The following is a 103655-nucleotide window of genomic DNA, read 5'->3' as shown; positions in this document are numbered from 1 at the left end:
GGTGTCTGTTCAGTTGTATGTAATGGTCGTTATTGTAATGTACATTGGTGTCTGTTCAGTTGTAATGGTCGTTATCATTGGTGTCTGTTCAGTTGTAATGGTCGTTATCATTGGTGTCTGTTCAGTTGTAATGGTCGTTATCATTGGTGTGTTGTGTTCAGTTGTAATGGTCGTTATCATTGGTGTCTGTTCAGTTGTAATGGTCGTTATCATTGGTGTCTGTTCAGTTGTAATGGTCGTTATCATTGGTGTCTGTTCAGTTGTAATGGTGTATCATTGGTGTCTGTTAGTTGTAATGGTCGTTATCATTGGTGTCTGTTCAGTTGTAATGGTCGTTACCATTGGTGTCTGTTCAGTTGCAATGGTCGTTACCATTGGTGTCTGTTCAGTTGTAATGGTCGTTATCATTGGTGTCTGTTCAGTTGTAATGGTCGTGATATCATTGGTGTCTGTTCAGTTGTAATGGTCGTTATCATTGGTGTCTGTTCAGTTGTAATGGTCGTTATCATTGGTGTCTGTTCAGTTGTAATGGTCGTTATCATTGGTGTCTGTTCAGTTGTAATGGTCGTATCATTGGTGTCTGTTCAGTTGTAATGGTCGTACATTGGTGTCTGTTCAGTTGTAATGGTCGTATCATTGGTGTCTGTTCAGTTGTAATGGTCGTTATCATTGGTGTCTGTTCAGTTGTAATGGTCGTTATCATTGGTGTCTGTTCAGTTGTAATGGTCGTTATCATTGGTGTCTGTTCAGTTGTAATGGTCGTTATCATTGGTGTCTGTTCAGTTGTAATGGTCGGTATCATTGGTGTCTGTTCAGTTGTAATGGTCGTATCATTGGTGTCTGTTCAGTTGTAATGGTCGTTATCATTGGTGTCTGTTCAGTTGTAATGGTCGTTATCATTGGTGTCTGTTCAGTTGTAATGGTCGTTATCATTGGTGTCTGTTCAGTTGTAATGGTCGTTATCATTGGTGTCTGTTCAGTTGTAATGGTCGTTATCATTGGTGTCTGTTCAGTTGTAATGGTCGTTATCATGGTGTCTGTTCAGTTGTAATGGTCGTTATCATTGGTGTCTGTTCAGTTGTAATGGTCGTTATCATTGGTGTCTGTTCAGTTGTAATGGTCGTTATCATTGGTGTCTGTTCAGTTGTAATGGTCGTTATCATTGGTGTCTGTTCAGTTGTAATGGTCGTTATCATTGGTGTCTGTTCAGTTGTAATGGTCGTTATCATTGGTGTCTGTTCAGTTGTAATGGTCGTTATCATTGGTGTCTGTTCAGTTGTAATGGTCGTTATCATTGGTGTCTGTTCAGTTGTAATGGTCGTTATCATTGGTGTCTGTTCAGTTGTAATGGTCGTTATCATTGGTGTCTGTTCAGTTGTAATGGTCGTTATCATTGGTGTCTGTTCAGTTGTAATGGTCGTTATCATTGGTGTCTGTTCAGTTGTAATGGTCGTTATCATTGGTGTCTGTTCAGTTGTAATGGTCGTTATCATTGGTGTGTGTTCAGTTGTAATGGTCGTTATCATTGGTGTCTGTTCAGTTGTAATGGTCGTTATCATTGGTGTCTGTTCAGTTGTAATGGTCGTTATCATTGGTGTCTGTTCAGTTGTAATGGTCGTTATCATTGGTGTCTGTTCAGTTGTAATGGTCGTTATCATTGGTGTCTGTTCAGTTGTAATGGTCGTTATCATTGGTGTCTGTTCAGTTGTAATGGTCGTTATCATTGGTGTCTGTTCAGTTGTAATGGTCGTTATTTGGTGTTGTTCAGTTGTAATGGTCGTTATCATTGGTGTTGTTCAGTTGTAATGGTCGTTATCATTGGTGTCTGTGTAGTTGTAATGGTCGTTATCATTGGTGTCTGTTCAGTTGTAATGGTCGTTATCATTGGTGTCTGTTCAGTTGTAATGGTCGTTATCATTGGTGTCTGTTCAGTTGTAATGGTCGTTATCATTGGTGTCTGTTCAGTTGTAATGGTCGTTATCATTGGTGTCTGTTAGTTGTAATGGTCGTTATCATTGGTGTCTGTTCAGTTGTAATGGTCGTTATCATTGGTGTCTGTGTAGTTGTAATGGTCGTTATCATTGGTGTCTGTGTAGTTGTAATGGTCGTTATCATTGGTGTCTGTGTAGTTGTAATGTTCGTTATCATTGGTGTCTGTTCAGTTGTAATGGTCGTTATCATTGGTGTCTGTGTAGTTGTAATGTTCGTTATCATTGGTGTCTGTGTAGTTGTAATGGTCGTTATCATTGGTGTCTGTTCAGTTGTAATGGTCGTTATCATTGGTGTCTGTTCAGTTGTAATGGTCGTTATCATTGGTGTCTGTTCAGTTGTAGTTGTAATGGTCGTTATCATTGGTGTCTGTTCAGTTGTAATGGTCGTTATCATTGGTGTCTGTTCAGTTGTAATGGTCGTTATCATTGGTGTCTGTGTAGTTGTAATGGTCGTTATCATTGGTGTCTGTGTAGTTGTAATGGTCGTTATCATTGGTGTCTGTTCAGTTGTAATGGTCGTTATCATTGGTGTCTGTTCAGTTGTAATGGTCGTTATCATTGGTGTCTGTTCAGTTGTAATGGTCGTTATCATTGGTGTCTGTTCAGTTGTAATGGTCGTTATCATTGGTGTCTGTTCAGTTGTAATGGTCGTTATCATTGGTGTCTGTGTAGTTGTAATGGTCGTTATCATTGGTGTCTGTTCAGTTGTAATGGTCGTTATCATTGGTGTCTGTTCAGTTGTAATGGTCGTTATCATTGGTGTCTGTGTAGTTGTAATGGTCGTTATCATTGGTGTCTGTGTAGTTGTAATGGTCGTTATCATTGGTGTCTGTGTAGTTGTAATGGTCGTTATCATTGGTGTCTGTTCAGTTGTAATGGTCGTTATCATTGGTGTCTGTTAGTTGTAATGTTCGTTATCATTGGTGTCTGTTAGTTGTAATGGTCGTTATCATTGGTGTCTGTTATGTAATGTCGTTATCATTGGTGTGTTCGTTGTAATGGTCGTTATCATTGGTGTCTGTTCAGTTGTAATGGTCGTTATCATTGGTGTCTGTTCAGTTGTAATGGTCGTTATCATTGGTGTCTGTTCAGTTGTAATGGTCGTTATCATTGGTGTCTGTTCAGTTGTAATGGTCGTTATCATTGGTGTCTGTTCAGTTGTAATGGTCGTTATCATTGGTGTCTGTTCAGTTGTAATGTTCGTTATCATTGGTGTCTGTTCAGTTGTAATGTTCGTTATCATTGGTGTCTGTTCAGTTGTAATGGTCGTATCATTGGTGTCTGTTCAGTTGTAATGGTCGTTATCATTGGTGTCTGTTCAGTTGTAATGGTCGTTATCATTGTGTGTTTCAGTTGTAATGGTCGTTATCATTGGTGTTGTTCAGTTGTAATGGTCGTTATCATTGGTGTCTGTTCAGTTGTAATGGTCGTTATCATTGGTGTCTGTTCAGTTGTAATGGTCGTTATCATTGGTGTCTGTTCAGTTGTAATGGTCGTTATCATTGGTGTCTGTTCAGTTGTAATGGTCGTTATCATTGGTGTCTGTTCAGTTGTAATGGTCGTTATCATTGGTGTCTGTTCAGTTGTAATGGTCGTTATCATTGGTGTCTGTTCAGTTGTAATGGTCGTTATCATTGGTGTCTGTTCAGTTGTAATGGTCGTTATCATTGGTGTCTGTTCAGTTGTAATGGTCGTTATCATTGGTGTCTGTTCAGTTGTAATGGTCGTTATCACTGGTGTCTGTTCAGTTGTAATGGTCGTTATCACTGGTGTCTGTTCAGTTGTAATGGTCGTTATCATTGGTGTCTGTTCAGTTGTAATGGTCGTTATCATTGGTGTCTGTTCAGTTGTAATGGTCGTTATCATTGGTGTCTGTTCAGTTGTAATGGTCGTTATCATTGGTGTCTGTTCAGTTGTAATGGTCGTTATCATTGGTGTCTGTTCAGTTGTAATGGTCGTTATCACTGGTGTCTGTTCAGTTGTAATGGTCGTTATCATTGGTGTCTGTTCATTGTAATGGTCGTTATCATGTGTTGTTCATTGTAATGGTCGTTATCATGGTGTCTGTTCAGTTGTAATGGTCGTTATCATTGGTGTGTTCAGTTGTAATGGTCGTTATCATTGGTGTGTGTTCAGTTGTAATGGTCGGTATCATTGGTGTCTGTTCAGTTGTAATGGTCGTTATCATTGGTGTGTGTTCAGTTGTAATGGTCGGTATCATTGGTGTGTGTTCAGTTGTAATGGTCGTTATCATTGGTGTCTGTTCAGTTGTAATGGTCGGTATCATTGGTGTCTGTTCAGTTGTAATGGTCGTTATCATTGGTGTCTGTTCAGTTGTAATGGTCGTTATCATTGGTGTGTGTTCAGTTGTAATGGTCGTTATCATTGGTGTGTGTTCAGTTGTAATGGTCGTTACCATTGGTGTCTGTTCAGTTGTAATGGTTGATATCATTGGCGTCTGTTCAGTTGTAATGGTCGTTATCATTGGTGTGTGTTCAGTTGTAATGGTCGTTATCATTGGTGTGTGTTCAGTTGTAATGGTCGGTATCATTGGTGTGTGTTCAGTTGTAATGGTCGGTATCATTGGTGTCTGTTCAGTTGTAATGGTCGGTATCATTGGTGTCTGTTCAGTTGTAATGGTCGGTATAATTGGTGTCTGTTCAGTTGTAATGGTCGTTATCATTGGTGTGTGTTCAGTTGTAATGGTCGTTATCATTGGTGTGTGTTCAGTTGTAATGGTCGGTATCATTGGTGTCTGTTCAGTTGTAATGGTCGGTATCATTGGTGTCTGTTCAGTTGTAATGGTCGGTATAATTGGTGTCTGTTCAGTTGTAATGGTCGGTATAATTGGTGTCTGTTCAGTTGTAATGGTCGTTATCATTGGTGTGTGTTCAGTTGTAATGGTCGGTATCATTGGTGTGTGTTCAGTTGTAATGGTCGGTATCATTGGTGTCTGTTCAGTTGTAATGGTCGGTATCATTGGTGTCTGTTCAGTTGTAATGGTCGGTATAATTGGTGTCTGTTCAGTTGTAATGGTCGTTATCATTGGTGTGTGTTCAGTTGTAATGGTCGTTATCATTGGTGTGTGTTCAGTTGTAATGGTCGTTACCATTGGTGTCTGTTCAGTTGTAATGGTTGATATCATTGGTGTCTGTTCAGTTGTAATGGTTGATATCATTGGTGTCTGTTCAGTTGTAATGGTCGTTATCATTGGTGTCTGTTCAGTTGTAATGGTTGTTATCATTGGTGTCTGTTCAGTTGTAATGGTTGATATCATTGGTGTCTGTTCAGTTGTAATGGTCGTTATCATTGGTGTCTGTTCAGTTGTAATGGTCGTTATCATTGGTGTCTGTTCAGTTGTAATGGTAGGTATCATTGGTGTCTGTTCAGTTGTAATGGTCATTATCATTGGTGTCTGTTCAGTTGTAATGGTCGTTATCATTGGTGTCTGTTCAGTTGTAATGGTCGGTATCATTGGTGTCTGTTCAGTTGAATGGTCGTTATCATTGGTGTCTGTTCAGTAGCAGTTGCAGTGATGTCTGTTCAATTCTATTGATTGTTATCACAAGTTCCTACACAGCCCTTCTATCCATCATCATTGACGCAATATACATAATAGTATTTCGTTGAGGAATGCAATTGATAATCAGTAATTAAGAATATTCAGATCAAAGTAATGTAGTGTGCATGATAGGGGCATTATATCACAACATTTGACAAGTGAACAGTGTAATAAAAATTCATAAATAATGAATAAATACTCTAGATAGATAAATATGAAGGAGGTTGAAAAACATGGCCCTTGCATAGGCTAGTTAAAAATGAGTAAGCAACACTATACAATGGTTAAGTGACTTTTGTAGGTTTTATTTACTTCAATCTTACATAACCTTACAACATGAATCGATACATAATCTCTCACATAAGCAGTAGACAAGATACTATTTCATTAACAAAGGGAATCGGCAATGTATTGCAGCTTATGATATAACAACACAAGACAAAGTAAAATTTCAATCTATCCCAGAGTGCAATGTGGTCACGTATCTAGCACAGGGAATTCTGGGAGAGACTGATCAAATCTTTTGATAAAGGAATACCACTTCCCTGAAGCTTTTTATTACATCTGATTAGTATACCAAGTGAATACCAGTCTTGAATGGCTACAGTGAAATTTAAGCTGGAAATTGCAGATCATGGATTACAACTCTTTAAGATGTAAAATAAAATTTACAGACATTAATGCAAGAACATTGTGTATTCCTGTTCTTTATAAACAGCAACAATGTCGATAATTGTAAGCAGATCAGAGCAAAGTGAAATTGAAACAATTCACCAAAACCAAATAATGGATACATCTGGACCAAAAATTATGTAAACTCTCAAACTTTTCACACATTTTAGCATTTTGCAAATTGCAGAGATTAATTACTGCTTGATAAGCTTTTGCATTATTTCCTACTATCCTAGTACATTGTCCATGAAAAGAACCAACATTTATACAATTGAACACTTTTCAAGTGATTTTACATCACTTCTATCATATACATAGCTATGAGGACATATTCCCGGTATAGATGTGAACAGGGTTAAAGGAATATGGTCTGTTGAGGCATAGTTTTAACATTTAGTTTTAAACGTGTACAAGAACTGAAACTTGTCGTAATAAATCAATAGAAAAACAAAAAATTAACATGACTAGATATCAAATCTGATACATAATATTTCCTTTCAAAAGCACATTTTTATTTCTTAAATGATGTAATTTATCAATGTTTGAATATATTAAATATCTTTTTATATTAATCAAGCAGTTATTATATGAATTTGCAAAGATGAATATTAATCAACATTTATCACTTCAAAACGAGACAGAATCTATGAAAATATATACACCATAACCAAAATGTTTGAAACCATCAGAATACTTTTTCATTCATTGCACATTCTGTATTGATCATTATATTATATGTATATGGTTAAGTTTGGTTTTGACAGGTCCTGTTGAATTATCAATATAATATTTTAAATGAATTTAAGACATTAATAAATAACAACTTATATCAGCTGATTCTTTGCTTTACATAATTCAAGGGAAGTATGCTCTTTAATGGGAAGTAATTCTGTTAAAGGGAGGTTAATCTGTGGGTGACATAAACCAAGGGAAGTAATTCCAATAAAAGGGAAATAATCTGTTCAAGAGAAGTAAATCTGATGCAGTGTTATCAGAAATCAATTTCTTTTTTTACAGCTACCTACAAGTGTTAACTAACATTTAAACTTTATTTTTCTTTTCATCCTTTTGTATCCATAAACACACCCACATATATACCCATTGATACCCCAAATAATTGGTAAAACCATTCCATTCTCTGGTTAAATAGTAATAAAAGTAACAAAAATTACAAAATCAAGAGGTATAAATTGTATGAAATAATCAATGTTACAAAACTGAAAATGGCACCATTATGAATGTTTTATAAACACTAAACTGTGATAAACACACAGAAACAACATGTATCATTTGGTCCATTTAAGTCACCAATTATGCCCATTTTGATAGCTTTGATAAGCCACTAGATGTATTGACTCCTCTATTAGTCCAACTTCAATTAACATAAATTTACATTAATTAAAACAAATTATTGTGTCTGGACCAACAGGTAATGTGGAGAACTACACAGGAAGTTGGAGGAAATGAGAAACACATTTCTAGCAATATCAACAGGAAGATTTTGTAAAATATTACATATATCTACTGTCAGTCTACAGATAATATTTTAGTTCATATCTCATTATTTGTTATCAATTACAAAATAACCTTAATCAAGTTTATGACTTATCAGTTTTTAAATCAGTGGCTTATTTATGAAGAATACCTGAGAATTAGACTTCTCATTGGCAATGTACTCTTAGGTTTAGCATACACCTGTTACAATCATAAACATACATATGTATTTGTTTTAGTGCAATCAAATTTATACACAAAACTTTATTTTTTTTTTAGCCTAATGATGAATCTATCTATTCAAAATGATTGTTATGTACAGAATTAGCGCAATTATAGTTTCACACATAAGGTTTTCTGACACAAAAAGCTCTTACCCTATTCACACCTGAAGATACATTTAGATTCTGATACTTCAAAGACTGGAATAGTCCATTTTGGAATTTCAGGGATGAATGGGTTAAATGTTAATACCACTAAAATATGTATGGATACAGTACAAGATTATCACAGGAGTATGCTTCCAAAGAGCAGAGTATCAAAACTTGTAGATTTATAGAGTTACATATACAAGGCAGCAGACTGTTACCCCATAGTTAGGGTAAAAACATGAACTCTCTTAAATGGAGGGGAGAGAGTTGAGTGACATAACTTTGAGCTAAGAAAGTTCATCTAAATATCCTCTGCATTTCTAAAATTTCTTCTACAAAACATTTTTCTGAAAAATTCATTTTGATTATGATTTTTTTCGGCTTGAAGGATATTTTGGTTTTTAAGGGTGGTTTAATGAATGCACTGTAACAGGTACTTTCCTACAGACTGCATTTATATCAATTAAAACAATTAATACACACTGAAATTTAGGAAGAAGAATTACATGTTCATGTAATTATATTAATTGTAATACAAAAAAATGTACAACAATTTAAGAATGCATTGAAGAATTTAACACATTTAATGTGACATAACTTAAACAAGCAATAGTATAACATCGCCTCACTAGACATGAACAAAATAAATCACATTGTTTTCAAATAATCACTAAACAAAATTACAATTTATTGATTTAAAGCAAAATTCCTCTACACTATGCCTCTATCAAAAATCAAAACATCATTTGAACATTTCTTTCTTTATTGCACATCACATGAAAAAAAAAACTGGCAGTGAAAGATATTCACCAATAGAAAATCACAAAATTAATATATTGATCCATAGCCAGAGAAGGGTTTCAGTTGAGAGGTTGAATACAAATTCCTTATATCCAATGGTTTGGAGTTTTCTTGTATTGACATTTATTACATATACGTTCATTGTGAGATACCAAAATTGACGATTTACTGTTGATTAGTTCCACCATCCGGTGATTGTGATTTCATTGGGACATATTTTGACATGATTTTTGTCACGCCAGCATCAAAGGAGGGTGGGACTAATCAATGGTAAATTGTACTTTACCCACTTCAGGTTGGTATCTCAAAATTCACATATTTATATTTATAATTTTTACCCTACAGAATTTACACAGAAATTCACGTTCTTTATGCAATGCCAGTAAGGTTTCATAGTGTTGTCGTTTGTAATAGCCTCAAACCAGGCTAAGCCTTCAAGGTGGCCAAGTTTCACCTGACTTAGACATGCTGACAGATAGATGGTCTGGTGTAGGATTGTTAGTGCAAAAGTATATTTAGGTCTGGTGTAAGTGTTAAAGAATATTGATCGATCCATATCATATTAATTTCAAACAAAGTAAAAAAAAGATATAATCTTCAGCAAAAAACATTTTCAGCTTTAGGTAAATTTCATCTTTGCTGAATTTTAAATTACCATATTAGACTTCTATATTTCACCTTCAATGGGTCTATAATAAAAGTGCATTGTTTAGTACAAGTACCAATAAATAATAGATCAGCGACTGTTCATGATAGATAATTATATAATCAACCTCGATTACTATACCAGGTAACTGGTCTAACTAAATTATCAACTCTTTCTTAATCATTAAAATGTCTTAATCATTAGAATTAAATTCCTTGTCCTCAACAAACATACCTGTACTTTCACTTTTATTTACAACAGAACGACAATTTTTATATAGGTTCAGTTCTAAAACTAACAAAACATAACATAATGCTTCAATATAATTCAAAACAGAAACAATACTGGAGACTGATGGGGAGAGATTCCTTACAATGTGGGTAATATAATAGATTTTTATGTTAGAAGTAATGATATCAATGTGGATAAACACTAGTGTTTTGTATGAAGTTATCAGAAGGGTATAAAACCATGGATACTTGACAATCTTTACCATGGATACTTTACAATCTTTACCATGGATACTTTACAATCTTTACCATGGATACTTGACAATCTTTACCATGGATACTTGACAATCTTTACCATGGATACTTGACAATCTTTACCATGGATACTTGACAATCTTTACCATGGATACTTGACAATCTTTACCATGGATACTTGACAATCTTTACCATGGATACTTGACAATCTTTACCATGGATACTTGACCATGGATACTTGACAATCTTTACCATGGATACTTTACAATCTTTACCATGGATACTTTACAATCTTTACCATGGATACTTGACAATCTTTACCATGGATACTTGACAATCTTTACCATGGATACTTGACAATCTTTACCATGGATACTTGACAATCTTTACCATGGATACTTGACAATCTTTACCATGGATACTTGACAATCTTTACCATGGATACTTGACAATCTTTACCATGGATACTTGACAATCTTTACCATGGATACTTTACAATCTTTACCATGGATACTTGACAATCTTTACCATGGATACAATCTTTACCATGGATACTTGACAATCTTTACCATGGATACTTGACAATCTTTACCATGGATACTTGACAATCTTTACCATGGATACTTGACAATCTTTACCATGGATACTTGACAATCTTTACCATGGATACTTGACAATCTTTACCATGGATACTTGACAATCTTTACCATGGATACTTGACAATCTTTACCATGGATACTTGACAATCTTTACCATGGATACTTGACAATCTTTACCATGGATACTTGACAATCTTTACCATGGATACTTGACAATCTTTACCATGGATACTTGACAATCTTTACCATGGATACTTGACAATCTTTACCATGGATACTTGACAATCTTTACCATGGATACTTGACAATCTTTACCGTGGATACTTGACAATCTTTACCATGGATACTTGACAATCTTTACCATGGATACTTTACAATATTTACCATGGATACTTTGCAATTTTTATGTTGGATACTTGACAATTTTAATCCATTCAAGGAGTCTCCTCCAAAGTTATATTGCAGGATACAGATAGAATAATGTCTCCTCACTCAAAACCATCAAGTTTACTTTAACAACATTGTAACCTAACTCCAATTGCTTTTAAAATGTGCTGAATGCAATTAAACTGTTTGCTTCCTGATACTTAATTTTCTGTGGAGAATTATTGTACATGGTGCAGAATCACCCATATACCTACTAGAAATAGCAGTATTACATGTAATTATTCAATAAACTTAAATTTTTATGCCAATACATAAATACCCTTACAAATGCCCTTACCAGTTCATAAAATTTTGGTTTATGCAAACATTGTAGCTTTGATATTCACTGCTTATTTATTTCCAAACAATAAAGTTATACACAATAGCAACAAATTTCAATCAACTTTTGAATATATTAACAAACCTTGTTACAATTATGCAGATAATGAAATTAATCTCAAATTTACACATGATCACCATATTTTTAGAAGGATTACATGTCCATGTTGAAAAATTTTGTTTTGTCTTGATGGTAATGTAAACCAAATCTTTTTTACAGCAAGTTATTTTCACATTTTCATGCCTAAAGATTTTTTTCCAAATTCAAATTGCATGTGATAAACGTAAAATTAAATTGAAGTGAAAAATAAAACGGTTTACTGTAACATGAATACTAGGGTCTACGTTTGCTATGACGACATGTTTGTAAAACAGCACAGTAAAAACAGCAGGTAAAGGCTAAAACCTGTATAACAATATCATTATAGTGCAAATATTTACCAACGTGATCATTTATATACATACACCATTTGAAATCAACTAATGGAAGTGGAATTTAACATGTAACAGTTTCATATACATTATGGTGTCTCTGTACATTGGATAGCGGCTGCTTCAGCGACCGACGGTACACTCTACTATACATATATCTTATGTACTAGTGAACTTATATAGACAATCACATACAGGGGCAACAACATGAAAAGATAAAATATCACAGATAGCTATTGACAGAAACAAAACATCTCTATTCCGCCATTAAATAAAACAGAGTTATCTACTCTTGAAAGCAGGTATTGATTGTTATAATCTATCATTGATTTTTGTGAAAAAGTTCAAAATTTGAGAGAAAATGAGTCAATTTAATTTTCCACATGCAAACTAATGACATAACAGGAAGTACCTCTTACCAAGGGGAGACAACTGACATAACAGCAAGTACCTGATCAAAAGGGGAGATAACTCTGCATTTCAAAATGGCTGGATACAAAACTCTATGGTTAATGGTAACTTTATAACTTATTTATCTATTCTCTGGTATACAACCTTGGCTTTGGTGCGGAAGTACTTAAAAGTGGCGATATACAGACAAATTACACCACATGTATACAGTTATATATACAGGCAAGCACAACATGTATTATGATCATGTGTATTGTTGGTTCCATCTTCCTTAGTAAACTTTACTACCAGTCACTGAGTATGAAGATTGAAAACTTGCATAATAAACTATAGCTCCAATCTTCTGTAGAACTTTTATAATGTTCCTATTAAGTTACACACCAAAGACGACTTAACAAAGACAAGATATCACAACACAATAACAGATCATTTTGATCATCAACATATTTGTCTGGTCTAACTCAGACATCAAATCTAAATACCCTAAGCTTGGTGCTTCCATTACTTGTTGTGCGATGTCTATTCCTATCTACGCTACCTTTGGATATTTTGTAATCCTGACAAGGTCTCTTATTTATACTACTCTATATTCAGACAACGTTTTAGCTATGCTACCCTTGTTGAAACTAATTGTCTCGTCTGGCAATTTCTGGTGCAAATCAATTTATTTTTTAAAACACAAAATGTTTCAAAATGTATAGCTCCACTACAATGTGTGTAACTGGATGTTTTACCAAAATGACCAAGAGTTCTACCTAAACTTTGACAATAAGTTCTTATCATTTGGGATGCATAGCTACAACTCTACTTTTTGTTTGGCTATATAAACCATTAGTGTGTGTATTTTTTTCACCTTTTACCTATCTAGGTCATATTAACCATTGCTAAGATGAAACAAACCATTTTCACTGCACACCTAGCTATACTAAAACATCAACCATGGTATACTTGTAACCAGACATGTGGACAAATCTTTCTAATCCAACTTTAGCAAAACTAGTATCTTAACATACACAAACACAAACCTATAGATATCCATGACTTTTTAGCCAAACAAAAATATAAGCAATTTGAAACTCACAAATGCACAACTCCTAAATTATAAATCCATGGAGTACAAAATGTATGGTTGGTATTTTTTTTCCAGAAACAAAGCTTATAAATAAACAAGAAGTCAACTACCAAAAATCTGTTGGTAATTTTGGTAGCAAAACCCTAACTACTAGGTTTAAAAAGTAGAAACAAAATGGCTGAAGACGGCCTGGGAATGTGAAGCATACAATATTCCAGCAGAGATAAATGATGTATTGCACATTGAGAAATACCCTGTAGTGGAATGAGACGGTTGATCATGTGATATAGTACAGGAATGGCTTTATGATACACTAGAAAGTTCAATACAACACAATCTAAAATGGTTCTCATTTTACTACAATGGTTTTCTCCATTTCTAATCCATCAACAAATGTGCGTGATATAACAAGTTTATAACGGCTAATCTCATTTTTTCATACTTCTAGAACATGTATACAATAATGTAATTAAAGATTATCATAATAATAGAATATTTGTTGACAGATACTTTGAATCCATCCAACGCCTAACTCAATATAAAGTCTGGGTTGATTTTGGCAACTATTTCACCATGCCTTTGAAATCTATTTCTTTTTAAATATTCTGTGACCTTCCAAATTACTAAAAATGTGAAGAATATGGAAAAACGGTCTTAGCATTCAATACAAAAATCGTTTTTTTCCTCTGAATTTCCTAGTTTCTTCTGTCTGAATTCCCTGATTTCTCCTTTCATAACATATCATGAACAGATCAGGCAGTGGTATTGATACCTCACTTAAAACGTCAAATCAAGATATTCTAGCCAACTTTAGCTATTGAAGTACAAATGACATTGTCATTTATAATCTTTCAAAATTTTGTCCCAACATGGTCTATAAAGTGTACACTGGAAGTCTTTAACTCATCAACCAGGCCTTTGATTTATGTAGCCAACGACTTGCAATAGTAGATATCACTTAAAATTTATTAAGTGCCCACAAAGACTAAACAAGTAAGCAATAAGGATTACTCAGAGATCTGTAAGTATCGCCGATTTAAACGACTATACACGACTTCTGAATGTGGATGAAGCCTTATCTGTAGAAAACACAAGATGAATCACAGATTTAACCGAAGACTTCAGGCTTGACACCAAAGGCATAGACGAAACTTGCATATTTGGCCGACACTTTCACACCTGAATATGATATCACCCAGCTTGTAGACACTGTCACACAAATTGGTAAAGCCTAAGCTTGAAGGCCTATCTGAAGACTTACTGTATATAAAAGTATCAATATGAACTACATTTGTGGCCTGATGAAGGCGTGATGAATTGCACATAATGGTCATAATGGTTCTGGCCTAATGAGCCTTATGATTTGTTATGAGTGATGGTGTCTGTGGCAGCCTGCTGGGCTTTGATAATATTATAGCATGCTTGGCATACACGTACTGGTCGAAGAATCCTAAGTCGTCTGATCTCTGTCTCGTACTTACTACATCTGAAAACAAGGTCAAAATTCAAATTATTAATAGAAAGTTTATAGACTAACTCAAGTAAAATTTGAATCTTTTATGTTCACAATGAGTAATTTGTCTAGCAACACATGTATTCCATAGGGGTTGAATAGTGGTTTTAATGCATAAATGGTAAACGTAGTATGAACGCCATGGCACTAATTCACGTACCACGTGATACCTGATAACGTTTGTGAAGGACTTGCATCTACAGTAGTGATGGAACATAACTCTTTGTAATCTTTCTGCTGACATGACGCTAGCGCAGGATATCATCTTTTAATGTCATTCCATCACCAATAGAAACATTAGTCCCGCACGCACCTTGTCAGGTATCACATGGTACATGAATTAGTCCCATTGGATACAGACAAGGTAGTGATTGTGCTAATCTAAGTGCAACTTCTATTCCATGGCCTATAAAGGACATGTATAAATCAGGACAAATACATTAAGATATTTATACACAGTACATGAATACAGTAACACCCCTATAACTCGAACAGCAAGGGACCATGTCAATAGTTCGAGGAATACAGGGTATTCGACTCATCCGAGGTTGGTCACGATCAACAGTCAAAATGTCCGGTCTCAAACTATGACAAACAATGCACGACAATGACATTTTAATTACCCTATCTTTCAACATTTTGGATTTCTTTATTTAAGTGTTTTATTGATAGCAATATCAAGTTGCAAAAAAAATGTATAACATAAATTTAGCGTTTGAAAAAGCTAACAAGAAAGCCCTAAATCATTCACAACAGAGTAAGCGATTGTCATCTAGGTCAATGTAGAATCCATATTGGTCAACAAGGAGTACATTTCTATTATTTAATTATCATAAATCATTTAAAACATTTACAAAATATATACTCACAATAAAGTTATTAACCAGCATATTTACGGACATAAGAAATGATCTTTATAGATGTCTTTTTAGTAAAAGCGTAACGTTGGGTTACATGTCTTTACGAGTAAAGTTACAAAATACAATTTACGTGATATGGAACGCACTGATAAAATGTACTTTGCATATATCGTTTGATATTGTTTACATCTTTTGATAAATAACATTGTGTTAGCCTGTTGAAATATTCAAATAAAGTAAGCGTCAAACAACGACTTGCGATCGTGTAGGTACGTGTAGGTAATAATGACACCGTTAATCTCTTAATTACCTAAAGGCTCGACATGCCAACTGTATAAACACAAGATCGTGAGCAATTATCCATGTCGGTCGGTGCAGTCAGGTGTGACACAGGTAAAAAAATCTCAAGGGCTGAACACCTGTCCGACGAATACATGGGTAAATACTATGTATTTGATGAAATGGGGACATATTTCTGTTCGAGGAATAAGAGGTATTCGACGAATAGCTTTTCGAGCTATCTGGGGTTTTGCTACATAGATTATATAGGGAGACGGTCGGAATTGAAATTTTGTAAATGTAAAGATCAAAAGTAAAAGTAATGTTATAATGGTAGAGTCTATATTTGTGATAAATCTATTTTTTTTTAACTACTCAAAAACAACACCCTTCACTCATTCACACCTGAAAGTCATAATGAACTGTTCTAGACTTTGGATCAGAAGAGTTTAAAATATGTCTTCAGGGCTGAATGAGTTAAACACAAAAGTATGATAAAATCTATATCATCTGTATGAACACTTTATCATTCTAATATTAACTCTAACATACAATTCCAATAACTTTTGATACAATGTGATCAGAGAGTGCATAAAAACAGAGTTTGTTTACTCTGTGTGTTAACGTTACTGAAGTTAAATAATATTCCTTTTGAATAATGATGAAGCGCATCAGTAGATTACTTTTCCATTATCTTGTAAGTGCAGTTGAACCTCAATATCTTGTACTGCATTTAACCAAACAGCACTTGTGTCCCTGTAAGTACACCCTCCCTATAAATGCTTATTGGATTGAATACAGTACATGTACAGCTCAAATTGTTCAGCTGAAACACCTAGCTTATGTAATATGAAGTGTTTCTTTGTTCCTTGGTGAAATTAGCATCACAGTAAATATTCTAAATAATTTAACTTTAAATGTTGAATTTTAAATAACGAGGTTCAGCTTTAAATTTTTTTTGAAGATATAATTGGCTTTTCACTCCCAGATTGCACCCTTAGACCATTCTACTATTAAAACATGCTATGTTCCAACCTGGAGCAGAAGACCTGTCCACAGTTGCGACAGTGGTGTCTGCGTTCTGCAAAGGAGAAGCGAACGTTACACGTTGGACAGGTCTCCGCACCATCATCCTTCATCCAATGGTCAGCTACTACCTTGCCGGGTTGGTCAGTTACTGTCCAGCTGAAGATTCGGCCTTTGGCGTCACCAACATACACTGTCTTGTGGTCCCTAGAAAATGGAAAATAAAACAATTTGCAAATACATAGCTTATCAGGATGCTCTTATCGTCTTTTGAAGATATTGTTAGGACTATTAGGCGTACTTGAATATCATAACAGCACGAATTCTTATAATTGATAATAATTTTTCATCCATCCTCTGCAACATTTTCTAGGTGAAGCTAACCTATTCAGTATTTGCTCAGTGTTTGTTCAGGAAATCATAGAATTGAACAATTGAAAGAGAAAGCCACTGATTTGTAAAGTAACGAATTCTTGACTCTGAAGAAGGGAGATAATCCATGACTTACTTTGACACTGCAATAGCAGTAACAGCAGCAGGATCTTTATTGTCTTTGCGTTCGTAGGCTGTGTGCATTGTAAGTTTACTTCTAAACACAAGCTGTCGCTGCCATCTGAAACCTGCAATGTTACCACATTTGTTCAGCTTCGTAGCATTTCAAACGGTCAGAAAAAATACAATTTCGTGAGAACCCACGTGGTAATTTTTAACACAATATAATGTATAAAGAGCACTTGACTATAACGACTGCTCTCTATTTACCAATAGGATGTCTTAATACTTATTAGTAAAGAATCATTTTGATTACTTGGCAGACAAAAGAATAACAAGAGGCCCAGAGGGTCTGTATCGCTCACCTGTTTTTTGTTTTGTTTTAGTAATTCTGTGATTTAGTAATTAGTGATTCAAAAATCACAAAGACAAATTGACCCCACAATTTGTTTAATTTTGAATCCCAAACATATAATGATGCTATAGATACCATACAAATATGCTATCCAATACCTAGTTTCAGAGAGGAAGTAATTTGTATGAAAAGGATAAAGATAAGGATAAGGATGCTACTGTTGCATTATTAGTGCTCTCTCATTCTCAGTTGCACAGAAGAGTTAATTTATATGAAAATAGCCAAATTGACCACTTTTGACCCCATCCCTCAGGCTCGCGAGGGGTCAGCTCCATCAATTGTATAATTTTGAATCCCCACCCTATAATTATCCTTCCATTGCATTATGGGTACTATCTCATACTTAGTTTTGGATAAGAAGTCGTTTATATATAAATAGCCAAATTGACCCTTTTTGACCTCGCCCCTCAGGCGCTCCAGGGGTCAGACCTATCATTTGCACAAACATGAATCCCCACCCTATTAGGATGCTTCCATTGCATTATGAGTGATATCCCATGCTTAGTTTCAGATAAGAAGTCGTTAATATGGAAATAGCCAAATTGACCCCTTTTGATCTCGCCCTCAGGCCCAAGAGGGGTCAGCCCCATCATTTCTACAATTTTGAATCCCCACCCTAAAAGAATGCTACCATTACATTATGAGTGCTATTCCATGCTTAGTTTCAGAGAAGAAGTCGTTATATGGAAACAGCCAAATTGATGATGGACAGACGGACGACGGACGGTATGGCATCAGCTCACTTTGGTCCTTCGGAGCAAGTGAGCTAACGATACAATAGACAGATGTAGGGAAAGGAGTTCTGCCTCCTACTTGTTTAATTACCTTCACGTAATGCATTTCGTTTCCTTGGCTTCTTTTTCAGCAGATCTTCCATCGTTTTTGGTGAATTTTTTACTTCATTGTCTGGTATCACCTCAAAATCCGATGAAGCAGATTTGGATAGACTCGTAGACTCCTTATTGTCGTCCCCCATCTTAAGATCGGGCTGACTCTGGCTATAGTTGATCCCGTCCACCGTAAGTGAAACCAGACAAGGTTCTGACTGACATGGAAGCTGGGTATCACTGATGTTTGATTCGATCATGGTGTCCAGGGCATCGAGAGCCGGGTCTATCTCAACACCATCTGTACTTACTACATCGTCACCGCGGCACATATCACTTGTACTACTCGCAGTACTAATAACACTTCCATCATGAAATAAATCACATCGAGAGTCTCGTAAGTGTGACGGAATATGACTCTCACTCTCTGCTGATGAACCCATTTCTATTTCACGAGCCGTTAGATCAGGATCCTTAAAGTCTCGCAGTCTATCTACCACTGCCCTAGCATCACAGTAACTTGCACACGATTCTTTTCGTGATGTCTTTGGAATGTCGACCCCTTCACTCCCCATTGGTTCTCTCTGTTCTGCTACAGGGGTTATAACACATTGATCATCACTCTTCTCATTTTTGTTCTCAATTGGCACTTGTACATACTCAATAGACCACATCTATAAAACATTAAAGGTTAGTATTAGGTAAAATTTAACCCTCAAAGCAGAGCTAGTATTTAAATATATAACAGGTTTCTTTTTGTAATGTTTCTACCATAATTATCTACACGCAACAAACGATGGGCCGCTGATGATTTTCAATTTGCAGTGGGCTAGTAAATGAATGAAAATACAAGGCTGATGATGTACCATTGGTAAATGCTGATTTGACGATGATAGTAGGCTTGTGAGCTATACTAGACTGACCAAATTCATCACAGTCAACATCCCTGCAAGATCATTATTATAAGGCCAAAAAATAATAATTTGTCTGTTTAGGGTTACATTGGCAAAAAAAAATAGGGTCGGTAAGTCCGGGGATTTTTTTTTTGTGTCTTTCACTCTAAAATTGAAATCCTGACTTTTAGTTTTGTTTTCGTAGAAAAGTTGAGAAAAAAATTAGGGCTGGGGGTAAAAAATTAGGGTCGGTCGGATAACCCTAAACAGACGTATTATTTTTTTGGTCTAAGCACTTACCCTAACCACACCATCACTACTTCCTGTCATGATCACATTCCGACTGTCCCACTCAATAATCTGTAAAGTACAATACGATAAAATGTTGATGTGAGTAGAGGTGTTAATGTTACTAAAGTTTGACAGGAGCTTTAACTCTCTTCTATAATGTATGACAAAAGTGGAGATAGATGTGACAAATGCAAAGACAGACAGACAGACTTCCTGTGTTTCTGTGACATGGTGGATAAAATACTTAATGAATGACTTTCACATGGAACACTGAGGTCATTGTAGCAGTGAATATATTACCATAAAATGTGGGACAGTTGCCATAAGGTCGATGGTTTTTCTCATGATACTCTGGCCTAACTTACCTGGGACATAGCCAGACACAGGATTTGTTGACTACGAAGAGTAGCTGTGTTAACACAGGCGATCTCCTCTCCGTTGATAGACCACACGTACAGATAGGTTCCAGCACAGCTAGCAATATCTCCCTGTCAAAGCCAGCATGTCAATGTCAATCTCTTCTGCTGTGACTTCAGCAATTATTTATTTTCATGTGTCAAATACCAGACTTAAATGTTGATGCTACATAAATGCGCTTACATTTCTTTTTATTTCAACTTCATGTGTCGTTAATTATAGCCAAGAGTTCCCATGAATCATAATAGGACTAGATAGACATGGGCAACACAATGTGTCGTAGTTCAGATGGCTAGAAATCTGTTGTTCTTTCAATACAGATTTAAGCAATTTTGAATATCACATTCATCATTTCATAAGTACAGTTGTTCATCATATATAATAAGACTGTCAAGTAGCTGTCTATTCTTATTGGTAGATGAATCAATATGACAAAATAAAATCAACAATCTAAAAAAAACTTTAAAGTAGAAAGCTATAGGCTTATCTCATACCGTGAGTTCGTTAATACAGACTGCGGCTACTGGTGCTGAATGCCCCCGTAGCTGTCGGACATATTGTAGACGACTGAGGTCCCAGATAATACAACAGCGATCTCGAGATCCACTGACAATGACGTTGTAGGCCTGGGATGAGGCTAGACATGTGACTGTCTCCAGGTGACCAAACAATGGCTGTTTTAGCACCACTTTTTTCTCCTTTGGTCGATTCTCCCATACATTCACAACCTATTACAATACAAAGCAATTATTGTAACTTCATGAACAAGTAAATTCATTTTTACATTACGTTACATTACATTAGCTTTTGTGGTATACCAGTATTTTGTCAACTTCTATTCTCTTTTTTCCATATGGCAAGAGGTAATACTGAATAAGAAGCATACTGTTAATGCAAATATTTCAACAATAATTTCATTATAGTGCTTTACACACATGAAATTTGGCACTCAAGTATAATATCACTAATCTAATTTTCTATATGTCATTACAATAGTAATCACATGCATTATTGCATGTAGCAATTACATGATTGTACAACTTCATGATCATGATAATTTCTTTTCAGTGTCTAACTTGTCAGATTGTAAATTGACACTTACACAGCTGGTTCCTCCCGTGATGAAGATCTTGCCGTTAGGACATGTGGAACACAGAATTTCACCATTGTCTAGAGACTCGTACACACTAATGGCCTGTAGAAATAACATTAACTTAAGTGAGCAGCTGAACTCATTAACAAGTACAAAATGTTTGAATTCATAAATATGATAAAGTAACTTTGATTTAAATTACATATGGTTATTCCTTAAAATGTCTTCATGTAAATTCAGGTTAAAGAATTTGGACTCAATATTGATCTGAATTTTATCTGAATTCAGATCATGACATTTTGTTTGTGTAAACTGAACATGACGTAATTGAGGTTATCACCTTGTAATTGAAAATACTTTTTACCTTTTCTGACTCGTAGTTTCCGATGCGGACACTCTGATCAGCGAATCCCCAGGCCAGATATCTGTTGTACGCCGGAGGGATGAGGACTTTGTTCTGTTCCACAGCCAACACATACTTCTCATGCTGAGTGATCTGACCTACAGCACTCTTCAACTCTGTCAAGTATAAAGTGATCAAGGTTGATAACAGTTGCTAATATCAGTACTATAATCAAAGATACAATAAACAAGTTTAGTCCTCTATAGACATGTTAAACGTAGACTTAATTAAATACGATGATACGAGGCCGTGAGATGTGCAAAGCTAGAATGGTCATACCCATATTCCAACCGCTAACAATACTCTAATCTGATTGGTCAGGACCCCATATATGGGACAGACTACCTCTAAACGTATATTTCGTGTATACAGGACAAATATTTCCCGCTGTTTTCCCAAAATGTTGGAAAATAAAAATTCTTCTTTCTGGAACATACCCTTTATTTGGTAATTTTTGCAGGGATATTTTTGAAATTTCATAGAATATTGGTGTGGTAAAAAAAAAATTCATGAAATTTTAAGAAATTGACATCCATATCAAAAAGTTTTAATTTCAGAAATTTTAATTTTCCTGAGATAAGTCCAAATTTTCCATCAGAAAACTGGACATAGAGAGATTAAAGTTTTACCTTTAATAGTCTGTTTTGTAGGTCGTAGGTTGTCAACGTTATGAAAGAATAACTTCTCTGCCATGGCTGCAGGTATCGAGCCCATAGGGATGGGATCTAACATTTTAATATTCAGTCGCTTTTGAGGATGGGGTCTCTTAAAAAGCTGAAAAAGAATTATTTATTTTTATTTCCTGCTTTATTTCAGTAAATGTATATTATATTCTTGAATAGTATTAAACATTGTTGGTTTATATCCTTAAAAGTTATCTAGTGAAAGAATTCAGTAAAGTATCAGATCAAGGTTATCACTTTTTTTTATAAAACAATTCCGGAACATAAAGAACAAAATGAAATCATATACCTGTATTATCTAAAATCAATATTATAATAAATGTTAATAGGGCGGAAATAACTGCCAATCTTACCTGCTTGGGAATCTGGCCAAAGTTGTTGATGAATCCTATGGTTGCATTTTTCTTGAGAGGATCGTCGATACTATAGATGTCAACATTGCCCTCATAGAAGAGATGATGGAACACATTAATAGACTCCATAGCTGGCTGGCCGAGCTGTTTGTAGCCAAAGATCAGATCTATCCACTCGTGAAGGTGGGCACTCACATAATCACTCTCCAGAGCCTGAAAGAAAGTTTCAATTGTTTCAGTAATTTTTCAAGATTACCCATTATCCTAAATGAAGTGGTATAGTACACACTCACCTTTCACCAAGATAGCTGAGGTACAATTCCCCAACTGAACGTGAGAGAGTATTGAGAGCACATGCCTGATGTGGAAAATGGATATCCAGAATACAGCCTACATATGCGGACAAGTGACCCCGTAGGTCTGATATCCTCTTTGGGATATAGCATTACCATTTGGTATATATAATACTGAACAAGTTTTAAAATACAATAAACGTTTTATTATTGTATCTTTATCAAGTTCATCTTTTCAAAGCAGTAGATACTTATATTCTTTTAATCTTCTTTGATTTTAAACATTTAATAGCTCAGAATACAACAAAACTTGTACCTCTCTGTGAGCCCTGATAAACTCCCTTGGATCCTCACGCGCCCAAGGAGGGAGGACCACATCATCAAGCTGTACGCCACTCTGTTTCATTCCTACAATAAGGTTTCATAATAATGATATAACAAATGATAAATCTCCATCTAAATATATGTTGTTGTATTTTCTTTCTATTTTGCACTCATTTTGTTTTCAGTTTTTACCATCAATTCTATTCAATACAGAATGAAAATATTTTTTTATTTCTTTATGAATACTACATTAAATCAATCAATTGGTGGGCTAACCAGTTCACAAGAAATCAGGTATCATGACAAACAAATGTTACCAACAATACATATTTATATATACTTACCAAGATCAAAATTGTTTGAGTTTTTCAAGAATTCTGGTAGATAAAAGAACTCCGGGATGAGTTCCTTAACATCGGCCATGTTGTTTTTGGAAGCTGATAGCCAGTTTTCTTTGACGCTGTGGAACATTCTGTCAGCTAAATCAAAGTGTCCTCCCTGGCAACCGAAAAATCATAAATAACCTCATTATTCTGGAGTCATTTCCACCACTACAGAGTATAATTTAATTCTCCCAGCCAAAAATCCTTCCCCACAACCATGGAATGGAATTAAACAATTCACGTACCACATGATACCTGATAACGTTTGTGCGGGACTATTGTTTCTATTAGTGATGGAATGGCGGTAAAAGATGATAGCCCATGCTAAAGTCATTTAAGTGGAAAGAGTACACAGAGTTACGTTCATTCACCACTGGAGATGCTAGTCCCCACAAATGTCATCGGGTATCACGTGGTACATGATTTAGTCCCATTTCCCAAGTACATATCTTTTCAACAGCACAATATACAAAAGATTCTTTTCAAATTTTTAAATGTAATGGATATTACATTATCATTATGTTAGTCTTACCTGGAGACTTAGGAAATGCTGAGTAAAAGGTTCCATCCTGAGGAGATAAGAAGCTACAATCATGGCTGACGAGTAGTGGGTCCCATAATGGTAAGGCGGAGTCTCACCTGTACACAGGAAATAAAATATGGTCAATAGAAATGATTAGGTAAGTTTGTAAGAAATGTCTTGACATGAATGCCTACACATAATCCAGCTTCTTCAATACACTAAATCTTGACTGTGATTTCAACAAGTTGAACCACTGACCTTGAGGGTCGTCCCAGTCCTGGTATCGTTTCTTGAACTGTTTAAGTCGTTCAGGTGTCTGGGCCCCCATTGGTTTGGACAGATCGCGGAATGTCTCAGATTTGTACAGGTCCAGTTCCTGTAGATGAAATACAAAGTTGTAATGGAATCTGACATGGGTCTTGTCTTGATGATGGGTATGAGAGCATGTATTGATTGTATAGCTCATTTGAGCTGTACAAGTAGTGGGTCCCTACCCAAGTACAAGACAGAGTTATCATTCCATAGCAACCATATGATAACCCTGATCAGCATGGGATAAACTCCTGTTTCTAACCAATTGGAGTAATATAGTTAAACAAATAAATGTCTCCTCATTTTTATCAAGCAACATGAAGAATTTGAGTTGTTCCATAAAATAAATATATGCTACGATGAAATTTGAGTCATTTTATAAGTTGGGGTTCCTCTGTTTCTACAGACTATCCAAAACTAAATAGCACCGAGTAAGTCTTCTATAGTCCTACCTCTGAATCATAATCAGCTACAATCCAGGGGAACATCGGATACTGCATAAGGTCATTGTAGGATCGCCCGGCGAGCGTGTTAAGGTGCATCAGATACTGGAAGTTGTTTATCTCCCCTCTCTGTGAATGGAAAGTTTAACAACCCTATCTTGAAAAGGAGTAACAAAATATTATATTATTTCTATCAGATGTGTTTTCCAACAATTTTATCCCATTTAACACCATACTACACATAACCATAGTGATAAAACATAATATTGCATGATTGTGCAAGTTTGTAAAATTTGCTAATATAGAGTTATATCAATTAACTTTGCATAAAACATCCTTATAAATCTTACTGCCAAAATTTCTCAGGACAGTTATGCAATTTATATGAAATCCTGCTTTATTTGACAATCTCTATTATCTAACAGAATTACAACATTTCAATCAAATAACTTCTGACTGATAGAAGGACTTAGTCATACAAAAATATTCCTTACCTCCCATCTCTGTGTGACTGACTTTTCACCAATCAAGTTGCTGATTAATCCAGATCTGTTCAAAATAATTCATTTCATTATTAAATTTTTCCTAAAAATGAACAAGTAGTGATTTCATTTGATGAAATTTTAAATTTTGACATCCATTCCATTTATTTGATGAGAAGACAAAGAAACTGAGCACAAAAATGTCTTTTGTACAATTTTTTATTTCCCCCCCACCTATTGTCCTGTAACCGAAGAGAATATCCATATTCTTACCCTGCTTCCACTTTGGCGCCATGTTTTTGCCCTGAAACTGACTGTTGGGCATTGTCTGTCATAGAAGTAGCCACTGCCATAAACCTACAACACATAATGGCATTAAGGTAATGAGAATTCCATATACATGTATGTGAGTTTGCCACCTATGCAGCAGTTTAAAATCATCACTAAGAAATTTGGATATAAACAGACATGAATATTAATAGACCAAATGAAACAAAAGTTTCCATCTCCAGAAGCAGGGACTGTGACCTTTTACCTTTGATGCTAAAAAACAATCCCAAGAAAACTTTCCACACATAACAAAATTTTCCACACATAACAAAATTTTCCACCCATAACAAAATTTCCCACACATAACAAAATTTTCCACACATAACAAATTTTGTTGTGTAGTTAGACAATGATCAAGTGGATGGTCCATGTATCATGGACATCTTATGGCCTGAATATTTTAAGAAACTATGTGTTTTGCTTACAATTGTGAGCAGATGCCCAACACTTACTTTGCATAAACTTTGTTCCTGAGTTTCTTTGGGAATGATAATAAGTAGTTCCTTCCGTCTGCGGAGAAGAACTCTACAGCTATAGGTTGTAATAGATAACGCCGCTTGTGCACCTCTCTTATATCTTCATGGGCAAACTTGCTACATCTGTAAATAGAGAATTAATCTTGGTTATCTACCATATAAACTTGACAATTGATGAAACCCAGAAAATTGAAGGCCAATCCATCGTGAACTTATATGAAGACGAAACATTGCATTCTTTCAAAAAGAATTTTTTTTTCTATGAAAATGATAAGACTTCATATAAAATTCTATGAAGACGGGAGATAGTAACTGAATTATTCTGTTTAATCTGGCACTCAATTTTGGTATTTATCTTTTGAAAGACAGAAAGTCAGTTCAGTAAATGTTACATAGTCAGCACTTACATTCGTTTCTGTGATCCGGTGCCTTTTGTGGTTTTTGGAATTATTGGATCATGAAGGCTACAAGTACAAAATTTATTTGGAATTACAAATAAACCATTCATAAACTATAATTTAATTGTTCTATAGTTAGAATTATTATTCCTGGGTTCTTTGCATACTACATAATAAAACAAAGGGTCCAACATAGTTAAGTGGCCCGTTTCCAGAAATGTTATGGGTCCATTTAAACTTCTATGCAAACAGGATATTGGATGTGCAAATGGATTTATCACTGTGCATCAGTAGCCATTGTATGTATATAAGTAAATATGGAAACTTACTCTGGAGGTAGACTGTCGATGTCCCGGATTTCACGCGTCCTTAACATGGTAAAACCATCTATAACATAGAAGTGTTCCCGTCCAAACAGGAGAAGGCCTTCTGCTGTATCTAAACCCAATATCCTTGCACACCGGAAGATGTTGGTTATCTGGGAGAAATAGAGGAATAAAAAGAATAATGGATGGATAAAGTCAGTATTTTATCATACACATTTAAATGTTGACTGTAACAGATGGAAAAATGTTTCCAACTCCATATCAAATCCGAGCAACATGAGTAATACTATACACTCTAATTTATATTGGACATAATAATTGCATTATTTTACAGAGCCTTTATCACTAAACTGATACATTTCATTACTAGGTTTGACATTTGTGTGTCTATCTCTGGTCGGTATCCTTTCCTATGTCTCACCTTTTCTCCCTCGCCGAGGATCCTGAGGATAGTCTGATTGTTATCGGTCTTGCCCCCAGAATGCACCTCTGTCACAGTTTCACCAGTATTATCCTGACTCTCCTGTTTTTCAAGGTCGCCTTCTATGGTCGACTCGTCAAGGTCGTCGTCCGCCTCCGACGACTTTTGACTGTTAGACTGTGGTAGTAACTTAGGCATGCTCAGCATATCTACAAACAATCAGGACAGACTTAGTATTGGGTTTGATTTATTGTGTTACATGTACCATATTCGATCCAACAAGCATACCTGTCCCTATAAGCACCCTTCCCCCTAAATACAGAAGAAAACTTTGAAAACCGTGAAGATTTCTCCATTCAATTTCTTTTGAAAATTGTTTATTGGGTGACAGTCTGTGCAATAATTTTGTGAAATGTTAGCTCAAAGGTCCTATCAAGTACGATCTTTTTTATTATTATTAATTTTCAACTTCCCTGGGAGCTTATTGGAACAAATATGATACAGTCCATTTAATGCTTGGGCTTTTTCAGAATGTTATAGGTTTTAGTGTTAAAAGAAAACTAGTGTTTGGTACAACCTCCATATAAAATTGTGACAAAATGGGATGCAACAAGATAGCAGAGACACCCTCTATAGGACTCTTCCCACTTTTTATTAAATTAATTATCTAATACCTACCGACAGGAGACCTGTCTTCGTCCTGACCGCCCCCCGAACTGCCGGTCAGTCCACTGTCCACTCCCATCTGTATAGGCAGGATCTCTTTGCCATGCTCCACCAGGGTCTGTGGTCTGTACCGCTCGTAGTACTCCTTACTATCAAAGCTCATGGCTACCTTGTACTTCAATGGCTGAAAGACAGGAGAGAAATAATTAAGATCACCTGGCTCCAGGATCATGAAACAATCTTAGACTTTGTTTAGATTTGGCCAATCAGAAATGACTTAACTTTTTGAAACGTCATCTTTGATTAGCTGAGTCTAAACTTAAAACAATTTTGGACTTTTTTGTTTGTTTCATGATCCTGAAGTCTATTGTTGTATCAAGCCTAAATCACCAATATAAAGTAAAGTGTTATTAGATCTACACAAAGGTCATACTGAGAAATTTCTAAAAATCAAGTTCCAAAACAAAATTTGTAAATGGTTCTCTACTGTAAATCCTGGTATAGCATCCACCTCTATATAAAGACCAAATACTTAATATAACTATTTTCTGTGGGACCAAAATGGCAGATTTTAACCCGACACGTGTAATTGGCGATAAAGACCATTTTGCCACTTGGTTCATCCCTAGAGACGGGATTTGTACCTTAAGAAGTTAACTGAACAATACTCACACTGTCCTCCATGTCTGGTCTGTATGGGTAGTGCTGAAAGAAGATTTCATTCTTCACCATCTTCTTCCTCATTCGGCATGGACCTTTGCAATAAAATGAAGCATTCTGATTTGAATAAAAGTACAAATAGAACAACAAAATATCTGATATCTTAATTAAGAGTGATTATACCTCTGTATTACTAAAACAAATGACAGGAACTGAAGCTGACACAGTTATATGAGATATAACTCACTATTATTTATGTCTGTAGCGTCCACAGTAAGGGAGATAACTCACCTTCAGTCATGTCAGACTGCCACTTGTCCAGTCGACTCCCCACATGTGGTCCCCACAATCCCTTCTCTCGCAGTAGTTCCCCTTCAGTCTGTGCCCACTCCTCAGCCAGGTATTTAGCCATATGTTCTTGACCCTGCACAATGTGTAAATTGCTAATGATATAGGATTTGAAGTTGGTCGTATGAAAAATATTGTATTGCCTTGACATCAGCATCAACATACAGTAAGATGTAAAAGTTCATGGCAATAATGGAATAAGATTGTTAAACACATGAAATATGTCAAGGCATTTTCTAATATACAAAAGTTTCATTAACATTTTGATAAATAAAATTCTGAAAAATCTTTTCGGTTTTTAGGAATGCTTAATTCTTCTTTCCATGCATCAGAAATCAGAATAAATTTCATGTTTACCTGCAGTTAGCTGAAGTCTCTATACATAATTCAATCTCTTTGTTGTGAGCTGATGGTAAGTCAACAAAATAGAACTAAATTATAAGATTTTTACTATCACTATTCACTACCATACCTAACCCTCCATGCCCAAGTAAAAACGGTTCGATGAAAAAAGAACCTCCAATACTTACATGTATATACTGTTGGAACTGTAGTTCTGACAGGTCTTTGACAATAGCCATGTGTGTTAGCGTCCAGGATATGTAATCCTGCAAAGGAAACAGTGAGGGATAAATCTTCTATCAGTGGCATAAGCTTTCCTTTGAATGTCCACAAACTTTTTCTTCCAAATCATTGTACATAGTCCTACATGTCAGGGAATATGCATATTATCTACCCTTGCTGGTAAGTATCTATTGTGACATCATGTGTTTTTACAAGACTGTGTAACATCACATTTTTAAGAGAAAATATCAAAATAATGACGTCTATTGCTACCTTCCCTAAAGGATGATAACTCTGTAATATGCAATAACTAAATAGGAGTGGACAAAAGCCATTTTAGGTAAAAAAACCAGTCAAGTTATTTCAATCAAGTGATTCACAAGCATCCTCTTATTTTTGGGTTTTTCAAAATAAATTTCAGAATGAATTACAAACTGTACAGTTGCTATTGTTTGGAAAGGACTGAAACCTGTATGACTTACGACACATCTTTATCGAAATCATCTGTTTGCATATGAGGTATATGTTTATAAAGGTAGCATACCACCTTAAGGTAATCGTACTTACTGTCATGTGGACATTAGAAGACGGAGATGATTTTAGGGGCAGTTCCTTCTTTGGCTTTCTTGTAGCAAGTCTTAGCATGCCACTTCCAACTTTCTGTAGTTTCTATAAAACATAACACCAAATACTTATCATTGTATTCTAACCCAATAACAGAAAACAAAAAAACTTTTGATATGACACTCTATGATCTTCATTTAGAAGTTTAAAGAAAGCACTTCTTCACCAAGCAGAATATTTTCTCTTGAGAATAATCAATTTTATTAAAAATATTGGAATAAGAACAAATGAGTTATACATTACATATCTTGTTACTTACAGACTGTATCTGGGCCGGGAGTCTTTCTGTGTAGGAGACGGTTCCTTTTCTCTCTGAGTCAGCATACCCTATCCACACTTTAGAGGAACTCTCCTGTATCAGACCCCTGAACACAAAATCATTAAAATAAACCCTAATGGAAGCATTGTAAGAAAATAAAATGTTTATGTAATAATTTTTTCAAGTTTCCTTCCTGTATGCAGCTACACATCAAATTGCTGTGAAGTGTTATGATGATTTCTGCTGAGATATCAGGAAGCAAACATCATGGCTTTACTTCTATCATTACTGATTAAAGCTATAAGTCTTGTGTTAATAATGTATTTGTTTCTTGATAACACCTGACCGTGGTAATGGTACTGAGGTCAGGGGAGGTAATCTTTGAACTAGCTGGGTAAATGTTGTTTCGACTGAGTTTTTAACACTTCTAGAAACTTACCGTACAGAGCTGAGATCAGGGGAGGTAATCTTTGAACTGGCTGGGTCAATGTTGTTCAGCTGAGTTTTAAACACTTCTTCTAGAACCTGATCCAGCAGGGAAAGAGATAAAGACATCATTCAATAACAGGTAACAACAGATAGAATTCTTACTTTTATACGTTGGCACAAATACCTACTTGATTACAGTCATAGAGAGTTTCAGCATAATACCAGTTTATAACATTTTCTTTTAATTACATTATTTTATGAAAGTATTCCGACATTGTTGTAGCAGGGTAGATTCGCTAACACATATACAGTCAAACCTGCTTTAGAGAATACTTCTGTATATAGTCTCAACAGTTTTCTTTGAGACCCAAAAGTACACTTTTAACAAAATTTGGTCTGTATACAAAGACCACTTGGTTATAAAGACCATTCATTCTGTCCTTTGGATTGTCTTTATAGACAGGTTTAACTATATTGTGTTCTATGAGTTTTGACTTACAGGTTTTTTACAGGCGTACAACTCCTCCCAGACCCGTTTGGCTGCGTTGGCCACTAGATGATGACCCTCTATAACACTGGAGCTAAGTTCTATGTAGGCGAGGTCTGCCCCCTCGTCCGTCATCTCCTCACCTTCCTCCATGTTAACATGCCACGTTGTACGCATGGCCTTACCGCCGTGTAGGTTAGCAGCACTGAAATAGAGAAGTATACTCTGATGTCTGTCTCACGACGTTAACCAAATACATTTAGTCGGTGTGAGTCTGTAACTGAAATGATTCTGTAAAGTTAGTAAATCATATTTAAAGATGCTCCATCGTCAATAGAGCATAAACGATACTCATCATTTTAACAATTATTGGTGTTTAATCGTGTATATATATATGTAATTAACATAAAAAATAAAATAAAATAATTAATTTTGCTTTTGGTGCAAGCATATATCAGTACTTCATTCCATATAGGACATAGTGCTACAGAATATTTTTCGGGATGCAATTAACAATTTTTTTTATATTTTCATCTTGAAGTAAAATCAGAAGTTCAAACTTTACAATGATGGTAATGGTGTAAAGTAAGTAACTTTTGAAACTGAAGAAAAATACTAATCCATCTGCTCCTGTTTTTGATAGAGAAAAATACCATTTGTCAGTGATGGAGCATCTTTAATGATATTAGTTTTTTGTGTGATAGGAATAATTACTAAAAAATATTATGCAAATCTAGTTACTATCGGAAGTTAATTATAAAAGCATTAAAAATTAAAAATTAAACAATGTCTGAACCTTTTTAAGAGCATTGTCAAGAAATGAAAAACAGTCATCATATTGCTTTTGTAACAAGAGATCCCATAGGGATCTTGGCACCCACCAAAGAATAATCTATGTCTGACAATGGAAAGATGGATCTTTTATCTGCTTTTAAAACTTTTTCAAACATACTACATATATAATTTGAGACAGATTGCTTCAGTACTTTCTGAGAAATAGCAGTAACAAACTAACTATCAAAATCCAAGATGGCTCCTTGATGGCCATCTTGTTGATCGATCGGTCCCAAATCGCAATATGCCTAACTAGGGCCCTAGGAAAACCTACATATGAAATCTGAGACAGATCCCTTCAGTACTTTCTGAGAAATAGCAATAACAAACTTTAACTATCAAAATCCAAGATGGCTGCCTGGCGGCCATCTTGTTGATCGATCGGTCCCAAAACGCATTATGCACAACTAGGGCCCTAGGGGAACCTACATATGAAATTTGAGACAGATCCCTTCAGTACTTTCTGAGAAATAGCTATAACAAGAATTGTTGACGGACGAATGGACCACGGACCACAGACAAAAAGCGATCATGAGATGGTGGGCTAAAAATGCATGTTTTAATGAATTTCCGTTTTTTAAACGTTCAGTATTTTTTTCACATCCATTCTTTTCCATGTCTCCCTTAGGTCTCTATTTACTACAACACCTCAACAGTAACTTTTTCTGGACCAAAGCTTAAAGCAAGATTTAGTAACCAAAGTAACCATAAAATTTCTGATAAGGTGATGACTAATGCACTGTTAGAATAATAGCAAGAATATTTTTTATATTTTTGTCAAAAATGAAACATTCAAATAAAGTTTATTCAAATAAAACTTTCTTGAATATCAACTGGCAAATTTTTTTTATTTATATCAATACCAAAATTTTCTATAAGTTTCAGTCCGGAATACAAACTTCATCAGAACCTGGTTATACTACAAACATACTACACATGGTGCAAACAATCTGACTGACACCAATCGTGTACCCTGCCAACTTACCCAGAAACAGAGGTTTGGTACTGAAATGATAACACATGTACCACTGGTCGTCATCTTAGTCAAATTCTATAATCATATTTGTTGCCTAATTTTTTTTGCATAACGTTTTTTTTTGAAGAAATTAAATCACCTTAAAATTTTCGTTGACAGCAGATCTTGGATGGATATCATGTGTTATTTATCTCGATGATAAAGTTAGTGAACTAGTAATTTCTGTTAGACATAAAAGCCTCCATATATCAATGTGAGACCAGGCACAACAAGACATGACAATCTCATCCCCCCTAACTATGATATCACACAATGCGTACCTTGTCTTGGGATCTTCTGTGAGTTGTAACAGACAGTAACACAGACACACAAGGAAATCCTGGTCGTAGTTACCGGGACCAAATACAAGGCCACGGTTACTGGTCAGTTTGTGTAGGGCGTCCAGTACTGTGGTCTGTACTGCCACCGACTGTATAGGGCGAGACAACTGGAACAGTACAGTCCGGTTCAGTGACCGGTAGATAAGATCCAGCGACACTCCCGAAGCTGGAAGGGAAAAATATTCAAATCAATATCATTAAGAACATTTACTGTACACCAGCTTTCTCTCTCTGCTTTTAAATTTCATGATTTCCATTTCAAAACAAGTTCGTGAAGATAAACATTTGCTAATTTGAAATTTTTCCTATCAGAATCAATGATGTAAATGTTAATTCATGGATGGAGACAAACTGCGAAATTCACGAAAGTAAATCGCAGGCAAAAGAAAATTGGGTCACAGTAATATCCAATAATACCAAAGTTTGTTTGGGTTTTACCAACAAACAAGTAAGTCTTTGAAACAGGTATCTAGTCCAATACAAATATGAACTAAAGTCTTGACCAGTTGACACAAAACCACAACTTTACTACAGGTAATCCTCAATATTACAACAGGATGTTACCTTTACGTTTGGCTTGCTGGATGAGTTTACTGATGAATTCAAACACTTCCTTGGACTCTCGAGTGAACACATCTGTTAAAACACGGACAATAAAATAACTCAATACAGAACCAGACAAGTTTCATTCAATGTTTCTCAATACATCTTATTACAAATTTAAATCAGTTTATCTACAAAGTTTCCATTACATATGATCATACTTTACTAAGTAACTATCTAAGTTGAAATCAAGTTGACTTGCTCATTATTCACATTCATATGTCACATTCATCATTTTATATACATATTTTGCTTTGTTGACTATGAAAGTGTCTATTCAATATACATGTATGCTTTGTTGACTATGTCACATTCAATATACATGTATGCTTTGTTGACTATGTCACATTCAATATACATGTATGCTTTGTTGACTATGTCACATTCAATATACATGTATGCTATGTTGACTATGTCACATTCAATATATACATGTATGCTTTGTTGACTATGTCACATTCAATATACATGTATGCTTTGTTGACTATGTCACATTCAATATACATGTATGCTTTGTTGACTATGTCACATTCAATATACATGTATGCTTTGTTGACTATGTCACATTCAATATACATGTATGCTTTGTTGTCACATTCAATATACATGTATGCTTTGTTGACTATGTCACATTCAATATACATGTATGCTTTGTTGACTATGTCACATTCAATATACATGTATGCTTTGTTGACTATGTCACATTCAATATACATGTATGCTTTGTTGACTATGTCACATTCAATATACATGTATGCTTTGTTGACTATGTCACATTCAATATACATGTATGCTTTGTTGACTATGTCACATTCAATATACTGTATGTTTTTGACTAGTCACATTCAATATACATGTATGCTTTTGACTATGTCACATTCAATATAACATGTATGCTTTGTTGTAGTCACATTCAATATACATGTATGTTGTTAGTTGTGACTATTACATTCATAACTGTATGTTTGTTGACTAGTCACATTCAATATACATGTATGCTTTGTTACTAGTCACATTCAATATACATGTATGCTTTGTTGACTAGTCACTTCAATATACATGTATGCTTTTGCTATGTCACATTCAATATACATGTATGTTTGTTGACTATGTCACATTCAATATACATGTATGCTTTGTTGACTATGTCACATTCAATATACATGTATGTTTGTGACTAGTACATACATGTATTTTGTTGACTATGTACAATTACATGTATGCTTTGTTGACTAGTCACATTCAATACATGTCTTGTTGACTATCATCAATATACATGTATGCTTTGTTGACTAGTCACATTCACATTCATATACATGTATGCTTTGTTGACTATGTCACATTCAATATACATGTATGCTTTGTTGACTATGTCACATTCAATATACATGTATGCTTTGTTGACTATGTCACATTCAATATACATGTATGCTTTGTTGACTATGTCACATTCAATATACATGTATGCTTTGTTGACTATGTCACATTCAATATACATGTATGTTTTGTTGACTATGTCACATTCAATATACATGTATGCTTTGTTGACTATGTCACATTCAATATACATGTCAAACAATGTTTTGTTGACTAGTCACATTCAATATACATGTATGCTTTGTTGACTATGTCACATTCAATATACATGTATAGTTTTTGACTATGTCACATTCAATATACATGTATGCTTTGTTGACTATGTCACATTCAATATACATGTATGCTTTGTTGACTATGTCACATTCAATATACATGTATGCTTTGTTGACTATGTCACATTCAATATACATGTATGCTTTGTTGACTATGTCACATTCAATATACATGTATGCTTTGTTGACATGTCACAATGTTGACACTTCCTACAAATAATTTGCCTGCAATCATCAATCATCAATCTTACTTTATCTATACAATTTTTACTAAGTATCATACAAAAAGTTCCCTTCTCAATTCCATCCAAAAATGTTACCAGAAAGGATGGTAGTATTGTATTTTTCCCCTATTACAACTTACTTTTGAAAAAGTAATAGTAAAATTTTCTGTTCTTTCTATACTATCAAATTTTCTGTTCATGAAATCTGCTGATTCAAGGTCTTGTTAGTAAATATTGTATCCCTGTTACTTACTCTGCCACATTTTGTCGACCAGTCGACTGGCGAAGTAGAACACGTTGTTGGCCATATTTGTGTAGCTACCACCACTACTGATTGGTAAAGCTGCCTGGTCGCCTAGCAACACATCTGCTGCCACTAAGTGTTCCATCACAGTCTTCATAATTTCAGTCTGATATTCCTTCCTTTGGGCCCTCGACGCGTTCTCAGGAGACGCCTAAAACATGAACAGCGATGACATTACATTCAGCAAACACTTCATGAAACAATTTTTTTTTCAATAAAAAAATGATCACCTACGAAAGTGAGTCCTTTTCTGAGGAGGTTATCATAAAGCAGGGCACTTCATCAGGATACAGCAAAACTTTCATTTATGTTATGCTTTTGGGATGAGAAATAACTACAGTTCATAGGGCCAAGTACATCTATCACCATTCTTTTTCACTTTTTACAGTGATAATCAGATATTCATTTCAACGGTATGTTGTATCCAGTTCACATATTAATGTTTGTTTCAAGACATTGTCAAACTACTTCATACAACCAGAATTTTTTTTGTAACATAAATGTTGTTCCAAACATTTAAATCATAGCCATTGGTTACATAGAATTGGATAAATCAGAACGACCCCCATAAACAATGATTAATACCCACCCATCCCTCCAACATTCCTCCATACATGTAATTTTGAAGGACATAGGCATATGTAGTACCAGTGAAAGGTATCAAACCCATGACATTATATATATTTGACAGACTTACATCGAGCACAATGTCCAGTATTGTAGTGGATTTGAACGACACTTGTTGGGAGAAACTGTCTATCACAATGGTCCTTAGGAAGTCCATTACAAACTTACGGGCAGGGTGGCCTGTCAGGAAACCTGCAATATCATGTGTATAACATAATGAAATGATACTCCATATGATTATTTGGTTATATTAAAAATTCTTTAAAGTAAACCTAGGGCATCATTTAATGAACTTTTGAGTTTAGCATCTCTCATTTTATGCTTCATTTTTTAAAGGATTTCAATGTGTAAATTAATTATCTTACCAGGTTTGTAATTTTCAGGTGTGTTTATATTAACAAATGATTCTGAGTCCGGGAAAGGTTTGAATTCCTCGGTCGGCGTTGTAACGTCACCCCCGTCAGACTCTAAAATCGCACTGGGGAAGAGAGTAGAGGCCAGACTCCCGATCATTTCTGGTGTGGATGACAGTGAGATAAACTCTGGCTGGTTATGGTACAGAAACAAGAGAAACTGCATCAAGGTCACAGGGTACTCATGTACCCAACTGTCCTTCTCTACCTCCACATCCTGTAAATAAAAGGTCAAAGGTTAATGGTCACATCCAAAGGTCACAGGGTACTCCTGTACCCAACTGTCCTTCTCTACCTCCACATCCTGTAAATAAAAGGTCAAAGGTTAATGGTCACAACCAAAGGTCACAGGGTACTCCTGTACCCAACTGTCCTTCTCTACCTCCACATCCTGTAAATAAAAGGTCAAAGGTAAATGGTCACATCCAAAGGTCACAGGGTACTCCTGTACCCAACTGTCCTTCTCTACCTCCACATCCTGTAAATAAAAGGTCAAAGGTTAATGGTCACAACCAAAGGTCACAGGGTACTCCTGTACCCAACTGTCCTTCTCTACTTCCACATCCTGTAAATAAAAGGTCAATGGTCACAGCCAAAGGTCATACAGTGTATTCCTGTCCTAAATGCCATTCTTGACCTCCACATTCTGTAAATTAAAGGTAGAAGTTACAATCACAGGTCACAGTGTATTCCTTTTACCATCTGTCAATCTCTGCAAACTTTTACATTAAGGTCAAAAGTTACAACCACTGGTTACAGAGTACATTAACAGTGTCCACTGGTTACAGAGTACATTAACAGTGTCCTTTGCGGATTCCATAGGTTGGAAATGACCCTGGTTGTGCATGTTGTGTTATACACTGCACACAGACCTGACCTGTTACAGGATAAGCATCATATCATCTTGAATGAACATATACTTACAAGCTGTTAGAGTACTTACCATGTTTAACATGGACCTGATCATAGACATGATGACCAGAGCAGCATCAGGACACAGCTCTGTATGTTTCTCCTTGGCTACTATAGACACAGGCTTACTAGCTGGTACACCAAATATCACAGTCCACACTGCGTCCAGATTCAACTGCAAATATATATTTAACCTCATTCAACATCCCAGTAATGGATGATCTAGCTCCAAGATCATGAAATGGTCTTAAGTGTAAAACAGTCTTAAGTTTAGACTTAGCCAATCACAGATGAAGTTACAAAAAGTTAAATTTTTATTTGCTTCAGCAAAAACTTAAGCAAAAGACTATTTCATGATTCTGGGACCAGGACATTTTTTTGAAAACAATATTGATGATAATCTAAATCAATATCAAAAAATATCACTTCAATCAAAAGCACATTTATAAATCTACAGAAATTACAACAGATTTGCATGGATACTGATTCTGTAATCTCAAATTCACCAGTGTTTAAAAAACCTATTCCTTCCAATTTCAAATGTGTAAATTTTGATCTTCATACTTGGCAATCTTCAGGTAATTTGTTGAAATGTTGCCCTAGTAACAGTGCCATCAACAGGAAGTAGACTTGTGGTATGTGACTGTGTTTGGGGAGCAGCCATTGTAAGGCGGTGAAGCCTGGTACACGACAAATCTCCTTGTTTAACTCTCGCTTCTGACCTCCCTTACTGTTGGTACCAATGTTTAACCCTAGAAAATAAATATTAGAAATTGAAAAACAGGTTTGCTATATTATACACATGAGAAATCCTGTAAATCTATTTCAAATTAACTGGTTTTATAATTTCATGTACATGTATTAAATTTGAAAAGTGTAGCTGAATAAAATCTATTAAGCATTAATCCACCTGTTAAAATCAATTTGCTGTCATTCATTTGAATTAATTTTTATTCAACTATTTACATTTTCTTGCCTAAATGAATTCAGGGATCAATAATTTGTGTTTTCATTTGCCACATGGCCAACCATCAACTTAGGCAATTAAAGGACAGACTCTCCTGAATGCAACAACTTTTTTTGTAGTGTGTGATAATATAGCTAGCATTCTAACCTAGCATCACTCCGACGTGTTGTTTTAAAACAGGTTCGGTGTTCCGTAGCCAGCCCCCTCCAGGGTTGCCTTCCCTGAACCGTTGTACTGCTAATGGATTCTGTAACATGACCAGTAGAATATGCAGGGCCATGATGACAGTCGATGGGTGGACATGGCCTTGTACAAACAGTAGCAGCCAATCAAATCCAAGGACTTTCTGGATCTCTTCGCACACGCTACAACATGTCAAAGTATCTTGATTTGAAAGTTTACACATTGTAAGAAATGGTATACTGTTATCAGATCTTAAAAGATCAGCTTGTACAAATTAAATCTTTCTCCGCTATATGACATGAATACTCATATCTTTAGGTCAGAAATTTTGTTAAAACCATGTACCCTTGAAACCGTCATCTCAAGGTCAATGATATAAACGACAATGATATACAATGAGTTACTGAAGAACTGTTGTAAAATAACTTTGAATGTTGTCCGACTAGAGTCAATAAAATTCTACTTCTGTAGCAATGTTTTTAAGTAAACCAGATATTATAGAGTTGTCTACCCTTGTGGATAGGTATCGATTGTGGCACCATTTTGCACGTAAACCATATGTAGTCTGATGACATCCTCACAAAACGATGAGGTAACAATCAATAACTCACAGTAAGGGCAGATAACTATGTACAACAAGAGATCCCAGAGGGATCTTGGCGCCCACCAAAGAATGATCTATGTCTGACAATGGAAAGAGGGACCTTTTCCCTGCTTTTCAAACTTTTTCAAACATACTACATACGAAATTTAAGACAGATTGCTTCATTATTTTCTGAGAAACAGCGGTGAAATCCAAGATAGCGGTCGGTTGGCCATCTTGTTGACCGATCATTCCCAAAGGTACCATGCACAACTAGGGCCAAAAGGGAACCTACGCATGGAATTTGAGAGATATCCCTTCAGTAATTTCTGATAAATAGCAATAACTATCAAAATCCAAGATGGCGGCCGGTTGGCCATCTTGTTGACTAATCAGAATGCAAAACTAGGGCCCTAGGGGAACCTACATATGAAATTTGAGACGGATCCCTTCAGTACTTTCTGAGAAATAGCGGTAACAAACTCTAACTATCAAAATCAAAGATGGCTGCCAGGCGGCCATCTTGTTCACTAATCAGTCCCAAAATGCAATATGCACAAATAGGGTCCTAGGGGAACCTACATATGGAATTTGTGAAAGATCCCTCCAGTACTTTTTGAGAAAAAGCAATAACAAAATTTAACTATCAAAATCCAAGATGGCTGCCTGGCGGCCAACTTGTTGACCGATCGGTCCCAAAATGCAATATGCACAACAAGGGTCCTAGGGGAACCTACATATGAAATTTGAGAAAGATCCCTTCAGTACTTTCTGAGAAATAGCGGTAACAAACTTTAACTATCAAAATCCAAGATGGCCGCCGGTCGGCCATCTTGTTGACCGATTGGTCCCAAAATGCAATATGCACAACTAGTATCCTAGTGGAACTTACATATGAAATTTGATAAAGATCCCTTCAGTTCTTTCTGAGAAATAGCGGTAACAAACTTTAACAATCAAAATCCAAGATGGCCGCCAGTCAGCCATTTTGTTGACCGATCGGTCCCAAAATTCAATATGCCCAACTAGGCTCCTAGGGGAACCTACATATGAAATTTGAGAGAGATCCCTTCAGTACTTTCTGAGAAATAGCGGTAACAAACTTTTACTATCAAAATCCAAGATGGCCGCGGGTCGGCCATTTTGTTGACCGATCGGTCCCAAAATGCAATATGCACAACTAGGGTCCTAGTGGAACCTACACATGGAATTTGAGAAAGATCACTTCAGTACTTTCTGAGAAATAGCGGTAACAAACTTTAACTATCAAATCCAAGATGGCCGCCGGTCGGCCATTTTGTTGTCCGATCGGTCCCAAAATGCAATATGCACAACTAGGGCCCTAGGGGAACCTACATGTGAAATTGGAAAAAGATCCCTTCGGTACTTTCTGAGAAATAGCGGTAACAAGAATTGTTAACGGACGGATGGACGGACGGGCGGACGATGGACCACGGACGAAAAGGCGATTTGAATAGCCCACCATCTGATGATGGTGTGCTAAAAACAGGATGGAGATTAGGAATCATGAAATGAGTTATTTTTGATACTTTTACACACAGTAATACTTACGGTGAATGAGTAGATGATGAAGTCGTGTCCTGTAGAAGTCTTAAGATGATATTCAGACATGTGTTCCTCAGTTTGATTGTGTACACAGACATCTTCTCACTATCTCCTCCTGAAATATATCATTCAGATACAGTGGAACTTGGTTGATACAAACTCGGATAATTCGACAACCCGGCTTAATACGAAGTTCTTCGGCGGTCTCGGCCGAATTCCCTCTTTATCTATGTTTAAAGAACTTTGATAATTCAAATTTGGAAAACTTGAAGAACTCGGATAATATGAAGTAAATTTTGGGTCCGAATGACAAAATTCATACATAAAATGTTCTTATAACTGAAAATGAAATTTTTTGGACAACAAGATCGCCGAAGTGCCGATTTTCTCTCTCTCATAAAACTGCCTTAGAATGGCATTTCAAAGTACATATTTAGGTTATCTTGTTATAATTTTGCAACTACCATCGGCGATTTTGACATCTCTCTTGTTCAGATCGTTTTACAACATGGAACTAGTCTATAAATACCAAGTAAAGAGATAGTCAGTAGACATGAGAACTCGCTTAATTAGAACACTCGGATAACTCAAAGTTTTATTTCGGTCCCTTCGAGTTCGTTTTAACCAAGTTCCACTGTAATTGTTTTATCTTAATTTTTATATTTTGCCCAAATGGGCTAGCTCCTCCTGAAATATAAGTATCATAAACAACCCTCGTCTTATTAAGGTAAGAAAGAGTAACATATAACAATTTAAACAAGGTTTCAAACATGTTACGAGTGCTTATTAGCTAGTCATTGATGTTTTCAAATTCATATTAATAATTACTTTGATGACAAATTTACCTAAATCCTGATTTCTTTCTCGAGTATACTGACACTGTCATTATATATATGTCATTAAAACAAACCCAATCATATTAAATTCTTATCCATGTTGTTGCCTCTCTCATATAATTTTATAGAAAAATAATACTCTATTTTAAAATCTTAATTGTGACTGTGCCTATACCTGTAGAGTTATCTCCCTGTGTGGTAGGAGCAGATTTGGACTGGGTGACTCCATTAAGGACAATGTTCTTCTCAGTAGAGGACATCTGAGGCAGTGTGGACACAATAAATTGACCGAGTCTGTGGAATACAATGATCAGAAGTCCAGCATAAGTACAGAAGAACCAAAGGACTCTGAATCGTGAAATAAAATCACCGCAGAAACGGAGTTAGCCAGGAAAATTCAAAATTGAATTGCCACAAAAAAAGGTTTACAGTATATCAGACTGTGGCAATTCTCAATTTTGAATTTCTCAGTCTTTTCCATCTTTCCTCCATTCTTTTATCATTAGACTTTTTCAATTCAAAATGGCAGCCTTTTGTTTTCAATCAGTCTCATAACTTAAGATATTCAGTGAGTCATACCTGAGAAGACTGTGCTGGTCTGGCGGGCCCTGTAACAGGACGTATACAACATTTGTGATGGTGTCGATCGTCGCCTCCGACAGTTTTGTGTCCTTGAGGATGTGGAGTAGTCTTGATGTCAGACCGATGTCTCTCATTAGCTGGAAGTTGCTCACCTGATCACTACAAAAGTAAGCAAAATTTACTAAATGATTCATGTATCATCCCTCTGATCTGTGTATCATCAGACCTCAAACGAAAGGGTGAAAATGTTATGTTAGTAGTTCTATCATAGGACATGTAACCTCTTAAATAATAAGATACAATTTCATACTAACACTGCCAAAACAACGAATTTATTACCAGGGAATTTGTATCTATTGCAGTTATCAAATATTTTCATCACAATACTTTCGCTAAGTTTTGATGCATCACACCTACACTATGACACATCAATCAATTTCCATGAATGATCAGTCAAATTGAATGAAGATATGGCTAGTTTTTTTTTAAAACTCAGAATTGAAGTTCAAACATCCATCTAATTTGATGCATATAGAAATCTACACAGAAATTAAAACGAAATATGATTGATCAGAACGGACAAGATGAACAATGGTAATACTATCTGCTCTCATTTGGTGGGGGAATAAAAAGTAAGTAAGCATTTTGAAATATCCTGGTCATCAAGTCTAGCCTACTAGATATTACTGTCCCACACAAAAATCCCAAACTCACACAAATAGCACCACTGTTCACCAATGCAGCAGAATAACCAGCTACCACATAAAGCTGTTTATCTCACAATGACCATTTTAAATTAATTTTATTCAAATATCATTTCATATATTTTAGTTTATTTTGGTTTGCTATTACTGAATGTCCTAGCAACAGCCAAGATAATTTAACAACAGCCTCCCATGAATGTGATAGGCGTGTGCATGTTTAGGGAGACGTCAGTATGTGTGTGGTGTGTCCCATTGTGATAGTGGAGCTCTTGTTAGTTTTAGAGTGCTATCTCACTGAAGCATTCTACCCAAAGACACCTAACAGCACACTTCACCTGCCCTCATTATTCCGTCTTTGCATATTACAGAATTAGCTCCCTTGCGGGTAGGTATCGATTGTTACGTCATTGTTTTTTAAGCGCAATTCACGTCGTTATCTCCGAAAAGTATGACGTTACGCTTGCAAACACATGAAGTCATGATCAATACGGTATACCTACCCGCAAGTGCAGATACCTCTGTAATATGCAAATTCGGAATACTGGCAACAAATTAAAACCTAATTATAAATAGGATATAACTTACAAATGTTGATACAATAACCAACCAGGTAGATTAGCTTCTACTATCAAATGACTATATAAAATTATATGAAAAAATATCATATGTAACCTTTACAAAAAATTGCCTCGGTACAGAATAAAGTGTCTCAGTACAGAATACTTGAAATCCTTATAATCAAGACTTTGATCACTTTTCTTAAGACATCTCATCTACAGCATGCTTTTTAACTATACTATATCTGCTATACCTACAATACTTCAGTTTAGACTAGAATATATTTAAGAGTGTGTTGATGAATGATTCTAGGTATCTGCTAACAAAGTGATGAATTATAAACAAAATTAGAAATGAGAGTACGGTACATACAGATTTGTATTAACTGGTATATATTTTCTATAGAAATGAAAGAACTAAAAAGCAAAGTCTTTTCTGTGTGACTAGAAAATGTGAAGGCAATAATTCTTTGAATAATCTAAACAAGTAAAAGTTGAGTGTCATAAGATAAACAAAGAAAAGCTATATTTCTATTGCTGTATTAATTACTCAAATAAAAATAAATTCTGTTTATTCTTCACCAACTATGTGAGCATGTAGATATTTCATCTACGCTAATAAAAGACCTGAAATAAAATCTGTGAAACCTTCATATCTAAACTCTGCTTGTGTTCAAACAGCATGAAGTGAATCATCAGCTTGGAACAAATCAAAACTTTGAAGCTAAAACATATTTTTATCAATTGTAGTTGATATTATCGTATCAGCGTAAACAGCAAAAACAAGCAGCTGCAGCAACAGACCATGTCTAGCCATGCACAACACCCAGGTATGAACACAAGCTTACCTGTATGTCGCCCACCTAAGAAATAGAGGCATTATAAATCAGTACGGACATGCACCAGGGTAAGCTTTCCAGAACCACTACGGTCAATTGGGGACAAGCTACGTAGCAAACAACATATGGGGTAAGCTTCTTTACTGGCTAAGGTCGTTTGGGGACATGCTACATAGCTACCAACCTGGGTTTGGTTTGATCTTTTTGGTTTTATGTTCTATAGACAGCCAGATGTGTCAGGTCTAGGAGGTGGAGGAAAGCCACAAACAGTTAATCAGGACCCGCCAACAGCCAGATGTGGTTTCAAACTTGCAACCCACAGTTGCAGGGACACTGATTTTTCTTTTCTAAATTACCACCCACATCTTATGGTTACATTGAGTATTTTACCACATTTCCCCCCTCCCTCTCCTTCCCCTACATAGCAGAGGGACTGACATATTCTATACTGTAATTAGATCATATTTATGTACAGAGTAATGTCTTTAGATTAAAACTTAAGAAGGTAAGGTATTCAATTTATGTTTGCACACTGCTTAATTTTACAAAAAATCAATTTATATATAGTCAGATCGTGATTAAACAACACAAAAAGCTAAATATAGTTCATGGTTCAGGGCTCAAAGGTCAAGGTCACCATTACAAATCAAAGATACAATCAATATGTAAGAACATCATACTTTTTTGCAAAGAAACATGGAATTGGAATAATTTTCTAACATTTTACATTTTAATACACAATTTTAGCCTAGCTCTATAAATTGAGGTAAGGATTAAATTTAAAGATGTGGAGTGAAAAGTGCGGAAATTCTAAATGAAGAAAAAGAATGTGTAGCTATGAGTGAGTTTATTTGTCTAGGAAATAAAGAAAGTGAACTGATGTTGATATAACTACCACTTTGATAAAGTTAATAAGCTTGGAATCTAGAATAGCTAATAGAAAGACCCAGTGAACATATGGTACTGGTTATTTAACTGCTTTATATTTCACATCCCAAATTGATTGATCTATTTCATAATAGGTAGAAATATTACTACCACAAGACCAGAAATGGGCTATATTTACACTGCAAACAAATATGTTAAAAGGGAAAACTCCCAGTAACATAACTACAATGTATTTTCATCTTAATGATTACGTTATCTTTCTTTCATTTTCATTTTGAAATTCATAGTATCAACCAAAATATAGATGTGATCTACATGACTTTCACATATCTGACAAAATTTCACTGTAAACCTATCTTATCTGCTGCAGTTCATGTATTCATTATCAAGCAATCATGATCCTTGTTATAGTATGATGTTGTTTTCCAAAAAAATGCAACAAAATTCTGCATTATAGCATAAAAATCATAACTGAGTCTTCGATCCATATGATTTCATGTTTTTTCTTCTTCCTCTTTAATCCAACCTAGATTTGAGAAATAATATCCTTTCCTTTTTGTTAACAGTGATTTCATTAGATTCTGAGACCTTTAGATAATTACTTTAATTTCCATACAACAGATAAGATAGGTCAAGTTGAACAAGAACCTCAACACTACACAGAACACTCAACTACTACCCACCTCTTCAGCTGTATGGAACGGCTAAAAATGAAAACAGTTCCATTTACTGACCTTAATTATAAACTTTATAAACTTTCTCTATTATTTATCTATAAGTTTTGATGTCCTACTCTATAGGAAACTTCTTTTTCCATTTTAATTTTTTCCCTTCAATTCTAATAATTCAGAATTCTCCTCCACATTTTGAAACTATTTTTTCAAATATTTTGAGGGGGAGAAAGGAACTATAAATTGCTTGAAATTAAGCTGTTCCGCTCATGTGCAACAATTTTGAGTAGATCGTGGGTATTTATCTACCACACAGTGTAAATATACTTTGCAAATATAACATTAATAAAAATCATGCCAACAAAAAATATACAAAGCAAAATACAGTCGTATATATTCTGGGGATTTCAAGATAGCATCATTCAACTGGTTCAAAGATGAAGATCAAGCTAGCTTTTAAAAACGAAAAGAAAATAGCTGTGTAACATGCATTAGCTGTAAATAAAGAAGATGAATTGATGCTGCAGCAATTCGTTTGGGAATAGAAGTGAATAAATTACCTTGATTCTGTTAACAACTCGTAGAAATGTTCATACAGTGACCGCTGGAGATCGTATGGGGCCTCGTGCCATACCTGTAAAATGAAGATGAGTATAAATCTCAATGAACACAATAGATCAGCAAGTCAGAAAAACTCAAAATAAAGACAGAAATGTCAGAGAACATATTTGATTATTGACTAAGAAGACAAAATTTGGTAGCCTCACTAATCAATTTTCACTGTGAACAGTTTGGACTGGTAATATTAGTGTTAGGATTATTAATGGTTAAGGAAACAGGTTTTTTTTTTTCAATTTAAATAGCAAATGTCTTTTTAAATGGTCACCTTATTTTTCTTGAATGGAATTAAAAACAAACGGTCAGAGAATGTTACCTCAAGATCACAAAGAAGATCCTCAAAAGCTTTCCTGTTAGGTATAACCGAGCTCTCCTTGCCGCTGTCTACCGTTCCGATGAGGGAAAAGGTCAGGTGTAGGATGTGACTGTTCAACAGATGCTGCTTCTTCTTGTAAAGCATGGCCAGGGTCTATAACAGGAAGTATTGTAATAACAGAAAGTATATATCCATTTCTGTAGATAAAATGGCTAGTATAATATAAAATTAACCCAGTATTTATACTGAGAAGGTAAGTCTATGTAATGACTGAACTTATAGTATCTGGTACACTTGTTAAATTTCAAATTGTCAGAGTAGTGAGCAGATTTTCAAGATGGCAGAGAAGTTTAACATCATTCAGTCAGGCAGATATCCTAGATGTAGTACTTAACAATACTTCTATAATAATTTTTCTCCCTTCTCTACAAACCTGATAGCCCTGTATCCGTTCCATGTCCTTGAGGACGGTCTTGTTGCTCTTGACAACACAGACAAGGGCTTTGACAGCTGCGTAAAGTCCCTCCACATCCGTAGCCATAGCCAACAGTCCTAGAAGTGCAGAGGCGCCTCCTACATTCTCTAACATTTTGGCTACAGGTTTTGGACAGAAGGTCCTGACTCCTATAAAATAAAACAATGTCATTAGGAAACCTGGTACATATAATTTATCATAATTCTTTGAAATAGCCACACAGTTTGTAATACCAGGGCCCAGTTTCATGAACATTCCTTTAAATCAAAGATTCCCTTAATTTAAAATTCTTGATAGGAAAACATTAAGGAAACACTCCTTAAGGGTTTTCTTAAACTTCTGTAATGCTTTCCTATGGAGAGTTTTAAGTTAAGAAATTCCTTAAAGTTAAGGAATGTTCATGAAACTAGGCCCTGAATCATTGAATAGCATCTTACTTTTACCTATAACCTTAAAAGCTTATATGTAAATTTTAAACTCTTCAAAACTTCTTGATTAAAACTGTTTATTGATAGTTAAACATTGTATTCCTCAAACCATTTATGCCAATACAAATACCTAGTCAAGGAGCCAGGTAGGGCCTTCATTGTACATGAAATCTAACACTCCTCCCACCAAACAATAATGACCCAATGCTACAATATTCTTTTTCACCCTTATAATACTGTTGGGAGGACACTGGGCGAGTTGGGGTTCCAAGAAGTTGGGTTTCACCTCTCTTAAGTCAACTCGCCCAAAGGTGATGTGCTAAAGTCCTTGACCATTATCAGCGTAGTTTACACCTAGTCAAGCTAGTATTGGGACGTATCATACAAACCCCTACTCGCGTATGACCGTAAAATACGACTGCCTATATCGGCACTATATGCACATTGAGCATATTCACAACAATACCATTCCCGATTTATGAAATCAATAGTTCAAAACATAAATACATGGTTTAACTTTGTTAAGATATAAAGAGGGCACATAAGTCATATATGGTTCCTAGACTACCAGTATAATAAACAAATTATTTCCATTTGAGAACTGGCCTTACCTAGATAACCTATGAGGATGGCGCCCAGACTGCGGGCCAGTCCACTAAGGTGAGCGGCAGAGTTGTGGAGAAGACGTATTGGTGTGGCGTTGTCGTGGGTGGACATAGCAAGCTGTTTGGCAATAGACTTGCTGTCCACTTTATTATAGACTTTTCTGATTTTGGCAACGGTCATTTGTAGGACAGCGTGTGCATGGACACCAAACACCACTTTCTCCTCTGCAATCAGGGCGACAACTGTATCACTGTCCTCTGCAAGAAAAATCAATGACATGTAAACGGCAGTAAGTAACAATGGTCAGACTAGTGACAACAAAGTCATAAAACTGAAGCTGAAACATAGGATTGACTAAATTTGCGAGTTCCATTTCAAAATATGTTCTCGAAGATATTTTAATTGAAAATATCATTTAATATAAGCTTGGTTGATATATACTCGTGAAGATGTACTTTTGCAAAATAACTTCATATCGAGAAATTCGCAAACATGAATGACATGCTAAAGAAAGTTGATTTACAGTAGTAAGGTAGTAAACAGAACATAACAAAGTGAGACACATGTTCTGTTCTAATAGTGACATTAATAGGATATTAATATTGAGATTTTTTTTTCTTGTTTTTTTTTTACACGTTTATCTCAAAATCCCTATCAAAGAATATTGGAGCTTCATATTGCATGATAATATTGACTTTCTGGTTTCCAGGAAAATCTTTCTAAGGATAGGATTTGGCGGATGGATTGCCAACCTTTTTATTGTCAAAGGGAACAGTCAATCAATAAAAGACCCTGCTAATTACAACAGATATCACCGTACCTAGGACTGGTGACTGGAAGCTGCCCAGATAGGTAGGTCCCAGGTTATAGATGTTAGCGACGACAGCATGAGTGACGATGTCCTCTAGTAGGTGACACGGCCCCTGTCTCCAGGTCAGACGTGAGTTCCTACGTAACTGGGGCGGACTTCCAATGTAGGCAAACACAGAGGTGAAGGCTGTAGGACTAGCAGTGCCACCTCCTCCAAGGTTGGGAGAGATGTAGTGTAGCTGTTAATGGAAAGTGTTAAAATAGGACTTGTAAAGAATTTTTAATTTATCTCTCATAAGTTATTTCTGTAATCAACATTAAACCTGCTTCTGATGTATTATCAACACCGCCAAATTGACTTCAAAAACATTTTAAAATACTGATCAATTCAATTACATTCTATGGAGAGAAACATTTGCTGTTACAAGTGATCTATTAAGGTTATTTATCCATTTACATTTAAAATATCTACATCACTTTATGATGTACATTATTCTTATGAAAAGCATGACTAATTAATTGTTGTTAATATTATGCTCAAAATTTCTTTATCAAAGGTACTGGTATGTCTTGTTGGGAAAATATTCTTTTATTTACCTTTTGTGTGTTGACATGGTCCCCATCAACAAACAGACTGACACTGCTATTTTTCATGATGCCGGCTCTGTGGAATATCAACACCAGGTGGTGCCACTGTCCTTCCTGTGTCAGCTCTGGGTACCAAAACCGAACTGTGTTGTCATTTAATACAGGCTCCGGCTCATTCTCCACTCCAGTCACTGAAATCATAACAGATAATTATCATGGAGTATCTGAAGTGAACGGCTTTGTGTTTGCAGTTGTTTCTACTTCTATCACAGCGAAATTTAACTATACCATTCAAAACCAAAATAAATTATTTTTGAGATGAAATAAAACCAGTATCACACCATGGTTACTGATTGTAGATATATTTGTATCCAAAAAAAGAAATTGAACACATCCTCTCTACTTCATTATTTCTCCACAAAGTCAACCTTCAAATGTTCTCCAATTGATTTACAAAACAAACAAAATATATGACACATTCCAAAGAAAAAATCGAGAAATTACAGAAAAGTTCTGAAAAGTAAATTGATTTTTTTTTACCTCTGTATTTATCCGAGTCATTGAATCTAAAACATACTGAAAAGTTCAGTTAAAGTGATTTTTAACCTCAGTCTTTATTTTTCTGAGTCAGTGAATTTGAATTTACCTGTGTTTGGCAATGTTGATTCCTGTGTTGATACAATGAGAGAGCGTTCCCTTGATGTTAACATGACACTTAGACAAATGAGATTCTCGTCCCTCCCTTGGAGATTCCGTACGATGGTCAGCAGACGTACCGGATGTGGATCACTGGTACTTGAGAATTTGTCCACACAGAACCATGTAGAGAAAGTCATGCCTGACTGAGGCGGAAATACTCTCTCACCCGTCCCTACTCCCCCGATCACAATAGGGTCCGACCCCCCGACCACACCCGACACTACAGAGGGAGTGGGGGGACCCTGGGGGGCAATACTGGGCAGGTACAGACACCCAAACCCCTCAGCACTCATGTCAAATTCCACAAAGGCCGGAGTAACGGCCAGTCCATGCATTCTAGCGTCTTTTGGAGTGGTCATTGAGACCAGACACTTGACCCGTGTGAGTGGTACTACACCTCCTGCAGTTTGGAGATGTTTGACGATCTCCACAGGTGTCCGGCGTTCCTCTATACTAGGAGCACGACTCAGGGGCCAGTTGTGGTTTGAAGTCTTTTGGGTTGGCCCATCAAACATTTCGTCAACTGGTTGACAATTCAAAGGGGATCCTAACCGTGAAAAATCTCTGAAAACATAAAGAATTATTTTTTGAATAAAGATAATGCAATCTTTTTAAACTGAAAATTATACAGCAATGAATATGGCATTTGGATTATTTTCATTTTCTTTTATAATATATAGCAGCCAGAGCCATTTTAGGACATGGTATGTTAGATGATGAAGGAAATCAGGAGTACTTGGAGAAAAGCTACCAACCTATGGTCATTCTCTTTTACAATCAGTCGTATACAGATGAGCATTTTTTCCTCAAAAGTCAATGGAGCTATGAAAATTTGCTAAAAAAGTTATATGCTATTTACATTTTGGGTAACAGAACAAAATGATTATTTTGAATCAAGCAATTTCATTATATTGAATCAAGCAATTTTACCGAGTGTTCAAGTAATAAGTTATGAAAACATCTGTACCTGAGATCTCTAGGTGTTAGTGACTGTGCGGCCAGCCTTTCAAACATTGCCCTCAGTATGGAGTGTAGGGGGTGAAGTTCGTCTGCTAGGGCCACATAGCCATGACTTAGTAGTTCGTGAGGGAAACTGTTCTCACACATAATCTGTTGGTTTCTCTCCGTATGCAACAAGGCTCTTAACAGCTTAGCTGTGTACAGCTTCAACGACAATGTCAGCTGTAAAACACAAGTAAATTTTTTCTCATATTTTCACAAATTTTTATATCAATCATCACATGAATTAAAAGAGTAGTTAATGAAGTTAAAAAATTACTCTTAACTTAAAGCATACATGCCCTAACCTACATGCATCAAAGTGAGACAGGATGAGACAGATGGGTAACTCTATTTATGCTCCCTCTCCTATAACACAGCAGGGACATAAAAACTTTTAACTCCAAAAGTGCCCATGTGTGATCTTTTACTTGTATCTAATAGTTCACAACAAAAACCTTATCATTTTGATATTGTAATACTTAACATATCTGTTGGAAGGCTTAACTTGCAGTACTTAACCGATATCTTTTACAAAATCTACTTTTGACCACTGAAAACTTTACAAACACATGTTTAGTTATTCTTATTGAACACACTTACCCTCGAGCTTGTCTCATGCTCTATAGCCGGGAGGAGATGGAAGATTGACAGTACAGCCCCCGGGTGGACAATCACTTGGTCCTGGTTGGTGGTGGGAGAGATGTTAATACTCCCTGTGGAGGCTCTTTTGGGTTTGGGTGAGGTCTCTACACCGTCGTCTCGTGACGTCTGTAGCATGGTGTAACGTTTCAATGCAGGAGAATCTGTATTCTGGCCCTGGCTTCCTCCTATCCCAGGTCTGTAATACACAAATACAACAATTATAATATCGCTTGTACAGGATTGTTTTTAAATTCCAAATTTCCAAATGTCAAACTTAACATTGATGTTCTCAAATAATTTCATAACGTTTAATTTAGTGTTTTTTCAATTATCAGATATTATTTGTGAACTAATGTCATGTGATATAGCTTTTCTCATATTCAGCAAATAACGCCTACACTAATAATGTTATAAGATTCTTAATGAATTTATACATACTTATCAAATATGTCGAGTGCCATGTTGTAGAGATACTTCAGCATGATACAAGCTGACAACAGTGTGATGGGAACTTCTGTGTCTAATCTGAAGGTAAAAGGTGAAAATGTTTCAATTTAATGACTGTATCTCCTAATATCATATTTAAAAATAATCAAATTAAACATGAAAATCAGTTTTGACTTGAATCCAATTCACTTAAAATCTATTTAAGTGCTTACACTAATATCACATATGAACATAATAATTTTTAATATTTCTTTTTGCATATATTTTCTTAAGAAAAAATTTCAATTTCTGAAAACTGTATTACAGGGAATTAGGATTAACTATGGATCAGGAAGTTGAAAGAAAATATTTCTTGCTGAAAATGAAAAGTAATGTCCTTACTTGTTTTCCTTGGTATGAACAAAGAATTCCTCAAACACTGCTGTAATTTTGTCTTCATCTTCTATGATAAAGTCCATGGATCGTTGTATATCAATGGTCCCAGAAAAACATCCAAGTAAGCGTACTGCTTCTGTGAGACTGTCGTAACGCACCTAACCAACAGACAACATATCATTCAAGAACAGAGAATAAACCAAGAAATTTCATTGAAATACAACATGTATTGTTTTCTTCTTTAACAAAGTTATTAAGATAATTTAACCTTTGCATTGAAAGAGAAAAGTTTTGCATAATTTGCATCAATTTTTTTTCAAAGATATGAAAAATTCATATTTCAGGAGAAGCTTGAAGCAAAACACAATGTCATTTTATTAGTAAAAGCATACAATTGATCACTGGTTCTTAACAGAAGTGCTATTTTACCTCTGTATCAAAGAATTTAGCATTAGCAGGTTCATATCTCATGGCTACTGTAAGAGTGCTGAAGACTGTCCGCAACATGCCCAGAACTTCCTGTCGAGAAACTGTGGACAGAAGGGCTGACGTTAGACAGGTGTTTTAGGGCAGAAAAGAATGTCAGCAAAATGAAAAGAGTTAAGATTTTTTTTACTATGTATATAAATGATGAAAAGGAAAGAAACCAGAAAGACTGTAAGACAAAGGTGGGAATGCCCATGCTCCTTCCCCAATTTCATGGCAGAGACATACAAACAATTTCAAGTAATGATTAATAAGCCTACTTGTTACAAGTGGCATCACATCAAAATAGGCTTCATCTGTAAGGCTATACAAAGTTAATGTGTTTCTTTCAACATAATAAAAAACCTTTATTCTTAAACTGATCCATCTCATTTTGATAAGTCTTTTTATGCAGTGATTTTCAATTAGAATACAAACTACTTGAAATATGTAGATATTTAAGGGCTTTTTCTATGTGGGAAAATATTCATATGAAATTAGGAAAATACTGCAAATTTTCTTTAGGGAAAGGGACCACAAATGCATCCATAGGGTCTATAATATGACAACTTTTCAAACCTTCTCTTTTTAGCATGATAGAAAATAAGTTTGTTTAAGTTACAAACCTGTACCCCATGGCATTTTAGGTGGATCTGCCAGGCATCCTTCCATAGACACCAACACGGACATAACATACACAAAACCTCCCACCTTCCTAAACACGGTCCTGGTCCGGTGACTTTCCCTCAACACATGTAGCAGGGACTGAAAATAACAAATATAAATTACATGTAGTCATTTTTTCCCCCACAAAATAGTGTATAGCAGGATAAAGACACTCACTTCACAGAGTTATGAACATCTTACTTTTGCAAGAAAGAATACACTTTAATGAAAAAGAAAGTTTTTTTCTCTCCATAACATTTAAAGTATTCATATAATTTATTTCAGGCTCTTTCTGAGGACAAAGTGACTCTTGGATCATAAAACTATCTCAGACTTAAATTTAACTCTGTCAACCAAAAACTTCATATCTTTTAGCAATGTCATTTGTTAATGTCAAAGTCTAAACTTAGACAGGTTCAAACTAATAGGACAGTTTCAGATAAATTACATGAAAACATTGGTTACCTTTAGGATATGTGTTTTGAGTTCCAGGGCCAGGACAGGTGCCGTGTGCATCAGACAGAGTAGTGTGCCCATATCATCGTCACCACCAGGGGACAGCACCAGTTGTTTTATGATGTCGAGCACCTGATGACGACACTGAGGATAGGTCACCATGTTGTGTGCACACCTGGCTCCTCCACACTCGCGGAACACAGCTATAATACATAAAGAACCACGTCAGATCATTTTATTATTCTGCCAAAACTGATCCCTCCCTATTCCGAATACCGGACCGATTTTGAGATCGGAATAGTCAAATGTAACTAAAATACACTTCTGAAAACCGGCCTACCTGGGCGACACTGATAGTTTGCATTGAGGTCTGATCAACCGACCATGAAATACACACATACCTGTATCCATAGTTGTCGCATGCCATGTCCTGGGGCATGTATACAGGTGTGAAGGCTATAGGTATATGTACATGGTAATTATACCAGAGATGGTGGTGTAATTATTTAATCATGTCTGTTGTTAAGATATTTAACGAAGGTCTACCATGTGCACTGGCGCTTTGTTTACTGTAGGAAAACAAGCAGAGCCAGTAATAAACAGAAAGTTTCATATTCAATTTTGAGAGTCTCACACGGGTTATTTATTTACTAATGTAGTTGTCGGATAACGTAAATTATTTGTATAAAGAAGCCGAAGCCAGGCATTGTTTTGTCATATAATGCCCAGCATCGACTGATCATGGTTTAATTAGACCATATGTAATTTGATTTGTGACGTAACCGGAAGCAATCTGCCGTTTCTAGGATAGTTCAGACGAGAACATCCCTAAGAACATTCACGCAACTAACTACGTTTATAAGCGGCAACAAAGTCAAGATTGTTGTAATTCATTCCTTTGAATCGTATGATTTTCTCTTTTGTGATAACTCATTTACATTAACAATTAATATCGGTCGGCTATAACGAACACTAGGCAGTACAGTGTAGTGTAGAAAACGACTTCTGATCAATAAAATCCCGCTCGTAATGATCGATATTCGGTTCACTTCTCCAAACCGAACCCTCTCTAAACCGACCGAAATTCTATGCACCGACCATGATCAGTTTAGGGAAGTTCGACTGTACATTTAACAAATTCATGGTTATTACATATTAACTTTTATTCCTCATCAATGTTCCTAAAAAATATCTGTAGTAAGTGTATACCGGTAATGAACTATACTTATAATGAAGTGATCACGTTGGTCCCTAGTAATTCGTTATAACCAAGTTTTACTGTACCATTTACATATGGAGCCTAATTGTTCCACCAGATTCAACTAAATGTAACTAACAAAAGATTTCTATATTCTGATGAATTGATTTCTGGTTAAACAAATGTAATAAAATACATTAAAATTAATTTGCATCCTATTCTTTCCCTTTCTCTTTCTAACACCCTTTTTAAGGAAGATATACATTGTACTCAGCAAGTTTCAAATTAGAAATAAATATTTTAATTTAATGATTTTTGGTCACCAATAAAGGAAAACCTGCCCTATATGCAACAAGGGCAGTATGCACATTTCTTTTCAGATTGTGAAAAGTTGAAAGTTTTGCTTCACTGAAACATGAAACTGGAAACATTAATGAACACACTACACCTTGTCACATTATGTACTGACATGCCAGTGTGTGTATTCTGAAAGTATACATTTGTTACATTATACAGGATACAGGATGTACTAGTGTTGTATATACCATAGATATGTTGTTGATAAGTGTATCATGTACTTACCTGCATTGCTATTGCTAGAACTCAGTAACAGTGTGAGACAGTCCATTACAAGAAATCCTAGCTGTTGTTGTTCAGGTTCCATCTTCTCATCAGCTACAACATATTCAAACATTACACACAAATGAAAAGAGAAGATATGTTCCAAACATTTTTTCACTGACATTAAAAGAGAAGATATGTTCCAAACATTTTTACACTGACATGAAAAGAGAAGATATGTTCCAAACATTTTTACACTGACATGAAAAGAGAAGATATGTTCCAAACATTTTTACACACACATAAAAAGAGAAGATATGTTCCAAACATTTTTTCACTGACATTAAAAGAGAGGATATGTTCCAAACATTTTTACACTGACATGAAAAGAGAAAATATGTTCCAAACATTTTTACAATGACATGAAAAGAGAAAATATGTTCCAAACATTTTCACACACATTAAAAGAGACATGACAAACTTACCTTTTTTGTCCTCAGGATCCTTGAGGAGAGCAGCGTACCTGTGTAGACAGGTGTGATACCTGATGACAAACTTACCTTTTTCTTCCTCAGGATCCTTGAGGAGAGCAGCGTACCTGTGTAGACAGGTGTGATACCTGATGACAAACTTACCTTTTTCTTCCTCAGGATCTTTGAGGAGAGCAGCGTACCCGTGTAGACAGGTGTGATATCTGATGACAAACTTACCTTTTTCGTCCTCAGGATCCTTGAGGAGAGCAGCGTACCTGTGTAGACAGGTGTGATACCTGATGACAAACTTACCTTTTTCTTCCTCAGGATCCTTGAGGAGAGCAGCATACCTGTGTAGACAGGTGTGATATCTGATGACAAACTTACCTTTTTCGTCCTCAGGATCCTTGAGGATAGCAGCGTACCTGTGTAGACAGGTGTGATACCTGGTGACAAACTTACCTTTATCATCCTCAGGATCCTTGAGGAGAGTGGCGTACCTGTGTAGACAGGTGTGATACCTGATGACAAACTTACCTTTATCATCCTCAGGATCCTTGAGGAGAGCAGCGTACCTGTGTAGACAGGTGTGATACCTGATGACAAACTTACCTTTATCATCCTCAGGATCCTTGAGGAGAGCAGCGTACCTGTGTAGACAGGTGTGATACCTGATGACAAACTTACCTTTATCGTCCTCAGGATCCTTGAGGAGAGCGTACTGTGTAACAGTGTGAACTGGACAACTACCTTTTGTGGACAGGGTGGTATAGTGAACGAAAACTTACCTTTTTCTCCTCAGGATCCTTGAGGAGAGCAGCGTACCTGTGTAGACAGGTGTGATACCTGATGACAAACTTACCTTTTTCTCCTCAGGATCCTTGAGGAGAGCAGCGTACCTGTGTAGACAGGTGTGATACCTGATGACAAACTTACCTTTTTCGTCCTCAGGATCCTTGAGGAGAGTGGCGTACCTGTGTAGACAGGTGTGATACCTGATGACAAACTTACCTTTTTCTTCCTCAGGATCCTTGAGAGAGCAGCGTACCTGTGTAGACAGGTGTGATACCTGATGACAAACTTACCTTTTTCGTCCTCAGGATCCTTGAGGAGAGCAGCGTACCGGTGTAGACAGGTGTGATACCTGATGACAAACTTACCTTTATCGTCCTCAGGATCCTTGAGGAGAGCAGCGTACCTGTGTAGACAGGTGTGATACCTGATGACAAACTTACCTTTATCGTCCTCAGGATCCTTGAGGAGAGCAGCGTACCTGTGTAGACAGGTGTGATACCTGATGACAAACTTACCTTTATCGTCCTCAGGATCCTTGAGGAGAGCAGCGTACCTGTGTAGACAGGTGTGATACCTGATGACAAACTTACCTTTTTCTCCTCAGGATCCTTGAGGAGAGCAGCGTACCTGTGTAGACAGGTGTGATACCTGATGACAAACTTACCTTTATCATCCTCAGAATCCTTGAGGAGAGCGGCGTACCTGTGTAGACAGGTGTGATACCTGATGACAAACTTACCTTTATCGTCCTCAGGATCCTTGAGGAGAGCAGCGTACCTGTGTAGACAGGTGTGATACCTGATGACAAACTTACCTTTATCATCCTCAGGATCCTTGAGGAGAGCAGCGTACCTGTGTAGACAGGTGTGATACCTGATGACAAACTTACCTTTATCGTCCTCAGGATCCTTGAGGAGAGTGGCGTACCTGTGTAGACAGGTGTGATACCTGATGACAAACTTACCTTTATCATCCTCAGGATCCTTGAGGAGAGCAGCGTACCTGTGTAGACAGGTGTGATACCTGATGACAAACTTACCTTTATCATCCTCAGGATCCTTGAGGAGAGCAGCGTACCTGTGTAGACAGGTGTGATACCTGAGGAGAGTGGCATACCTGTGTAGACAGGTGTGATACCTGATGACAAATTTACCTTTTTCGTCCTCAGGATCCTTGAGGAGAGCAGCGTACCTGTGTAGACAGGTAACCATCACCTCTAACATGCCAACTTCCCTGAACACCTCCCGATACACAGCATGGTGCTGTAGTACTCGCTGCAATGTCTTCATACACAGAATACTGCATTGTACGGAACTGTTATAACAGAAAAATGTCAAATGTTATACATATTCTGAATAATACAATAATAAAAAAAGTAAATAGTTCTACATTTTAATATTCGTATCTTTATAAACCCAAAATTGAAGCATACAAATATAGGTAAATGCATATTGCTTTTAGTTAATGTAAAAGAAAGCATTACATGTACATTTTTTTCTCTGAACTTTAACGTGTTCATTTTACAGAAGAGGCAGAGACTTGAATTTTCTATTTCCAGAGTCAATAAAATACCTTTCAAAACGATATCAATTTCGCCACAATTTAGGTCAGCCAAGACAAACTAAGTTGCATGACCAAAAATATGGTGAGTTTCATCAACTACCGAGGGGGGGTATGTCTAAATCAGATATTTTTGTACTCACTGGTTGCCTTTGATGAGAATACTGCCAGATATTAATTCCTTACAGGGTACAAAGTTGAGATCAAATACCACAAACTCTAGCAGTTCAAAGAATTTCTCCTGCAATTAAAGAGAAGAAACACACCTGTCAGTAAGCATTATTTAATCATCAGTAATTCAAAGACCTTTTCATTATATACAGAACAGAGAATGTACAGATAATTTCTTGAATCTTTACACAAGTTAATAAATACAGAAATATGACACGATCACACTGACAATACATAATACTTTATCCCACTGACAAAATATGATACTATGTTCAAGGTCTTTATAAAACAAAACTTTCTGTAATAATTTCTTGGAAAACACATTTTTTTATGAAATTGCATTTTATTGAAGATGTTCAACCTATTTACCTGAACATCAACTGGTTTTAGATGGATTTTTTCAGCGAACTGTGAGAGTGTGTGTTGTGGTTCCAGAATAAAATAGTTGGCGTTGTCCTGGTGATATATACTGTTAATGACATCTAGGACGATCAGACATAAAGGACTTGTTGTCGCCTGAAATCAAACATCATTTTAAAACTTTATTTTTTATTTGTTTTAAATTATTTGTCATTTTTATTAAAATGTGAACTGTTAAAATGTTACATTCAGGCAAAATCTTGGAAGATATTCACAGGCCATTTGTCATGTACAAGGGCTAAAGAATAGAATGACAACAGCTTAGACCAGTGTTTTTCTCAGTTACCAAGAACCATAAACCGTCATCATTGAAAGCAGATCTATGAGATCTCCCTTAGTTGTCTTAACCATTCAGTTAAGCAGGCTATTGCAGCAACATTTTCAATAGTAAATAATATGTGTAAAACAGTTTTTTTTTTTAAATCCTGAATGTTAAAGGCCCACTACCTTTCCGGAGCAAAATTTAAAGGTTTCTTAAAAACATTAATACCAAAAGAAAATATATATCGATGGCTTAAGATGAGGTTACAACACCAAACATATGCAAGATTTCCTGTCTAATGTACGATAACAGTGGAGATTCATTTCGCTGTTTTGCCGTGTGGCGCAGTGATAGTCAACTACCGCGCGGCATTTAGGACGACGGCGGGAAACATAAAACAACCCGCGTTATGAAAATTAACATTTTATTTATTCTAATTAAACAGTTCTGAAGGTGATGATAAGTGTGCTAGTAAACGTATAGTTAATAACTTCTGCGACTCTACAAAATTATTGATCTCGTTTTACATTCCTATTTTAAAAATTAAAAGCCGTTTCGGAAAGGTAGTGGCCCTTTAAAATTGTTTTACTTAAATAATAAACACCAGATTTAACTGAAAAAGTAATACTTCAGGGTTAAATATGCAGTAACAAAATTTCTGAGATTGTATCAAAAGTAGTACTGAATCACTTTGCTTTACGTCCTTTTTATTATTGTACTGAGTCTTTCCTCGACTTTTCCAATGAGGGGATAATAGAGGAGCAGAGGACACACAATCCACTTAACCTACTCACCTTTATGAACACAGACTGTAATACTTGGAATGCCTGGATATTCCGTACGCTCACACCTGCACAACAAATTCAAAATCGTCTTAGGTTTTTTAATTTAAAATAGCTAAAATTTCAACGTCATCCACTCTTTTTTGCGTTAATGTTCAGTTAAGATCAGTAAATCACATCACCATTTTTGTAAGAATTAAGGTACTAGTTGTTAAGTACTGGATGGATTTACATATCTTTTTAAAAACACTTTATTGTGGCAACATCACAATTTTGTTCAGAAAGTAAATTTTACCTGTATATAAACTAAAGAAATACATATCAGATTTCCCAAGTTAGAATTATTACGTTATTTTATCAATATTGCTACACAAGAATGACTACTTATTTGAGAATTACAACAGATTTAGATAAAATGGTTAACTAGCTATCTAATGATTCATATATACAAGTATATACATGTACTATTAACTATTGAGTGAACTGTAGTACTGTGAAAAAGATTGTAATTAGAATGAATTTATTATGCAAAAATTAGTAGATGGAGTTATTTCCCTTGATCCAGTGAATCCTGAGTATGATAGTTATTTCCCTCGATCCATTGAATCCAGATCGCGAGTATGATAGTTATTTTCCCTTGACCAGTGAATCCTGTCCCCTGTGCACATTAGTAACCAATAACATCTCCCCATTTATTCATAATTCCATTGTTTCAACTCATTTTCATTTGAGAATTTGATCTTACGCTGATTCAACCTAAGTTTGTTTGATGAACCTGAGAATGGCCACTTGTCCAGGACACCTGGCTCCATTTTGTTAGTTACCAATACACTTTTTACATAAGTGATTTCCCATCTCATAATTATAACTTTTAAACAAAAGAAATGGCATCATTTAAAAGAACTGAAATCATTTTTATTTACATGCTTAATACAAAGAGAAAGTAAGAGAGAACTAATCCTGTTATCCTAAAGTGTGACCAGAAATCCCTCTTTCTGTGCTAACATATATATGAAAGCATTATTAATATGTGCGGCATATGAATATTATTACAATGATTTTTTTTATTATGTACAAGTCTAGCAGCTTATACTTATGACACAATCTGCATTCTTAACAAAATTGCATACAGAAAATGTATCCGAAGCACTCAAAAAATAATGAAAATAGGAAGGATATTCATGAAACCAAAAATTATTGCAGAAAGTCAACCATAAATCAATCTTATAAAAGAATTAAAATAAGAAACTACAATTCTTTCTTAAATTCAGTCTGCATTGAATTTGGAGTTTAAGTGAAATTGAGGCCTCCAAAAAGGGAGGGGGCTTATTGGAAACATTGGATCAAATACTATGTTTTTTCATTGTTTCCCCATTTTGATAGGTAATTTCAGAGCTGATTGTTTCTAAAATACTTAAGTTTCTGTTAGCATCAGTCACACATTGAGTTAAAAATGTCATTGTTAGAAAAAGAGAGTCTTATGAGGAAGAACCAAATGCAGAAAGTGTCCTACCAGGTAAATACAAGTATTATATATCATTATGATAATGACATGTTAGTGAAAATAAGGAAACTCAACTGCAACTTGGACTTGCATTCACATGTATTGCTGTAGCAACACAATAAAACAAACATTTAAAGATCAGGAAATTAAATGAAAAGACCAGCCACCTCTGTTGATTAAAATGTTACATAGACTATCTACAAAAATACAGTCAATTTCCACACATATCCACGCAATGAAATAAAGTAACGTACAATGTAATATTTCATTTTTAAAGTTATCTTTTTTTTTTTAAATGGAATTATATGGATGACACATAGAACATAGATATCATTATAAATGCATCAAAGTCCGATTAAAGACAGAAAAATGATTTAACCGCTCAGTATTACATGCAGAATAACCCAAGAAGAGGTACAACAAAAAGAGTTCTTTTTAATCTATGATGGAGTTATTTCCCTTGATCCAGTGAATCCTGAGTATGATAGTTATTTCCCTCGATCCATTGAATCCCGATCGCGAGTATGATAGTTATTTTCCCTTGACCAGTAAATCCTGTCCCCCTGTGCACATTAGTAACCAATGCCATCTCCCCATTTATTCATAATTCCATTGTTTCAACTCATTTTCATTTGAGAATTTTGATCTTACGCTGATTCAACCTAAGTTTGTTTGATGAACCTGAGAATGGCCACATGTCCAGGACACCTGGCTCCATTTGTTAGTTACCAATACACTTTTTTAACATAAGTGATTTCCCATCTCATAATTATAACTTTTAAACAAAAGAAATTGCTTCATTTAAAAGAAACTGAAATCATTTTTACATTTACATGCTTAATACAAAGAGAAAGTAAGAGAGAACTAATCCTGTTATCCTAAAGTGTGACCAGAAATCCCTCTTTCTGTGCTAACATATATATGAAAGCATTATTAATATGTGCGGCATATGAATATTATTACAATGATTTTTTTTATTATGTACAAGTTCTAGCAGCTTATACTTATGACACAATCTGCATTCTTCACAAAATTGCATACAGAAAATGTATCCGAGGCACTCAAAAAATAATGAAAATAGGAAGGATATTCATGAAACCAAAAATTATTGCAGAAAGTCAACCATAAATCAATCTTAAAAAATAATTAAAATAAAAAACTACAATTTTTTCAGTCTGCATTGAATTTGGGGTTTAAGTGAAATTGAGGCCTCCAAAAAGGGAGGGGGGCTTATTGGAAAACATTGGATCAAATACTATGTTTTTTTCATTGTTTCCCCCCCCCCCCCCCCCCTTTTTGATAGGTAATTTCAGAGCTGATTGTTTCTAAAATACTTAAGTTTCTGTTAGCATCAGTCACACATTGAGTTAAAAATGTCATTGTTAGAAAAAGAGAGTCTTATGAGGAAGAATCAAATGCAGAAAGTGTCCTACACCAGGTAAATACAAGTATTATATATCGTTATGATCTAATGACATGTTAGTGAAAAATAAGGAAAACTCAACTGCAACTTGGATCTTGCATTCACATGTATTGCTGTAGCAACACAATGAAACAAACATTTAAAGATCAGGAAATCAAATGAAAAGACCAGCCACCTCTGTTGATTAAAATGTTACATAGACTATCTACAAAAATATAGTCAATTTCCACACATATCCACGCAATGAAATAAAGTAACGTACAATGTAATATTTCATTTTTAAAGTTATCTTTTTTTTTTTAAATGGAATTATATGGATGACACATAGAACATAGATATCATTATAAATGCATCAAAGTCCGATTAAAGACAGAAAAATGATTTAACCGCTCAGTATCACATGCAGAATACCCAAGAAGAGGTACAACAAAAAGAGTTCTTTTTAATCTATGCATAGCAGAAAATAACATGCTTGTATTAGTCACACAGACAGGTTACACAACAAGACAAAATTTTCATAATAACCGGCATAAACATACCGACTTACCCTTGAAAACCGAAGGGATGTCATGTGGAATGAAAGCCGGGTTTATCTGTAATAAAACTTCCAGAACTAACCGATAGCTCCCAATTGATCCGGACTGTAAAGCCAATAGGTGAGAGAGCCCACTAGTAACACCAAATTCACAGGGCTTGTGGCGACCTCCTCGTTCATTGTCTTGTTCTAAACCTACAAATAACAAAAAACTACATAGTTGTCAACAGCAAGATGTCTCTGAAATGTCAAGCAATGTGAAGTCCAGAGGGCCTGTATCCCTCAAACCCAGATAATATAACATTTGCCTCAAACACTGATTCATTTCAATTTTATAAACAAATAACTTTTCACCTTTTGACATCTACTGCTTGTTGAAAGTTTGAATACTGATCTAAAATTTCCATGCCATATTTGACGTGTACCTTACAGATATAGACCTTACGACTTACCCTTGCCTGTAGGCTGTGGTACAGAGAAGCCGGGTATCTGAAATAGGGCGCCAGAACTACCGTAGCTCGGTTTGATCTCTGTAAAGCCACAGGTGGTGAGAGAGCCCACTAGTAACACCAAATTCCTCAGGGCTTGTTGGGCCTCCTCATTCTTGTCTTGTTCTAACCTACACACAACAAAACACTAGCATGAAATCAACAGCTAAGATTGTTCTCTGAAAGTCAAGCAAGAGGTCCAGAGGGCCTGTATCCCTCACCTGGTTTAACTCAGTAAATAGTAATAACAAACATTGTTAATTGAAACTCAAAGAATTTTACATGTTTTATAATCATTTGACCCTAATTCATTAGAATATTAATTCTTTTTGAAAAATTCTTTTATCAAAATTTACCTTAGGAGGAATTCAGTTAAATATACGTAGCCTTGGCACGACCTAAAGTCATCTAATAGAATCTGAGACACTTCACTCGAGTCTTTTAGGAAACAGAAAACTGTTACAAACATCTCCACAAGTTCAAGTGGAGATAACTCTTGGATTCGCTGCATGTTCTCTATACAGTGTCTGACACAACCTTTTTCTGAAAAATAAAAAAAATGGCTTAATCATTCATCTGGATCAGGACCATTTCTATTGGAAACAAGATGCTTCTTTCACACTTCTACACAACAAAAATTTTTTAGATTGTAAAAAATGTATTGTGTCAGCTAAGTTAAAATTTTCTTTGAATGTCCGATTTCCACTAAAATGTTCAATAAGTTTAAGGTTTCACAAATTTTCACAATTTCATGTAGAATTGAAATTCTTTTCGTCGCCAGATAGTTGAAACATTATCTTAACTTCATCTGTAGCTGTAGATTCATAATAATTAGTGTTTTTATAAACTTAAATACATTGAGGCTTCTTAAAGGGTAAAGAAAAAGAAAAAAAATTTGCTTTCTAAGTGTTGATGTTTGATGTTTTTGTTTTTATAAAACAATCTGAATGTTTACCATGAATGTACTTGACCACGTTTGAGGTAAGTCCGTGCCGGGACAGAGTGACAAGCACCTCTCCAGCAGACTTCCTCCACAGAGCATTATGAGCTGGGCACCAACTTGTTATTGCACTGAACAGAAGACTAAGGTCATCTTTCCTGGCCAGCTCCTCGGCAGGTGATTGGTGATTACACAATCTGACCAAGATCTGTAGAAAATAAAACATCTCATCAAAGTTGCTGAAGTTTTAATAGGATCTAAAGAAAGTAACATTTAGTTTCAATCCTGATAAATCCTGTGATTTATTTTCACTTCATTTCAACTGCAAAAAAATATTTTAAAAGTTGAACTTCAGAAAAAACAATGGATTCTTCATTTAAATACGAATTAATCTTGCGCTACGTTTAGGAATTAACTAATTAAAATATCTTCATCAATAGGCATTGTTTCAAAATTGAACAAAAATATTCAAGAAAATATCCTACTGGATAAGTCTTTTGACTTTGATTAACTAGTTCATTACCTGAACAAACACTTTTTGAAGAAGAATTCTTCTTTCTTTTGCTGTGAATTGGCTTCCCTGATCTAGTGAATCACCGTCTATGACGTCCGGGAGATCGAAGAATAGGTAGAGACACTTAACGAGAGTAGATGGGAGTGAGGCTGCAGTCATACAGTCTATAAGTGCCTGACTCCCACTGGACAACAGATTTAACGCACTCAACAACATCCAGCCATTACTGGTCTCTTCAGTAGATTCTATCTCGAGAAATTTTACTATTGCACAGCTTGCTGCCTCTGTTGGAAACAAAATTTATGTAGGAATCAAGCAAAATATTTGTGATCTCTGAATAGCAAATCTTGTTATATTGATAGGCAATGGACATTAATAATAAAGTATGTGAATACATTTGATTCATTAACTTAGTAATGAATATCAAAGTCAGAGAAAATGTCAGTTTTGAGAAAATTGGTGCAATACATTACATTGTGATATCAAAAGACTTGTTGGGACTTGTTGATGTCGCAAAAGAGTTTAAAAAAAATGAATAATTATAGATTAATCATTGCAGTATTTATCATACTGCGGCAAATTTTCCTTGCTTATCAAAGGCTTTGCTACATCTTAAATAAGTTAGATGCCATCAGGATTTCCCAAAGTACCTGTTGACTGGTTGGAAGCCCTTCTGCGTATTTCTGTCACCATGAGTTTGGATAAATGACTGCAGAACTGAAGTACGTCTGAAAACTTCTCAGTCATTTCACACGACTGAACCTCTCCAAAAACCTGAAACAAAGTAAACATATTTTGTGAAACTATGCAGTCAACATTTCCATTACATAAGGAAGATTGATTTTATTGCTGTTATTCTAAAAATTGGCCTATTTATTTAAAAACTGTATTTATGCTATCTATAAATCATTGAACTATTTTTTACAAATTAAAGTCACCCTCTTATGAGAAATTGCTAGATAGCAGGCTTAGATAGATAATCCTTTGACACATATATATATATCCATCTGCCATACACAAAGGAAACTCAATTTGTTTTTGGAAGTATGCACATGCTTTCTTGTTTCAATACTTGCCTTGCAGAATAGAGGAATCATGCTGTAGAGCTTCGACTCCTGTTCCTCCTGCTGTGTGGGTTTACTAAGAGGATACTTAGGGTATTTGAATTCCCCAAACAGCTTTTTCAAATGTGCTAAAGCCAGACTGTTGTCCTGGGCTTTCTGGGGAGGCTCTGTTGTCCCCTTAGGGGTAACAAGTCTCTTTATAAAGGACGACATCTTAGATGTCTTGTTGGCTATCTGGAATAAAAAGATGAAACAAGTACACATCAACATTCAAACTTCAGCTGGTCATGGATTTATTAGCTTTTTATCAAATCTGTGTCCTCTCATTTTTATTATCAAAAAGTCTTAATAACACCATACTAGAAAAATAGTCAGGACTGCAATAAAAAAGGAGTTACAGGAACAAGAAGTCTCTCATTTAGCTGGGTGGATTAGCTAACAAGTACTGTATTCAACCCATTTTTAAAGCTTCAATTTCACTTACTTTGAATTAATATAAATGCAGACTGAAACTATTAAAACTGTGTTGGTTCCCTTGCTGATTTCTTTGCAATTTGATTTATGGCTTAATTTGTAGAATAATTTCATGAAAGGATAGTCTAAATTTGTTTCTATTAAGCACCCCCTTTTTTGCCCCAATTTTTAAGTGGTGCTTCATGGCATGATTTGAGACTGATTTTCGGCCCCATCCCCCATGGCAAAACCTCTAAATTTTTCCCAATTCAAGCCTTAAATTTCCCAAAATCAAAACTCTTGAAAACTCTCCAAAAATATTGCATGAACTTAGTTGGTTAAGGCTTTAAATGTTTGTGAATTGGCTTCAGAAAAGTACATAAACTATACTGGAAATAAAAAATCTTATTTGTTATTCATCATTTTCCCAAATTCAAAGACACAGGCCCCATTCTCAAAGCAGTGAGAAAAAGCCCTGTGCTTAAAGGGTCGAATATGGTAGGTAAGAGCATGTCTATACGAAGAGGTAATATAATTATTATTTACATTGCAATTTACAGTTTTTACTTTATAAACAAGAAAAGAACACAGACACATATATAGTATAAGGGCACAGTAGAGGAAGAAATTAACTGGTACCGGTACTTCATACCTGGTTACAATACATACATACATATGTATATATGTAGATGGTCAATTAAGTAGAGAACTTTGGTTTATATACAATGTATTATAGATATGTGTACTGTACTTTGGCTTACTATTTACACTTGATTATGTCAGAAATCCATGAAGTAAGCTGCTCTTCATTTGACATCTATATCTATATGAATATCAGCTAGCTATATAGCCTGTCTTGGTGAGAGCTGGGTCAATGGAAAAAGAAATATGGCCAGCTTATAATTATTGAAAAGTTGTGATCAATGATATGGCATCGTGATAACAGAAAATTGTGACGTGATCACTCCATACAGATCTATAAGCACGTCTTACATACATCCCATAATTAGTCTGAAATGATTTGCCGATATTGATAGACCTAATCATTATTTTAGCTTAACATAGGAGGGAAACAGTCAGTCAATTCATATATGTGACAGCAAAGTAGAAACGGACTGTTATAGAAGACACAAAAATAAAACAGTTTGGTACAACATGGACATATGATATCACCAAAACATCAGGTTAATAAGTCTTCGACGTCTGCAACCGAGACTGGAGCTGATACGGGAGTATTTTTTACAACTGTATCATGACATTATATTTCATAGACTGTTGATCTGTGACAGCTTAGGTGCCCCATCGACTGCAGATATATGCATACCTAGTTAAAATGTGTATAAATGAGATGCACTTGTCATCTCAAATCATAATTGTTCCTCGTAATCATCTTGTTTTCGTCAGTCGACTCCTCCATCGCCATTGCACTGACTTCACTTCCGTGCATATATTTTCGTAATCGCCACTAGGTGGCGCTGTGACGTGAGAGTTTATTTTCGTAAAACTCGCACCTGTCATAACAATTTCGTGTATGTTTTCTCTGTATTAATTTTCTGGAGAGAAAATATTGACATTATCCCTTTGAAAAATGATTAAAGACATCACATCACTCCTGCTGTTTGTTTTATGCGCGATTAATCAATATATTGATTTCGTCGATTACGTCCCTCATTATTTTCTTACACAGGGACCTGGGAGTAAAGCCAAGTCAGTCAAAAGATTCGTTTTCGTATACAATTCCATCGATGCCAATGATTATATTGTGCGGTTTGGCAGAGGCGTGATTGTGGAAAAAAAGAGTGAAGTTATTTACAGTGATTGTGAAGGTACATTGTTATTTTTTTTTTATTTTTTTTTTTAGTGTATAGATATAAGAGAAAAATATGATAGAAATTTTTAGGGAGTGGGGTTTATGCCTTGGTTTATGTGGAATAATTTGATGGTTTAAATGTGTTTGATAATGACTATTTCTATTTACTAATACAAATAATTCCATGAAGTAGCAAATATGTACCAGGCCAGGCAATGATACTCCATCATATATTGCTTGCAACGTAAGACCGTAATAAGACGCAACACGCCGTATCACGTCGGGCTTTCAAACCGCTACAAGCCGTGATGTGCCTTGACAGAACGCTTCGAAACGGCTATCTTCCACCTTGGCTTGTCGTCAAAACCTTGACAAACCTGGACAAAACGGCACAAAACGCGCAGCCAATTTGCATCAACCGTGATAAAACGTGGCAAAAACTCAACAGAACGTCACAAAACTTGAAATCACCGTGAGTTAAGGGGAACGTGCTTGCTGCCAGTTCCACCACGGACCGTCTGGAAGTTTTGTTACGGCCTCGTACGCACTGTTGCGTTTTGTTACGTCAGTCTCGTTTCATTACGTCCTGTGGCGTTCACCATCTGTACCGTGACTGCCGTGGCAATTTTTTTGACAGTTTAAAAATCTGGCACGGCATCCACGATATTCACGACCGCTTACGTTTGTCTATCACGTCCTTCTGGGCTGCCTCACGTTGTCTCGCGGTCACCACGTTTTGTCCACGGTGGTCTGAAACGGGGCTGCCGTGGTCGCCGGGAACATAGTGTAAACCTAGCTTTAGGTCTTCAAGTTCTGTTTTTAGGATATGTGACTTGAAGACCTCTAGTGTAGTGCTTTGTACTGTAGCCACCGGTAGGATGTTCCATTGTTTAATTGTGTGTGGAAAAAATGAGTGTTTGAATATGTCCTTGGTGGCAGCTATAGGTCTATATGTGAAAGGGTGTGATTGTCTGGTCCTGAAGTCTGTCGAATTAAGAATTTGACTATAGTTTATCGCCACATGATGGTGTATTATTTTATAAAATTAAATTAAACGTGTTCTTGTTCTGCGTGCTTGTAGTGAGGTCTAGTTGAGGTTTTCCATCATGTCTTGTACTGAACTTGTGTTGTGGTATCTGCTTGTTGTGTAGCGTGCTGCTCTGCGTGTTGGACCTAATCATTCATTTTTAAAAGTAATGACGAACCTGGTGATTTTATATTGTTTTCAGACGAGTCTTGACAAAGCCCTCATAGACCCGTATCAAAATCCCTCAGGATTTATACCCGAAATGTTCTGTTACGAAAGTTCATAGAGGATCTTATTTAAAGATGCTCCACCGCTGACAAATGGTATTTTTTCTTTATCAAAAACAGGTGCAGACGATTTAGTATTTTTCTTCAGTTACAAAAGATACTTACTTTACACTATTACCACCATTGAAAGGTTTGAGCTTTTTTGTTTTACTAAAGTTAAATATATGAAAAATAATTAATTGCATCCCGAAAAAATTCCGTGACACTATATCCTATTGGAATGAAGTACTGATTGCGCATGCACCAAAGGCGAAATAAATTATTTATAAATTAATTAGGCATATATATACACGATTAAATACCAATTATTGTTCAAATGATGAATATCATTTATGCTCTGTCGGCGATGGAGCATCTTTAATAATGTTTTATGTAAAAGGTATTACATATAAGGGTAAAAAATGGTCTAATTTAAGATTGCATCAATAATTAAATGCATTAATAATCCTAATGGTAATGCAAATAAATAAATTTCACGATTCACTATACATGATATGTAGCTTTTATATTTTGGCCATTTCGTTACATTTTACTATTATCCACAACTAGATATATACCAAGAGATTTAAATGAAATCATATTTTGATTAATAACTTTTTTGTTGTAATCTAATAAACATCTCAAATCAGTACACCAGTATACGGAATTCCTCATTTATATGTAACAAAGGATATTTTTTTGTTTGTAATTTTTTTATTTTTTTTTTCAAATTTTGTAACACATTTGACATGACAAACGAGGACACTTTCATTCTTCACATACACACACATACACCTTATACTATCAAATAACACAGAGAGAGACAAAAAACAAAAAAAAAAACAGAAAAGAAAAACAAAGAGAAAGGAAAGAAAGAGAGAGAGAGAGAGAGAGAGAGAGAGAGAGGAGGGGTAGACAGAGAGGTGGTATTTAGAGTGGCACGTACAGTAAGCGAAGATCGAAGAAATAAGAAGTTATATCGGCAAAAAAAAAATAATAATAATAATAATAATGAAAAAATAAATAATAATAAAGAAAATCTAAATATATGAAAAAAATTGTATACATCTATGATTATCATATTGCGGTAACAGGATATAGACGATATAGTTTAATTTATAATCCTTTTTAACTGAGGAGGATAGGGGTCGTCTGTAACAAAGGATATAGACGACCCCTATCCTCCTCAGTTAAAAAGAAATATAAATTAAACTTTGATAACGCTTTAAAAAGGGTTAGATGCTCTTGTTCAAGTCAATTTCATAATGAAATAATTTCAGTTGCTCTCAGATTTTTGATGAAGAAATAAAGGAGCCTACGTATGTTGTGATCTCACTGAGTGTGATTTGAGCAGGTTATAATTACAGGTCGTTAAACTACAAAGAAAACAAGGTTATATGTACTGATAGGCCTTTGTTTGTGGGTTGAACATTAGGATAACCTTATTATGATACCAGGAATGTACCGTTATAAGTAAATATCTGTTGATATGGTCCCCTATCAATGTTTGAGTATTATGTAATCTATAAACTGTATACATATAAGGATAATTTGTAACCTTTAATCTGGTATCACTGATCTTATATGTACATCCCAGGCCACGTGTGTTTATCTTATGGTGTATATCGAATGACCTTTAACCTCTGAGTATGATAATATTTTGCCAGGTGTTGTATATAAAGACATATTACATATAGAAAAAAACAAGATAAATACGTAATCAAAACATTAAAATCAACGCATCAAGAGAAACCGTTTTCCCATGATTTTTTTTAATTATTCATCGATATTTAAAATATCTGTTTCATAAATAGTATAATTGAAAAAATATATCTGCAGATACAACAAGATATCGGTTTGATTTAAACATATTTTATCATGATATTTTATATACGGTCTATATAAGATATCGGTCTATTTCAAGTTTAGGTTTTTACAAATTTTTACAAATTACCCCCCCCCCCCCCCCCTTCCGTGTTCAAAACATTAAAATCAACGCATATGCATCAAGAGAAACCGTTTTTTCCATGATTTTTTTTTAATTATTCATCGATATTTAAAATATCTGTTTCATAAATAGTATAATTGAAAAAATATATCTGCAGATACAACAAGATATCGGTTTGATTTAAACATATTTTATCGTGATATTTTATATACGGTCTATATAAGATATCGGTCTATTTCAAGTTTAGGTTTTTACCAATTACCCCCCCCCCCCCCTCCTCCGTAATCAAAACATTAAAATCAACGCATATGCATCAAGAGAAACCCATTTTTTCCATGATGGTTTTTTTTTAATTATTCATCGATATTCAAAATATCTGTTTCATAAATAGTATAATTGAAAAAATATATCTGCAGATACAACAAGATATCGGTTTGATTTAAACATATTTTATCGTGATATTTTATATACGGTCTATATAAGATATCGGTCTATTTCAAGTTTAGGTTTTTACCAATAAATCCCCCCCCCCCCCCATCACAACTTAAAACTTCACAGAGGAACGAAATTTAAGCTACTTGGAGAAGTCAGCTCAATCATTTTGACTCTAATAAAATGAATCTTCCTCTTTAAATTATATTTTATGTGTGTGCTGTCATACAATAATTCCACATTGCCATATTAGAGACTGAGTTATCTTTCTTTGAACAAATCCAATTTTTGTATATTATAGCTAGACATTATACTAGACCATTGTGGGAGGACGTGTCATTGTGTTCTAGTGAAAACTATTTCACATGTGTATTAACCTTCTGCTGCATGTCATTGCTCTTCGGTAAAACAACCAGACATTTAGCTACCATAGACTCTCGTACTCCCGTGCATCCACATCATTTTCATGTTAAAACTAAACCAGATAACGTTTATAAATAAAATATATGAGAAATAATTCTTTTTACCTGCATCGCACGCAAACTTATAGTGTCATTTTATTGAGATTTCGTTATATACCTTGAATCAAAGAAAGGAAGTCATATAAATAACCAAATTATTGAATGCACCCGCTAAAAGTTATTGTTACACAATTGTTGTGTATTGAAATAACTACATGTAGTAACCTATTTAATGCAACTGCTCTTTACAACATTTGGTACTGCAACATTTCAGAGTCGTGGATTTTTCCACTTCATCACATATGCTAGTATAGGACTAATGTTTGATAACCATGTTACGTTACAAGTGTAAATTAAAATATTGTCAAGAAATGGAATTGTATAGATCCAACTTTATACAAATTACATTTTAAATACGAAAGTAAGTAACTTCGCTATAGGAATACCAGGGAATCACTCTCTAGAGAAAGGCTCACTACTATTCATAATTTGCAGGGGATGTTACTTGGGTTTGACAGGGAATCAACAGGAGAAATCGCCAGGGAATACGATATGGTTCCTGCTGTACATTTAATTTAATTTATGGTTTTTCCAGCAGGATATCAAAGTATTTCGTGGTTTCTGCGTTCACGACCGATTCTGACAAACAGTTCCAGACATTACCAACAACATACACGCAACACACCGAATACATGGGAGAATGTCCTTACATGACCACAGCTGTTAATAGGACGTTAATTAATCAAACAAACAAACAAACAATTGTTGGTGGATATTGGCATCTTTGGTGTATCATCTTTACAATCACTGATTTATGTTTCACTATTAAACTTCTGTGTGAGGTGTTAAATATATCTACAGTGTATATTCAATACTTTTTGCTGTACATATAGAAGAACAGGGAAAATACACATTCCTGTCGAGTGCCCCGACCAGGTCTCCGGCGTGGAAATCTACGGCTCTACCGACTGAGCCAAATAAGCATGCTCCTGGTGCTGAGTGACAGAGACCGTATTTAACACTTTGTACAAGTCACACCGACCCGCTCCTTTTACACTACTCCCCCCGTTTTTCTTGAGATTTCCTAAATCTCAACCCGAGACTCTTTAACCACATACCATGGGTTATTTAGTTGGGCGCCAATGTAGAAGAACAGGGAAAATACACATTCCGACCAGGAATCGAACCCGGGTCTCCGGCGTGGAAATCTACGGCTCTACCGACTGAGCCAAAGAAGCATGCTCCGTCAGCTGAGTGACAGAGACCGTATTTAACACTATGTACAAGTCACACCGACCCGCTCCTTTTACATATATATTCAATACTTTTTGCTGTACATATATATTGTCGATAATTTTTTCCTTTTGTAAAAGTTTATGATACAAGTAAATTAGAGTTTTGAGATGACTCTCTATACATGTACAAGAAAATATTATCATGTCGGCATTGTTACAAATCAAGCGTTAACTATCAATTCATGGACCTGTTTATTCCACTGTCGCCCTATCGGTGGCGATAATTACAAGGGTTAGTAGTAGTCACATAAGGGATACAACACGACCTTGACAATGCAGGACAATGGGAACACGACTGGCTAATGCAATTTCACCCCGACAAGTGCAACGTCATCTCCACTACCACCAAACGCAACAAAATCCACCACAACTACACTCTCCATAACCACTCACTTGAACACGTCAAACACAGTAAATACTTAGGCCTCACACTGCAAAACAACCTCCAATGGGACAAACACATAAACAACATCACCGCAAATGCAAACAGAACACTAGGTTTCCTAAAACGAAACCTCACAATCAATTCACCACACATTAAAGAACACGCATATAAAGCACTTGTTAGACCCAAACTTGAGTACTGCTCCTCTATCTGGGACCCACACAATACTGGCCAAATACAACAAATAGAAAAAAACACAACGCAGAGCAGCACGATATGTACACAACAGATATCATAACACGTCTTCAGTCTCAGACATGTTACACACATTCCAATGGCCAATACTACAAACACGCCGTCTACAATCACGACTCATCCTTCTATATAAAATCACACACAACCTTGTTGTCATCAACCCAGAACAATACCTAACACCTGTAGACACCCGCACTAGACACACACATCCCTATGCATACAGACACATCGCCGCCACAAAGGATACATTTAAGTACTCCTTTTTCCCCACACACCATCACATACTGGAATCTCCTCCCTGTGGCAACAGTACAAAACACTACACTGGAGGGCTTCAAGGCAAACATAAACAACGTAGCCCTTGAAGCCCCCACTCACAAATAAACACCTCATTTTTTATCATGATTTTAACCTATCTACTTTTATCTATTCCAGCACCAGAAAAAAAAAAAAAAAAAAAAAGCACTGTATATAACCCCTTCCCCCACGCCACTGAGCCAATCACTCACCTAAAATCGTCACTATTGACGGCTGGTGACAAACCAAAGAAGAAGAAGTAGAAGTCACATAAGGGATACAGTTAAAATAGAAATAAACCAGAGTTACCGGGATTGCCTTCATACAGAAATAATATAAAACGGAAAAAAAATCGCAACTCTACTTTTTTAAGTGACAATATATATAAATCAAAGTTAATTTATGAATGCTCTAAACTTACCTCAAGATGTTCTGTTAAATAGGTAAACGCTAATTTCGGGCAGAGATACAAAGATATAGGAATTAAAAATATTAATACTTAGAAAAATAGATTTTAGTTGCTATATATAATGAAAATCAATTTTGCAGATATGATTCTTTCTTCGCTCAAACACAGGTGCATAATGTACGAAGGTGTAATCAAAGCTCCCCGAACCCCTGATTGGCCTTCCCGTAGGTTGTTCTGATGTAAATGTAGTGTTACAGTGTAATAACACTTACACCTACGTTTGTCTGTTTCCTTCGTTGGTGGGTGGATATAAGGTCCTTTAAAATGTCATAGCTATAAAGGTGATTTCACGTAGGATACACCTAACGGCGATTCTTTGCTTGGGAATCCTGCATGGTTGGGTTGTGGTATGATTGAAATAAGTCGGCGGTAAGCTGAAGAGTGAGTTTGAAATATGGTAGGTGATGCTTTGATTTTGGTTTGTTTTAGTTTTACGTCCTATTAACAGCCAGGGTCATGTAAGGACGTGCCAGGTTTGTTGGTGGAGGAAAGCCGGAGTACCCGGAGAAAAACCACCGGTCAGCGGTCAGTACCTGGCAACTGCCCCACATGGGATTCGAACCCGCATCCCAGAGGTGGAGGGCTTGTGGTAATATGTCGGGACATCTTAACCACTCGGCCACCGCGACCCCTAGGTGATGCTGAATCGGTAGGTGAACTGGTGAGAGTTGAAAGAGACAGAATGAAGGATAAATGAGTTGAAAAACGCATTCGTGCGATGTAATATCATCATTATTTTTGGATATTCTACAATATCCAATGTTTTATTTAACATTTATTTCTTTACAAATGGTTACGAGAAAGCACAATTAAATTATATTTAGAATACACCGACAATACTAAAGTTGTCAAGAAATGCAGGAACGGGAATCCTTATTTTCAGTATTTATTTTTTATTGCCCAATTGTTAAAATTTGAGGGTGGATTCGGCAGGGAATAACACTGCATTCACATTGCTTCAACCCTGCCAACATTGCAAGTAGTTTTCACAAAGAAAATAAAGTGGAATGTCATTAAGTCGTGAATCATGTGCAACCTTGTGCACATTTATTGTTAGCGTTTGGGTTTATTAGTTTAACGTCCTATTAACAGCCAGAGTCATGTAATGACATGCCAGGTTTGTTGGTGGAGGAAAGCCGGAATACTCGGAGAAAAAACACCGACCAGCAGTTAGCACCTGGCAACTGCCCCACGTGGGATTCGAATTTGCGATCCAGAGGTGGAGGGTTTGTGGTAATATGTCGAGACATCTTAACCACTAGGCCACCGCGGCCCCTTATTGTTAGCCGATAAGATTCCATGTTTATATTCAGCCAAATAAGATCAGGACAAACTAAATAATTCGCTAATAGTCATTTTTTTCATTTCTCATTGAAGGTATATTAATCAATCTCTGACCTTTGCATAACCTAAAAAAGCGACTAAATTCTGGAGTGCGTCTCAATGATACTTCTTTTTAATACAATGTACATTGTTTTCTTTCAAATATTTCCCTTGACACCTTCATAACAATATTTTGATGAACGTTCGCTCCCTTGAAAAGACTGTAATTGCAATTATGCATATCACAAGGGCGTGTAATACTGATTGGTTGGTTGGTGTTGCCTATGTCCATTTTATAGTGTTATATCAATGAAACATACTCAAAGACACAGAACAGCACACCATATCCGGTCACATTATACTGACAACGGCCAAAATGATATGCTGATCTGTGTATCAGTTAGAGGACGGAACGCAAAACTTTCCTCACATGTGAATACTCACTCACGACCAAACGCAGGCTATAGTGTCATGGGAGATGTTAGAAATAAACAAGTCTCATTTAGGAGGAATAGAACAGATAACAGCCCAAATTTAGTTGTTTTTAAACTTATACAATGTGGACAGCAGATATGCTCTTATTACGGAATGATCCACAGCAAGATTTGGTTTAACAGTCACAGTCACTTTAGGACGGCGCCTAAATATGTGTGTCGTGTGTTGAGGTGTGTAGTTGCCTGTATGTTGTGTCTCCTTGTAATAGCGGGACTCTTGGTTTTCTTATATAGTACTATCATATAGAAACAAGCCGCCGAGACCCCTAACAAGCACATTCCACTTGAACGCATTATACTGACAAAGGGCAAACCAGTCGTCCCACTCCCTTCAGCAAGGTATGACTTGATTCTTTACCTGAATTCCCACCTACGCAAACGTTCGGATATGACAAGTTGATACATACAGTCGTTTTTTTGCACCTAATTAAAAGTCAAATATGTCACAAAGCAGAAAATCTGTGCTGTCGTTATTAATTTCAAACCAAGCGGCAACAGCTTGGCTGAGCGATGTAACTTTTGTATAAATAAGCTTGCGATTGAGATCTTATAGTTAATATAGTTTTTAATGACGACCTCCAGTTCAGTGCCAGCAACAAAACGGCTATTTGAGGAATCAGTTGTATGATAAAAATACTCTGACATGCTAATTAACACACCTGGTAATTGTATTTTAATGAAAGAATGTCCCTGACATCTCGCGGTCACGAAATAATTAAAGATATCTTTTTTCAAATACAAATTGTAATATATGTAAATATATCCACCTATCAAGCATGCTAAAATTTCTGTCAAAACAAAAATAGAAGTTCTGTTTTTAGACATTACGCTCATGAAGAACAAAGCATTCAAGAATAATCTTTAAATGTATTTGACGGTATAATGTTTAAATGACAACTGTTCTTTCGCAATTTAATTGAAATGCCTAAAGATCTTTTGATAAGTCTCTGTCATCATTTTGACATCACCAATTACAGAAAATGTCAAGAGTGTTGAAATGGATCGTTTGTTCTAATGACATTATTTATCAGTGAAAACGTGTTATTCACAGCAACTGAAATCAATTTGTCACAAGGACGATTTACGGACCATAGAAAATTCATTAGAGCGATTCAATTTAACAATTGGTAAACGATCTGGTCTGCGTTTCACTAAATATTAGAGATCAATCCGTTAAAAACGATAGAAAAAGGTTGTATTTGACGAAATTCAGTGTTTTTCACACACAATTTTAAAAATTCTGAAATAGAAAACAAAACAAAAACTATGAAGCTTATGTTATAATCTCCTTCCCTTTCATTTAAAGGGATTCAAAGATAAAGTGGTTTTCCAGATAAAAGAGTAAAATTTGAAAATATTTATTTTCCTGTTACTCTCGGAACTATTTTTATTCTTCTAATGTATTTTTCGGAGGGAGAGGAGAAAATGAATAGAATTGATGATGGGTTTTTTTTTCAGATTAATAGATGATGATATGCTATTAGAATGACAATAATCAAAGCTTTCAAGATTATAAGTGTTTTCAAGTTGGAAATGTAGGAAGGAAGACATCTATCTTTGTTACTTGAACGTTGACATCATACATATGTAATTCCAAAATGATATAGGTCTTAGACATGGACTATGAAAGGTTCAGTAGCTATGATACACGTGTTGGACACAATCGTCCCAACATTGCAAAATATGATAGAAAAATCAGAAAGAACCACCAGCACCAATCAAAGGAAGGTCATATCTCGATAATTGCAAATGTCTTTGATCTTTTCTTGCTAATCAGTTCATAACTTCATCTACTTTTGTCCATATAATATGACCGGTTGGGTGTGTTGTTTGGTGTCCTTGGCGGCATGCTTCAGTGATAGAGCACTATAAAAGTGTAAGAGTTACACCATTACAAAGAGACATTACACGAATATACCGCAGTCTCCAAAATACACTTGTTTGTTTGTTTGATTATTTTAACGTCCTATTAACAGCAAGGGTCATGTAAGAACGGCCTCCCATGTATACAGTGTGTAGCGTGTGTGAAGTGCGAGATGCGTGTTTTGGGAGACTGCGGTATGTTCGTATTGTGTCTTCTTGTAAAGTGGAACTGTTGCCCTTTTTATAGTGCTATATCACTAAAGTATGTCACCGAATACACCAAGCAACACACCCCACCCGGTCACATTATACTGACAGCGGGCGAACCAGTCGTCCCACTCCCTGTTTGCCGAGCGCTAAGACGGAGCAGAAACTACCACTATTATAGACTTTGGTGTGTCTCGGCCATGGGACAGAACCCAGAGCCTTCCGCACAGGGGCGAACGCTCAACTCAAGGCCAAAAGTGAGGCGGGGCCAAGGGAGGCATTAGGCAACAAAAAGTCAGTCAGGAAGAAGAGAAAAGACGATATCCTTAATTTAGTCGCCTTTTACGATCTTTACGATCATGCAATAGGGGCAGCAGGTACAATTCTAACGCCCTATCTGCAGGGCCAATCATATACAATTGTTCAAACACCCAATATATTGCATACATAAGACGCCGTTAATTAACCTTATCATCCATCCAACCATATGTCTAGTCTTAACAGGTGTTGTAAGATTCATAAACCTTTGCTTTCTTTTAATCTGATTGATAAGGTGTTGGTTATAAGGCGAGTCTGCGTTTTTATGATATAAAAATCTGAGAAGAATGTAACTAACTCACGTTTTCACAATTTTACTGACTATGTAAAGTCATTGCTATGTAACTTGTTGGTCATGATTAATCAACATTCTTTGGGAACAAGCATTTACGGCTGTCTGGTGTCAGTTTGCTGAATCGAGAATTAAAGAAAAGAGATGCGGTTTATGAAGATTAAATACTTTACTTAACGTAGTGCAATAAATATAGTTTGCCACAGCTAACAGTACATTATTAAAATGTTATATCCAACGGCTGTAAAACAGTCAAGCGTTTTAATGATGTCACTTGTCACAGACCCAACAATTTTATCAGCTCTTACAAATGTGAAGTCTTCAGGAAATCGATGTACATCACTGACTGTTAACACTTTGTTTACCTGTGTACTACACGCATATGTAATATTAATCAAATTAAAACATCAAGCAAGATCTACACAGATATTTTAGCAACTGCTTTATTCTGCTAAATATTCATTTACACCAGATCTTTATTAGGAGTCTGTTTTATGAATTAATAGAAACAAGGTTCCTTTAAACAATCGCCTGACAGAAATTTAGAATTCCTTCCTTGCTCCATATTATATTCTAAGTCTCATAATTATATGTATATATTTTTTTAGATTTTGTGCCCTATTTGTTAAGGTTTTGCTAAAATTCGAAACAATTGTGTTGCGGGGTATTTTAATGGGACACAATTAACATACCAGTAGTATGTATACACAGAAAAAAGGTTTTCATGTGAATTAAAGTCAAGTTTCACCTGACATTATGGTCAATTTAACGTCATTTTCAGGTGAAATCTATCTGGAAATGAATTATTTTCATTTGAAATTTAGATCAGTTTGTAAGATCAAATTCTAGACTTTGACTGACGTATTGGCTCTTTCCGTGTAAATTTAACCTGATAATTTCCACATGAAACGGACCTAAATTTTTCCTGAATCCACATAAAGACAATTTGTCGTTGTATGGAGCAATGTGGAAAATGCCAATCATAATAATATTTATTTAATATATTATATACAATCTATTTTTTGCAACATCTTTACATCATACAATGTATTTACAATATAAATTACAGAAAAAAACTATCAGATAACTACAATTTTACTTTAACTTCGATTCAACCAATATATGTTGGGATTGTAAGATATTTTGCTTTCATTAAGTTTAAAAAAAGAAATTGTATGAAATTTTCCCGATGAGGTCAAAAACGACTCAACTTGTATGCCTTTGTAAAGTCGAATCCGGTCAAACCAACACTCCTAGTACACGCTTTACACACTAGTAAACATAATTGGCATGGTTGTGTTGTGAAAAAATATGTACTGAAACCCCATGGACTTGCAAAACTGAAATGTACATTTTTTTGCATATTGTGCCAAAAGCTACAAACAAAAATTTTCGAGTCAACAGTAATACCTAAGGTTGGGCCTGATGCATACAGATTTTTATCAAAACTTTGTATAGTCATGGATTTTTATAGTCCTATAAAACATCACTAGTTTCAACAGGGTCTTGAATCTCAATTTCATAATTTGATGTATTCGGTAATAACTAACTAGACATCTGAGTATACCTGATATAAAGACAGGGACACTGGTTTACCCGTATAGGAAAAAAATCTTCCTAGTATGCATGCAGACGTTTTCTTTTTTGTAAAGCAGGAAACGGACTGTCTCAAAAATGTTAGGTATATTATCTCCGATGATGTAGTGATGTCGATAAAAACTTCTAATCATCTGTAATTATAAGGTTTTAAATGAAGTAAAAATTAAGTATGTTGATAAAAAAACTATTATAATTAACATTGCATTCAAATTATTGAACAATACACCGTGTGTATAGTTTTTGCAATCATATTCATCTTACTGATTGATGCAAGGTTTATGTTAATTGAAGAAGCTTGTAAGGTAAAGTTGGTGCACATAGTTATGTTGTAAACAATTTTGCTAAACAACAACAATACAAGTAGAGTGACGTCATATTTTTAACAAAACATCAAAATGACGCCATGTTATCATCATCCTGAGCCCGGTTGTTAAAAGCATGATAAGCTTAATCATATGATTAGTGAATTTTTCATTTCTCATTTACTGCAAAAATTGTAATTATATCTTCACTAAACTCAGCAAGTAGGTAAAGAATGGAAATTCGCTTTACCATAAATTATCTTATCTTAATTTGAAAATTATCGTTAAAGTCTTATTAGCCTAATCATTTTTTGAACAACTGGGCACTGGTACTGTGCTGTACTTTTATCTCTAATTTATCCCTACTAGTATTTCTTCATTTGTATGAATGCTACATAATATGCAACATGACCTCAAATGACGTCATCATTATTTTTCAGGAAAGTCCAATATGAACCACGACATTATTACATGTATACTTTAATGTAAAGCTTTTTGACATTAAAATTCAACATAAGTTTGCTCTGATGTGGCCAAAGGAGTTCAAATTCAAATTTTTAAATATTTTCCATCTTCCGACTTGTTTTTCATAAATGATTAAAACCTCGACACAACTAGTTGTGGGAAATACGGGATTGCACGTATAAGCCATAATCATTTATCAAGTAGGGGACTTTGATAGATTGCGAAACGCACGGTCATCGAAACGTAACGACTTAAACTACTTCTTTGTTTTAAAACCCAGCCATTACTTGAGTGATCGGGACATCTTGAAGAATGTTGTTGTATTCAAGTATAATTCTCGTTTTCTTGGAGGTTATAATCTGCCAAGCTGAAGTAATCGAGAACAAACGCAGTGAGTAGATGGAAATGTACATAATCTGACATCCATTCATGCATATATATAATGCATGTATATTTATTTAAGATAAAACTATCTATCTTCATTTCACTTAAGAATTCTTAGTCTTATCTTGAAAAGATGTAAAGCTAAAATTATCCTTATTTTACTTAGAATTATCTCGAATTTAATATACACGTATGTCTGCATTGACCGATTTGTTATCTCTTAAACAACAGAAGCCGAGGAATTAAATTTGATAGTGTCGCTAGCGTTTCACGAGAAGATTGAACGCGAGGCTCCGGCCCTAAGAGAGCTGGTGGAACGACAAGCCATTGAATGCGAGGCCAAACTCAACAAAACCTATGAAGCGTGTCAAACATGTAGAAATAGGTATAGTGTTATGATGTGTCGTGACTGGTCGAATTTCATAAATTTATTCTTGCTATAATATTGAGTAAAGATCCACAAGTTTTACAAATGTTTACCATTTGTTTGTTATTTCGGGAACAGTACAACTGTTTTCATTAGTAACATGACAGGGACAAGCATAAAATGGCGGAGGCCAATATTTCAGTCAATATTCTGATGAGCTACATATGTATATTAGACGTGTTCTCATATCAGAAGCAACATTGATACTGATGACAAATAACTATGTAGATAAGAACATTTTTTTCATTTAGTTACTTGTGAGCAGAGTTTTCTTTTGTCTATAGCAAGAAATTTAACATATTCAAAATTTTCACATTTTTACTAGAGAATAATTCGATATACTTGTCAATAATGTACATACTTTATTTTGACAACAGTTTACAGTATAATTTCAGTGATTTTTACGGTAACAAATTCTGACAGTTGAACTACAATTGAACTTAAAAATAGTCCTTTGTATTATCTATTATTGTAGTCTTTGCTCCAAAAATCCAATTAAAAAGTTTAGTACGATCTAGCTTAGATAATTCGTTGTAAGTTAGTGAATACAGTCTAATGATTTATCAACGTGTCATACCTTTTGTATATATACCAAAATATAAATAATAAATAATAAGTCTCTAAGTAAGTGCAGTACATGAACCTCTTGGAAGTTGTCCAAGAAAAACCCCATAAACTTCGTAAAATTTAGTTTTTTAATATATGCTCGCCGATTTAGAACACTAGGTTCCATAGTCCCTTTTTACATGTTCAGTAATCTCTCCCCCATCGTTAATTTGCTTAATATCTAAATCTAATTTAAGAACAAAGAGGCAGAGTTTAACCTTCGAATAACAAAACCAATTAAAAATACTATTCGGTATACGTTAAATATATATTTATATGCGAAGTTGAGCCTATTTGATTGCGAAATGAAATTTGCAAGCGTTAGTGGAACGCGAAAGTATTTTTCGTTTACAACAGTAAATGAATAAGAGTTTGGATAACGCGTTTGTTATGCAGTCGATTCTCGTGATGTCTGGTCTTTCTGTTTCAGTCAAAAAATCCCCGAACCTCATCAAGGCGGAATCGATGAACTTCTGATACTGATAGATCCAAAGACCTTTGGTGATGTGACTAGGAAACCTATTGGAACAGTTATTGGAAAAACTATTCCGAGTGTTGTTAAAGATGTCGGCAGTAATCTGGAAACCTTTTTCAAGGGGACCATCCCAAAAGTTGGTAAGAACATCAAAAGGGAAATGGAGGTATTTTTCACTAGAACGCTCCCTAAGTTAGGGAAATCAGTGGGTAATCACCTTGAAACGTTCTTTAAAAAGACGGTCCCAAAAACCGGGAAAAAGGTAGGAAAACATTTGAATATATTTTTCAAAGACACGATTCCGACCACAGGAAAAAAAGTTGGAGGACATGTGGATAGATTCTTCACAAAAACTCTTCCAAGGGCAGGAAAAGACGTTGGAAAAAATCTTAATACCTTTTTCAAGAAGACCGTACCAAAAACAGGGAAGCAGGTCAAACATTTCTTCAAGAAGACAGTTCCTAAAGTTGGAAAGAAAGTTGAAACCTTCTTCAAAAAGACGATCCCAAGTAAGTATTGGTGTTTAGAATTTCTTTATCAGATATATATTATATTATGATAAATTACTATTTTATCTATTTTCTTAATTTATATGAGTATCAGTATGTAGTGCATATTGAAGAAAAAAACACATTTTTTAAATCTCTCCAATTTGAGGATGAGCTTATGTTTTTATTTTTTACGTATCTGTTGCTATAAATCATAGACAGATCATTGATGTTTTTATTTTTTACGTATCTGTTGCTATAAATCATAGACAGATCATTGATGTTTTTATTTTTTACGTATCTGTTGCTATAAATCATAGACAGATCATTGATGTTTTAATTTTTTACGTATCTGTTGCTATAAATCATAGACAGATCATTGATGTTTTAATTTTTTACGTATCTGTTGGCTGTTGCTATAAATCATAGACAGATCATTGATGTACATTTATGAATATCACATTAAAACATTTAAATTTAATTTGAGTATATAACAATATCAAAGATGGCCCCTCGTATTTGCGCTCATTATTCGTTCTCAGTATTTCATTGTTTTGCTGTGTTAACGCAAATATCGTTATTCAAACAACACATGAAGATTTTAAACGTGGAACACGTTTGCGGAGAACAAAAAGCGCAAAATGAAATGTACTAAATATTAGTTTCTAAACGCGGGTTTTATTATGTTTCTCGCCGTCGTCCTTATTATCGAGCGTTAGTTGACTATCACGGCGCCAGACGGCAAAACAGTGAAAGGATTCTTCTCTGTTAATATAGATTACGGAGGGAAACATGTATTTGTTTGGTATTGTAGTCTCATCTTAGAACATCAATATCAATTCTTCACGTTAGTATTGTTTTTAAGGAACTTTTGGTGTGTTTTTTTTCAAACACATAGGAATGAGACTTTTATCACCGGGACTGAGACACTATACAAACGGTTCTTATTACCATAAAAGTATGTGACTTAAACGAGATTGTTGACTCATCTGTATACATGTATATATTATGGGTAGTATTTCGAAATAATCTGAAATTATTGCACAAGTCAAGGAACCCTTTAATGTCATTGCAGGCGTGCCCTTTAGTGTGTCACACTGTCATCCTGCGTTTATTTTTCATTTCCTTGATGCTGATATTGATTATATTAAAATTCTAAATGGACATTAAGCAAAAATGGTCCATTGGATTACATAAATGCCACTTTATTGGAATTTGTTTTTTGAAAGGTATATTTAGGGGGAGGCGCAGACGACAGACTTCCCAGTGTCCCGCGTGTGAGCAGGTTGACGTTGATACGATGACGTCAGTAGATATCATGCGTTCAGGTGAGGTTTTAAACATATTGTCGCCCCAGAAAAAGGAGCGCGTTAATTATTCACTTCTTCGGCCTTCACGTGGCAATTTATAAAAGAGTTTCTATTTCAAATATATGCATATTCCAATGACCTCTATTGTGATTGATAAGGTTATGCCGAGGTAATAGTTATATTAGGTAATGGTAAAGTAGATAAATCGTATGTTACCAACAAACTGTTTGGTCAGGGTTTGAAAAAAGAAGATGTAAACATGATTTCTAGTAGTCATATTTTATATATCATCTTTTATTTATGTTTAATCTTCAGTATATCATTTTCAAGATCCGAATCACTTCCATTCGACACTCCAATTGACAATTAAGAAGCAAATAATGCAGAAAATAAATTGTATTAAATCAATAATTTGATACGATTTTTTTTCATTTATGACCTCGATAGAATAATTTTATTTTTCTATAGATGTGTATTAAAACCGAAAATAACTTTATATCCGTACATAAACATTTGAAATGAAAAAAATAGTAATATTAATAATAAATAAGTAATTAATACAAAATTTATCGAGATTCTTATTTTATGCTTACAAAGAAGTTTTCTGTCTGTGTTTATGTATTTTCGGTCTGACAATTGCTCATTGTTATTGAAAGTTTGCGGACAAGCTTACGTCAGCAATGTTGCGCAATACAGGAAAATGGCAACCATAAATAACTTGATCCACGTCGACAAAAAACCTGTCATTACTAAGGTAAGTAAGTTTACTGTCAGTGATAAATATAATACAGGTTTTTCTAAATAATAAGCGGTATCACTGTAGTATTAATAAAATGAGGTGGTGTCATTCGGAGCGGATACTATGAAATATCCCTATGTTAATATGTGCCGTATTTTTCATATTTACGAATCAAAAAGAACTTTTAATATGTTATTCAGCAGCAAACGTTTCCAACATTTTGAGAATTACGATAATTACAATACATAGGGTTTTATTCTACAAGTACAAATAAGAAATGAAAATTGTTTTGCACAGTACTGCAAAAATCATTTTGATTCCGTATACAGTTCAGTGGACCATGAAACCAAGGTGTGGTCTACATAATCATTTCACACTTTACAATTCAGTAAATGTAAAATGATTTTTGGTTTTCTGTTTTCCATTAAAGTGCATAAATCCTCTGTTGTAACTAACGTTTATAAGGAATCATGCATGTTTGTCTGTCCATTTGAATTATTTTCACGGATTAATTTATCAAACCTTATAGTTTTCAATAGATTCCCGAAAAATAACATGTTTTCATCCAGTTGTGGCACATATATATCTTTTAATACATATATCATGTTGATATGTCATCGACAATGAAAAAAACGTTTTTTTTTGCAATGAATTTTCCTTTTTTAAATATTGATTTTGAAAGTTACATTGTTTCTTAGTTTTTAATCAAAAACGTTTTTATGTCCAGATAGCTTATATTAACTGGACAAAGAGTACAAATCTCACAATGAGTTCTCTTAAATATTAATGATGTATTCTTCTGAGATTTAAGTCTCGTTGAAGTCTCGTTTCGACGAAAATCAAAGAAACTTTGAGATTTTCAAATACAATTTATCAATATATGTAGCAAGTTGACAGTTGCAAATTTTGTCCAAAAATTAAATCTTTATTTTTAGTAGTTTTTTTATGCAGGGATTTTAAGAAATGGCCCATTTGGCGGCCATTTTGAAATCGTGCCTTTTTTTTTGCTTTGAGTAGAGCCACAGTTTTACAAAATTTTACTGAAATTGTTTATACTTAAATCATCACTGCGCCAGTATTTTTAGCTGTATCGAGCTAATTTTTGCTGTAAATCTTTTCTAGGTTCGCGGTAAATGAAATATTGATCATGAATGTGTGAAATGATACACTTTTGTCACTTTATTTTACATTTAATGGTTATTTGAGCACTTTCATTTTTTACTCTAAAATACTGAAAAATAACAAATATTCAAATGGGGCAAAAAAAGTAAGCACACGGACCCCTATTTTTTGCCTGATTTAGAGAGAACAACCCCCTATTGATATGCAAAATATCAACAAAAGTTTAATACTAGAACTTTTTCTATAAAGGTTTAAATTTGGCAAAAATGGCTGAAAATGGTGCATTTTGTAGTTCAAAATTAAGGGGTAGGGGTAGCATATGTTGTTATTCTGAGAAAATATATTAATTTTATTAATCAAAACTGGTATATTTTTAAATAGGACTACTGGAAAATAAATTCTACAAACATCCATAGATATCGAACATCTCATTAGGAAATTATGACTTTAATCTTTTGTGTGTATGGTCAAAACGGCAAAATTGCAATAAAATCCAATATTTTGTCAGCTAGGTATCTTTGAGTGACAATAGCTCAAAAACAAGCACACGGACACATGTTTTTTCTTCCATTTTCTTTCATGGTATGAACTTCTATTTCCAAAAATTTATATGAGAAAAAGAGTTTAATAGAAGAAAATTTTGACTTCTCAGAGGATCATATCCTTAACAAAGTGCAAACCCACATAATACAACGCTGAAGGGGCGTTTAGCAAAAGAAAATAATTGACACATTCTAAAACCTACCCCCCATGTTTTGCATATTCATCTATTTTATACGTCATTTTATTCCTGTGCAAGGACAATCACTCACAGCTGACATATATATCACAAATGAATGCATTAATGGAAACGATAGCTGTGAGAAAAGACACTTTTATTACTTTTATTTTCAGCCCACGTGTAAAACATGTCATAGGTCGTACATTTTGAATCATGATACATACTTTAATTGAGAAACACTTTAAAAGTAGGTCAAGGTGGTCGAGGTTAAACTGCATCTATTGTATTGTTTAGTGCAGAAGCACCTCAAATTACCTTACAGTTGTACTCAAATCTCGAAAATGATATATGCTAACTTATGCTTTGATCACAACCCCTTCCGATTAGGCTTAGGATGTACTCCTGGCATGGCTTATAGTTATTTTGGTCTGGATCCCGGCCGGACACCAGACATGGCCGGCCGGTGGCCGAGGCTTTCGGGCATAATCGGGGAGGTGACCAAAGAGTTTTAACTCCAACTTAAAATCTCTCCAATGTCATGTAGATGTTCATAATCGGCCACATATCTTTCACGCATCTTTCAGTATCATCCGATATTCGGCCGGAATCGAACGGTATTTGCCTGGTAAAAACTATCGTTCGTTGTCCGTAAGATACTCGGGCGATATTCGTACGATGTCCGGTGAATAGGCTGCTTATCGCCTGGACATCGTATGATTATCGGCCGATTAGCATTATATTTTCGGTCAATATTCACTTCCTGTTGATTACCACACGGCCTCCTTTTTATGTAAATGATGTGTGACAATTTTTTACCTGTGTTGTCCGATGTCGGGAAAACGGTAAAACCACCGGTGTACCCCGAATACCATCTATCCCCGGATACCGCCCGATCATTGTGACCAAAGCAATAGACTCTCTTGAGTATCTCACTGGGAAGTTTTGTTGTTCTCTTCAAAAACGTACATTTCTCGGTCATTCATCCAAAGATTAAATTTGGATCGGGCAGCAAGCAAAATCTCTATACATCATCTCCACCTCGTCCTTGTTCATTCATTGCCTATCATTAGCTATGTTTTGATTTTGTAATGAACATTTTTCCATTTCAGGTGGCTTTCATGCGTAAAGATGTTGTTAATAAACTACTTGAAGGCATAGCATCCGCATCGCCATTCGAAGTCACATACACTAATGGTAGAACAACGGAAATCCTCAAATCGGACAATACACTGGATCTCTTGGATCCAAACCAGGCTTTGGGAGAGGAGCTAGCTAGGGAAATATGGGACTTAATATAGTGCGGGCGCGTGTGTGGAAGCAGCTTCGCACTGGATCATTATATGTATGTTTGTTGTTGATATTAATTCATTTTAATGAACAAGACAAACAGGGTTATTTTTATTTCTCAAAATACCGCTCTGGCTGATTCCTTTTCTGTTTTGTCACATCTAGCGTCAAACTTGTTTCTGTCTACAAATGTTAGTAAAATATGACCGTTTAAGTGCTGTAAGTTTTTACAATATGCTATTTGTGGTGTTATTATTTTATTTCAAATTGAAATGAAATATATACGTAAGCTTTATAGAAGGTATTTATTTATGTAATCATAATCGATGTTATCATTTACAATAATAATATTTTTAATTCATCTCTTTCTATCAGAATCAATATTGCCTCTCCAGACTTATTTAAACTTATCCATCTTAGAGAAAATTGGTCTTACGCCATCATTCTTAAACTGTAAAAAAAGTCAAGTTATACCAAATCAAAATAACGTCCACCAATTAAAATGGGTTTGAAGCACAATAGATGTTTTCATGCAATACTAAATTTAGTCAAAATATCTAGGCTGAAAGCCAAGAGTTAGAAACTTATGCAAGAATGAATAAAATTAATGAAAAATATACGGCGATCCTGAAATCTGACAATTACACCACAACTGAACTACATAAATGTTAATTTCCAAGGTGAACAAAATCTTATTCATGAAATCTTCTAAATTTATTAGCCATGCTTTTAAGCATCACATGATAAAATTCTTAGCAATGATTGGATGTTTTAAATGTCTCATTAATAATTTATTCAAATTTTATTATAAATATATTCTTAAATTATTCATATTTAAATGATATTCTCAGACATAAGAGAAATAGAGACAAATTCATTTTTTTTATTGCAGATAAACACCGTCACTATAATCTTCAAATTTAACATATTGACATGAACGATAGAAAAATAAATTTTCTGTAAAATATTTTCATGAATATGTGGCAAAAATTGTGGAGAAACCTTAAGGGAATATATATTTTATAACATATTCAGGTGATTACCCTATTTTTGTTGTAATACAACTACATATTGGCAAAAATGTAATGTGTCGTTAACTTTTCTTTTCTTGATTTTAACATATTTGTATTCCCACACTTTGGCTTAAAATGTATTCGTTATTCTACATTTTGTTTCAAACAATGTAAAGATTTTTATTTACGGATGTCACTAACGGATAGAAAAAACAAAAATCCATGCATAACTTCATGCAAACTACATCAAACTTCGCCAAATGACTAAATTTTTGACTAGATTTAATAATTTATCATATAGGTGTACTAGTAATTGAATTAGGGTTACATTGCATGCGAATTTCACTGTAACGATTTGTCACTTAAAGTTATATGTGCCGTATTTTTCATACGCATGAATCAAGATAAGCTTTCAATATGTTATTCATAACCAACAATTTTTGAAATGTTGAAAATTACAGTACTTTCAATGCATTGGTTTTAATTTAACAAACACAAACACGAGCAAAAATGATTTTAGCAGTACTGCCAAGAATCATTATAAGTACATCTATAGTGAAGTAATAAGAACTAATGGTCTCTCAATTAGTTAAGTTTATCAGATGAAGACAAAAGAGTTACGCCCCCTGTCCTTCTATAGCAGTGGAACTCTCCTGTTGGGAGGTGAATAAAATCCTTTTTAATCTAGTTTACGTACAGGGAAGGTGCACAATATTTGCTCCCATAGATTTGTTTGCCAAAAAAAAAAAAATCGCTTGTTGAAGTTTTGTGGTGCCAGCAGTAATTTAGTGTTCATACGGACATTCTTTGTGTGTCTGTTATACAGAATTGGTTTGTATTGAAACGGATGTCGTTCGATTTTGATATATCGTGTGGTCAGCCGTACCGCATGGTGCGGCCATGGCCTTCCTACCATCGAACACGTGTTCGTCCCGGTTCCAGTTGTTAACACCGTTTAAAAAGAAATGTCTTGTTCCTGGCATCGTCGCTAATATTTTGCCGGAATTTTACTGCATTATCCCATACCGGAATTTATTTCGGTATTTTTATTTTATTGTAGAATTAATCTTGCACTTCTAGTTCATAGCAAACGGAGTTAGCATTAGCGGAGACATGAATTAGGTATTGATTTTGAGTATTACTATTTTTATTCGTATCGTGATATATTTTCAGACTGTAAGTCGTCATTATTTTTAATGTAAGTGGCGATAATTAATTCGTTTAAGTTGTGTTTGGACTTTGGTATTGTCGTTGATGAGGGTTGCTGCCCTTTGATCATGTGTAAGTGTTGTGTCATCCTCGGTGCCCCGGGCGTTATATATGCTAACGCTGATAGGTAAATGTCCAATGCCGAGTTACCGAGGATGTAGGGGCATGTTTGTATGTCGGATAATGTCGACATGTGTTCTATATGTCCTTATTTGAGTTTCAGTCGTGCGGGGTAAGGGAAAGCGACCCTCGAGGCTCTCTACCAGCCCCTATGTAAGGAACAAGAATGGTTCCATGTCGTTGAGTGCAGCAGCCAGTCGGAGTGAGAATGGTCCCAGTACTTCGAGTGTTACAGCTCCAGCAGTAGCTAGTGGGGGTAACATTGTAGATGATAAAGACAAGGCAAATCTATTAAATGAATATTTCTGTAGGTTTACTAATATTGACGATAGCAAGTGCCTATTTTACAGTTGAAAACTAATAGTGTTTTAAATAATCTACTTGTTACTTCTAATGAAATTTGTGATGTTTTAATTAATTTAAAGCTTGGAAAAGCTTCAGGTGAAGATGGTATAAGTCACCATAGACTTAAATACATGGCTGATACAGTTTGTAAACCTCTTAAGGTTCTTTCATCTACCTGTATATTTCCAAATGAATGGAAAATGGCTAAAGTTATGCCTCTCTTTAAAAAAGGAGATAGACATTCTATATCAAACTATCGTCCCATTTCTCTCCTTTCTACTGTTCACAGTTGGGAAAGTGTTTAAAAGGGTAATGTTTAAGCACGTGCATAATTATTTAATAATAATAATAATAATTTATTTTACCAGTTTCAAGCCGGATTTATGCCTGGTCATTCAATAGTATACTAATTAATTGAAATAAATATACCATAACATTTGTCTAAATCTCATACCCGGTATTTGTATGATATTCTGTGGCATTTCTAAAGCCTTTGACAGAGTCTGGCACAAATGTCTTATAATTAAATTAAAATCATATGGTATTTTGATTGGGTAACCTATTGTCCTGGTTAGAAAATTACTTAAGAGAAAGACATCAAAACGTATTTATAAACAATTCTTCTTCTGATATTGGTATGATATGAGAAGATGTCCCTTAAGGCTCAATTCTTGGACCACTTCTTTTCCTTATTTATATAAATGATTTAGCTGATGAACTTCAATCAACAACACGTTTATTCGCTGATGACACTACCCTTATAAAGTCATCATCTTCATGTCGTGAATTAGAAACAGATTTACATAGGGATTTAGATAAATCAAATCGATGGGCAAAACGTGGCTTGTTTCTTTTAATCCTAATAAAACTGAGGTAATTTTTATATCAAATTTTGATAACATTGACAAATATTTGGACTTAATTTTTGATGGAACATTTTAGATTTTAGTAGTTTTCATAGACATTTTGAGGTCATTTTAATTCAAATGCTAAATGGTCTGATCACATCAATGAAATTTATAAATCAGTTATAAAAAAAAAAAAAAAAAAAAAAAAAAAAAAAAATAAAATAATAATAATAATAATAATAATATCCTAAGGAAAATCAAATCTATGTTAAAGCATGATGCTCTTTTAAGAATTTATAAGTCTTTTATTTTACCTGTTCTTGAATATGCATGTGAAGTTTGGGACGGATGTTCTCAGGCTAATTATTAGCGGATTACCGTGTTATACTAGAAATGAATCATTATATTTTGAAACAAATTTGGAACCCCTTTCAGACAGAAGAGCTAAAAGAAAACTACAGTTACTTTATAAGATAAATAACTTATTACCTCCTACTAGGCTATCATAATCCTTATACTTTAAGAAATTGTGAAAGTTTCCAAATTCCAATTATCGACTCCACTACAACAAAATCTTTCTTTCCCACTACTTAAAGAAGCTCGAACAACTTAGATGTTAAAGTTAAATCTTTACCTTTTTCTTCCTTTAAACTAGCTCTTTCTCAGTCTATATCTATGAGTCTACCATGTTATTTTAATTATGGAGAAAGAAAATTTAATATTATACATACTAAATTAAGTCATCAGTGTAGTTCTCTAAATGATGACCTTTTCCGTGTAAATTTGGCACCAAATTCACCAAATTCTATTTGTATAAATTGTGGCTACACTTGTGAAAATGCTAACCATTTCTTTTTTGTATGTTAAAATTATGCTGCTGCCCATACAGAAATGCTCCAAGTTTTAAATGATTTAGATATACAAGTAAATTTAAATTTATTTACTTTATGGAAATGAAAACTTGGCTTTGGAAGTAAACTGTCATGTATTTGAACTTGTGCATTCATTTATAAAGTCCAGCAGAAGATTTGGAATTCTACATAATATTATAATACATAGTATATATCTTGTTGTTATATACTCTGACAAATATACCCGTAATTATTATTTATACCTATAGTATGTATGTCATCACCTGTAAATATTTTATGTTGATTGAAGAAGGCTTCTTAAGTTGAAATAACTGCCTAATCCATTTGTACATTTATGACAATAAGATATGTTTAAAAGTCAAAGGGTAACAGGGAACCGGTCCATGGTCCTTTATCAGCAGACCAGCTAGAGTCTGTTTTGAGCAGGTGTCTGCCAGGGTTGCCCAACAGCTAGTGGAAGCAGTCCATCAGGCAACTGAGCTGGTTTGCACAACTCCCCGGCCTGAAGGTACTAGTAATTCAGAATTCATTACAATCTTTGGCATGAAATGTAAGCCATTTTAACCCAATCCTACATCAGGTTCAAAGCGTTTGTAACGATTTGGGTGTTTCAGTATCATGCACTATAATACAAAAGATAATCATTAGGGAATTTGTTGGCCTTGGGCAGCTTTTGTCAAAACCTGCCCCAATTGTTGAAGATAAACATTTTTCTGTTGTTAACGGGCAGTTGGTAATGTAAGAAAAACAAAAGAGTGTTGAAGATAAATGACATTGATATGTGGACGGATGCTTTTACTATTTTCATTTCTGTCTATATATCTGCCCATCCTGAGGATATTTCTGGGTTGTTAAAGTATATGCATACAGTTAAGTTAGGGGCCAGGAGAACTGGGGGACTGACATGGAAATTTTATGACGAACAGTTTCGCCTTAAAAAGGTTCGTCACAATTCATTGCGATGGTATCAGGTGTACCAGGAGTTGTGGCTCCTGGATTTTACCTGTTCTTGAATATGCATGTGAAGTTTGGGACGGATGTTCTCAGGCTAATTATTAGCGGATTACCGTGTTATACTAGAAATGAATCATTATATTTTGAAACAAATTTGGAACCCCTTTCAGACAGAAGAGCTAAAAGAAAACTACAGTTACTTTATAAGATAAATAACTTATTACCTCCTACTAGGCTATCATAATCCTTATACTTTAAGAAATTGTGAAAGTTTCCAAATTCCAATTATCGACTCCACTACAACAAAATCTTTCTTTCCCACTACTTAAAGAAGCTCGAACAACTTAGATGTTAAAGTTAAATCTTTACCTTTTTCTTCCTTTAAACTAGCTCTTTCTCAGTCTATATCTATGAGTCTACCATGTTATTTTAATTAATGGAGAAAGAAAAATTTAATATTATACATACTAAATTAAGTCATCAGTGTAGTTCTCTAAACGATGACCTTTTCCGTGTAAATTTGGCACCAAATTCTATTTGTATAAATTGTGGCTACACTTGTGAAAATGCTAACCATTTCTTTTTTGTATGTTAAAATTATGCTGCTGCCCATACAGAAATGCTCCAAGTTTTAAATGATTTAGATATACAAGTAAATTTAAATTTATTTACTTTATGGAAATGAAAACTTGGCTTTGGAAGTAAACTGTCATGTATTTGAACTTGTGCATTCATTTATAAAGTCCAGCAGAAGATTTGGAATTCTACATAATATTATAATACATAGTATATATCTTGTTGTTATATACTCTGACAAATATACCCGTAATTATTATTTATACCTATAGTATGTATGTCATCACCTGTAAAAATATTTTATGTTGATTGAAGAAGGCTTCTTAAGCTTGAATTAACCTGCCTAATCCATTTGTACATTTTTGACATTAAGATGATGTTTAAAAGTCAAAGGGTAATCAGGGACCGGTCCATAGGTACCTTTATCTGCAGACCAGCTAGAAGGTCTGTTTTGAGGCAGGTGTCTGCCAGGGGTTGCCCTACAGCTTGTGTGGAAGCAGTTCCATCATGGCAACTGAGATGGTTATTGCACAACTCCCCGGCCTTGAAGGTACTAAGTAATTCAGAATTCTATTACAATCTTTGCATGAAATGTAAGCCATTTAAACCACAATCTCTTACATCAGGTCTCAAAGCGTTTGTAACGATTTGGGTGTTTCAGTATCTATGCACTATAATATCAAAAGATAATCATTAGGGGAATTTGTGTGGGCCTTGGGCCCCCAATAGCTTTTTTGTTTTTCAAAACGATGCCCAATTGTTGAGAGTATAAACATTTTTCTGTTGTTAACGGGCAGTTGGTAATGTAAGAAAAACAAAAGAGTGTGAAGATAAATGACATTGATATGTGGACGGATGCTTTTACTATTTTCATTTCTGTCTATATATCTGCCCATCCTGAGGATATTTCTGGGTTGTTAAAGTATATGCATACAGTTAAGTTAGGGGCCAGGAGAACTGGGGGACTGACATGGAAATTTTATGACGAACAGTTTCGCCTTAAAAAGGTTCGTCACAATTCATTGCGATGGTATCAGGTGTACCAGGAGTTGTGGCTCCTCTATATGTATGGAAATTCTGGAGTAGTAGGTAATAAGTCTGGTCAAAAACAAACAGTTCATGTTAAGACTAAATGATAGAGTTGATAGCCATCTTCCTATCTCATGATTACCAGAGTTGTTAGTTAAGTTAATACAGATATTATCAGTGGTTTGTAGTCGGTATTATTTTCAGCTCGCCTTTTACAATTGTTGAACCACCAGCCCATTTAGTTATACATTGTGGGGTGAATGATGTAGCACAGGTTAATTCATGTGAGTTAAGGCATAGGCTGATATTAAGGATTGTTGACGAATTTTCAGGATATGTTCCCTACCAATAGACTTGTGTGTCAGCCATTTTACCTCGCATTAATTGGCGGGGGGTGAAGTTAATTTACAGTTAAACTGATTCCAGTGAGAATCATTAGCCAGATAGGGTCTTGCAATGGTAGGTGAGGTGGTTGTTACATTGAGACATCCAGAAATAACTGATAAGAACTAAGTTTTGTTTTTCGGATGGTGTTCACTTGAGTCGGATAGTAATCTGTTTTTTGTATGGTTTGCAGCATTTGTAACTAGCACAGAAAGAGTTTCTTCTCCTTTTGGCGAATTAGGCACTTAGGCCTGGTTGCTTTAGTTTTAAGCAAATGTAGTTGGTAATTGTTTGGTGCACGTTTCGTTAAGTTGGTGCTTGCAGTCAGGACAATCATAAATCAAAAAAAAAAAAAAAAAAAAATTGAATACAAAATTTATTGATTGATTTTGTTTTGCTATGCTGCATTGATTTGTATATTTTGGAGGAAGAGTTTGATATTGCTGGTTTTATTTGTGGTCGCCCTAATACGCCCAAATTTTGGTTGGGTCGGTGTCCTCTTTTATGCGATTTGCATAATTTTTGTGCGTACATTTGTTTGGTTACGCTTCCAGCAGAGCAATTGGCTCATTTTGACATCTGCTCTTCCTCATATTTGTTATTTTGGCACTTATTTGTATGGTGCATCTTGTTATTTTAGCATTTTATATGCTATTTTTGATATGGCTTGGCACTTATTTGTATGGTGCATCTTGTTATTTTAGCATTTTATTTGCCATTTTTGATATGGCTTTACGCAGCAAATTTATTTATATTTGGCCATTTTTTCTTGGAATTGTCCTGACTGTAACGCATTTCTGTTGGCGGTGACAACATCTAATGTTGTCATTTGGCGGTGTTTCACTTGGAGCAACAGAAAATGCTGATATAGAATTTGTAAGTCTATTATATACAACAGCTTCTATTTTGTGGAATTTCCTGTTCCCAGTTTCCATTTTAATATTAGCTGTTTTTAATTCTCATGTTGAAGCTTTGGCCAACTTCTGCCATTCCTATTAGGTTAAAAATATATTCAAATATAGTTTAATATTCCCATTGAAGGCTAAGTATTATAATGAAGGTTGTTATTGATTGAATATTGATTGGATATTTTCAATTAAAATTAAGTCTTGGTAAATATCAATTTTGTGTTTGTCTTCTATTTGATAATAAGAACTAATGGTCTCTCAATTAGTTAAGTTTATCAGATGAAGACAAAAGAGTTACGCCCCCTGTCCTTCTATAGCAGTGGAACTCTCCTGTTGGGAGGTGAATAAAATCCTTTTTAATCTAGTTTACGTACAGGGAAGGTGTACAATATTTGCTCCCATAGATTTGTTTGCCAAAAAACCCACCCTTCCCACCCATTTTTCTATTGCTAGTGTGCTGATTGATATCTTGCGTTTCTGCTGTCGGTTTTTAATTTTGTATGTTTTCAGCTCATCACTTCCTGTGTGAAGATCCTTCGTCGAGGCTTCAGCATGATTTCCCAGAGTGCAGTGGAAGTTATTCCAGGGCATCACAGATTGTTTGCGGACATATTGCGGTAGCAAGAATTATCTAAAACTTTGTCGTGAAATTAATTGTTCCGTGTAAATTACCATTTGGCGGGGTGTTTCACTTGGAGCAACAGAAAATGCTGATATAGAATTTGTGTAAGTCTATTATATACAACAGCTTCTATTTTGTGGAATTTCCTGTTCCCAGTTTCCATTTTTAATATTAGCTGTTTTTAATTCTCATGTTGAAGCTTTGGCCAACTTCTGCCATTCCTATTAGGTTAAAAATATATTCAAATATAGTTTAATATTCCCATTGAAGGCTAAGTATTATAATGAAGGTTGTTATTGATTGAATATTGATTGGATATTTTCAATTAAAATTAAGTCTTGGTAAATATCAATTTTGTGTTTGTCTTCTATTTGATAAAATCAGCACCCACGTCAGACCATGAAGCCAAATTGTGGTCTAGAATTCCATTTCACATTTTTACAGTGTTATTTGTTTTCTGCAGGAAAGTTTCAATCTAAACACACGTAAAGATTAAAAGCAACAATTTTACAGTACAATACCTTTGTATTTCTGAGTTGTAATTAACGTTTACCAGGCCCCTGATACCATTTTAATGATTTTCACGGCGTAATTCAACAAACCTTATGGTTTGTTATAGATGAATGAAGGAAAATTAACATGCCAAAATGTTCGCCCAGTTACGGCACTTATAACTTTAAACATTTGATATTTGAACATGTACGTGTAACTTGATGATTTTTGCTCTCCAAAAGCATTTGTTATATGACTGTGAGTTTTGCCGTTATCTGATTGGCTTAAACCGCTTAGACAGGTCAATGCAATGTCAACCTAAGACCGCTGAACACCTGTTCAGAGCTGAACACCTGTTCAGAGGTTGACATTAACCTGGTTATAAATAGACACAGGGAATTTCCCGTCTCTTCTTCAATTTTGACCAATCAAAATAGAGTATTGCCGATCATCGGGCTATAGCCAAATCAAACATGGAAAATAACAGTAGGATTAGGAAAGCTATTTTACACACTTTGAATGTAGGCTAGCTGTATATTCAAATATTGTATTGTGAAAAAGCATAACAGAAGTACTAAAAGTACCTACTGAGGATACGTGGATGAAAAAATTCTGGACTTTTTATTTAGTCATTGCGCTGTCCGTGCTTCAAAATTATTTCAAATACTTAAGTTTGTTTCATTTCATATAACATTTTTTTTTTACTTTTTGTAGGTTAATACGAGGAATTGTTAAACCTTTGAAAGGTGATATTTCCATCGGCCTTCGGCCTCGGGGAATATCACCTTTCTCAGGTTTAACAATTCCTAGTATTAGCCTATAAAGTCAATATTTGTATAATGTCGGCCTAAAGCGCACATCTGTTTTCCTTCTGGTTAATATGAGAAAATCATGTTGATATATGTCCACAAGCTGAGTATTTGAAACATCTGATTTACGCATCACCATTTAAATATTGTGTGAATCAAATATTATAATGTGTGTCGACCACATTTTTGTTTATGAAAAACTGTTGACATTTTTTCTTGGTTTCACAACTCTCGTGTTACTTCGAGATTGTCGGAACGATATTTGGAAGTGTTCGGAAGGATTTGACATCTTTCGAGCCTTTTTTCTCGTGTATATGATAAAAAAGATTTTTTACTTTTATTATTAAAAACACTTCTAGTGCTGCAAATTTATAAAAAGTGGTAAAATAAGAAAGTTTTAACCTCAGACAGACGAAGAAAAATGTGTATAACACTTCAATTGTTTTCACTATGACAAAAAGAGCGAATGTTATAGACCTTTAAGTATATAATAAAAGGAATCGGTTTAAGATATCAACACTTTCAAATTTGTATATAAGTTTTGAATACCTAAAGATATGCATATGTATGGACTTCAGAATTCTGTCAAATATTAAGCAGAGTAAATGCAAATAAACTTATAAAACCCCAATTACTTAAAAATAATTATAATGCTTTTCCGGTATGACAAACCAGATAGGCGTTTTAATGCAAATCATAAATAAATTAGAGAATAAACTTTATTTTTACTAGCTGTTTTTCAATTAATTTTCAATTAACACAATACTTATAATTGGGACGTTTAGATAGTCATAGCATAATCTAGGGGACGTTCTTGAAGGTCAATGAAAGAGAAAGAGCAATTTAGTCCGAATGTGTTTATATCAGTGATATAGCGGTTCTAATACAGCTTGGAGTAGCTAGTATCACTGTGACTTGCGAAAAAATGTCTACTGTGGTCAGTGAATGCAATGAAAAGAACAGCTCGTTCGCTGCAATTACAAAATCGTTGTAGCGGTAGATATGTCTTGTTGGCCGAACCCGAAACCCTACCAGTTGCGTAAAGCACCTTATGTACAGCTAGCGATCATTTGGATCGGACACCAAGAATGACCCTTAAAATATTTCTTTTTCTATATTTACCACCAAAAGGAATCAGTCAGTACCGAATTGCTTGAGAACTACCCACGAAAAGTCCTATCTTTCATGAGAAGTCAGTTCGCAAGAGCAAATAATGTGCAAAATGACATCGTCCATTTGATGAAGGCATCGTTGACGACTTTACAGGATTTTATTCGGGACTGGTGTTAGTAGTTTGCAGATAATAATTTTTTTTCCGCTAGTTTGTTTGACATTTTCGGAAGTTTGAATAAATGCGACTTTACTCAGATTTAGACATATTCTACATTTCGTTTATCTATGCTTAAACCCTTGAGGCAGTATACTTTAATACGATTTTGTGTTGACTAATGCCGTTTTCACGGATATTTAATTTCGAAATTAATACTTCTGGAGTTCCATTTTATTTGTATTTTAGCTAGTTTCTGTGGCAACTTATTTTTGTGGTTTCTATCGCACACGGACGGTGTACAGTAAATCGGAAATAGAACCTCACTTTCTGTTATCATTTTCGATAAAGTACCGGAATAAACTGACAAGAAATAACTGTTTGATATTACGGCAGTCTAATGATAAGACTGTTTGAAGAAAAAGAAGTTTCTGGTGGATATTCTAAGCGTGAATTGTGATAACGCTGAAAAACATTTACTAGGACTCGTCAATGGATTCGGAAACCAA

The 103655-nt window shown here is 35.1% G+C and overlaps 2 protein-coding genes across 6 annotated transcripts; one reads left to right on the top strand and one right to left on the bottom strand.

Annotated features, from left to right (window-relative positions):
* Window positions 1-10577: 10577 nt before the first annotated feature.
* On the bottom strand, window positions 10578-70078 carry LOC138323613 (WD repeat and FYVE domain-containing protein 3-like). Of its 5 annotated transcripts, none has more exons than XM_069268331.1 (69): window positions 69956-70078; window positions 68191-68412; window positions 67765-67888; window positions 67124-67398; window positions 66616-66808; window positions 66017-66203; window positions 65625-65791; window positions 61723-61778; window positions 60616-60762; window positions 60219-60316; window positions 59669-59829; window positions 57269-57361; window positions 55498-55691; window positions 54993-55131; window positions 54331-54431; window positions 53908-54059; window positions 53518-53604; window positions 53038-53275; window positions 52403-52617; window positions 51383-51999; window positions 50746-50927; window positions 50159-50387; window positions 49344-49595; window positions 48263-48453; window positions 47830-47982; window positions 47456-47529; window positions 46908-46928; window positions 45346-45360; window positions 43234-43395; window positions 42830-42948; window positions 41825-41933; window positions 39634-39851; window positions 39084-39271; window positions 38551-38694; window positions 37560-37824; window positions 37265-37386; window positions 36517-36718; window positions 34349-34420; window positions 33725-33950; window positions 31607-31799; window positions 31118-31203; window positions 30679-30784; window positions 30363-30464; window positions 29762-29839; window positions 29175-29307; window positions 28896-28978; window positions 28236-28407; window positions 27558-27766; window positions 27140-27288; window positions 26820-26876; window positions 26389-26535; window positions 25880-25963; window positions 25619-25673; window positions 25134-25253; window positions 24628-24745; window positions 24379-24485; window positions 23808-23961; window positions 23456-23547; window positions 22847-23059; window positions 22440-22584; window positions 21772-21926; window positions 21417-21509; window positions 20809-21042; window positions 20263-20385; window positions 19907-19966; window positions 18712-19387; window positions 17488-17599; window positions 16989-17186; window positions 10578-14787 (listed from the first exon to the last, which is right to left on the bottom strand). In XM_069268331.1, exons 2-69 carry the CDS (start codon window positions 68389-68391, stop codon window positions 14658-14660), a joined length of 10773 nt encoding a protein of 3590 aa, XP_069124432.1. In that variant the 5' UTR covers window positions 68392-68412; window positions 69956-70078; the 3' UTR covers window positions 10578-14657. The 5 variants fall into 5 exon arrangements, with proteins under 5 accessions (XP_069124432.1, XP_069124433.1, XP_069124435.1 ...); XM_069268336.1 differs by having other exon boundaries at window positions 14649-14787; window positions 17111-17186; XM_069268332.1 differs by lacking the exon at window positions 45346-45360.
* A 14213-nt stretch (window positions 70079-84291) lies between these two features.
* Window positions 84292-95476, top strand: LOC138323612 (uncharacterized). The gene is made up of 7 exons (XM_069268330.1): window positions 84292-84530; window positions 84755-84908; window positions 85987-86540; window positions 87749-87847; window positions 88486-88583; window positions 91521-93542; window positions 94144-95476. Exons 1-6 carry the CDS (start codon window positions 84452-84454, stop codon window positions 91707-91709), a joined length of 1173 nt encoding a protein of 390 aa, XP_069124431.1. The 5' UTR covers window positions 84292-84451; the 3' UTR covers window positions 91710-93542; window positions 94144-95476.
* The last annotated feature ends 8179 nt before the right edge of the window (window positions 95477-103655 follow it).

This window comes from Argopecten irradians, chromosome 5 (genome assembly GCF_041381155.1).
Source record: "Argopecten irradians isolate NY chromosome 5, Ai_NY, whole genome shotgun sequence".
Lineage (NCBI taxonomy): Eukaryota > Metazoa > Mollusca > Bivalvia > Pectinida > Pectinidae > Argopecten > Argopecten irradians.
This window is presented reverse-complemented; position numbering and strand designations above follow the sequence as displayed.

What these genes read in the sequence shown, in the direction of transcription:
- LOC138323612 (XM_069268330.1), top strand. Translation starts at nt 84,452, where the DNA reads ATGTTGTTGTATTCAAGTATAATTCTCGTTTTCTTGGAGGTTATAATC. An exon ending in AGTAATCGAGAACAAACGCA is followed by an intron (nt 84,531 to 84,754) that starts GTGAGTAGATGG and finishes CTTAAACAACAG; the next exon opens with AAGCCGAGGAATTAAATTTG. An exon ending in AGTAGATATCATGCGTTCAG is followed by an intron (nt 87,848 to 88,485) that starts GTGAGGTTTTAA and finishes TGTTATTGAAAG; the next exon opens with TTTGCGGACAAGCTTACGTC.
- LOC138323613 (XM_069268331.1), bottom strand. Translation starts at nt 68,391, where the DNA reads ATGTCGTCCTTTATAAAGAGACTTGTTACCCCTAAGGGGACAACAGAG. An exon ending in AGTTCCAACAGTATATACAT is followed by an intron (nt 29,308 to 29,761) that starts GTAAGTATTGGA and finishes CACATTGTGCAG; the next exon opens with GGTCAAGAACATATGGCTAA. An exon ending in GTAGTGATGGTGTGGTTAGG is followed by an intron (nt 19,388 to 19,906) that starts GTAAGTGCTTAG and finishes AATGTTTTATAG; the next exon opens with ATGTGGTCTATTGAGTATGT.